Source organism: Phragmites australis, chromosome 2, assembly GCF_958298935.1.
Source record: "Phragmites australis chromosome 2, lpPhrAust1.1, whole genome shotgun sequence".
In the NCBI taxonomy this organism is placed as follows: domain Eukaryota; kingdom Viridiplantae; phylum Streptophyta; class Magnoliopsida; order Poales; family Poaceae; genus Phragmites; species Phragmites australis.
This window is the reverse complement of record NC_084922.1, coordinates 3776527-3911787: the sequence shown is the minus strand read 5'-3', so window position 1 is coordinate 3911787 and position 135261 is coordinate 3776527. Positions and strand designations below refer to the sequence as shown.

At 42.4% G+C, this 135261-nt stretch overlaps 8 protein-coding genes across 17 annotated transcripts; 4 read left to right on the top strand and 4 right to left on the bottom strand.

Moving 5' to 3' along the window:
* Positions 1-11795: 11795 nt before the first annotated feature.
* On the bottom strand, positions 11796-14527 carry LOC133895162 (uncharacterized). Its single transcript, XM_062335338.1, has 5 exons — positions 14284-14527; positions 14121-14171; positions 13972-14031; positions 12169-12240; positions 11796-12087 (listed from the first exon to the last, which is right to left on the bottom strand). Exons 1-5 carry the CDS (start codon positions 14438-14440, stop codon positions 12050-12052), a joined length of 378 nt encoding a protein of 125 aa, XP_062191322.1. The 5' UTR covers positions 14441-14527; the 3' UTR covers positions 11796-12049.
* A 2894-nt stretch (positions 14528-17421) lies between these two features.
* LOC133895128 (serine/threonine-protein kinase ATM) lies at positions 17422-87029 on the bottom strand. Of its 5 annotated transcripts, XM_062335317.1 has the most exons (79): positions 86822-87027; positions 86628-86736; positions 86413-86556; positions 85338-85499; positions 85063-85258; positions 84511-84667; positions 84275-84405; positions 84115-84202; positions 83857-83960; positions 82382-82480; positions 81601-81657; positions 81313-81388; positions 79885-79968; positions 78965-79006; positions 78767-78837; positions 77863-77911; positions 76744-76815; positions 76034-76171; positions 75844-75936; positions 74895-75082; positions 73248-73854; positions 73087-73155; positions 72807-72971; positions 72186-72311; positions 71903-72030; positions 70776-70932; positions 69976-70022; positions 69805-69868; positions 69560-69634; positions 66046-66168; positions 65611-65796; positions 64783-64907; positions 64616-64685; positions 53769-53896; positions 52152-52293; positions 51930-52070; positions 51712-51810; positions 51587-51633; positions 51240-51438; positions 50926-51144; positions 49641-49712; positions 49490-49559; positions 48645-48753; positions 48375-48498; positions 48111-48242; positions 47848-47913; positions 38691-38738; positions 38267-38371; positions 38075-38161; positions 37502-37804; positions 37300-37412; positions 35845-35911; positions 35682-35756; positions 35480-35602; positions 33337-33501; positions 33155-33256; positions 30119-30270; positions 29816-30017; positions 29688-29735; positions 29519-29602; positions 28663-28746; positions 28454-28534; positions 28275-28364; positions 28135-28197; positions 26541-26681; positions 26373-26429; positions 26230-26289; positions 25315-25409; positions 24017-24125; positions 23420-23509; positions 22011-22090; positions 21846-21924; positions 21701-21747; positions 21473-21572; positions 21240-21371; positions 20929-21063; positions 20780-20845; positions 17966-18106; positions 17422-17878 (listed from the first exon to the last, which is right to left on the bottom strand). In XM_062335317.1, exons 1-79 carry the CDS (start codon positions 86897-86899, stop codon positions 17801-17803), a joined length of 9030 nt encoding a protein of 3009 aa, XP_062191301.1. In that variant the 5' UTR covers positions 86900-87027; the 3' UTR covers positions 17422-17800. The 5 variants fall into 5 exon arrangements, with proteins under 5 accessions (XP_062191301.1, XP_062191308.1, XP_062191317.1 ...); XM_062335320.1 differs by lacking the exons at positions 17422-17878; positions 17966-18106 and adding an exon at positions 20364-20706 and having other exon boundaries at positions 86822-87028; XM_062335324.1 differs by lacking the exons at positions 33155-33256; positions 33337-33501.
* A 1056-nt stretch (positions 87030-88085) lies between these two features.
* On the bottom strand, positions 88086-91774 carry LOC133895096 (mediator of RNA polymerase II transcription subunit 17-like). 5 transcript variants are annotated; one of them, XM_062335301.1, is made up of 9 exons: positions 91650-91774; positions 91225-91408; positions 90925-91123; positions 90724-90837; positions 90433-90518; positions 89958-90351; positions 89336-89797; positions 88933-89253; positions 88086-88628 (listed from the first exon to the last, which is right to left on the bottom strand). In XM_062335301.1, exons 2-9 carry the CDS (start codon positions 91314-91316, stop codon positions 88311-88313), a joined length of 1986 nt encoding a protein of 661 aa, XP_062191285.1. In that variant the 5' UTR covers positions 91317-91408; positions 91650-91774; the 3' UTR covers positions 88086-88310. The 5 variants fall into 5 exon arrangements, with proteins under 5 accessions (XP_062191285.1, XP_062191280.1, XP_062191277.1 ...); XM_062335296.1 differs by having other exon boundaries at positions 91225-91479; positions 91568-91756; XM_062335293.1 differs by having other exon boundaries at positions 91568-91756.
* A 14386-nt stretch (positions 91775-106160) lies between these two features.
* On the bottom strand, positions 106161-109308 carry LOC133895087 (uncharacterized). Its single transcript, XM_062335288.1, has one exon. The coding sequence runs from the start codon at positions 109061-109063 to the stop codon at positions 106382-106384; it is 2682 nt and encodes an 893-aa protein (XP_062191272.1). The 5' UTR covers positions 109064-109308; the 3' UTR covers positions 106161-106381.
* Positions 109309-113511: 4203 nt separating this feature from the next.
* Positions 113512-114931, top strand: LOC133910305 (uncharacterized; the record flags this gene model as incomplete). Its single annotated transcript, XM_062352807.1, has 2 exons — positions 113512-113861; positions 114263-114931. Coding segments are annotated over 2 exons (837 nt in total), but the record flags the coding sequence as incomplete, so codon positions are not given.
* An 818-nt stretch (positions 114932-115749) lies between these two features.
* Positions 115750-116874, top strand: LOC133895078 (PWWP domain-containing protein 3-like). Its single transcript, XM_062335281.1, has one exon. The coding sequence runs from the start codon at positions 115812-115814 to the stop codon at positions 116655-116657; it is 846 nt and encodes a 281-aa protein (XP_062191265.1). The 5' UTR covers positions 115750-115811; the 3' UTR covers positions 116658-116874.
* Positions 116875-119245: 2371 nt separating this feature from the next.
* LOC133895066 (phenylcoumaran benzylic ether reductase POP1-like) lies at positions 119246-122050 on the top strand. Of its 2 annotated transcripts, none has more exons than XM_062335267.1 (5): positions 119246-120462; positions 120853-120987; positions 121062-121305; positions 121406-121609; positions 121753-122050. In XM_062335267.1, the coding sequence occupies exons 1-5, from the start codon at positions 120268-120270 to the stop codon at positions 121905-121907; spliced, it is 933 nt and encodes a 310-aa protein (XP_062191251.1). In that variant the 5' UTR covers positions 119246-120267; the 3' UTR covers positions 121908-122050. The 2 variants fall into 2 exon arrangements, with proteins under 2 accessions (XP_062191251.1, XP_062191258.1); XM_062335274.1 differs by having other exon boundaries at positions 119798-120462; positions 121756-122046.
* A 10702-nt stretch (positions 122051-132752) lies between these two features.
* Positions 132753-134311, top strand: LOC133895055 (isoflavone reductase homolog IRL-like). The gene is made up of 3 exons (XM_062335262.1): positions 132753-133227; positions 133326-133767; positions 133875-134311. Exons 1-3 carry the CDS (start codon positions 132907-132909, stop codon positions 134039-134041), a joined length of 930 nt encoding a protein of 309 aa, XP_062191246.1. The 5' UTR covers positions 132753-132906; the 3' UTR covers positions 134042-134311.
* The last annotated feature ends 950 nt before the right edge of the window (positions 134312-135261 follow it).

Genomic DNA, 135261 nt, shown 5'->3' with positions numbered 1-135261 from the left:
CCGGCGACAGCGAGGGACCCAAGTACGCCCATAGAAGGGGGGAAGAGGGGGGAGAAAGAGAGGAGAAGGGGGGGGGGGGGGGGCTCACCGGCGGTGGCGGTGCTCGGAGGGAGGCGGAGGTGCTCAGAGGGAGAGGATGGGGGAAGAATCCGCGCACTGTTCACCTTAAATAGGGCTGGCGACGGGCGGGCATGCGGGGTGAGGCGGCACGGGGCGTGAGGCGGTGGAAAGGGGCGTGAGGACCGCCTGCGATGCGCGACGATGGGACTGCGCGGCGCTGGCAGGGCACGGGGTCACGGGGAGGGGAAGGGAGAGAAGGAAGAGAGAGGAGAAGGAGAGAGAAAGAGAGAGGAGAAGGGGGAAAAATCAGGGATCTGACAAACCTACCCCACTTAGAAAAATCTCATCCTCGAGATATGAGGTTCTTCTTCGAAGAGGTAGGGGAACTCCTTCCTAAGATCATCCTCACGCTCCTAGGTAGCTTCAGCCTCAGTGTGGTTGCTCCACTCCACCTGACAGAATCTGACCACAGACCTTCTGGTTTGTCGCTCTATTGTATCTAATATTCTTATTGGCCACTCTTGGTACCGTAGGTCCGGTTGAAGGTCTATCGCTTCTAATGGTACTTGTTCTTCAGGAATCCTTAAGCACTTCTTCAACTGTGATACATGGAAGACATTGTGAATGTCCGCCATTTCCTCTGGAAGTGCGAGATGGTACGCCACGACGCCTATCCTGTTTAGTATCTTGTAAGGTCCAATGTACCGGGGTGCTAGTTTACCTCGAATATGAAATCTTCGTGTGCCTCTTATTGGTGATACCTTCAGATATACATGATCTCCCACCTCGAACTCAAGATTCCTCCTCCTAGTGTCGACATAACTCTTTTGTCTGCTTTGAGCTGCTCTCAAATTTTCTCTTGCTCTAGCTACATGCTCTTCAGCCTCCTTTATCAAGGCTGGCCCATAGAGACAGCATTCTCCGACCTCAGACCACATAAGAGGGGTTCTGCACTTTCTCCCGTATAACGTCTCTAAGGGTGACATCTTCAGACTCGTCTGATAGCTGTTGTTATAAGAGAACTCCGAATAAGATAAACTTTTCTCCCAATCTTTTACATACGTGAGCACACAAGCTCTTAGCATGTCTTCTAGGATTTGGTTCACTCTTTCTGTCTGCCCATCGGTCTACGGGTGATAGGTTGAGCTGTAATCCAGCTTGGTTCCTAGGGTGGCATGTAAGCTTTTCCAGAATCTTGCGGTGAATTGAGAACCGCGGTCTGATACAATTCTACTTGGGACACCATGAAGTTTGAGGATATTGTCAACATACAACTGTGCTAGCTTGTCTCCTCCATAAGTTATTCTTACTGGTATAAAATGAGCTACCTTGGCCAGACGGTCTACTATGACCCATATGGAATCATGTCCTTTCTGAGTACGGGGTAATCCCACAACAAAGTCCATCCCGATTTCATCCCACTTCCAAACTGGGATAGGGAGTGGTTGTAATAATCCCGTTGGTTTATGATGGTCTTCCTTAACCTCTGGCATATGTCACAGCATGCGACAAATTTAGCTATGTCCTTCTTCATTCTAGACCACTAGTATTTCTCATTTAAGTCTAGGAACATCTTTGTCTACCTGGGGTGGATCAAATAGGCAGAGTTATGGGCTTCGTCCTTAATGAGTTTCCTAAACTCTCCTTTCTTAGGAACACATATCCTATCCTTGTACCATAAAGTTCCTTGGTCATCTACTCAGAATTCAGGTGCCTTGCCTTCCTCAGTTTGGATCTTGATTTTATGTAGATCTTCATCTTTTTCTTGAGCTTTTCGGAGTTAGCCTTCTAAGGTAGGTTGGACCATCAAGATATTGACACAATCTTAATTAACTATTTGGAGGTTTAGCCATTGAATTTCCTCAAGTAGATTTGGCCTTCGTTTCTGAATTTTGAGGTTGTAACAATGAGCCTTCCTGCTAAGGGCATCTACTACGACATTGGCCTTGCCTGAATAATACTAGATATCTAGGTTATAGTCATTTATCAATTCCAACCATCTTATTTGTCTTAAATTTAAGTCTGATTGGGTGAAGATATACTTCAGACTCTTATGATCCATGAATATCTCACACTTATTTCCAATTAAATAGTGTCTCTAGAGCATAAGGGTATACACTACGGCTGCTAGTTCCAAATCATGGATCGGGTAGTTCTTCTCATGCTCTTTCAACTGTCTAGATGCATAGGCAACTACCTTATCGTCTTGCATCAGGGCACATCCTAATCCTTGCCTAGAGGCATCATAGAATACCGTGAAATCCTTGTGAATATCTGGCAAGGTTAGCAATGGGGTTGTGATTAGTCTATCCTTTAGCTCTTGAAAGCTCTTCTCACAAGCCTTTGTCCATTGAAAGGGTTTTTCCTTTTGGGTCAGCTCAGTCATAGGTTTTACTATTTTTGAGAATCCTTCTATGAACCTCCGGTAATATCCTGCCAATCCAAGGTAACTTCTAATTTGTGTTACGTTAGTCGGCGGTTTCCAATCCACGACTGCTTTAACTTTAGCAGGATCCACTACTACTTCTTCTTCTGTTATGACGTGTCCAAGGAAAGCAACTTTTTTTAGCCAAAATTCACACTTATTAAATTTGGCATAAAGCTCATGGGCTCTTAATCTTTACAAGACTATTCTTAGGTGTTGTTCGTGCTCTTCAGCACTCTGAGAGTAGATGAGTATGTCGTTAATGAAGACCATGACAAACTTATCTAACTCTTCCATAAATACCTTGTTCATCAAACTTATAAAGTAAGTAGGAGCATTGGTTAATCCAAAGGACATTACTGTGAACTCGTACTGTCCATACCGAGTTACAAATGCTGTTTTAGGTATGCCACTTTCTCAAATCTTCAACTGGTAATACCCTGATCTCAAGTCAATCTTAGAGAAGAATTTGTCTCCTTGCAGCTGATCGAAAAGGTCATCGATCCTGGACAGTGGGTATTTATTCTTTATTGTTACTTCATTTAGGGCTCGATAGTCTACACACATCCTAAGACCGCCATCTTTCTTTTTTACAATCAAGACAGGTGATCCCTATGGAGATGAGCTAGGTCTGATATACCCTTTCTCTTGTAACTCTCCTAATTGTTTCTTTAACTCTACTAGTTCATTTGTTGCCATACTGTAGGTCTCTTGGCAATTGGGGATGTTCCAGGGATAAGATCTATGATGAATTCTATTTTCTGGCCAGGTATGAAAGGACAATGATGTCGAGGAGGGGGGGGGGGGGTGAATATACGTTTTTACAAATTCGTCCCCTTTTACCGTTGATCTAAACTTGCAGTGGAATATAAATTAATAGATTTTTCTTAAGTGAAAAATCTAAATATGCTAGGCTCAACTAGTGCACAATCAACCCAAATAAGTGTGAAAATTACAATCCTAAGGTGCCAATAATTACTTAATTCTAGCAAAAAAATATGCAAGAAAACACTAATTGAAAAAAGGCTAAAAACACTATTCATGAGGCTGAAAACACTGCTCACCGGATACTCCGATTCAACCCAGAGTCTCCGAGTTGTATAGTTCCGGAACCTCCGGGTAAATCCGGATTCTCCGGGTTCTGTACAGAACTGAGCTCAAAATTGAATTTAAAGTACGCCTAAAGAGTTCTAGCTCAAACCAAGTGATGTCATGTGTTCCAAGTGATGATTACAAGTAGACCCACAAAGAACCTACAATAAAAAACACACAAACGAGTAGATCGAGCAATATGTACACATATTGAGCAAGAACTCAAAATTAAACAAACCGAAGTGGAGACACAAGGATTTGTTTTCCGAAGTTCGGATTCACCACAATGAATCCTACGTCTCGTTAAGGAAGCTCCAACGAGCCAGATCTCTTTCAACCACTTTCCTTGATCCACTAGCTTTATCTCTTTCCTTTCGGAGGTGAGATCGACCTTCACAAACTTTCCCACAGCTCACCACACGTATGGGAGCTCGTCGGGCAACACCTAACCGGCTAGGAGGCTTTACCTCCAAGAATAACAAATGCTACATGAACTTCTTGCCGATGAACTCAAGTGCTCAAGAATGGATTTAGCTCACTTGCACTCAATTTTCTAATCTCACAATCCAACTCACTTTTCTTCTCAAATCTCTCACTAAAATGGAGTGAGAGGGAGTTTTTTTTTTGTCTCTAGAGGATGTTTCTTTCGTGCCCTTGCAGCAGCCCCAAAGTATGGGGATGAGGGGGTATAAATAGCCCATCTCAAAAAACTAGTCGTTGCAGACTTTTCTGTACTGACTCGGAGTCTCCGGGTCAACCCGGAGTATCCGAGTAGGCTAAAGAAGGCAAAATCGAGCACCCAGACTCAGAACCTCACCCGGAGTCTCTGGAACCCAGAGTATCCAGGTTAACACGGAGTATCCATGTCAACTGAAAAGGCCCAAACCGAGACCTCTCCTCGGAACATCACTCGAAGACTCCAGACAACTCGAAGAATCCGAGTTAACCTGGAGTATCCGGATTCAGCAGAACTACCCATTGAAAAACAACGATAACTTTTGATCCCGGAATCCGATTTCGACGATTTTGGACTCTATGAGAAGCTTATTCAGAGGGCTACATGTCCCAACTAAATTCATGGCCTAAAATACATAGGATCAAATTAAGAACACTCTAAAACCCAATTCGGATACTTCCACACTTTCCACACTGGGATTTCTAAAAGGAACTCTCACTTGAGTTTGGTTAGAAACTCTTAAGCACTGAGATACAACAATTAGCTCACATTGCATCCCTCTTAATAGTGCAGCATACCTATATTCAAATTCAAAAGTAAAACTCGTTTAAACCGCTTTGAGCCTTTGAATAACTTTCAAGAACCGCTTCTTTTATTCAAACCTTGAGGTTTGCCAACTTTCATATATTCTTCACTCTATCTTTTCTTGATTGTTTATATGATTGACGCAAATCACTCATAGCTTCCCATGGCCTCACACGGTCCATTGGCGCAAAACCTTCGCTTCGCTCTTCACCGCCATCTTGGTCCTTCGGTGCCAAGCTATTTGCTTGCCCTTCACCACGGATGGTCTATCGCGGCCGAATCTTGCTTTCCCTTCACCGTCTTGTCATAGAAAACCACTTTGTATTCGGCATCTTCAAGGAATTTATTTTATCAGATATAGAGTCCACTCTTGTTCTTCACTCTTGGTATATATGATTTTAATTCGACTTATGTCTTCATATGTATCATAACCCTAACTCACTCTTAAGCACATAACACATGGGTTAGTCCATAAAACTCTATTGACAATATCATACCTTTAGTTACTTGATCTCCACAAGTTACTTTAGTCTTCAAGTTTATTGCCAATCTTTTTAAGCTTTTCTTTCTTCTTATCAGCATCAAAGAGCTCATTGACAAAGATGCATTTTTTTTGTTCTCATGGTATTTCTCAGTAAATCCATGATTCATTACTTATGTATCTCCTATGAAATAACCTAGAGCTCATTTATCTTGATGCATTTTCAATCTCCCTGTTCACTTATAGCTCATGCATATCTCTCAATGCATTTCCTATGGAACAACCTACTAACAAACTTAATACCATTGTTAGTCCACACATAAGGGCTAGATGCACTTTCAAGGTGGCATTCTAGGTAGTTCTTCTGGGAACACATCTGGGTACTCCTTTACTATAGGCACTTCATCTAGAGTTGTGACTTCCAGGTTGCACAACATGGGCTTGGATTTTGGTCCCTTAGGCTGGCATTCCACTTTAATGCCATGGCTATTAACTAGGGTGACCTTTCGTGTGCCACAAGCTATATTGTCATGACATTTGGCTAACCAATTCATCCCAAGGACGATATCTATTCCATCAGATTGGAGAACTACTAAGCTCGTTAGGAACTCTACCTCACTTATTATAATTTTAATCCGGGGACATCCTAATAGGCACTTGATTTCCTCTCCGGGAGAGCATAGCATAAGGGGTTTTTTTAGAAAACAGTGGGAATTCTATGCTTAGCAACAAACTTTGATGATATCAATGAATGCGAAGCTCCGGAATCAAATAGTATTGTTACTAGAGTTGAATTGACAATGAATTCACCGAATACGACGTCTGGTGCTTCCTGAGCATCACAAGCATCAATGTGGTTGACGCGGCCTCTCCCAAAGAATTGTGTTGTCTTCTTCTACTGTCCTGAGGCTTGCGGTCCACCACGTTCCACTCCCGATGCTGCGGTCCTAGCACTTGTTGCGGGGTTTGTTAGGGCTCGTGCTGCAGTGGGGTTCTTGTGTGGGCAGTTGGCTATCATATGCCCAGGCTCCCTACAGTTGTAGCAGACTTTGTCCTTATTCCTCTCAGTCACCTATGCAACAGTGCCATTACTGTTTTGCTGACTTGCTGAATTCTGGCTGCGGTAAGCTAAAGTTGCTGGCTGGTTGTATCCTTGAGACCGATACTACATAGTTGGTTGGTATTTTGGCTTTTGGTAGTGGTTAGGTCTGGGCCTTGTGAACCTTTGCTACTGCCTATGCTTTTGTGCCATGAACTTGCGCTTTTGGTCGTTGTTTCCTTCTGTTTTGGCTTCCTCTACAATGATGGCTCGATTCATCATCGTGTTGAAGTCTGGGTAAGTGCTGGTAGACAAGTGTGTCTTCAGAGTACTATGCAGTCCCCTTCTGAAGCGGTCCTGCTTCTTCTTGTTTGTATTCACATCTTTTGGGGCATAGCGAGAGAGCTTATTGAATTTACGGATGTATTGATTTACAGTCATGGATCCTTGCTTCAAGTCACGAAACTCTGCTGCCTTCATCTCTATGATCCTTTTTGGGATGTGATACCTCCTAAACTCCTCTTGGAATTCCTTCCATGTGATGGCATTGGCATCCTCTACTGCTTCTTAATAGTTTCCCACAATTCTAAGGCTGCTCCTGTCAATTGGTGTGATGCCAGAAGAATTTTTTCATAGTCACTGGGGTTTATGACATCCAGCTTCCTGTTGATGCCCCTTAGCCAATCATCTGCTGCTAGTGGGTCATCTTCTGTGTGGTCGAAGGTGGCTGGCCTGAGTCTCATGAACTTGGTCATCTTGGACTGTGGCCCTTGTCCATATCAACGGTTGCCTTGTATTCCTTGTGCTATGGCTTCTGTCAGACAATTAGTCATTAAAGCCACAAGTTCTTCAACAGATGGTGGGGGTGGCAGCTGTCCTCTTAACTGGTTATTCTGGCCATAACTTTCTTCCCTTGATTCACTTCATCGTCGTGGTCTTGCTCCTCCATGGTTGCTCTTTGGGCTTGGGAAAATAGGGGGGGTTTGCCCAACCAATCCACCTCGATTTTGGTGTTCACCTTTGGTTCACGGTATTCCTCTAGGTTGTCGTCCTACTTGAGCCTCACTGGCGGCCTCATAGCCTGATTGAGCTTGACGCCCTCGACGTGGTTGGATCCTGGTTGGCCTCCTAGGCGGCATTTCCTTTGAGGGTAGGGGAAAGAGTAAGACCCTAGAGGGGATAACTAAGCATTAGGTTACTTGGGTTCTTCTAAAAGCACTTAGGTTGATTATGGCACACAACATCAGCACGAACATCAATCACATAACATTACATCACACAAGATTTAATACATACATGAGCATTAGAGCTAAGGGCTCCAAGCAACACAGAATTGCTACAGACATGGATTATGCTACTATGACACGATACAAAATGTTACAACACCGGACACACTATTGGAACGACTAGCACACGGTTGACTGGCGATGCACTGGTCTTGACGGCGCTCCTGAGTTACGTCGTTACTGCTGATGGTGGAGAGACTGTCTATAGGGGTGGGCTGCACGCCACTCTGCGGCGAGGTCGATGTCGTCATGGTTGGCTAGTTTTAGGTCAAGCATATGATCAAAAGCCCTAGCCATGCTCTCCTCATCATCATCCAAGTCGATAATGTTTTCTCCAACAGACTCCTTACTGCCTTTCGAATCATCATCGTGAACAAACTCGCGCTCGACGGGGTCTTCTTCTTCTTGGAGCTATCTTCATACGTCTGGTCTTCCTGCTCTGCTCCGGGAGTTGGTGGAGGTGGCAGTGGCACTGTGACCGGTGCTAGTACAACTCTTTCAGATGCAATTGTGCTGGCTACTCCTGAGGGGAGGAGGGGAACTCCTGGTAACTCCAGACGTCGGATGTTGTCAATTGGAGGTAGGTGGAAGGTCCTCTTCCTTGCAGTGAGCTTGCGGTGGGGTCCTTCGTGAGTCCTGTGGCAAGTCAAATAGGCTTTGTTAAGCTCCTTGATGTAGTATTCTGAGGTCTCCATCAGTGTCTTGTGGTGTCTTCAGCACGCTTCTCTACAGCTGCGGCCTGCTCTCGAACCTGTTGCAGCTGCCTCCGCAGAGTTCTTTCTTGAGTCTCCGAATGTTCATCCCTCTAGTCACATGTTCTCTACTCGAAGTGATGACTCTCATATAGCTGGTCCAGAGTAAGTAGGTACTTCATTGTGACGACCAGGGTAGGGTCGTCCTCCCTTTGACCTAGACCTTCCAACCTCCTCATTCTGTTATGTCACATTGGGTGGGAGCGGTGACTAACTGGGAAAAACTTCACTGGGGTACGTCTGGTATCCTTCTCACGCCCTTGACAGAAGTAGAGCAGGGCTTTGCGGGCTGCAGCTTGATAGGTGTCGCCATACTCAGCTCCGTAGGCGACAATACTCCATGGCTGCCAGTCGGTATACTCAGGCGTCTCAAGCACTAGGATGTGGACTTCACATTTGTTGGTACCATGCTCTTGATACTCTCATCCACGGTACTCTGGACGCTGAGTATACCCAAACCTCATCAGTGTCTCCCAAAGGATGAGGGGAAAGTCTTGCACGTCCAAGCAGTAGGTGGTGGTCCATCCATCTCCTTCCATCTGCCAAAAGATTTGAAAAACAAAATTGAGTTTGGATCGACTAAAAACCTTTTATTAAAATGGAGCATCAATGTAGATAGGCAATAGGGATGAGAAAATTTTGCTAAAATAGTTTGTTATAAAATTATCACACCTTGGCCAATCCTAAGGTTTCGCTCTATAGTCAAGCATGGCTCTAATACCACTCTGTCGGATCCCTCCTTCGGGTCATCTTATGTAGCTCATATCAGTCCCTGGATCAGTAGCTGGTACGCACAATTTTCAATAGAAGTAGATATCATAGACATATATCAATTAAGTACGATAATTTGGTACAACATAGAGTTCATTACAATAAAAATTCGTAGGCATAAATTTAACAAACCCTCACAGCACAATGGAAACAACGCAAAAGTGACACATGCCCTATAGGCAGCTTGAGTGCAGACAAAACCAGCTTCTCTATTCTTCATCTTTCCTTTCAACGAAGTCGGCCTCTGGATCATCTGGGTCCACAATTAGCAAGTGTGAGTACATAAGGTACTCAGCAAGTCCTACCTCAAGGGGGGAATATTAGATGCATATGGGTAGATCAAGGGTAAAGCTGTAGAGTCTTTTAGGTTTTGCAGAAAGCTAGTTTTTTTTTATGCAAGGTTCATTTTGCAAGACTACCTTTAAAAAGCATTTCTGAAGAGAACACGTAAGTTGAGCTTATGGGGGGTTAATGGCTCTAGGGGAGATATTTTCATCCCGCCAGTTCCCACATGTCTTTTACCGACAGACACGTAGTCCAGGAGGCTTAGGGCACAATGCCAAAACCTTTCTTTTCGAAAACACGGGCACACTGCCCACTCACACACCAAGGAGGTACTCACGCCGAAAAGCTAATCATTGTGACCAAACCATAGCATGTTCTTGACCGAGGACACGGCTATCCGGATAGGTTTAATGCTCTGCAGATGTTGTACACTTTACCCACAAGATATGCACAGACTCCCACCTTAGCAACAGGTGGAGCTATCATAACGAGACGCAACGACCTCACAACATAGTCATAATATCCACCCATGGGGCACTAAGATACCAGGGGCCTTGGAAGATCCATAGGAAGGACCACTTAGCAATCCAATGCTTTGACATAGCTTTAATAATATCACCAGCCGGACCTTGGGCTACGTACCACCTAAGTCTTCTCCTGGTCCCCATTGCTACTACCAGCCTCTGGGTGGGTACCGAACTAAGTCGGAGGGGTTAGGTCAAGTCCTGTCCATTCAGATCATGTGGTTGTACGAGTGGATAGTAGGTAAGATGTCATGCGAACCGGTCCTTATACGACCGAGGCAAGAGTCTCCTAGCAAGAACGCCACAAAGGCGAATGTTGCCCCAAAGTAGTTCCAACCTTTGTGAGGTACCTTACTCACCCTCGTCAACACTACTCTAGAGTTTTCTCTAAGAACACAAGTTTTACACGCACACGCATCAAGCACACATCACTTCACATTTTTGAAAAGCGTGATTAACATATGTAAATAATCTAGTTCTTTCTTTTGAGTAAAGCAATCCTAAACATGCAAGTAAACAAGCATTCATCCAAACAATCATTATAGATGATGTTGGGACCTTCTAGGGTTTCAACGGAATAAAGATAACAACATCAAGGCATGGCATAAACAAGCTAGGTCATAAATATTCTGGCATTTCTGTAAAATCACAGCTATTAACTTAATCATTCATATTCCTATTACTTGATACAATGGCTCTACGGGTTATATTTGAAAACATATGATCAATATGATCAACGGTTGTAGGACTTGCCTTCGTTGAAGTCCTCGCCCGCTCCTTCTTCGAACTACGGATCCTCAAGGTCTTCCTCGAATGTTCCTTCCTCTAATAATCGCAACAACGACAAATGCACACACAATCAATCAAACGATTAAAACATTGACTAAACAATTTACAAAAATTAAGAAATTGACATAATTGGGTAGATCTCGAATTTAGATGAATGTCGGTGGAAGAATCGTTGAAAACGGAGTTAGAACGGATGAGAAATGGTTTTGTGGCGGTTCGGCTCGGTTTATGTCAGCTCGGCTTAGTTTTGTGGTGGTTTGGCTCGATCTCAGCGAGGCCCACCCTACAGTCGAGAGAGAGAGATTAAAAGGGAGGGAGGGGGGGGGGGTCAGCCGACCGACGACGGAGAGAGCAAGAGGGGTGAGAGTGGGAGGGGCTATGGCGCAACGGTGGCGTGCTGGCTGAGGGCCTCGCCGGCCGACAGACTGGAGCAGTGACGGCCGGACCTGGCCGGCGGGGAGGCAGGGGTTCTTCGCCCGGGGCGAAAGAGCAGCGAACGGCGATAGCGGAGGACCTAGGTACAACCATAGAAGGGACGAGGGGGGAGAAAGCGAGGAGAAGGGGGGAGGGCTCACCGACGGCGATGGTGCTCGGAGGGAGAGGTGGAGGGAATCCGCGCATTATTCACCTTAAATAGGGTTGGCAACGAACGGGCACGTGACACGAGGCGTGAGGACCGCTTGCGACGGGACTACATGGCACGGCGCTGGCAAGGTGGCGGGGTCACGAGAGGGGAAGAGAGAGAAGGAAGAGAGGAGAAGGAGAGAGAAAGAGGGTGGAAAAAGGGGGGAAATTAGGGATATGACAATTATGCTCCTGACGAACCTGTAATGATGGCCAACTGAATTTCAGGACTTGATACGCAACATTCAATAACCTATACGCTCCACTATTCCGCCAGAATCTGAAACCTTCCCTCGAACTGACATAAATTGTTCACTCGAAAGATATCCGACCAACTTCTTTTCAAGTCTAGCTCAAGGAGGACATGGATTAAAGGAAAATGTTAAAGCATAAAAAGAACCAGACCTTAGAAATGGTACCACAGCACAATTCAAGCTCATTTATGCAGATCCACAGGACATTGATACAAAGGACCAACTATAATATGATATCCTCTGTAAGAATCATCCAAATACAATCCCATGATGGAAGTACTACCCGAGATAGCTGGCTGATGATAGATGCAAGCATCAAAAGTAGCAAAAGATGGAGTTGTTTGGCAGACGAAGTCTTGGATTGAAGAAGTAGCCAGAAACTGGCTCCAACAGCACATGGGGGTGTCTAGTGGCCATATTTCTGAAACTCCCATTCGCTGTTATCTGTAAGATAGAAAGTCGTTGGTCAGTATGCCATGCAAAAAGAATGAACTACATGAAAAAATACACAAGAACTGAAGCCACCTAATGGGCACACTTGGCGAGTCTTAAGCCACCTGCTGATGCAGTGGAAGTGAAAAGCATGATTACAGACACCTGTAGTGTGTAAGAGCACAGCATGTTAGATCCAGCAAAGCTAAAGAATCAATTATTCAACTACGCCAAAAATTATATACTAGAAAAAAAAGAGTAACTTTATTCATGATTATGAATTGAAGGAAGCACTAGGTGGAACGTCTGATCCAAGATGATCCAATGTCTATTAATGTGTTATGTGTGTGCCTGAATAGCTGTCTCCTGGTGTTCTTCTATTGTCTCTTTTCCTTTTTTAAGGAAATGGAGTAGGAAGTGCCCAGAGAACCTAAGCTATGGTCTAGCAAACCATAAGGTTGACCAAATCGATAAGGAAGATAGAGGGGGTCTGTGCAACCTAGAGTCTCAAGTTGAGACCGTAGTGCAAGCTCATCAAAGAAGGAGGTGTGGCCCCTCGAATATGCTCGAAGATCTCGAAATGATCTTCCAGTTCCGGGGAGAATTCGCAAAACTCCGTTTCCATAAAGAATTTTATTATAGATAAACATAAAAAAGCTGACACAAGTGTTAAGGACCTTGATCCAGCAGCAATTATCACCATGTCCCACGGTAAATGGGTGAATTCATTATCTATTTTTAGCACTATAGTATGACACAAGATCCAGTGAAAGGAGAGGTCAGGCAGGTCATCCAAAGAACTTGGAAGTGGCATATATAACATAACTTGAGAGACATGGTTCCATCGTATTTGACAATCATGCAACAATTTTACAGGTGCATACCTCATACTGAAAGTTTACACAACAAACCTCAGGCACATGCGAGTTGTGGAAAATTAGACTATATCTATAATTTTATCCAATAAAATGGTTAAAATTTGTAACGTTACTTCTAACTGATTTTTCTTTGTATTACATACACAAATACTTAACCAGTATGTCCACCTTTCACCAATGTAAACTGCATCTATGATACCTGGTCTCATACATTTGCAGGGTCAGCAGAGTGAGCTACAAGGAAGAGATGATTGGGAATGTCGAACAGAACTAGTTGAGAAACATCACAAGTCCACCGTAGTCATATAAAAAAATTACCCCTTAGAGGTTTGCAATTTTAAGGTTAATAGAAGTACAAGAATTGCTTTAGGAACACTGGATAAAACTGATTCATTCATGCAATTCCATGGTGATCTGGTGGGCCAGAGGCTTGGAGCAAAGTATGCAACTTCACATGATAAGCTCATACGAAAAAAAAGGGAAACATCTGTAGTTTAAAAGAGCTGTGATCCTTCTGAAGCAATGGAAGGAGCTCTGCCTAATTCATCAGAGAAGATAGCAAAAGAAACAACAGTCAAGTGACAGTAGCCGAAAGCAATAACTTATAGAAGCCTCTGGGAACAAACAACAATCGAAAGGGGCACACAGTCAAAAAGAGCGCTCTAGGCATATATGAGAAACATCCTCAACTACCAGGAAAAGAGCTCTAATCTTGGTGTCTAATGGATTAGCAATTCACCAACTAGATTATATGAAAACAAAATTGCCACCATGAACTACCTCGTGTCCTCAACTACCAGGAAAAGAGCTCTAATCTTGGTGTCTAATGGCTTAGCAATTCGTCAACTAGATTATATGAAAACAAAATCACCGCCATCGTCTAGTGTAATTTATACTTCATAACGAATTCATCTACATTAAGAAACACACGTAATATTGAACGAGTTGCAACATAGAAGAACAATATAGATCAAAGGGGATTGATAAAACTTGAGAGGCGATTGAGTTCGTATCGTACCCCAAGCGACAGTGCATTCCTCGCTGGTGGCGCTGGCCTGGTTCGCCTGGCACTCGATGCCTGCACCAAACAACGAACGAACAAGCTCGAACCCTAACCGTAGATCCAAAACCCTAACGAGCACGGAACCGAAAGAAGGACGAACTTACATAGATCCATGATGTGGTTGCGGCAGATGGCGCAGTTGTCGACTACGATATCTGCACGGGAGGAAGCAGATATCAGATCAGATGGGATCCAATACAATTCCGATCTACAGGAAGGAAGGAATCCGAATCAAGGGTGGATTAACAGATGGGTGCGCGCACATACCCCATGCCCAGAGCGCGACGGCGTTCCACTTCTTGATCTCGAAGCGCTTGTTGGGCTTGCGGGAGGAGGAGGATGAGGACGGGCCGGCGGCAGAGGAGCCCTCGCCGGCGGGGGCGGGCGGCGGCGTCGCGTTGATGTCGGTCTCCATGGCGGACATCAGGATCCCTCGCTAGGTTTCGTGAGCGCTCGAGTGCCTCGGGTTTGAAGGACGGAAATGGATGGGATTGTAATCTCTCAGAGCCCAGGGGGTTTTATGGCAAAATTGAAGTGCGCTGCCCTCTCCACCTGTACGTGTACGTCGTCATCTCTTTTCTTTCTCTCTCTTTTTTTCCTCAATCGGGGAAGAGAGCACTCTCCGGAAATTTAATTGTATGTTTAAAAAATAATTAACATTTGATAATATATTCGAAGTTAATTATTTTAATCATATGTTTTACAAGAATTATTTTATAATAAAATTTATCTTTTACCTCTCTTATCCAATTCGATTTTTTTAATTACAAATTAGCACATATGTAACATATGATCAAAAGATGATGAACTTTACACAACTTATCAAAGGTTAGCCTGGAAGAAAATATCGCCTCTCTACTGTTCACCTGGACACTCGAGAAGGAACTTCTTTTTTGCTATAGGTAGAATTGAGTTCAGCTTCTTTTTCTTCTCTGCGAGTTACCTATGTCGTCAGCTCTCTGGTATGCGAATTGAGGCAGAACCTGCAGGGCAACAAAGGAGATAATGTACAGTGGAAACTCTAGCTTCGTGGAAGCCTGTAAACTGCTATCATGGACCAACGGATCGGAAACGTGTGGCGCGAGATGAAGACAAGGCCCCTTGGAAACGTGCGTGTTTGCACCCAACCCGTCAAGTTTACTCTAAGCATTAAAATAATCCCAGTTTCGGGTTTACTATGACTGTTGAGATATAGCAAAACCACGGGATGTGCATGCTGTGCACAGAGGCGAAGCTAGCGCCGAAGGTGGTTATCTAACAATATAATTTACCACGATGGAAATGAGCCAATTACTAACGATATATATATATTTTACCGTGGTGCATGCCCTAGAACACTATAGCGTCGCCCTGGCTGTGCACCTGTGCAAAGAAAACTAAGTCATCTTCACATCAGTTTTTTTTTTAAAGGAGAATCCGTGAGTTGTCCCTGCAGAAAGTTGAAATCAAGTGTTTGCCATTCCCATTGTCGTGGTGACAAGCGAAAACTGAGCTGAGGTGAGATACCGTGTAACAAGACCCTCCACTGCAATCCCCATTCAAATACCTTTTCTACATTCTAAATAGTTCTTGTGAGTTGTGATGGCCTTTAGTTTGGATAATTTGTGAAGTGGTTTTCGATGGTTTTCTGTTACTCAAGAGTTAAACCGAGTTTTCTAGTGCATCTTGCTCTGACGCTCATTTGTGTTGACGTGGACTTGTAAATTTCATCTCCGGTACGAAATCCCGAGATCTGTTGTTGCCTCGCTGTAGCCCATCTACTATTTGACAGCGCTGAAGGCTCTAAAGGCTGTTCTGAAGGACATTGATGACAAACACCGTCAGTTTCTGTGGGCCGGGTGTGAGCGGCTAACGGGTGGAAAATGCAAGGTAAACTGGACGAAAGTGTGTAGACCGTCCAATCTGGGCGATCTTGGAATTCTTCACTTGCAAAAGTTTGCAAGAGCTTTGCGCCTACGCTGACTATGGCAAGAGTGGACGGCTGACAACAAGCCATGGGTTGGGATGGAGATCCCATGCACCTCCATAGATAGACGTTTATTCACTGCTGCGACGGTGATTACCTTGGGAGATGGTCAAAAGGCTTCTTTTTGGCATTCAACATGGTTGCAAGGCCATATGCCGAAGGACATTGCCCCTCGTATCTTCCAGATTTCAAAACGTAAGAACAGATCGGTTAATCACGCGTTGGAGAATAACAATTGGATTAAAGACATAAATATTTTATCTATCACCACTCTAGGCCATCTCTCCGAATTTGTACACTTATGGGAGCGCATCCAGCACATATCACTTCAGCTAGGTGTTCATGTCCAAATTACATGGAAGATGGATACGCATGGGGAATATTCAGCGAAATCCACTTATCAGGCCCAATTTCTAGGCTCCATCCACACTGACCTGGACGCCATGATATGGAAGGCTTAGGCGCCTTAGAAATGTAAATTCTTCGCTTGACTCACAGTTCACAATCAGCTATGGACTGCTGACAACCTGCAGAGACGTGGATGGCCCGATCAGCGAGTTTGCCCTCTCTACCGTGCTGAGCCAGAGACGGCAACCCATCTCTTCGTCCATAGTCGGTACACTCGACGCATTTGGGAAAGTTTCAGAGGGAGGTTCACTACTCCTTTGCCTACACCGGCCATTTCGAGCGCATCAATGCTGATTTCGGAGTGGTGCGGGCAGCAACTTTGGCGAGGAACGTCCCTGTCAAAGCGTATGGCTCTAATCCTAGTCTTTTGAGAAATTTGAAAAGAGCACAATACAAGGGTTTTTCAACGACAAGAAAAGTCTGTCCCATCTTTGCTTGCCAAAATCACGGAGGAAGCTCGGGCTTGGTGCTAAATATTTAGATCAGTCTATGATTGTCTTAATCTTTGGTGTGTGCTTCTGGCCTGTGTGCAGGCGTGCAGCACCTGTGTCAACTGCCTGTGTGCAGCTCTGTTTCGCTTTGCCTGGGTGTGCAGAGCATGTATTTCTTGCCTGTGTGCAGCGCTTTTGTTTTAGCTTCCTGCTAGCTTCACCTGTCTGTTGCTAGCACCTCCCTTTTTTTTGTTTTCTAAACTTTTTTTTCCTTCTATATCTATATTTTTTGGCAGAGCTCCTGCCGGTCTTTAAAAAAAAAACTTTTTATATTTGGGAAAAAAAAAGAGCATTGCTTTGCTACTTCAATAATTATGCTGTAGCTCAGGAACCATTGTAGCAAGATGATGATGATTTTCTCAGTTTGATGAAGAAGGCGGGAGCTGCTATTGCAGCTCAAGGGAGGAAGACATACTCCTGGTCACATTTCAAATTTTTATGGACTACCTGTCCAAGGATGCAGATCATGGGTCATCTACATTAATCCATCGTAAGTTAGTCACAAGCTGTACATTACTACATATGGCCCTGACGTATCAATGATCAAAACGATCCCTTTATAGAACAGTTATAGACAATCTCAAGGCTTGCAGTCTCTCAGAGTAAACAAAACAGCAGCCAAACTCTCAAGCGAAGGCACAAGCTGTTCGGGGGAAAAGGTCGCTGCCTCTCAAGCGAAGGCGGCTTGTCAAACTGACCTAATGTTGGGCTAATGTGAGAGGCTGAGAGCTACTGCCACAACGATGAGCCAATAAGTGATACAAGCACCTGTTTGATGGTCACCCCTCTTTTGAATGACCACAAGCCTTGAAACAGCTATGGGTAGTGGAATAACTGTACAATCCATACACCTGCATCCCAATGGGTCATGCTTGTCGCTCTTGCCTATGTTCACAATTTACATACATTTCCATGGTGCTTACAGCCAAGGTCCCCACCCCGGAAACATTTGGCACAAGCGGTCAACATCTACAGCATCCTGTATGAGTTGTTGGACCTGAAAGGCAAACATAAAAATAAACATGATTTTGTATCGACAAAAGTATGAAGATCTTAACACTTAGGAATCACCCAAGATAGTTACCTGGCCCTGCACACTTCTCATCTCGCCATCTTCATATCCGTCCAACTTCTGTTTAACACGGAGTATAGCACGAGCTGCATCCTTGTTGCCCTCATAAGCTTCTTGGGAGTCATCCAAACATGAATCAGTATCATCTGTTTCCTGAAAAAAAAAACACTAATTTAATGGCTTGATGCAGGAGAATTCGGCATGTTTTGAAGGGAGAAATAAGATACTTGGGGCATATGTTCAAACATGGATAGGATATCTGGGTGTAGCTGATTGTTAAACAGCATGGTCAAAGAGCAACAAAATCGGTTGGCTGGTCGGCTACAGCATTTAGTCACCCCCAATCAGAGTGCTTTTATCAAGGGTCGGTTCATACAGGATAATTTCATGTTTGTGCAACAAACCGCAAGATTTTTGCATCAGCAAAAACAGCCCCGAATTCTTCTCAAATTGGATATCTCAAAGGCTTTTGATTCGGTTTCTTGGCCTTTTCTCATTGAGGTATTAAACAAATTGGGATTTGGACCAATTTGGTGTGATATGATTAGTGGACTGTTGGCTTCCTCCTCAACTCAGATTTTGTTGAATGGAATCCCCGGTGAGGTTATCATGCACCGGCGAGGTTTGCGGCAAGGCGATCCCTTGTCTCCTATGCTCTTTATTTTGGTTATGGATATTCTCAGTCACATGGTGTCTCGCGCTTCTGAAGAAGGTTTGCTGCAACCTTTATCCACTAGGACAATCAAACATCGGATCTCTATATGCGGATGATGTGGTCCTTTTCCTTCGGCCGATTCGTAATGATATTGAACTTATGCTTGACATCCTAAACCTGTTTGGAGAAGCCTCAGGACTGAAAACTAATGTACAGAAGAGCTGCGTTTTCCCTATTCAATGCACTGAGATGGATGTTGCAATAATTCAGGAACATCTACCGTGTGAGCTGCAACAATTCCCTTGCAGATACCTCGGGTTACCTCTCTCCTTGAGGAAATTGTCAAAAACTCAGTTGCAACCTTGTATTGACCGAATTGCTAATCAAGTGCCTGGGTGGAAGGCTGATCTTATGACCAGGGCTGGTCGGGTTATTCAGGTGCAGCATGTTCTAACAGCCATGCTTGTTTACCTAACCATGGCCATTGAGCTCCCAGTTTGGGCTATAAAAGCAATTGATAAGATTCGGCGGGGTTTTCTCTGGAAAGGAAGAAAAGATGTCAGAGGAGGTCACTGTCTCATTGCTTGGGACAAAGTGCAGCGGCCTCGTGAGCTTGGCGGTTTGGGTATTTCTAATCTCCAAAGGCTTGGTTGGGCCCTTAAGATGAGGTGGTTATGGCTGCAGAAAACAGAACCTGATAGGCCTTGGTCCTTTTTTCCGATCCAAGTGCATGAGTGTGTTCATGCTTTCTTTTCCATGGCGATCGAAACTGAGATCGGAGATGGGGCACAGACTTTGTTTTGGAGAGACAGGTGGTTGCTGGGACAACGAATTGCTGATCTCGCACCTCACTTATTTGCTCTAATTTCCAAAAGGAGAGCCAATAAACGCACAGTCCGTGAGGCTTTAACAAATAATTGTTGGATTCTTGATATCCAAGGTGCTATGACTGTGGGTGTGCTAGCCGAGTTTCTTGTTCTTTGGGATCGGCTGGCTGAGGTTATTTTGCAGCCAGGGGAACAAGACGTTCATCGCTGGCGGTTTTCTCCATCAGGACAGTTTTCGGTCAAATCGACTTATGCAAGTTTTTTCCAAGGTTCTATCCTTTTTCAGTCTTGGGAGTGCATTTGGAAATCTTGGGCTCCAGGCAAATGTCGTTTTTTCATTTGGTTAGTGATTCATAAAAGGTGTTGGACTGCGGACCGGCTTGCTCGACGAAATTTGCCTCACCCAGATCGTTGCCCTCTTTGTGACCAAGAGGCTGAAACAATTGATCACCTACTCACCACTTGTGTTTTTGCGAGGCAATTTTGGTTTAGTGTCCTGAGGAGATATGACCTTCATGCTCTGTCACCTTCACTTGATGATAAAACCTTTGAAGACTGGTGGTGCAAGGCTAGAGCTGCGGTTTTCGGGCAGGTGCAAAAGGGCTTTAATTCTCTGATCATTATGGGTGCCTGGACCATTTGGAAGCATCGGAATAGATGTGTTTTTGATGGAATTGCACCTAGCATGGCTGCAGCTCTGCAGCTAGCCGAGGAAGAGGCTAAGCTCTGGGAGACAGCTAGGGCTCGAGGGCTTTCCCTCCTTGGCTGCCTAGCCCCTAGCGATTAGGGAGTTATGTGGTCGTGTTATTGTGTTTCTCAGGCACGGCTGTAATTTAAGAGCCGTGGGTGTGAGTGTGTATGGGTTCTCTACCCTTTCTTCTTCTTTAATATAATGATACGCAATTCTCCTGCGTATTCGAGAAAAAAAAATAGTTACCTGTAGGGATGCAAGTGGATATCCAATGAGTAGTTTTGGGTTACCACTTAGTTCATTTTTCCTTAACTTAATTAGGTGGGGAGTGAATCTCTAGTACATTTTTGAGTTTTCGGTCGACCCAATGACCAAAAAAGCATAAAACTTGCATCCCTAGTTACCAGGTAACTATTTGTCTTCTTCTTTCCTTCTATTTCTTTGTTTCATCAGGTCTTTGCATTTTCTTATCATTCGGTGATTATATTTGATTAAATCAAATATACACATCATTCATACCGGCTGCTACTGATTGTACAGGCCACCTGCCCTAACTGGTAGACACTTCCAGTTGTATGACCTGCTGGATGACTGGAGTACCGTGGGAGCCAGTCTAACAACAACATTCTGCAAATTTATGTAAATTTAGTTACCTTTTGACGCTGTAAAGCTTTCAGTGGTGAGAGGGCCCATTTATATAGAGGATCATGGATGAAAACCTGACACATTAGATCCCGTCTCAGAAGAAATTAAAGTATTGAACTATCTAAAAAGTACAGAAAACCTTTGATTATACACATACCTCGATAATAGTGAGCAATGCTTCTTTATTTTCCCTCATAACAGAAAGAGTTTTCTCACAACATCTTCTAAACACCCCTTCAACGCCAGTAATACCCATGCCATCTATGATGTCCCTCGTCAGCCGAAATGGAACCTGCAAATAGAGGCACAAACTAAATTCATGCTGTTGAAAAAGAAAAGAAAAGGCAAAATAACCTGCATACAATGGAGTCTACCCACCAAACCCAAAGAAAAAAAAGTTTCACAAAGGAAGAACTAGCAATCATGACTCACAAAAGTTCAGGAAGAATATCATGCTCCATCACATACCCGTTCAGGTGTTTTAAGCATGAGACCCTGTTCAAATGCAACACCAAGATCAATGTGGACAACCTCGGCTGTGTCTTGGTCAATGAGAATATTCATGGAATGACGATCCCCAAGTCCCACGATATATCCTACCTGAGCCCACAAAAATAATAGCCAACATACAGCATGCTCAGTAGTCAGTATAGACCCAGACAAAGACTTCAGTTGCATTTCGACTAACTAAAAGTAATTACCATGGAGCTTGCCGCCACACTTCTTGTGTAAGCAAGTCTGCCTTGGAACCAATCTGAGGGCAACAAGAATCTCTCAAGAAAGAAGTGATGCATTACAGGCCTGGTTATTATATGACAAGGGGAAAAATAAGTGTAAGTGAAATGTACAAGATTTGCTTTCCATGTCTGCATTTTGCATCTATGTACATATCGGTACATTGTCAAATGAAATAGTGATAAAGAAAATACCTAAAGTTGTTACAGACTTTAAGAAATGCCCTCCTCTTGTCCTTTTCCTACAAAAAATATAATTATGCTAATGTGGCCATACATAATCATGGCCTATTAGCGAATATATATATATAAATGAAAGCTCCACAGCATATGGACATACACTCATCATGTACTCTCTGCACTGAAGAAAAGTCCAGTCCCCAGTTCCATATCGTCCATGTGCTCCGCCACTTCTAGTACTGTATGAACCAAAGAAAAGGGCAAATAAATACAAAGCATTCAGAATGCGATTTACATATATACCTGAAATCATGTACGCAGAGACCTCCCCAATAGATATTCACCGAGTGGAACAGTGCCATTTACCCATTCAACAACACCAGCACTTGGGGTGAAAGGAACAACCTAAGTTAGAGAAGCAAGTAGTTAGAAATTTGTTGCAAGTTGCAAAATGAGCATGGCTACATGGTTGGGTTGGGCATGATCCCTGAGGTTTTACAGAAATTACAAGTACCAGTACACAAAATGGTGCTATTATACATATTACTGTGAGACTATCCAGAACAGGCTACAGATTTGTAGCTGGAGACTGTCCAAAATAAAAGAAAGTTAGAATTTATGATTGCAGTAGAAGAAGAAAAGAAAACTCATACACCACCATAGAGTAGCAAAACAATAAAAACATTGTTATTGATGTTTGACAGTTTGAGGAGCAAACAAAACGCTCATACATCTGTCTCAAACTAAATCCTAGTAATATTAAGGATTATCCAGAAGTCTAAAGCTAGTACAGAGAAACAGGTATTCTGAAAAAGCGTTGACAAATTCAAACTATGCATATTTCACAGCAGAGAACAGCTAATAAACTTGCATCTATAGAATTCCAACGAGATTGCCACGTCAGAAAATCATATACTTACGACCATAGAATTCCAACGACATTGCATCTATAGTAGTGTAAAAATCAATTCATTATTGTTGAATGAAACACTTTAGATGTTTTGCTCCACATTGAAGCGGCATTTGTTGTATAAGATTTGTGCTTTATGTAGCATGGACAAATGTTAAAGTTTGCAATAATGAAGAGTACATTGTAATTGGCCTTGTTACATAGAGCATATGGCCAAATGTATTATAAAACCAAGGTAAGGATGTGCAAAGGATAAACTTGCTCAACATTGTACCTATCATTTAGAAAGGAATGATTTTACTGCTGCAATCTCATTTCACTCGAACACAAAACAGTTAGAAGCAAAAAGACATTATTTGTGTACCAAGCAGGAGTTCTACCTGCCATTTTGTATCTGACTCGGGTAAGAGATCTTTAGGATCCTAAACAATATCTTATTTGAGTCAGAGGTCTTTGGGATCCTACCGATCCTCTTGTATTATAACTTGTACATTAATCTTCTTGATATAATCAACTCAACAAGGCTCTCCCCTACTTTTTCCATAAAAAAAGAACAAGGCATGCACCACTGATGAGTTGTTCATAAGTGTGATCCTAGATTAAAGTTACGACAAACTTCATTTATCACAATTTTTAGAATGTGTATAAATAAAAAATAATAACGTGCTTATATGGGAAAGGTAACAATCATAGCATTGATAGAATAATGTACAACTTGAATCCAGACACTAAGCAATGATGAAATACAATGGACACAAAGATATTCAAGAACAGTAATAAAAAAGAGGGACAATCTTATTAAAATTTGTGCCATTCACCGCTACCTTATATGTACGGATTCTCAATCTTCTTTCAGAAGTATCTCTATGATTTTGCAAGAACGTATTTACCAAACTAAAAAATTGCTCCATCACCTGCAATTTCACACGAGAAGTTACTAATTCGTCCAATACTATGTTGGACAAATATATTCTCATCTGGCAAGTCAGTTGAGATTATCGCCTCCCAATTCAACTCAACTGACATTATCAGACAGAATTTTTTCAGAAGAACTTTATCAGTCATCATTATGTTACATCGCAGGGAAGGCTAAGTGTACGTGATGTGACAAAATCATCAATTTGGCTGATAGTCTAATAAAGTAACTCTTTTTTTAGTGGTTGATGCTAGCAATTGGGCATATACTAGTTGTTCCTATGCCAATGTATGCATCGGTCTTGCTATTGAAGACAATAAACCTCTTGTGATTAAAAGGTTTTGTGATTAAAAGGTTGAACAAGTAACTACATATTCAGTAATTAAGTAAAACATAAAGAGTGCAGCTAGAACATTCATTTTAGTTGGAAGCCCTAGCTGTGAAAAACTATATGCCAGATACATCTTGTAAAAATCTTGTTCATTAAAATGAAAGAAGAACATACAGCATCTTGTCGCAGGTCATCGTTTCCAGATTTCGCAAGTTGGCGGTATTTGTTACCATCAGAGCCAAAACATTCTATAACTTTGGGCGCATTAATTCCATTCATTATCCTGCCATAAGAATCCAAACAGTCAATAAATATCAGAAGGACGCTGCTAGCGCCCGGACGTCCGATGGAAGCGTTCCCATCGGACGTTCCGTTGCATCATGTGTGCAGATGTTGGATCCAATGTCTGCAACACGGTGGGATTACAGTCTCAGAGAAATGATAAAAAAGATCCATCCTTTACAAAATGTCAGTTCAAAACTGAAAGATCAAGTTCCACACGAGGGTGCAATTGAAAGATTGATCAAGGAAAATTTGTAATACAAACAGATCGCGTAAAATAGACATTACAACATCAACAGATAACCTCTGGAACAAAGAGTTTCAACTTCTGCAACAACGTCGGATTTATTTACAAGATGTGAAACAAAAATTCTGATCTCTTAACAAAGATAACTTAAATCTAGTTCACATAGAAAAGATTTACTTGAAAATTCTATCCAAGAACTGAAATCAAAACAGGTCTGAAATGTTGCAACATTTGGGAGCAATGCAACAAATAATTAGATCTGCTGCCACAAATGAAATAGCCAAATGCAACAAACTTCAGAAACATCTGTAACAAACAGACCATGGGCTGCAACAAGAAATAATGGGGCTGCAACAATCGGATGGAACCTCACCGGACTTGGAGAAGATGACACAATCAGCAAAGGAATTGCGAAAATAAGATGGGAATTTTGTATGGGGCGTGGAGAGAAGCATGTGGGTGCAAGGAATTGCAAAGATATTCACTGAGACAAGGAGATTGAACAGAAATTGAATTTGATAATTGTCCCAACGAGAGAGAGAGAGAGAGAGAGGAAACAAAACCGGTAGCCTCAATCCACCATTGCAAGCAAAGCGGTACAAGCAAAGCTCCAATCATGGCCTCCCAAGCTCTAATCGTGGCCTCCCAGACTCCAATCGCAAGCTCAAATCCACCCCTCGCAGCTCCAATTTTGGCCTCTCAGGGCAAGAGTGAGCACTCGAGCAACGCGAGATGCGAGCGAGCAAGAGGGTAGGCATGGGAGACAAAGCCGAGTGCAGCAGGAGAGAGTTCCGTTCTGAGAGGGAGTTGAGATGGGGGCGGTTGGAGTGTGCGTGGACAAGAGCGAGCCACGTGTCCGGAGCAAGCGATTCGCTCGGACATATGAATCCAAGCATTTCAATATTCACTAGTAAGTAATGTGTAAAATGTAAATCCAACTTACGTAATAGAGTCCACAAGCCCACTGAAATGTGGAAAGGAACCTTCTTCATACAAACAGCTAGGGTCAACTGGAACGGTAGCAGTCACAACGGGAACCTGACGAAGCCAAACAAAAAAAAAGAAGAAATGCAACATATAACTATTTCAAATGGATTACCAGGCCTACAAGTAAACAAAAGAATATAGAATAAAGGAAAGAAAGGAAACAAAGACCGTATGCTTGTAACTATTGTAAGTTACGTAAGTAATGCACCGAGTAGGTTTTTCGGGTAAAGAAAACTGTCTTCATCTCAAACGATTTTGGATAAACTTTTCTTTAATTGGTGGAAATATTTTACTACATTTAGTTAGAATAAAATAAGTGAACTTTGGACATATCCAACAAGGGCCTCAGTGGCACAAGTGTATAGAGGATTTCTAAGGTGTGTTGACAATAAAAGGAGTCAGGGTTGGCCAAAACTGACATGGGGGAACGCGGTAAAAAAGAGACTTGAAGGAATGAAACACATACGTAGAATTGTCTTTGGATATGAGCGTATGGAAATTAGTGATCCATGTTCCAGAACCATGATCTAGAATTGAGTTTCTTTTACTACTATAATTACTACTATTAATATATCGCTATTATCCATATTATTACTATCTTTTTGGTTTGTGTTGTTCTTGTTGGGTTTCACCTCTAGCCTGCCCCGACTTGCTAGGGACTAAGGCTTTGTTGTTGTTGTAAAGCAGTAAAAAATTATAAGTCAGTAAAACAAAGCAACTATGTTCTTCCGACAGAAGTTATTACTCAAGTTTAGATAGGCTCTAGTGCCCTACCAAGCACTGCCCCATAGCTAAAACCTGCTTTATTTCCCCAATGACTATCGATCTGAAATAAGTTCATAAAAGTAAATTTCATAAGATGCTCTCTTACAAGTTCAAGCTGACAAATGCTGCGGACCTCCCTGGGTAATGGAATTTTTTTGTTAGTGTCCTGACAATAAGTTGGATGAAAAGAACATTTTAACATGGATATGGATAAAAAGTTCCAAGTTGCTGCCTGAAAAGAGAACTGACCTCCTTCTTGGTCTCAAGTTCAGCTAACTTAATGTAGATCTCAACCATTTGTTTCATCTATAAGATGTACAATGAACATCATAAAAAATATCATCTAACAGCAAATGCACGTGACCGCCTTCAGGGATAAGAACATCTCAATAGGATAATCATTTGAAGAAGTGGAACCTGACAAATTAAAGCTCTATGACAGGAAGATAGCTCCTTTAACAGATTTTCAGCAGCAAGCTTCTTCTCCATATCTACAACAAAAGAACTTCTACTCCTTTGCTTGTCTTTGACACGATCACCATTTGATAAAGCCAAAAGCTGAAAACCAAATAATCACACAAGATAGGAACACAGCTAAAGCTAATTCTTAATTATACAAAATACGCTGAAAAATCTGATAACTGAGATTAACTAAGACGCATTGGAGTTGCTGGAGAAATCATGTTAGATATAAGTTGAGATGGGCACTCCGAATATTTCATTCCATCCTGGGCTTATGTATAACTATATCCTGTAGTCCTATCCCTAGTAAACATCTATGGATGTAATGCAACCAAGTCTGATGGATGGATTTCTCAGCAGCACTTGTTCCATGCAACAACCAGGCAAGCCATAGGCACACAGCTCAAATGAGCACTCTGCTGTATACAGCCTGACTAAGATTACACATCGAGTACAGACAGATGGATAGAAATGGTTTCCTTCCGTGTTCAAGTGTTCCTTCAGTTTTCTCCATCATCTGTTATAAGCAATGGTACACAAGTGATCCACAATATTTAAAGGCCCCATCTCAGTGCTCATGGTGCCTTCATGCTTAGCTTGACAAGTCTTGGTTGGAGCAACATCATGCCAATCAGGTATGCTAAGGTGCAAATGCTGCTAGGCCAATGGTCCCACAATACTTATCATTAACTTTTCTAGTAGAGGATTAGCTACTATGATAGTTTGACTGTAAAGTGCCAAAAATAACAAGAATAATGTGTGTTCATGTGTGCTCGATACCACAAATATAGGGCCTTTTTGTTTAGTATGATATCTCAGCTCATCAGTGCTGGTCTGCAGAGACAAGTCATTCCACACAGACCACCCGAGGATGAAGGATTTTGTTTGTAAATCGCTTATGTTACCTTGATACTCTGTCAACATGCCGTACCAGCATCTGGTACCCTGATACCTGGCACTTCTGACTCCTAAAGTCCTACGACAATATTCACTAATGCAAAGCCACGAATGTCATATTTGCATTGCATGGACCGAGTCCAAGTTACAATGTCTCATAGCTTTATATATTTCTTTTCTATTTCTACATGTACTAATAAATGTATATATTCCCACTATCAACATATACTTGTTTTTGATAAATTTCGTATCGGTGTGCTTGTATCACGTATCCATGTAACTTATTGCAATCACATCACATCTTATTTCACTTCTTGGTTATGGCTCCTTATATCCTAACATATACTCATGGTTCCAGGCAGCAGCAGGCTACAAAGCAAACGTTCTATCTTAAATCACCAGAGAAACATGATTTTTCTATTGAATGCATAATTTTGAGATACAGCACTGTTTGGTAAACTATATTTGCTCTTAGCACTAGTTGTTACACTACTGACAACGTTATAATATTGTTAAAGGCATTCTGATTACTAGTCATGGGTCTAAGATTTGAAAATAACATTAGTTCAACAGAACAATAACATGTAAAAACATGGAAGTAGAATTTAATTATAATTCTTTCCTAGACACGTAAGATATGCAACTATAATACCTGAAATACTGTATGATATGGATGATCAATAGCCATTTTCTTCAGAAGAGAAGCTAATGCAATCTGCTAAGGAAAACAAATATTGTTACTTGAGAGAGACTGTTAATCCACTGAAAACAAAATCAAAATGATACACGCACCTGGAAGTTTGTTGACCCCTGAGCATCTTTGGAGCTTCCAAGTCTAGAAGCAATTTGATAAACCAATGGTATGAACTTGTAGGTTTGGACCTATACAACAAAAATAATGTTTCTTTTCCATGAAAGATGGAACTGACAGAAGTACCAATGCAATTAAGAAATGAAACTCAAAATGCGACCTCTTTTGTTGTTTTAATCATTGCTTTCACGACTTGCTCCCTTGAGAAAAGACTAAACCACAGTGAGACCAACCGGAAAACCTGAACAGAAAATGTTCACATAATGCAAAGTTAAAATTAATTCCCAGAAAAATATAGTTGCATTGACAAAATGAACAAAAGCAATGGTTAGCAGGAGATATATGGATATCCAAATACAAGTAACATACCACTTGTAGGTCATATTTACCACCAACAACGAGAGAATGTTGGTACCCCTGAAGTGCTAGACTTAAGAAATTGTCCCGGTCATCCTAGAATTCGAGTTTAGCGAATGATGAAAACACAAATTGATTGAAAACAATAATGAGACAAGATTATTACTAATTGGGAGATGCTGCAGAGCACTTAAGAGGTGCAACTAAACAGTAAGGTCAAAATTATGTGGTCGGTTTCTTCTTCAATGCATAAATGTTCAAATTATTTGACATCGAGATACATAAATGAGTGAGAATTAGGTGCACGTATGGAAACTGCACGGCTGCACGCCCATTTATGAAAGCTGCATGATGTGTTTAAAATCCTGATAAATTTCCATGCATATGGTATAGGTAATGTTATGGAAACAAGAAAAGGTCTACTACTTCACCGTAGAGAACATGAAATATAATTTAATGTGGATGGTGCATTGTATTTTCTGGTACTTTATGGCACAGAGTAATCTTACTGTGAAATTGGCAGGTGCGTACAACATAACATGTAATATATCTAAGTTAAAAAAAAGAATAGAACAGTGAAATCATGAACTTCTTAAAAAAAAATCACAAATGCAAGTTCTGTTCCCAATTAGCAGAGCAAATGTTTTCAACATTTAATTGCTCAATGGGACTACTGAATAATACATGAAGCGTTGATGGTGCCTGAACATGTTACACTATAAATTGGGAATGAGGCCTTAAAGTTGGATGGCAACCAGGTAAACATAACGACAAAAATACAGGAGGTGGCATGATTATAGTTATTTAGAGGTCATGAAAGTGTAAAATTGACACACACATTGAAGCGTGGGTAAACCTATGTGCACACCTGAATCTTCTCAGCTTCTTCTCTGTCTAGTGCAAGTTGTTTCTGCAACTCTTGGATTTTTACTGAATAATCAGTCTTTATACCCTGAGCAATTGAAGATTAGCCTGTGAGTTACCAAGAACAGAAGGATTGGAATTTGAAGGACCTTGAAAGTTAGTCATCTACTTGCCTTAGATGAACTTTTCAGTCTTTTAATCAGTGTCTCCAACTCCCTAGTCTGCACTAAATAGAAATTGTATTAAGAGAAATACAGTTCGAAGTCCAATATCGATGAAATTGTCATACCCAATTGGTTACCTTGTATTTCCTTAGTCGCAGAGCTGCTTGCCACTCATTGGATGAAAGTCTTTCCTCATAACTTTTGAATAAACTATATGTATAATGTGCCAGATGGAAATGTGTTCGACACTGCCTGGTCATGTGCCTTTTGTCTGTGCTCTTCTGAACTTCAGTAAGATCTACAGAAGGTCTTAAGTAGTCCTCAATGATAGTTCTTGAGCTACACAGTAATTATCAGAATATTCACATTATCACATATGACAAAATATAAAACAGTTTGTCACACAAAGACCAAATGAGAGGCACAGAGTGAGTGGTTACTTGCTCGATCTTGTTTCAGCCAACCACTTGCCAACTAATCGATAGACATCTGATATCTCTTTCTTATCAGGATGCTTCTGTAGAATGTATTTCCCAAGACTAATAGCCATATCATGCTGCCCCTGAGCTCTCAGCAGTTTAGCCTCTTCAAGCTGGAGAGTTAACGAATGTAGGGTTCTCAGAATATGAACACCAATCGATCCACACACTACAAACACTCTCAAGAAGTAGGCAATGTATAAACACTAACATGTTGAAATATTAACATGACAAACGAGAGAAGATATCAAGTTCTTCCAACTAAGTTATTGCTTCAACATAGATCAAATGGTGAAAGACCGATTAGGAATGCAGAACTAATTCAGCAAAAGAAGCTGCAGACTTGGAATATTTTTTAAATCAACATGTTGCATCATTATTAGTACAAAAAATATTGTATTTCATTTAATATCACAAAAGTGCTGCTCAGCCATTCCGCAAAACGTTGTAATGATGGAAAAATTAAAGAAGGAAAATTCAAAGAAACTAGTTAAGAGCCATCCAATGCATGGATTGCAGTAGTATAGCAATACAATTTTATGAATAATCTGGAAGTACAGATCCATTTGGAAGGCGGGAACTGCACAAGACTTATATAGGAAATAGAGAGGTTTCACTAGAATGCCTATGAAAAGTCCTGTTCCATATGGGACCTTAGAATTAAAAAGCTATTTCACGGACAAAACCCAAGGACAACAAAGCCCAAATTGTCCCTGACATGATGTAGTCCCTCTTGTCCATTTTATAAGGCGTATTTTAACCATACTCTAAGGTTAAGGGAATTCAAATTTGATTAAACTATATGGTAAAATACCTTGACTAACGTGTACCTCTTTATATGTTCTTTGGAAAGATGAGAGATGACGGTATATGTTAGTGATCAAGAATAAATACTAAGGAGAAAGAATGAAATGGATGGGGACAAAATAGAGAAAATAGCATTATGCTACATGCATGCCTTATAAGTTTTTTGAGCGGAAAACAGCAGGGGAAGCCCCCACTGTGGTATTTTATATCATAAATAAAAAAGGTAAAAGCGAAAGAAATGTACAAAGAGGCATCGCCTAAGGGAAAAGCTAAACAAGCAGAGCAAGCCAAGAAGAAATCTATGCCCTTCGAGTTTCAGGGAACCGACTCAACTGTAAGGAAATTTCAGTAAAGAATCCTTTTTTCAGGTGGGGAAAGTCGGATTAATGCCTCTAAAAATAAAATCGTTTCTCTGCTTCCAGATACGCCAGGTGCCTATGATGAAGATGTCCATGAAGAAGGGTTGCTGAAAAACCAAGGCAACCTGCTGCATCATTGCGAAGAATTTAAGGTTATGATCCCAGTATATCTGAAAGAACTGCCAGCAGATGCCACCAAAATGGCAGGAGAAAAATAGGTGGTAGGCAGTTTCTTCAAAGTTGTTGGAGCATAGAACACAGTTGTAATTATTTCCCTAAATCTTCAATCTTTTCCTTTTAAGAATGTTCTTTGTGTTTAGTCTATCCATTAGAAGCAGCCACACAAAGACTATAAGTTTCCTGCTGCATTTGGAATTCCGGATCCATTGAAGGGGAGGAGGTTGAATATTTCTGAAAGGGAGGTTGTAAAACTTGTTCGCAGTGTAGATATTGGATCCCCAGATGCAAAGCCATTCATCAACCATATCAGTACAACTTTGAATTCCATTAAATTTTGCGTGTAACACAGTAAGCTCCTGATAAGCCAGTTCCGATAAAGGGATGTGAAAGTGATTTTAAATATTTGTATCTTGTCTGAAAGCGACCACTATTATATTTTCATTCGTAGCAAAAGAGAACAGCCTGGGTAGCATATCTTTAATCAGGGCACCGTCCCAAAGATCATTCCATAACAAGACGGTATCCCCCTTACCAATATGGCAATGAGCTATGCCACGGAAGTGATCCACAAATTTGAGGATGTCTCTCCACCAAAAAGACCCTTTGTTACTAGACACGTGGGGCACAAGTTGGTTTTCTCTGTAATATGAATTCCAAACCAGATGCACCCAGGGAAAGTCATGTTTGTTGTAGAATTTGTTAAGATTTTTCAACAACGAGGCTTCATTCTGAAGTTGGAGATTGATCACCCCCAAACCTCCATTCCTTTTTGGCCTACAAACTCTCTCCCACACCACCAGAGACTTTTTGGAGGCATTTATATCTGAACTGCGCCATAAGCATTGCCTTCTTGCTCAATCTATACTCTGAATGACCCCAGTGGGGAGCTTGAGAGAACACATTGTATAAGTGGGGAGCATTTCCAACCTTCTTGCCATTGTGAGAAAATTTGAGACCGCAAATAACCTTCTTTCCACGTTGTTCATAAGGAGTGTGTGATCCTCAATTTTAGGGCAAGTAGTGCCTAATGACAGGCCTAAGTAGGTGAAGCGAAACTTTCCAATGGAACAACCAAAGACTCCAGCAAGAAGAGAAGCCTTTTCTTTGTCCATGTTGATAGGGATCAAGCATGATTTGTCAAAATTCACTTTCAGACCAGTCGATGCAGAGAAGGTGTTGAGAATTGCCTTTAAAGCAAAAAAACTCTCTTTGAGAACCATTCATGAACAGTAGGGTGTCGTCCGCATACTGTATGATTGGGAAATCCTGATCATATGAGGTTTGAATTGGCATGGAGAAGATGCCATTTCTATGGGCTTTATTGAGCATGCCTTATATGTTGGTAAAAGATTGAAAAGCTAATATGCCATAAGAAAAGAACCAGAGGGTGTATATTTTTTAACATTGTACTTGGATGCATAGGACCTCAACATAGAAGACTGAATAGTAGCATTCACAAAAGCTCCGTTTACAACAAAATTTCTAACAATACTAGAGAAATGGAATTACTTTTACCAAAAATAAATAGATATACCAGCCTAGTTTCCTTTTCATGATGGAAAAAACAGAAAACTGCATCAGTATGGACCAAGGACAACTCTAGCAGTGACTCAGAAACAGCAGTTCGATAACTGAAAGGTAAAGTCTGTACCCTTGAAAGGAAATAAGTATATGACATAGTGCGCTCATCTCTGTGAAAACAAAGTTCTTTGAGTTCATATAAAGCAGCCGCAGCCAGAGAAAACCTTAATCCCTGAATCCAGACAAAAGAATCATAATGAACTAAGCAGTACAGAGTGAAACAATTGCCACAGTTAACAACAGTGAGACTACCTTCCGGAGCGCAGAAGCAGATTGAAATAAATGTTCTACAAGATGGTCTTCACAACCTAAAGTCTTAAGGAGGGCACGCCTAAGTGCTAGAAAAGGTTCAAAAAGATCAAGGTTATGTTCTGTTTGGAACACAATGAAGTTCCACTCTTTATCCAGCAATTCCAACTACAAAAAGAAAAAAGTTCAAGGAAATATTAGCCAACCAGGAAAATAAATTAGCGTTTGACTAGCCAATAAGATAACCAACCCAGCTGCATTGTATTAAGAATGGTATTAGAGTAAAGACACTATATTGATGCGCAGTTATACAGTTTCTTTGTTTGTACAAAGGAAAAGGGCTGAAGAGGCATTTGGCCAACAAACTGCATCTTGAAGGTATGAATTTGTTAGGAATATAGAGTCCTTATCCTTTATGCATAGGTTGTTCGAGTCCTTATCATGTACTCTCTCATGTAATCTATATATTGCTTTCAGGGGCTACTATTGAATATAAGTTACTATTCCTAACATGATATCATAGCTAGGTTTTCTTCTTTTTTTGGACGCCGCAACTTGTCCCGTTTAGATCTACTCCGCCAGCTCTCTCCCCGTCGGCTCTCTCTTTCTTTTGTTCCCCGTCCGTTCGGCTACTCCCGTTGCCGCGATGCCTATTCTTGGCTTGTGCGGCTACCTCGCTACGTGAAGCTTCTCCATCGTGTGCTGCACCTAGCCGAGCTCCCCCCGGTCAGATCCATGTGTCTCCTGGCCAAATCCGCCTCGATTTGGCCAAATCAAGTCGGTTGCACCCCGATTTGGCCGCGCTCGGCACTCGGCGCCCGCCTCACTTGACCGCCCCGTTTGAATCCGTCCGCCCTGTGCGACTGGCGACTGGGCAACGCACGTCTCCCAGGGGGAACGCGAGGGTCACCTCATTGGGCACTTCCACAACAAGGAGCGCACTGCGCTCGCCCGCGACCGTGTTGCTGTCTTCCTCGGCGTGCCGCTCACCCAAGACCGCGTCAACTTTCTGTAGTCGTTTAGCGCCATGGAGCTCCTCTTCCTGCGGTGGTGCTGCACGGAGGAGTTTGTGCTCGCTCCTCATGTGCTGCCTCGTGGCGCTTCTCACCGCCATTCTCCGCCACTGAGCTGCTGGTGCCCCGCCTCCTTTAGATCTAGTTGTACAGTCAGTATTAAAATCGCGTTATAAGAATAAGAATTCCGCGGTGAGAGTCTCTACTACTATTATCAGTGCTGGTATTTTAGTCGGTGGTGGTGGTTGTCATGGAGGCATTGTTTTGGTTTGACGGGTGGATGGATCTACAAGTCTGAGAGGATTATTGTGGGTTTCGTGTGAGGATTTTGAGTTTCATTTGCGTCTAGTTTTAGTCGTCTTTTTCAGCTGCGTCCACATCCAAGTCTAGTCTCTTTGAGTTCGTCTATGCCATGCGAGTCAACATATTCCTTCGCCAATTAGTTGATTCCTTTCCCATTGTTATTGATGATGCAACCATGCCATCTAGGTCTTTCTATAGCTTTGGTGGTGACTTCATTTGTCGTAAATTGCTACTTTTCATCTAAGACATTCTTTTGTCGTCTTGGTCCTTCCGTAGCTTTAGTGACAACTAACGTCTGTTGTCTTGCTACTCTTGTCGTCGCTTTGTTGCGCTTCTCGACCAAGGGCATTATTTTGTTGTCATAATCATGACTCTATTCCTGTGCTCCACTTAGCACTTCTTCGGCTTGATTTAACAGGATTACCAAGACTCCACTCTACGACGGCTTTGAAGAGAATTTTTTGATGTATTAGTCTAAGTTTATTACTTAATGTCACCTCTTTCAAATGCAACGATATTGCATACGTATAGGTTTTTAGAGTCCTTATCTTGTACTCCCTTATGACTATATATTGCCTCCAGGGGCTACTATTGAATACAAGTTGTTATTCCTAACAGAATTAAGCAACTAACGGGAAAAAAATCACCATAAGAATAGACAAGGAGTGCTAGCTGCTAGGTTCAGCTGAATCTATGTCCCATTTATACAATTTCTGACACATCAGCAATAGAAATGAATTCATGCTAATAGATAAACACAGTTCCTGAACTCATCATCTGAAATCTGAATATAAATTGAGAGAACTGGCCAAGAGAGGCGTGGGCAGAACCTGCAACCCTGTAGGTACAGTAGGTACGGGAGAAAATTCCTTGGTTCCAAGATAAGATTTTGACGTCTGATTGGGAAAAAAGTTCCAACGTAGGTCCCAAACCATAGTAACATGATCTAGCATCTGCAGATAACGAAGTAAGGGATAATGCACCTGATTTGATCCACCAACATGAAACTACCATAAGATAAGAAGCCATCACCTGTAATTTAAGGATGGTAGAATGTATGTATTTTGTGCTCTCCTTGCTAGCATTTGACAAAGTCAATACAAGATCCTAGAAGGGGATAAAGAAAATATTTCAAAGTTATATTCACCACAAGTCCAATTGGGGAAGTGACCACAAAATAAATTGTGAACAATACCATCTTGGTTTGACAAAGTTTCACATGGAATTCCTCAGAGTCACCATTCTGCAGAGCTCTTAAGCAACTGAAGCATGCAGAAATAAGCCAACAATATAAGAAGTTAGGAAAAAGGTTTCTAAAGGTAAGCAAAATGAAGAAATTTAACTGCATTTCGAAGACCCAGTCAGCTTCGATGCTCACAAAAGTAGATTGTAGAAACTAAACAAAATATAAAATAACTTTTCCTTGTAATCATGTTGGATAAGAGTTCGAGTGTGTGTGTGTGTGTTGTTTGTGTTTTCGTTTTTTTTGTTTTGTTTGTGATTTGTACTGGTTGGATTTCTTACTTCTCTTGACTGTGTGTTCGAAAAAAAAAACTTTTCTTTGTAACCCAGAAATGAAACTAATTGCATTTCTTTGTGCATACTATAAGAACACTTCCATACAGATACAACGAATGAGTTTTCAAATCGGCATGTGTATCTCTCTAGACAAAAGTAAGTGATGCCCATTTCCCTAAAAATAAGGAAATTATGCTCACAGCTAGCACACACTTTATGATATAGCTTTTGGAGCATATTGCCTAAGGATTTTTTATATCCAAAGAAGAAAACCCATGCCTTATATGACAAGAGTAGTGCAATTGTGTCATGTACAATAACAACAACATGCATCTACTAGTACAAATTACACCATAATTGCTGGAGTTTGTCCGGAATTCAGTTAACCATGCCACATAGGTCCTCAAAATTCAATTTTGTTATCGTAGTTATTCCCTAGGTGTGTGAGGCGACTCTGTTGGTGGACAAACACCGAAGGAAAGGCTTCCATTCTTTGGTCATACTTGTGGCGTGGTTAATATGGAAACACCGCAAAGTGTGTCTTTGATAATGTGAGCCCTAGCGTCTCCTCGCCTGTCCATAGGATTGTTGAGTCCTCCTCCTACTGGTGCTCGGCGGGAGCCGTGCTTAAGCCTACTCCTTGCACATGAGGCTGGAGAGGAAGGGTGATCTGGGTTGTGGACGATGTGTGTATGAGTTTGTGCGAGTGTGAGTTTGTACATATTAGTGTGTGTTTGTGTTTTGCTGAATTTACTCCGGTTGTTTTGTACTCCCTTTTTCCTTCTTAATATAATGACGGACAGCTCTTCTGCCGGTTCGAGAAAAAAAAAATATTCCCTATGTGCTAGGCAGGCGGCAGACAAGCACCTAGCACCTAGGCAGTCGATTAGGCAGAATTAGATAGCCTAAGCGGCTAGTTGTCGCCTAGCGCCTAGGCGGTCACTTTCGGCAACAATGATTCTAGAAGATCCTTGAACTTGCTCAATAATTATTTACCAAACAATTAATATACAACATTGAAAAGAGAGTAATTTCAGCTGATTCTAGAAGATCCTTGAACTTGCTGAAATTTAGTAATTTCAGCTGAAAATGTAAAGAATGTTGTAAATAAGAGTTAATGGAAATTATGAACCTGTGTAAATTTTCATTAAAAAGAGAGTAGCTTCGGGTGCGGGTTGAAGAACAAGAAGAATATGGAATGAAAAAGGAGAAATCCCAGTTTCCTGCCCTCCAAGCGGCTTCATACTGCAAGATAGGTGATAAAATATAGAACAAATTACTAAATTTTTAGCAATATATGTAATTGTATGTCGTATGAAAGATGCAATATTAACTTGTATATCAATAAACTCCGCATCTTGTTGAAGACATCCTTTTTGGTGAGTTAAGCCTTCACAGTAGACATCAAGCACATGACTACATCCAGTTTTCTGCAAAGATCTCATCAGACCTTTGTGCATTTTCCAGTTCAGCATCTTATCTTCTGCTTTAGAAGACACAACAGATGGTGCAGTCAAAACTGTCCCAGCTAAATTGCCAAGGTGCTCCTTTGGTGTTGACCTTACAAGTAAATCATAATATTCAAGAGCACTACTCCAATCACCTTCATGCTCATATCTGATGATTTGCGATGTTATCTGTTAAGAGAACAACAATAACAAGCAAGTCTCAGATACAAAGCTTTCAGATAGTCAAAACATATCTAAGGAAAATTTTCTAACTTTGCAAGTTGCAACTACCCAGGTTCTGTGGAGATAAATTAAAGATTATAACAAAAAAAAAGTGCCAGTGAGAAAAAAAAAAGGTTCATGACCATCTTAAACATGACTGGAGTTCATACAGAAAATATGACCTCACCTCCAAATTAATTGACAAAAAAAGAAGAAAATTAAAGGGTTGCAGATAACCTCATTGGCCAGTGTGATCCCATAAATGCTGTCTGGCTCATTTATGCGAGTAAAAGTAGCAACTAACAGACCAATATGTGGTGGCAACTGAAAACAGTAAGAAATATAAATTAACATTAGTGGCATAACAACAAAGCTAAATCACACAAATAAATCTAAAGAAAAAATTGGAGAAATGAAAAGAGGGCTGACCGACTCTTCATGTGAAAAATCTGGAGGTCCTAATGCCAGCCTATTGAATTGTTCCTCACACCAAAGTTCAACATACATTAGTGCAGCGAAGTCACATGAGCAACGCTGCAAAGATCCAGAAGCCACCATCAATACAAAGAATAAAGAGCAAAAAACAGGAACCCCTGGTAGCCAGAAGAAGGTCCCAAGACCCACACACACAAATAAATAAATAAAAAAATTGCAGGTTCCATTAACCCAGGCATGGTTGAAAACAGAATAAGAATAGAGCTTTGGGGGGCCTAGTTTAAAAAATAATTGTAAGATAAATAGATATCTGGTGAACTATAATCTATAGAGGGCAGGGCATATGACAAAGGAAATAACCAACACAATGAACAGGCAGGTAAAAAAATTTGACAATAGCAGAAAAGGACACACTTACAGTAGCAGCTCTGGCAGCAACAAGATAATCAACTGAAAGCCAGTATACCTAGAGAATAAACATGTTAGAAATGGACATTGGTTGCAGAAATATTCTCCACAAGTACAATCGATACATCAAAACTTCTAAGAGATAAAGACAAGTTCACATCTGCCAACTGACACAAAGGAATAGCAAATGCATGTACAAAAAAGGACCCCATTACAGGAAAAAGCAATATTCCTGTCAAACAAAATACAATCAAAGGCATATATAGAAAATAGCTACTCTTATGTTGTTGCACTCAGAAGTGGTTAGACATTGCTGTGATGCTAACGGTATAATATTTTTTTGAGGGGGAAATACAGTAGGGGAGGCCCCTACTGCGCATTTTATTTTTTTTAAAAAAAGGGGGGACGAACAAGGGAATTGTACAGAGAAAAGGTCGGGGAGAAGGCATGCAACATGCAGCCAAAATAAGAAAAGATACACAAAGAAACACAGGCTAGTTAATCATGCTAAGCCATAATGAAATTGGAGGCAGGGTTCAAAAAACCGACGGTAACTGAGCAAAAATCACGATAACCGGCCATCTCGGTCCGGCTCGGTTTCAGACACCGAACGGTAACCGAAGTTGAATTCAAAAAATTTGAAAAAATAAAAAATTCAAAAAAAACTTAAAAAAACTAGATACAATTCTAAGACCTTCTGTGAATTTTTTTTTCGAAAATAATGTTGTTTGCATCATATTCTATAGGGAGGAAGTTTGAAAAAAATTGAAACGTGCGGCTCAATTATTAACTCATGTTAAGGAAAAGTTTAACATGAAAACACTATTTTCTTGTGTAGAACGTACCTTAAGAGGATCTTTAAAATTTATTTCACTTTATTTAAAGTTTTATTAATTTCTCTAAGATTTTTACAAAGTTCACAAGCATAAAGTGAATATGTTAAGAAACAACACTTTAATTAACTTTTTCATGTCTACTATTATTTTTCCTACGTAAATCATAGTATAAATAAACTAATAAAAGTGGTTTCACTAATTTTTGAGGTGTGATGGGTCAGTTATGAATTAATCTAGTCGCAACACATTTACACAATCTTGCATGTTACAATAACTAATTCATGAGTTCAGGTATTTTTAAAAGACATAGGATCATATAAGAAGACTAACAAAATTAGTTTCATGATTTTTGGATTAGCAGAGTAAACTATGCATTTAACTTGGTTTAAAAAATACATTTTCTCATAGAAATTTTTGAACTTTTTATGAGTATAAATACTTTTATCATGTAGATTATGTTACAACGAAACCGACAAAATTTGTTTCACTTCATTTGAAGCTCAGATGAATTAGTTATTGATTTTACAAGATTGAGATAATTTTTGGGTTTTTTGTTGAACTTCATTGAAAATTGAGAAAACCGCTAGATAAATCGAGAAAACCGAGCGGTTACTGACAAAACCAAGTGGTTACCGACAATGCGAAAAATTAGAGAAAACCGCTTAATAAATCGCAAAAACCGCTCGGTAACCGGTCCAATTCGATCAGTTACCGACGGCTAAAATCGCGATTTTTTCCCCAAAATTTCCCAAATGAATTTTATCCGAATTTTTTTTGAAATTTCGACCGGTTACCGTGGTAACCGCGACTTTTCGATTACCGCCGGAGCTCAGTAACCAAGCTCCGGTCGGTAAGCTGATCCTTGATTGGAGATATGAGGTTGTGGTTGACCCTGTGTAGCTAAAGGTTAACTTCATCCACAAGCTTTTCTCCACTCTTGTAAAGTAGGCCTAATGTTCTGGAATAATAAGCCATTTCACTGTTTCCAGATGTACGAAGCTGCAATAGTGAAAACTACCATGAAGAAAGGCAATTGAAGGTCTGTTGTAGCATTTGTCATCATAGAGAAGAACTCCAATGAGTGATCCCAGGTGATACCCATCGAAGTCAGCCACCTGACACTGAAAGGACATCTAAAGAAAAGAAGAAAGGCAGTTTCTTCCTTATTGGAGTTGCATAGGACACAATTGTAGTGGTAACCATCTACTTTGTAGTTTTTCCTTCTAAGTAGATTTCTTGTATTGATCTGTCCATGAAAAGTAGCCAAGAGAAGACCTTTATTTTCTTACAGCATTTGGATTTCCATATCCAAGAGAAGCATGTTGGTGGAGTGATTGTACTAGAAGGGGTTGTATAAAATTTCTTGGAAGAATAATTTGGTGAACCCCAAATGCAATGTCATTTGTCTGTTTGAATCTCTGAGTTCTTAACTTGTTTCATCAATTCTTGTAGCGTTTGAAGTTCTTAGTAAGCTTGCTCGGTAAGGGGTATGTAAAAGTGCTTCTGTATTTCATTTTTGGCAAATGAAAACAATCTAGGCAGCTCTTCTTTGAGGTAATGACCATTTAGACATCATTCCATAGGAGAACAGTGGAGCCATCTCCAACATCACAAGAAGCAACCCCTCTAAAGTGGTGTTGAGTTTGTTAGTAAGTTGTTCCATAGGTAATACATGAAGATATATGCATCAAGATGAATGAACTCTTAGTGATGCTCGTAAGAAGAAAGAAAAACTCATATAAGATTGGCGATAAGCATGAATGCTAAGTTACTTGTATAGATCAAGTAACTAAAGGTATGTTATAGTCAATATGTTTTATAGACTAACCCGTGTGTTTTATGCTTAAAAGTGAGTTATAGTTAGAATACATAAGAAGGCATAAGTTAAATTGAAATCCAATATGCCAAGAGTGAGAACAAGATTGGACTCCATATATGATAAAGTGAAATCCTTAAAGATGTCAAATACAAAGTTGTTTTTCTATGAGAAGATAGGGAAGAGCAAGCAAGACTCAGCTGCAATGAACTATCCGTGGTGAAGAGCAAGCAAATAACTTGACGTCGAAGGACCAAGACGGTGGTGAAGAGCGAGTGAAGGCTTTGCATCTATATCGTGAGAGGTTATGTGAAGCTACCGTGATTCAAATCAATCACATAAAGAATCAAGAAGAGATGGAGTGATGACGATATAAAAGTTGGCAACCCTCTAAGTTTGAAGAAAAGAAGCGGTGCTTAAAAGTATTCAAAGACTCAATGTAATTCAAACGTGTTTTATTTTTGAAATTGAGTATAGGTATGCCGCATTATTAAGAGAGATGCAACATTGAGCTATTTATCGTGTCTCGGTGCTCAAGAGTTTCTAATCAACCCAAAGTGAGAGTTCGCTTTACCGGTGCGGAAAGTGTGGAAGTGTCCGAATTGAATTTCAGAGTGTTCCTAGTTTGATCAAATGTGTTTGGGATCATGATTTCAGTTTAGATGTGTAGCTCTGAATAAGCTTTCCATAGAGTCCAAAATCATCAAAATCGGACTTTCGGATCAAAAGGTATCGCCATTTTCAGATGGCCATGGCCAACTGTGTTGAACTCGGAGACTTCGGGCTGACTCGGATACTTTGGGATGGCCGGAGTCTCCGGGTTTAGCTCCGAGCCGAGTGGTCTGTTAGGGCCTAAATGTTTTATCCGGATGTTCCAGGTTGACCCAGATACTCCGGGTGGCCGAATCTCCAAACTTTGCTCCGAGTAGGAGTACTCGGTTAAGCTCTAAATGTTTTACCCGAAGTATCCGAGTTAGGCTAGAAAAGTATGTAACGGTTAGTTTTTAGGGAAAGGGTATAAATACCCGCTCAACTCCACCCTTGTTTGTTGCTGCTTGGACACGAAAGAAAAACCTTCTAGAGCCAAAAGAACTTCCTCCCACTCTAATCTAGTGTGATTTGAGAAGAAAAATGAGTTGGGTTGAAAAATTGCAAGTTTGAGTGCAGTGAGCGTATCTCCTATCTTGAGCACTTGAGTAAGTGAGCGTATCTCCTATCTTGAGAACTTGAGTTCATCGACAAGAAGTTCGCGAAGCATTTGTTACTCTTGGAGCGTGAAGCTCCTAGGCAGCTAGGCGTCGCCGACAAACACCCAAGGTTGTGGTGTGCTGCGGAAAGTTTGCGAATGTTTCGATTTCGCCTCCTGAAGGAAAGAAATCAGGAGTGAAAAGCAAAACTCAAGTGTGACCGAGCTTGGAGAGGAAAAGAGTTGAGAGAGATCCGACTCAAGTGTGATCAAACCCCTCAATGGAGATGTAGGAACCTCTAGAGGAGGTGTCCGAACTTCAGGAAATAAATTTTGTGTCTCATCTCTTGTATTCTTGTTCATGAGTTCTTACTTAACATTTATGCATATTACTAGATCTACTTGCTCGTGTAAAATTGATTGTAGGTTCTCCGTGGATCTACTTAGAATCATCATTTAAAATATACAACTGTATTCGGTTTGAGCTAGAACTCATTTATAGTATCATTGTATCATTGTCCTTTCATGCTGTCAGCCTTCTTTCTACTTGGTTCATCAGTGGTGAATAATCTTCAATGTCGGGCTTTGTTGTGCCAAGATGTAGGCCAAGGTATGTGAAAGGTAAAGAGCCTACTATGAATCCAAAAACTCCTGCAAGCTGTCGCATTTTCTCAGTTGAAACATTAATTGGGACTATGCATGGTTTTCCATAATTCACCTTCAGATCAGTGGATTGAGAGAAGGTTTCCAGAAGTCCTTTCAGACAAAAAAACTCTCTTTGGGATGCTTTCACTATTAAGATGGTATCATCGACGTACTGCACAACAGGGAAGTTAGGCTCGTTTGTGTTTTCAATAGGCAGACTGAGGAGATTTAAGTTGTGAGCTTTGTTTATAATGCATTGGAGGAGATCAGCAGCAAGGACCAAAAGCAGTGGTGAGAGAAGGTCTCCCTGTCTGACCCCTCTTCTGCAATGCATGGATTTACCTGGAACTCCATTAAGAAGAATGTATTTGGTTCCAGAGCTGAGGATAGATTGAACCCAGTTGAGCCATTTTCCATCAAAGCCTAGGTGTTTTAGCATCTGTAGGATGGTGCTATGCTCCACTGTGTCAAAGGTTCTCTCGAAGTCCAGCTTGAGAATGATGACCTCTTCCTTTTGTTGGTGACATTGGTGTAAATATTCATATGCCTAAGCCAAGCAATCTTGTATAGTTCTAGTTTAATGAAACCGTACTGGTTTTTGTGTATAAGGGGGATGATCTTGATCTGCAATTTGTCGCTAGAAGCTTGGTAAGAAGCTTGAGGACTGAATTGAGAAGGGAAATTGGCCTGTAGTCATTAACTCACATTGGATTGTTTACTTTGGGGATTAAGGTGATGAAATATCTATTGATTGATTGAAGATCAAGAGTTCCATTGTAAACGTCATTGCACAGCTCATAGAAGTCTTCTTTGATTATGTTCCAGCACTTCTTCATAAAAAAACCATTAAAAGCCATCAGGTCCTAGGGATTTATAAGTAGGCATTTTTTTTACTACCGCATCAATCTTTTCTTTAGTGAAAGGCTCACTTAGAATGTCAAGGTGTTCATGCATTTGAACTAGGTTAGAAAGGTCAAAGTGCATGATAGGATTTTCTGTGTGACCCATCCTTGTTTTGTATGTTTCTAGAAGGATGGCTGCCTTCTCATTGTGTTCGATTGCTATCCTTCCATCTTGAGCTTCTAGGTGGGTGATGTTGTTTCTTCTGTACCTTTCTGTTGCTGCTGCATGAAAAAACTTGGTGTCTTCGTCCCCAAATTTGACCCATGTTGCTGTGTAGCGTTTTCTCCAATAATCATTTTTGTACCTGAGAAGTTGCATAATGTGTCTTTTAAGAATGGTTCTGAAGTTTCTTTCTTGGGTGTAAGAGGTCTTTGCTCCTCTAGTTTGTCCAGCACAACTAAGATGTCATTACATTCCTTGATCAATCTATTTAGCTGAGAGATAGACTTGCTCCATCTTTTGAGTGCTCTTCTCAGGTTTTTTTTTAATTTTATAGTGATTTTTGCTGCACTATTTGTGGCCCTGACCTCTATCTTCCAAGTGTTTTCCACTACTTCAAAGAAACATTGGTGCTCTATCCAATAATTTTCAAACCTAAATATTTTTGCTTTTGGGATTTTGGTGCCAATCTGTACTATGCATGGAGTGTGATCTGAAGTTGGTTGAGCAAGGGGCTGAAGTAGAGTGTTAGGATAGTCTAGGGTCCAGTTTACTGATGTGAAGCACCAATCTAGCTGTTCGAGTAGAGGATCCTCTCACATGTTACTCCAAGTAAACTGCCTACCCTTCAAAGGGATTTCTAGCAGGCCATGATTGCCAATTACTTCATTGAAAATAGAAATGCCATTCATATTGCTTCCTGGCTTGTTCCTATCTGTTGTTGATCTATAAAAGTTAAAATCACCAATGATCATCCAATTGCCTTCATCTTTTATTGATAGGTTATTTAACCAGTTGATGAATTCATCTCTGTCTGGCCCTTGGCATGGTCCATAAACTACAGTGAGGAACCAGACTTCGGCATTGTGTGTGGAAGTGAATTGAACTGTTACCGCAAATTTCTGGTTATGGACCACCTGACCAGTGAAAATGTTGCCAACCCAGCCGAGAAGAATTCCTCGCGAGGCTCCCTCAGATGGAGCATATGCGAATTTATTGAAGCACTTAGGAGCTATCTTTTTCATCAGAGTGATCAACAACATTCATTTTGGTTTCTTGGAGGCAGAAGATGGAGCAAGAGCTTTCCTCTATTTTGGATCTAACTGCACGTTGTTTATCATCGGAGTTCAGAACTCTAATGTTCCAATTGAGAATGTTCCAGTTTCTATTGCAACTATCCATCAGTAATTTGATTTTCTTTGTTGGAAATGTTGTCTTCAATTACATTTTGGGCCTTCTCCCTTGTTGCCATCAGCATGTTCCTTGTTACCTCCACAGGAATTTCAGGGTAGGTGGTCATGCATTCATCAATATCTGAAAGGCTGGGAAATTTAACTGGACCAGGAAAATCCGAATTGCTTGAGTAAAAATCACTGCCAGCTTGGGAAATTAAGTGAGCTAGGCTTTACTTGGCACTGGCACTCCTAGTTTTTTCCTGGATGAAACTGTGAGTTGTTATGTTTTGTGTCCATCATTGGCTTTCATCAGTCTCAGGCTCCTCCTGAGTCCTCCATCAATAACGGGAGTGGTTGCCTTTCTAGTTGTCATTCTTCCTCTATGAGCTGGGGTTCATCTATCTTGTAGCATTAGAAAAATCGCGTTTCCTTCATTGATTTCTTTCTTTCTTCTGACATAAGTCTTTGTGATGACTCTATCCTGAGTAGCCTTTATGATTCTGTCCTGGACTGCCTTGTGATGGTTCAGTTTGTTCTTCTTTCTGCTGTAGGTATTTGTGATGATTATGTTGGTGACGCGGTCTATCAAATCGATAGCCCTTCTAGTGGACTGGTCCTCGAGAGGTTCTATTCTAAGTCCAGAGCCGCAAGCGAAAAGACCTATCATCTGCTGCCATTGATAGGTATCATCTTCGGGATCATTCTGACGTGCGGGCATCACAAATTGCAGCATTCTTCTGAGGTCTTCATGTATATGTGCCTGAAGCTGAAACTGTTCTTGATTCACCTGGTTCTGTATAGGAGCAAACCCAAGGATGGATCCCGAAGAAAGGACGGATGGAGGAACCTAAGCTTTCAATGACACTTCCATTGCAGTACCCTGTCTTTGCATGAGCATCTTGCCAACTGAGGAAGAAGAGGAGACCATTGCAACCGAGCTAGCATTTGACACTTCAGATTGCTGACCTTGTGCAGGAGCTTGTGGTGGTTGGGGGTTGGCACAAGGAATGTCCTTAGCTGATTCAATGGCCAGGTGGGCTGATTGATGCTTCTGCTGCCATCTAAACCGCTGGTGGGTTTTTCATTTAATGCAATCTTTTGCAATGTGTCCATAGTTGAAGCAGCTCTTGCATCTGAACTCGCCCATGCAGTCCCTGACAAGGTGTCCAAAGCTGAGACATTTGAAGCATTGCCGGGGAAAAGTGAGGTGAGCGTTAGAAGCGTTGGGCCCCTGCTTAACTGGATTCTGATAAGTATCCTTTGCCTGGATATTCAAACAATGGGTGTTGGCCTCTTTTTTATGAGCATTTGCTCTTCCTTCTGCCTGTCCAAGGGAGAAATCCTTTGTCGGGTTATCCACCCAATGGCTAACATCCTTTGCACAACCAGAAACAGAGGAGTTAATGTGTAGGGAGTGTTTGGGGTTGGCGAAAATTGTGCTTAAATTGATCAAAGTCTGGCCAGCTGAAGAACAGGAACTGAAAATATGGGCATTATCTCCAAGATGAACTGGGAAAAAGATGCTACCAATTTGAATGGCCATGGGATGAGGAGCAGGGGAAGCTTTCCTAATGGGAGAAGGTTGAGCAAGTCTTTTTGCAAAAGAAACTCTCTTAGCACGCTTAGGACTCGATTTCCTCATGTAAGAGACCAGTGTCCACTGCTTTTCTTCCTCTCAATCCCAAATATTCCTATCATGCTTCCAGTTTGCTCCTCCATCCCTCCGGAGATGAAAGTATACATCAAAATGCTTAGCAATCACTCTCCGTATGGAGTAGATCTAAAAACCAACTTCCTTGAAAGCAACAGCAAACCGAAAATGGCAATCGGATTCCAGACGAACATGGAAACCAGCAGGTGCACCTCCAAGAATTGAGTGCAGTGCAAGACTGACAGATTCTTCCATCAGACAAAAGGTGAACCTCCGGAACACAGCAAAAAGATAGAAGCAACCGTGGGTTGAGGAAGAAGGATGGTGAACCGATGAATTGAAACGCGAGAGCACTTCAGCTTGGAGCTGGAGCGGAATGGAAGGCGGCATCGAGGGAGCGGATGCCGTCGCCGGGGAGGTGGCCGGCGGCTCACAGCGTCATCGGCAGCTCATGTGTGTAGTCTGTTGCCCTTTAAAGCGGTCTATGCTAACGGTATAATAGTCAAGGGTATTGGTGTACTATCCTAGTCTATATATAGTGCCCAATGGGCCTCAACAAAATCATCCAATCCAGTCCCTATTATTCGTAACAAGAGACACAAGGAACAACACACAAAAGAAACAACACAACAGAATAATAGTATGTCTGCAAGCTTTCAACAGCCAAACAACATAAATTTTCCGCAAATATAATCTTGTATACCATGATTTTGAGGAACATACACAGAAGTTCCAAATAAATGTACCAAAAGTTACTCATTACTGGCAGAAAACGAAAAGGAGTAGAATAAGGTACCTTCTTCCAGAACGATGATGGAGTTGTTGTTGGTGATCGACTTTTTGATCTAACAGATCTACCATCCTGAGAAGATTAATAGGTACTTCAAAAGATGAAACAAATAGAAACAAGTATCCTGAGTGAAGAACATTACGATGAGGCAAAATGGTAATTAGGCACTTTGAATAAGGTAGTAACAACTGACAACACCATTAAGTATAGTATCTTGGTATCGGCTACATATCGTGTCACTTCATTAGAAATAAACAGTAACATCATACCTTGAGAGAATTAGGAGGACAAGTTCTGGCTTTTTCAGCAACATAAAAAGATCTGACAACATTCAGTGCATCCAAAAACAGATGAATTGACTTCATCAAATGATTGGAGTCGGAAAAAATTATTTTCTCGACCTACAACATATCGCATGTCATCAATTGATTGAGAATAACCCTAAATTGCAACTTTGAAGCATCAAATAACTTGGGAATCCAACAAACAAATTGCAACTTTGAAGCATCAAATAACTTGGGAATCCAACAAACCTTTGTTGAAATTAATCTGCAGATGGCAGCATTAGAATCAACATTACCAGCAATGTTCACAAGAGCACTTGCAAGTAAAAGCTCAGCAGCCTTAACTTTGAGAAAAACAAGACTCCTACAAAGTCTATGAAAAAAATATCAATGTCAAGCTGCCATAGATGTAACAATTGTACATCAATGTCAAGCTGCCATAGATGTAACAATTGTACTGAAGAGTATCATTTTAGAGCTTTGGTCAATGTTACAATGTTCTTCAGCTGAAAATGATACCTCAAGATGATGTCATCACAATGACAAATGAGTGAGCTCACTAGGGTGCACACCCATTGCTCATAAGTTCGACCATCAGTTTGCCACATATCTGAATCTTCAAGTGAAACTACAGAACGAAGATTCAACAAAAAGGGCAGCAATTTAAATTAAATTGCGACAAATGGCATGACAGCAAAAATTCCCTGCCCCCTAGCACAGCCCTATTTTGGAAAGGTACATGATGTACTTTTACAAAATTCTGAAACCATTAATAAATGTAGAAAATTTAAAGTTATACCGATACAAAGTGCCAATATGTAACTTTTGTAGATTGTAGCGAATCACAAATGACAAGCAGTGCAAGAGATACTGCTAGTTCTTTGGTACTCTACTGTACAGATAAATTACCCATGAAAAATTGCGTGTGTATCAATAGTCAAATCGAAAACACATCAATTATAAATATTCTATCATTTATGGAGATCAGCAGACTACAACAATGCAAGTTTTTCATAAGTATAAACTTCTCCTGCAACCTGCAAACAACTTTAGTCTCCACTATCCAGTAGGAAACTGAAGCATGTATTTTACACTGACTAAGTTAGTATTCTGTCAAAACTTTTCTTTACATGATGCTGATAATAAGATTTCAAATCCTCAATGTATGAATGAATATTTTCACATGTGCCACAGATCTTCAAAACATCCATTTAGGAGGATACTTTTTCATAGTGTAATGAAGCAAAGAAAGTAAACTTTTTGGTCACATGTATACAAATTTATTGTTCTAAAACTGGAAGGCACACAAGCAATAAGCAGAAATACAAATCACTCACATATCAAGATAAGAAGCTATCACTCACCACCAGAATACTTTTCCATTCCCAAAATTGTCTGTTCAACTACCTGAATGTTTATGCCTCTTGAGTGAACCTGCAGGTGAGCAGAGAACAGTGTAAAAAATGAATGCAGTTATCCGAACAAAACACATGAGACACAGCAATTCATACATACCATCAGTAAAGACCTATCAAGAGGATCAAGACACTGCAGAGCATTGAGCCCCCTTGATGTAGACAGGACTCCCTGTTCATGAATAAGGATATTAAAGGATTTGTACCATTATTACTACAGCTGATGCCTAAAATGAAGAAGAAAAAAGTGAAACACAGGAATAATTTGTGAAACATAAATTTTCTGCTCCATCTACAAGAAGTATAAGCAGATATACCGGATACCCTTTGTGTAAATTTTTCAAATGCGGGCACTCAAAACATTTCCTCTTCACAATTGACAAATGTCTGCAGTTCCTTTGCTAAAAACAAGAATTGAGGGTTGACGACTAGGATGATTAGTTAATGGGAGATGATTTCTTCACAGCTATTGGTTCATTTGATTTCTCTCTGTTGCGGCTCATAATGGAATCGGCATTACCAAAGGAGGAGAAACAGCAGGGAACTGCAGATCAACTTGCAGCAGGAGCAACAAGGCATGCACCATGTTGGCACTCAGAAGTTCAAGCTGAGCAACATGAGGAACAGGTTCTGGTATGGGAGAGATTCAACGCATAGTAAATTAGGAAAGAATTAGAGTACTAGAGTCCAAGTCAAGTTAGAAGTACTAGTCCTATGAGGCAAGTCAAGTCTATAGAAGTGTAGCCCTATGTACCATTTCGGTTCAAGCGAGAAAGAATAATATAATCTTATTATGCTATTAACAACCTTTCTAGTACTCTGTTATCTAAACCCTAGTTTCTTCTAGTCACCGACAATGGTGCCAGCACAACAGCCCAGGACTTGACCTGCAGCTAGTTACCCATACAACCTACGCAAGTGACCAAGGGCACACCATCTATTCTTTTCTTCAACTCTACCTGTGCGACCATGCATAGGATTACTCATGCAAGATCATATACCTAGAAAATCAGTAAATGAAACATGCATTACAGTCTACAAACACCGAATGAAGTAGTACCCAAGATTTCAATTTTGACATACATCAAATTGCCGAAAGTGTAGCTACAATATATCACATTCTAGGAAGCTAATTTTGGATATGACACTACTCAAAGTGGTTTTTGATGCACATAAAATCCACCATATTACAAAGATGATTAGATACTTTTTTGAGCAAACCAGAAAAAAAAGCTAGTGCCTAAAGATCTGTGATACAACGGCCAAAAAAGCTGCAGCAACGATGATGCCAAAGTAAAGAAGGACTAAAAATAGAACATGCTTTAATTAGTCCAATGAAAACTGTGCTCAACAATTAATAGTAAAAGCATGATTCAATAACTTACCTTCAATGTTTGTGAAGTAACATCTATTATTTCAACAGATTCATCAGATAAATAAGTCTTCAAGAGTTTTAGAAGCTCAACCAAGATATCATCAGAAATACCATAGTCTGAGCACAATTTATCCTCCTTGGAAGCAGATCCACTATGCAGTTGTAAGGGATGCTTTTGAGTAAGAGTTGGCAAATGGAATATTACTTGATGCGCATCAGATATGCCAGCCTGCATTATTGTTAAAGAAATCATATGATTAGAAGAGAGAAATGAGCATCAACAACACACTAAGGCATGACAAAGGATGAAGACTGAAAGAGCACCCTAGAGATAAAATCAGCAAGCACCGAAGAAGCTTCATTTGCTACAGATGATGAGCTACAAAGGTCAACAAGAGTCCATACAGCAGAAACGACATCTGGGTCGCTGCACCAGCAGCTAATTATATCTGCATCAGCCACAGATAAGTCGCTTCTACAGATGATTTCTCCCAATAATAACTTCTTTTTATACATACGAAGACTGAAAGTACAAGACCAAATTAAAGAGATGTTAGAACACTGGAAAACATCATTGTGGAATGAAAAACATAATACAATGACACTATGGTCTAAGCTAATAGAGAGGCCCATTTTAAAAAGCACTTGATGCAGAGACAAGGAAATATTACCTCAACAAAAATAGTTCCGGTGGCAAATAAGGAGCCCTACTAACAAACTACAGGAAGTCAAAAGTAATGAATCAGCTCATAATGAACATAACAAAATGTAAGAAAAGAATAACAAAAGGAGGAACCTTTAAAAACTGATCTCTTGAAGCATAGGATGCAGAAAGTGAAGCATGGAACTCCTGTATATCTTTCAAGCAATCAAGATCAGGAAGTGGTTCTAACTCCTGTAAGAGCAATGAGAACAAAATAAATCCATGGGGAAAATGATCATGCAATTAACACAAGAATAACACAGAGCTACCAGTAAGAATGCAATTAGATAGATAGAGGAGATGAAGCATACTCTTATGTAATCATAAAGCAGTGGATCAGCATCCACTGTCAATTGACGAAGCAAAGAAAGAACTCTTGATGAATCTGCATTACCACTTCTTTCTTCTTTCTCATTAATTAGGCAACAAGTGACCAATTTTGGAACTACAAGCTGTAACAGTTCAGTTGGAAGTGTAAGTAAACAGAAATTCAATAAATAAATTAATTTCAGAGAACTCTTTGTGAAATCCACCTGAAGCTGCCTGCCCAGCACTGTGACAGTGTCTGCAGAGGAGTTTCCATCGAAAGCAGCCAATAACTTGGACAAAATATTACAGCATTGGTCTTGCAATGGTTTCCGCTGGATATAGTTCCCCAGTATACAAATAATATAGCTGCAGTAGAAACAAGCCATCACTCCAATGTTAAATTAATACAACTCACAATTTTCTCTTAGACATGGTACAATTTAAATAAATAACATAAAACACAATTTTTTTCTCGAACAGTGCAGGAGAGCTGCATGTCATTATATTGAGAAGGAGTTGAAAGGAAAAGTATGTGCACACTAACACACACCAACACCCCACACGCAACACAAACAACAACTCCACACCAATGCACTAAAAGAAAAAGGCCATAAGACCACAGAAAAACTCATACGAGACAAATAAATATGACACAACCAACGACCCATTAAGCGCTCAGCTGTGCCATGAGCGCCTCCAAGCCTCTAGCGTCCACCATACGCCATAAGCTAGCCTCATCCATGATCGAATCAAACACTCTCTAAACATTAGGGGAAGCACTGTTAAAAACACAATCATTTCGATGCTTCCAAATCCACCAAGCTCCAAGGATCACAAGGGAATTGAATCTTTTTCTTTTCGCTTTGCCAACGCGTTGCGCTGCTCTCCTCCACCAGGAATTGAAGGTGTTGTCCTGCTGTCCAGGAGAGACATGTTGCAATCCAACCCTGCTGAACAACAAGAACCAAGCTTGGCGAGTAAACACACAGCTAGTCAAGAGATGGCTGATCATTTCTTCTTCTTGGTCACAAAACGGACAATGCTGAGGGTGCGGCAGTCCCCTCCGTGCTAACATATCAGCAGTCCAACATCGATTATGGACAGCAAGCCAAATAAAGAACTTGGCCTTTGGCGACCCCCATGACTTCCAAATCCGTTTCCAAGGTTCCAATTCAGTGCTGCCCAAAAAGAACATCATGTAGGCGGACTTAGAGGAGAAGATGCCCAACGGTTCAGCCAGCCATTTGTGCTCATCTGAGACTCCCGGCTGTAGGATCATTTCAGCAATCATATCCCAAAGCTGCAGAAACTGTTCATAATTGCAATGTAACAATTCACAATTGCACTTATGTTTCACATGAAGGCCTACTTACCTTTCATTATGATAATATAATTTTCACAAAGGGAACTGTGTTTACCCATGTTCCAGAAATGGACTGTAGATCATGAATCTTATATCCGTTTGGTATGTCATAAAAAACAAATCGATATTAATCAGTGATTAATCTAAAGTTCAGAGGGTGGCATTGATTCACTGGAACCAAAATTAAACTTAACATAGGAATTAAACACCTAAAAGTCCTCGGAAAAAACAGAACAATATATTTTCATTGGCTAAGAACATGTGCAAAGGTGGATCGTTGCAAAGTTTTACATTACTTTTTTTTGGGGTTGGGGAGGTGGGGGGGGGGGGTTCCAAGTATTTCTTAAAGATATTAGAAGCTCCTTAAATGCACGTGTGATTTGCCAGAGAGACACCGCACTTCAATTCTAAACCCACAGACATCAACAATCAAGTGGTGCACAAGCATTAGAACAGGAAACAGGAAAAAAACACTCACAAGCAAGTGCTCTCAAGAACCACTCTGTGTCCAAGTACATCTATCAGAACATCAATTGCACAAAGCCGATGACCCATGTGCCTAGGATGGCTAGCATCTTCAACTTGCTGATGTATTGCCAATAGGAACTGCAACAAATTAAGAGCATGCATGGGACTTAGTCACAACCACCAAACACACTACAAATGTTGCATACATTAGACCAAAGTCATGCTCATCCACTTTCGTACTACTCATGAGCACCAGTAGTCTATACACAAAAACATATTGCTTATTTTTATAAATGAAAACAATTCTCATGCTATTGAAACTTTATGTTAGTGAGAAAGGAAAAATAGGATAGAAAGGCAAACACCATATGCCCATTTCCAATAATCACTAAAAAATTCAAGCAAGAAACTTTCATTTTCTAGCAGAAAACAAAATATGTTTAGTATTCTAACAGCAATGTTGGCTAACCATAAATATAATGTATTTTAAGGGTACGGTTTCAATGTATCAGCTAAAAAAGTATCAAGACAAAATGAGCAATGATGAATATATCCAAGTAGCAATTATAAAATAATCCTACTGCACAAAGAAAATTCCAATTTTGGTGTTATATTTTCTTCATTTTCAAATGTTGATATCTGTGTTGTTTCTGCCCAAGTTGTTATATTTTCTTCATCTTCAAATGTTGATATCTCTGTTGTTTCTGCCCCAAGTTGTTATTAGTTAATCATAAAAGTATGATCCACCCCAGATGACAAATTCAATATTCCCTTTTTTAAGCCAGATAAAATTTAAAAACTAAATTTAAAGAACAGGCAGGACACTGCAAAAGAATCCGCTGTTCATCTAGGCAGGTATGTGGGAGCATGTACATACATCCATATACTTTAGAGATCTGGACAAGTTATTTCATAAGGGGTGCCACATAAGGTAACCGCTTAGCAAGCAGTTATACCAGTACCCTAGCATTACATCAACAGAGGATCCTAAACCTTGGACTGCAAATCTTGTCTTGTCACACACTCCTTACTAGAGGTTCCATTTTTTTCAGTTTTGGGATAAATCCTAGTACCCACTTGATTTGATAAGGGATGGTTTCCAGCAGACATTTGTAAGGCCTTTTTTTTCTTTTACTTTCTTTTTTTATCCATTATTGTCAACATAAGCTTGTGGTGGCTTACTTTCGCTTCCGCATACGTGTTTGACAGGGCAAGGGCGCCAAAATCGCAAGAACAAAGTGATGGAAGCTCAAAGGAGAGACGGCACAAAATTTTAAGGAAAGGGTTATTAATGAAGGCTCTTGGAAGGAAAGAGAGAATGCAAATGACATATGGATGAAGATGACAACTTGCATTAGGAAGGTGGCTTCAGAGGTGTTTGGGGTGACCAAAGGAAGCAGGTGCGAAGCTAAAGACACTTGGTGGTAGAATGAGGATGTTCAAAAGGCTATAAAGGAGAAGAAACAATGTTTCAAATGCTTACACCTTGACAGGAGTGCGGGCAACATACAGAAGTACAAAGCGGCAGGGAAGACCACAAAGCGAGCTTTCAGCGAAGCAAGAGGTTGGGCTTATGAGGACCTTTATCAACGGTTGGGCACAAAGGGAAGAGAAAAGGACATCTACAAGATGGTCAAGATCCGTGAAAGGAACACGAGGGATGTCAACCAAGTCAAATGCATCAAGGATGGGACTAGTCAACTTTTGGTGAGAACTTCTGGTGAGGGATGATAAGATCAAGACTAAATGGTGAGAGTACTTCAACAAATTGTTCAACGGGGGGAGTGAGAGCTTTACCATTGAGCTGGATGAATCTTTTGATGATACCAACTGATGGGGAGCACTGAACACTTCTGCACATTTGTTCTCAACCCCGAGGCCTCACCAAACACCTCCAGAATGCTCATCACGAGACCCAGCTCAGCCGCATTGGGGCGGAGAAATAGTGCCACGTCATCCGCATACATGGAAACCCGATGACTGAGAGGTCTAAATGCCAATGGCTGAAACAAACCCTCCTCACTGGCCTTAACTATCATGGCATTCAGAACATCCATCACTATGATAAAAACCATTGGAGATAGAGGATCCCCTTGACGGAGGCCTCGCCGATGATGAATGACCTCTCCGGGTTCGCCATTCAGAAGAACCCTAGTGCTAGAGGTAAAAAGAAGAGCACACAAAAGATTGCACCAATTTCGACCAAAGCCAAGATGAGTCAATACCTCAAGTAAGAAGGGCCATGATACGAAATCAAAGGCCTTGAAGATGTCCAATTCATCAATATCCTTGGCATTTTTTGACGATGTAAGAATTTTGCTGTTTGTTGAACTAGCAGAAAATTATCATGAATAGACCTCCCACGCACAAAAGCGCTTTGATTTGGCGACACAATTGTGCCCAGCTTTGGGGCAAGACGATTTGCCATAAGCTTTGCCACAAGCTTGGTAAAGCTATGGATAAGGCTTATAGGCCTATAGTCCTTCACATGAATCGCCTCCGCAAATTTGGGAATCAAAGTGATGAATGCTGAGTTCAAAAGGCCCAAATGCCGCCAATCACCTTGCCGTAGCGAGCGAAGAGCACATAGCAAATCAATCTTGATGATAGGCCAACAAACCCGAAAGAACCTGCAGGTATAACCATCTGGACCCGGCGCCTTATCCGGCGGGAGCTGCTGAATTGTGGACCACACTTCCTCCTCAGAAAACTGATCATTCAAAGATGAGAAAACAACAGCCGACTGGTAAAATTCAGCAAGATTAAGAGTGTGTGACCGAGGAGCAGCGGTGCCCAGCAAGCCACTATAAAAATCAAACACAGCCTGATGTTTTTCCTCTTGGGATGTAACTATACAGTCATCAACTTGAAGCCTGGCAATGAAGTTTTTCCGCTTGCGATATCATGCATGGAGATGAAAAAGAGCTGTGCTGGCATCACCCTCTTTTAGCCATCCGATGCGCGAGCGCAGACGAGCGATGGTGCGGTCAAGAGAAGCCAAACCCAAGCAATGCAACTTGAGCTTGTGTCGCAACCAGTCCTCAACAGCCGAGAGAGCACGGCCATCTTGAGCAATCTCAAGTCGATGAAGAACCTCCTTAGCATGCTGCAATTGAGTTTTGATGTGACCAACTTTTTTGGAACTCCAAGATTGCAGCGCCTTGGCAAGGCGTTTCAGCTTAACCGAAAATACTTCCAAAGGGCAAATAGTGTCAACCTGCTGTGCCCAAGATGCCTCCACCACATCCTGAAAACCCACCATTTTCGGCCAGAAACTCTCGAAATGGAAACGACGCTTTCCATGAACATTATCTTGGAGGCCAACTATTAAGGGACAGTGGTCCGACGCCGCCGAAGCAAGGCTGTAAAGCAAACTATCCGGAAACATGAGCTCCCAATCCACGGTGCAAAAGATGCGGTCGAGACGCACAAGAGTAGGCGACTCTCTCTCATTAGACCACGTATAACGCCACCCCAGCAGATTCAACTCCTTGAGCTCAACATCATTTAATAATCTTCAGAAACGACCCATCATAGCTCTATCCAGGTTGGAATTGTTCTTGTCCTCCAACTGGTAGATGAGATTAAAGTCCCCCGCCACTGCCCACGGACCAGGACAGCCAGCTCGCACATCCCTCAGTTCCTGCAAAAAGGTGGTCTTCTCATTGTCCCTTGAAGGCCCATACACTCCAGTTAGACACCAATCTTGGCTGTCATTCCCAGCGAACAACACCGAGGTAGAGAAAGAATCAACCCGAGTAGACAACGCCCTGCAGACTGCTCCCTTCCAAGCCAGTAAAATCCCTCTAGTGCCATCGGCCGAGCGAAACACAAACTGATTAAAATCCGAACCAAGCAAATTGGCAATGAGGAAAAGAGTAAAGGACGCCAATTTGGTCTCTTGAAGACAAACAATATCCGGTCTACTAGAATCCACCATATCCCTCACTGAGTCATGTCTTGCCTCCTTGTTGAGCCCTCTCACATTCCAAACAAAGATATTTGAGACTTCCATTGAAAAACCAGTATAAAGAAACGACCGCACAAAGGAAAGAACACACTAGCACACTGCCGAGATCAGCTCAACCGACGGAGCGCGATCATCCTCAGGCACTGACCAACCAAAAAGCGTTGCAAGAGCTTCCAGATGTGCCCGACTTAGCGGAAGCGAGAACAACTGAACGTACTTCTCCAGCACATCAAGATTGGGACGTTCGTGCTCCCCAAGCAAACCCAGGGAACACATAACTTGAGTAGCTACCAACTGGCTGGAAGAGGAAGAGGCAGGAAGACCCGCCAGCCTCCTACTGCGTCGAGGAGCATAATCCGGCGGGAGAGTTTTGTGCCTTCTTTTATTAATGACCAGGACCGGAGCAGCGAAGGATTAGGCCTGGTCAACCGGTTAGCGAAGGCTGGTGGGGTTGAAGGCTCTGGGCCCGTGACAAGAGACAGACCTTGGCCGGCAGGGAAGAACAAGGGGCCCTTTGACGAGCCCTTCTTGAGTAGCTGCGAGAGTAGTCTTTGACATTGCAGCGTTCCTAAAAAACCAGGGCCAAAGCGTCCCCCTGCCCTGCCCCCGGGTCAGCAACATGGACCTGAAGCGCCCCAGGGGGAAAAACGGGTGATCGCTGCAAACCGGAGGAGAAGGGAGAGTGACAGAACGAATCCAACTCGATCCCGCTCCCAACCGAGGGCCCAAGGTCCAAAGCAACATGCAGAGAGGAAGGCGGAGATGAGGGCCCATCAGACTCGCACCTCTCCCGAGCACCAGCATTAATTTGCATCTGCAACGGCCCAAGGCCAGCCAGGCGCGGGGGAGTTAAGGAGGCCCGACCGCCGTACACGCACGCACCATTATTGCACGGGGCCTTGGAAACACCCAGGCCTCCTGACAACCCGCCCGCATGCAAGGTGTCAAGATCCACGTGGTCAGATTCCAGAGAGGCGGGCCCACTTGCCCGCTGAGCTCCCGGAGGCGAGGAAGAAATGCCAGCACCGCCATTGGAGTCATCCGAGGTGCCGGCCGCAGAGTGTATCGACGGCGCACCATGAGTAACAGGCGATAGCCGCGATAGCATCCTGCATTGTCGATGGCCACCAACCACGTCCTCATCAGAATTTGAGTGCGGCGAATCCGACCGGCTGCGTCATGGATCACGTTAAAACTGATATCCACGGGGTACGCCAGCGCCAGCTTCGCCGGAATCGAATCACATGAAGCAAAACCTGTCGGCTCCATTATCAAAAGATCCTTGCTAGCAGGGATTCGCTCTGGGTGTGCCGACCAGGCAGTGAGCCGGAACACCGAGAGGTCTGAACGGCCGGCTGCGGTTGGATGAAGCTCTTTGATCCAGCAGCACGAACCCAACAGTTGCATAGCCGAGGCCATTTCCCATGCATGGGCCGGAATCCCTTTAAGAGAAATCTCAAGCTTGTAGGAGAGCGACCTGCCAACAGCATGTGCTTGCCTTGTCCATGCCTTAAGAAGAAGCATGAACCTTGGCGTGAGAACGGGCTGGCCATCCCTGAGAACCCAGGAGGCAGTCGACGCATCCGGAAATAGGAGAAGAAAGTCATTAGGCATGGTGCGATGTATGGAGAGCACACCGACGTCAAGCCCAAAATTGTCAGCAATGGCCGCCACCACCTCCTGTGGCGAGACCTCTGGCCTGGTGCCTCCGACGGTCACAAAGACCGCCCGGCGCAGCTCAAGCTCAGCCATAGCAAGAGAATCAGAACGCTCCATAATGCACAACTCCCGCGGAGGGAGGTCAGGGACGAAGCCCATGACCTCAACCGTCTGACGCAGGGGCGGCATTGGAGCTGAAGAACTCTGACCATTGCCCCCCGCCGAGCCATCATGGGGTGGAGCCGGCTGCGCCCGAGAAGATGATGAGGATCGACAACAACGACGTCGGCGGCGATGCGGATGACCCTCCTGGTCACCGTGGCAGTGAGGAGTAGGGCCGCCAACATCAGGCTCAATCGACAAAGCGAGAGCCGATGCGGCAGGTAGCGATGGCAGGGAAATGCGACGCCAGACTGAGAGCCTCCGCGCCGGAGGTTGGGGTGGCGCATTCAAGAAGGCAACGCGCAGCCGCACACTCACGGGAATGATGACCCGAACCCAGACAACGGAAGCACCTAGTACGGTGATGGCAAGAAGCCGCCAAGTGTCCCGGCGCTAGACAGTTAAAGCATTTGCCTCTGAGGTCTTCAGGGACGGGCTTGCTTGCCTGAAGAATGGAAAAGTATATTATGTACCAATCTTCAAGAACAAGGGAGAAATTCAAAGCGGTACTAATTACCATAGAATTAAGTTGATGAGACATACAATGAAGCTATAAGATAGAGTAATTAAGCATCACCTAAGAAGAATGACGGGCATTACCAAAAACCAATTTGGTTTCATGCCTAGAGGTCAACCATGGAACCAATTTTCTTAATAAGACAACTTATGGAGAGATATATGGAAAAAAAAAAAAGGACCTGCGCATAATATTCATTGGCTTGGAGAAGACTTATGACAAAATACCGAAAAATATCATGTGGTGGGCCTTGGAGAACATAAAGTCCCAACAAAGTACATTACCCTTATCAAGGATATGCACAATAACGTTGTGACAAGTGAAGGTGTCACCGATAACTTCCTGTTTAAAATATGACTACATCAAGGGTTAGCTTTAAGCCCTTATTTATTTGCTTTGGTGATGGATGAGGTCATAAGGGATATTAAGGAGATATACATTGGTGTATGTTCTTTGCTGATGATGTGGTACTAGTTGACGAGAGTAAGATAGGGGTTAATAGGAAATTAGAGTTATGGAGATATACTTTAGAATCGAAAGGTTTTAGACTTAGTGTGACCAAAACCAAGTATATGAAGTGCGATTTCAGTGATACTATGCATTAGAGCGAAGGTGTTAGCCTCGATGGAGAGGTGATTCCCAAGAAGGATACCTTTCGATATTTGGGATCAATGCTGCAGAGAGATGGTGATATCAATAAAGATGTTAGTTATAGAATCAAAACCGGATGGATAAAATGGTGCCAAGCTTCTGACATCCTCTGTGAGAAAAGAGTGCTACAAAAGCTGAACGGTAAGTTCTACAGGACGGCGATTCGACCTGTGATGTTGTATGACGCTAAAAGGCAACATGTCCAACAGTTAAATGTAGAAGAGATGTGTATGTTGCGATGGATTTGTGGCCATATAAGAAAGGAAAGGATCGGATCTGAAATGATGATATACGTGATAGGGTAGGGGTGGCGCTAATTAAAGAAAAGCTTGTCCAACATCGGTTGAAATGGTTTGTTACCTTAGACTAGAATTGTGAGACATCCCTCCAATAGATTTACGTCAATATATAGAGTCGGTCCTCATGGATCAATATGTGTCAAAATAATATGTTACCGTATATATATATATATACTTAACACCCCCTACTCAAACTCAATGTGGTATAGGAGGCTCAAAAACACTGAGTTTGAGTAGATGAAGCCGATGATACGCTTGAGTTTGTGCTTTGGTGAAGAAGTCTGCAACTTGCAACTCTGATGGCACATACTGAAGAGTAATAGTTTTCTGATGACAATGAGATCAAGTAAAAGAAGCATCAACACCAATATGCTTTGTGAGTTCATGCTTCGCAGGATCATTTGCAATTTTTATAGCACTAGTATTATCACATATAAGTGGTGTGGGTGCTTCACAAGAGACACCAAAATCAACCAACAACCAGCGAAGCCTACGATCTCTGAAGTGGTAGTGGCAAGAACTCGGAGTTCTACCTATATACTGGATCGTGATACAGCAGCCTGTTTCTTAGACTTACATGTAAGAGAAATATCAAGAAGAATACAATAACCAGTAACAGAACAATGATCCATCGGATCACTCGCCCAAGTGGATTCCGAGTAAAAATAAAGCTGAAGCGGACTAGAACGGGTATAGAATAAACACTATGATGATGTCCCCCTCAAGTAACATAACACCCAAAACAAATGATCAAAATGCACAGAAGTAGTACTCATAAACTGACTCAAAATATGAACTGCATAAGGTATATCATGTCTGGTGGCAGTGAGATAAACAAGACTGCCCACAATACGATGATATCGGGAGGGATCCTCAAAGGGTGTACCATCAATAGACGAAGTTGCATATGAAGCTCCATAGGTGTAGCAACTATCCGATTATTAGTAATGCCAGAGCTAGCCATAAGATCCTAAATGTATTTAGATCAAGAAAGACAGAAACCCTTTTCAGAAGTCATAACTTCAATCCACATAAGTGACCAAAACGAAGATGCTACTGGGCAAAAGATGAAGCAGATGACGATGTAACAGATGACACATGAGCGATGGAGCTAGTGGAATGATGAAGACGCAAAGTGTCCAGAATGTAGAGGCCAAGAGACCTGCTACGGCGATGGCCAGTCACAATCACTCTCCCGCTTCGAAGATCCTGAACAAAACAAGATGAGACGTCAAATCCAACAAAACAGTTTTTGTCAGTTACTTGACCTACGGATAGGAGATTCATGGATAACTGAGGTAAAAAAAAAACATCAGGTACAGAAAAACAAGAAGTGGAAAGTGCACCCTAATGAGTGATATAACAAGATGTACCATCAGTTGTCTGAATAGAACCTCCAGTAGTGATCGGCTTGCAAGCAACCAGCTCAGACTTGTCGGATGTGACATGGAAGGAAGCTCTTGAATCCAAAACCCAAGACTGAGAATTACTGTTATGAGCAGCAGGAACAGATACAAAACCTCGAGACGGAGCTATATTACAAGCTTGAGCAGCACGACGAGCACGGAACTCAACCAACTTCTCTAGATGATAACAGAAGCAATTCTCTAAACGATGACCAGTCTTCTTACAATGCTCGCAAAGAATACCCTTTGAGGAACTGCCTCTAGTTGTATATTGACACTGTAGCATATGTGAGCAATTGAAGACGAGTCTCTTCAACAATCAAAGCAGACAATACATCAACAATGGATGGAGTAGTGGGGTTGTTGAGCAGCTGCATACGAATAGACTCAAAATCTAATCGTAGTCCATGACATAACTGATACATAAGGAACTTGTCAATGAACTTGTTTTTCTTATCATAACAGCCTAAACACCCTCCAGTACACTGTGGAACCATGAAGAGCAATGGTCCCATCAAACGATCAAATGCAGTGTAGTACTCATCTATGGAGAGATCATTCTGCTGAAGACCGTTAAGTCCTGTCATCAGAGTATGCAAGAGAGCACCACTAGTTTGAACATATCAACGCTGCAAATAATCCCACATCTCCTTAGCTGTCTAATGATGTTCAAGACTCACGATCAAAGATTCCTTCATACTAGTGATTATAGCACTCATAACCCTTTCGTCATTATTCTGCCAATTCTTAACTTCAGTTGCACCAAAACCACCCTTGAACTTATCAATAGGTGGAACATCAGTCAAATGAGATACCAGAGCATAACCGCTCACCACAGTTTTCACAGAGAAAGCCCACTCTCGATAATTGTTACCATCAAGTTTGATAGGAATAGCAATTGGAATGGGTTGCGACATTGAAAACAACAGGGGCAGCAGATGAATAGTAGCAATACAGCAACAGAAAGAGCCCAGGCGGACACGAAGCTGTCGAAGAAACTCGACGCTCCTCAGGAGGATGGCAGTCGAGTCCACAGGTGGACGACGGCCAGCAGATGGCTCCACATGGCGCTCCATAGGCGATCGACGGCTGGCTTTGCAGAGGTGGACAGTGGGCAGCAATCAGGCCAGACCTTGACGTGTGGCAGCGAAAGGAGACCCCAACGGCGGTGGAAATCAAATCCGCGTCAGCACGACATAGGTCCACATGGCGGACACGATATGCCGCGACAACGACCACGGCTGGGACGAACGACGCGGCGACGGTTGCGATTGGGACAGGTGGGCACGACAGCAGCCACGATTGGGACAGGCGGGCGCGACGACAGCCGCGACTGGGACAACGCGACGACGGAGATGAGCACCGATGCGTCGGTGACAGAAGCGGACGACAGTAGCGACGAAGATGCACGACAACGATGGTAGTGACGGACGGCAGCGGTGAAAAAGAAAGACGAGATCGAGGTGGATTAGATTAGTCTAACCCTAACCCTAAACCATGGCTCTGATTCCATGTTACCTTAGACTGGAACTGTGAGAGAGAGACATATCCATCCAATAGGTTTGATGTCAATATATAGAGTCGGTCCTCATGGGCCAATATGGGCCAGAATAATATGTTACCATATATATACTTAACAGTTTGGACATATTCAACGAAGGCTTCCAAAGTCACATGTACATAACGGGATAATAAGGCGCGCTGATAATGTGAAGAGATGTATGGGTCGACCAAACCTAACATGGAAGAAATTTGTAAAGAGAGTCTTGAAAGAATTGAATATCTCCAAAGAACTATCCACGGATAGAAGCGCGTAGAAGTTAGTAATCCACGTACCAGAACTATAACTTATACTTCAGTCTAGTACCTTTAATATCATTATTACTTTTTCATCATCTTTTTAGTTGGACCTTGTGGGTTTCATCTCTAGCCTACCCCAACTTGCTTGAGACAAAGGCTTTATTGTTGTTGTTGTTGTTATTTTGTCAAATTTCGCCATTTCCTCAGTTCCATAACAGCATTGCTATCTGAATTCTCCTGTTACCAGCCGTAACCTGCCCATTTCAACCAGTTTTCGAACCCTGCCTCTTACTACCTCAGAGAACACAACAATTGCTAAGGGCTAGGAAGATGAATTATCCTTTGCAGATTTTAAGTTCAGAAACACGATAAGCATGCAACAAAACAGTATACCTTGAAAACTCTGTCAGCGCGGAATATATTTATTTTATCAATAACAACTGTGTCAGCCAAATCATCATCCCTGAAATGTGACAACTCATAGTGATGATATTACAACTACTATTGCATTAAACGAAAGCATTAGAAATGCATAGGATCAATGAAAGATGAGTGTATACATTGTGTCCACAAATCCATCAACAACCGTTTTGACTGAGAGAGCAACGACTTCCTTGCTAAAATATGGGATTTGTGGTCCACGAGCAGATGATGAAACTGAGAGCAAAAAGGCAACGATGGAAACCTACAAATAGAAGAATGAATACTAGAAGGAATCATAGGTTGCAACAGCTTTACATAACCATATATTATAAAATTAACAGCACCAGGCAGTTATGACAGTATATGCCAAATATCAGAATTAATAATGAAAATTAGAAATCAAGAAAATATCGCATTGGACTTTGTAGCAATGCAAAGATCATCTATTCAAGAAAGTTTTGTTTTAATTAGTACTTTTGGATGTTGATAGATGTCAACTGTCAGAATAATATTATCCTATTAGCTATGAAGATATCTCAAGCCCCCGGATTCGCAGGTCCGGAATGACCTCACCCAATCTAGAAAATTCTGTTTTACTTACTACCTTTGGATGCTGCCAGATGTCAACTGCTAGGATGAGAATATATCCTATTAGCTATGAAGATATGGCATGCCTAGATTCGGAGGTCAAGAATGACCTGGGCCGTACGCCGGCCAGGCCCAGGTGACACTCAGGTGCAATCCATTACTATCATATCCATGGCACAATACAACACCATACCTAAATAACGCCACTTCAGTGTTGTGTATATATGATGCATCATATATGTCCATATTTGGGTAATTTAAAAGGCTTACTGCTGAAGGTTACCGTATTAGATGATAAACACAAGATAAAATACAAAGACAAAGGGGCAGAATAAAGTGCATGCAGATTGAGAGAATGTGCCACTCGGGAAGCATACCATATGTCTTTTAATGAGATCATCACGCTCAAACTCAGAAATTTCACCAAGCTGCAAAAGTGATTCATACAGGACAGTTTCTGCTGAGTCCTTCTCTGGCCCTGTGCCACATCTGGTGGCAATGGACAATCCAAAGATTGGAACGAAGTACCTCTTGATAATGACAGACAAAGGTTGCGACAAAATCTGAGTAACAAATATATAAGAAAAACAAAGATTATAGCATGGAGAGAGCACCTTAAACACAAAAGTTGTAAAAGATATAATGAAACTATTCAGGAAAATATTATTTAAAAAACACTGTAGTTAGTATTTGATATTTTCTCTGGCGGGGAAGTTTTGATTTGTAACTGTAAGACTTTATATGTTTCAAACTTCTAATATGATGAGAGATCAGCACTAACTAATTTTCTTAGAAAAACAGTAAACACTCACCTTTGATGTCCAATTAAGGTCAGCTGCATCACCCCTGAGAATAAGGAAAGAGAGAAGCCATGAGCAGCAATGTTCAACAAAGTTCTTTGGCTCAGCTGACCTATAACCAAACATTTCTTGCATCTGTAAAAATTGCATCAGCAATATCTGTGCATTAGAAATTAAACACCAAAAGCCAAAAATAATAAGTGATTCGTAAACATGATAATAACTTGGTTCTCTCAATTTCAAAATTATTAGTTTTCATCATGGAAAGCAAAGCAGACAACCGCTATTGGACGGCGGACAGGCCGACGCGCCAGGGACTTCCTCACCCGCAACGATGCCCTCTTTGTGATCAAAACGATGGGACGATGGCTGACTTGTTGACAGGCTGCACCTTCTCACAGAAGGTTTGGTTTGAGATCCTGTTTGCCGCCGGTCTGCAGCATGTGACGACTCCCAGGTCATCCGAGATGTTCCAGTCTTGCTAGCGCGATGCAGCTTCTGCTGCTGGCCAAGAACGGAGCAGAGGTCTAAACTCAATCGTGATCCTATGAACATGGTGGATTTGGAAGCACCGAAATGAATGTGTCTTCAACAGGGCATCAACCAGCGTGCAGGTGGTCGTACGTGAGGTCAAAGAGGAGGCGCGGCTCTGGAGCCTAGTCGGCGCAAGAGGCATCAGCGTGCAGGTGGTTCTAATTATTTCAAATGGCGCGAATGTAATCCAAGCAGTGATAGGGTGTGTGGGTGTGTTGTAGCTGAAACGTTGTTTTGTAACCTCTAAATACACTGACACACAGTTCTCAGCGCACAGAAAAATGCAGCCAGGAAAAAGTGATTGAATCTTTTGTAAATCAGTACAATGATCTTGTGGACACTAAAAGTGATTTATGTTTTGCAAAAATATCACCCTCTAGTATGACAACATAAATCAAACTGCAGTCAGTACAGATAGTACCATTAGGAATCTAGCTTTTTTGTTTTACCCATATGGCATCTAGCTTGCTGCATGAAAGGTTACAGCAGTTATGATTGTTAGTATAGTACTTAGGGCCTGCTTGTTTGGGCTTCTAGCCTGCATCTAGCCTGCAGAAGCTGGAAGCCCAAACAAAGGGCCAGCTTCTGGACCTTGCTTCTCCAAAAGCCAACCCATCCAAAAGCCACCAATACGCATTGGCCTGAGAAGCACATTCTTACGAGCTTTTGGGCTTCGACGGGTTGGACTTGCAACATTGCCTACAGAGTTGGTAACAAATTACCCACCACTGCCATTATATAAATACTTGGCTCCCCCACAAAAAAAAAAAAAAAAAATCCTCTCCTCAGCCCAGTCGAGCGGCCGCCGCTCGGTTCATCCTCCTCTGGCTGCCAGCGCTATTCGTGTTTGACTGCGCCATCGAGGAGCCGTCGCTGCACCCGTCTGTGGTCGGTTGTCGCGCTCGTTTGTGGTCTCCAGCACCCACCGCCGAACCCCGCGTAGCCCAAGCCGTCGAGGTCTCCAATCCACTGACCTATGCACCCATGGCCAAACCTCCGAATCCGACGAGCAGAGGCAAGGTAAAAAAAAATTTGGCTGCCCTTTGTGTATTCCTTGTGTATTTGATGCAAACGATTGGGTACTGGAGTCACCAATTTGATGGTATTGCTTATAGATATGCAATATGATACTCCCTCCGTTTCGCAATGTTTGTCCATGACCTCGGGAGTATCTATCTCAAATTGTTTGTCCATTGCGGTAACCAATGATACTTTATGGTTCATTTTCCTGCTATACCCTTGAGTGCATGAATGCATTTACTCCAACGCTGGTGAGTTACTTGCTCTCATTCTTGTATTGATTAGGGGTAGCATAGTCATCTCTATGTATTTTTTCACTCGATTTCAGTATTTCTTGGTTTGTACGTAATGGTAGGCGTGGACAAACATTACGAAACAGAGGGAGTAGTGTGTTGGAATCCTTGTATTTATGGATGGATGTTGCTCCCTGTAGTGAGTTCGAGGAAGAACACATGATGCATATATTGTTTAAATCATCAGAACTAATACTTGCTGTGATTAGTTTATGTATGCCCTGTCATCTAATGCAGCATATAGTTCATTTTCTCTTGTACATGTATTGTAGTTTAAGTGTTCACTTGTTGGTTGTAATTCATTTATTTTTAGAAAAATTAGATGGCCAAGAAGGCTGGACCGAAAGCCGAATGGGATCCCAATGTTACCACAATTTTTTGCAAGATTGCTGTTGAGGAAATCAAGGCTGGTAATAGACCTCTTGGTGTTCTGAATGCAAGAGGCTATCAGAACTTTGGGGGAGAATTTTTCTATGTCCGATCTTGGTCTTCTCTGCTACTTTCTTGGGACTGAGATTTTTTCTACTTATGAGGGCTTCTTTCTGTCGCAAGAGAAGTATATTCACAATCTTTTTCATTGTGCTTCTCTCACTGATAAGCACACTGTTGAGACTCCCATGGAGCTTAACCTTCAGCTTTGGTCCGCTGATGGTAAGCCTCTTGTGGATCACGCTCGCTACTGTCATCTAATTGGGAGTCTTTTTTACCTTGGTGGCACTCGTCCTGATATTTCTCGTGCAATGCACATCCTCAGTCAATTCGTTTCTGCTCCCACTCAGCTCCACTATAGTCATCTCCTACATATATTGCGTTATCTTCGTGGGACTATCTTTCTCCGTCGCTTCTTTCCACGCTCCAGCTTTTTACAGCTTCGTGCTTATTCTGATATTACTTAGGCTAGTGATCTTTCTTATTGTTGGTCTATTTCTGTCTACTGTGTTCTCCTTGGTGGTTCTCTCATTGCTGGAAAGACTAAAAATCATACCGCAGTTTCTCGTTCTAGTGCAGAGGCTGAATTGCGGGCTATGGCGTTGTTGATAGCGGAGCTCAGTTGGTTACGGTGGTTACTTGAGGATTTTGGTGTTTCTTCTCCTGCATCTACTCCTCTTTACTCAGATAGTATAGGTGCTATCGATATTGCTCGGGATCCGGTGAAGCATGAGCTCACAAAGCGTAGTAGTGTTGATGTTTCTTACACACAAACACAAGTACAATATGAGGTGATTGCTCTTCAGCATTTCTTCACAAAGTCACAGAGTACAGTTCACCACAGGTTCTATCTTTCCAAACTCAGTGTGGTTGATCCCCCATGAATTTGAGGGGGGAGGGGATTAGACATATATATATTGCTCTGTGTAATATCCCCATAGTATAAGAGGTTCTTTGCATATTGTAACATGTATATATATTGGCACAGGGTCTTTAGGGAATACAAGTTGTTATTCCTAGGCCTTTGACTCTTTTCACTTACACTATACATGCACATATTCGGCGAAAATGGTCCATGGACAACAAACATTTTACCCTAACAACGATCACAAATTCGAAAGGATCACATGAGTTGAGTTTGCTTAATCTCAAGGAGGATCTTTTGTCGTACTCTATGGAGACCTCAAAATTATATTGAGAAGACATGATAACATTGGAAATATAGTCAGAAGCATTAGAATGAAGGTTACCTCAACAAGTGAAACTAGACTCATGTCACAAGCAACCCACCGAAAAAGAATTGGACCCATCAGTTGGTCCAGATACTGCATACCAGAGAGGAAATCAGAATATGTGAATAGAACTTTGTCAAAACAAGTCATTCTCTCTTACAATAAACTTATAAACAAATAATCTCATATTCAATAGACATATTCATCGTACTATGAGAAGCAACATAGAGAAAATGGTACACACAATAAGAATATCTAGTCACCTTGCTTCGTGAAGCATAACCGAGCCTCCTTGATATTGAGTCAAATAAAGCATAAGCTAATTCTCTGGGGGGGAAAAGTACCATAAATAAAACATCAAAGTAATTTCCATGTATAAAAAAAGGAACATTTCCATGCGCCAGCATAAATATAGCTTATAGGTTGTGAAATACCGCTGAGAAGGCTCTATAGCAGCAGCAGCAGAAATCATGAACACACACTGCAACAACAGAAGTCAAAGGCCATAACTGAATATAGCATATAATATACATCATAGATTGAACGGATACTTTTGAAACAACACAATCTCAGTAAAACATCAGTATTGTAAGCAAGTTGAGATGACTCGTGTTCTACCAGAAACACTTCAAATCGTCTCCAAAAAGAGGAAAGAAATACTTCAATCTTAACAATCCACAGGCAATATGTTGAACAAGTTAAAACTTAGAAGTGGTTGGTGCTAGCAATTATGCGTAGGGGGCAAGTGGAGAGTCAGCAACATGCTGTGTAGACCAGCTGAGGGAGCACCGAACAACAGAACAAAGAGAAAGAAAAAACAAATTCAAATGTTTGGCTACCACCTCTCTTACTTGCACCCAGCTGGGTCCTCACAGACCACAGCTAAATATCAATAAAATATGAATACTTATTCACATTTTTTGTCCAATTTTTCGTAGGGTTTATTTGGCAAGGTATACAGATATTAAACAAAATTTCTGTATGTATGATGCCTAGAATGTCACATAAAACTAGACAAAAAAGCCAAAAAGCCAACACAATCTATGTAGTGTATCTACTGCAATACAACATCATACATCAAAACAGGGATTATTGTTAAAGCTTTCTCACACTCTAAAAATCATTGGTGAAGGAAAGACTATTCTTATCCAGATCAATCTGTAACAATCAATTATACTAGACAGACAAGCATATAGTCTTATTGCACAAAATAAGTGTGATGATAAGAACATACCTCAACTTCAACATCCTCGCTATGCACAGCCAAATGAGCTAGTGTACTGAGGGCAGTTTCAATAACAGGAACAGATTGTGGACCAACAGCTAAGACTTCTCTAGCTTTAACTGGAGTGTTATTCAAGAACTGTACCATCTTGGCACCAATATTTGAGCTGATATTAACAGAACATTTGTAAGCCAACAATCACATTTATCAGTAATCAATCTAAATGCCAATTATGATTCATGTATATACTCACACTTGTCAGTAGTCAGTCTAAATACCAGTTATGATTCATGTATATTCACACTTGTCACCTTATTAGTAGTTGAACTAGATGCCAGGGAATGAAAATACAAGAAAATCAATCTGTGTAGGGAAGTAAGGGACAAACCACCTATAGATTTACCAAAAAAGTTTTATATAATATCTGAGGAAATATCCTGGATACAAGCTGGCACCTATTCCTGGCCAGATCATTCCAGGAAACCGAAACAAAGTAATCCATGCTCTATATGACAAATTGCAAAACCAAAGAAAACAGAATGCAGTCAAATACAAAATATATAGCATTAAGCATTATCTACATGGTAGTTTGCAGCGATTAGAACAGAAAAACAATGGTTCACTATAAAAATATTTGCCTAGTTGGCCCTGTTGAGATGTGGGGGACTGGGACAAAACTAAATTCCAGAAAATCCCCACATCCAACAGGCCCAATTTTTACCTTCTATGAACAAAAAAAAATCCCAACATTAAAATGTCAACTGAATGTCCACCTGGCCCCATTTCAAGGAGCAACCAGTTTTTAGCTCTCAAAAATTAGTGATTAGCTGCGCTATACTATCAGGACAAATAGGGAAAAACGCCTGTCATGCGCATAGCAGTCAGCTATTACAGCTATCTGCTATAGCATCGATAGCAGTCCGCATAGTGATCCTAACTGTACTACCACATTTTTTAGCTTCGTGCTGATTTCATGGTTTGGAAAGGCCATAGCTACTTTCAATAACAGTGGCTGCATGTATCAATAAATGTTCAAGATGATTCGTAATTAGCCAACATGAAGTGTGAGACAACATATTAACATTTAATTCCCTTCAGAACTCAAAACCATCTGATCATAGTCATCGAATACCTACCAAACATCATGAAACAATTCCTTATGCCCTTCCCATGTTTGGAATAATACAACAATTTCCCTAGCCAAATACAACCTGACACGATAATCAGTGTCATGCAGCATGTCAAGTAAACATCCGATCAAATCCTGCAATTATAACAATGGAGTCACATTACTTTTTTTTTTCTCGAACACACAGGAGAGATGTGTATAATTGCATTAAGATAGAAGTCACATTACTAATATATTGGCATACATTTCAAATGGTTGTTTTTTTATAACAGAAAGATGATATAAATCACCTGGGCAACATCGGGGAACAGGTAAATAAAGGAGCAGACACAATCAATCAGCTTGATGCGGCAACTCCAATCTGCGAAACTGATCTCAGTAGCCTTATTTACCAAGTCTAATAGGATATCCTGGTTCTGCAGACAGTGGGAACATATCTATCAGTTAACACCGGATTCAAAAAACAATTCGGAGATGGTGCCATATTACAGAAATACATCATGTAAAATTAAAATGCCTACCAAAATATTGATCAGATTCACAGATCATCAGAAAATTTAGAAGAAGAAAAAAAGAACTGCGTAAATTCTATCTCACACAATTGCTCTCCCCTTTATTAGCAAACATTTTATGAAAAAGGAAAGACAATCAATTTAATAGAATGATTAATTGTGATTAACAGGTTTCTAATAGCTTTGTCCGAGGGTTTTTTATTCAATAAGTCAAATTTTTCATCAAGACAAATTAAAAACTGCACCACACAAAACTGCCTTTACTCATAGAAATACTAAATATTAAAATTAGTATCACAGGAAAAAACTAGCAAACTAAGAGTGCCATCAGCCTAAAAAAAGACATTTGGAAGAAAGTTAACAAGACACTCTAAATTATATCACATGTTGAATACAAACCTCACTTAAAACCAATTTGCATCCTTGTGGCTTTCCATCAGTATCTTGTCCACCATTGCAGATAGCTATCAATGTTCTTAACAAAGCATGGACATGAGCTACGCATTCTGCAGAGCTAAGTAATGAACATGCACCTCTGTCCCTCATATCAATTAGCAGATGGACCTGCATGACCAAAGTCAAAAAGGTGAAAAACACATAAAGGCCCAGGTGGAATAAACTCACAAGGCTAGCACCACAGGTACAAATTTGAGCATAAAAAAAACATGTCAGACAGTACCACGGATGATACAGGTTTAGATGAAGCTGAAATATTTCTGCAAAGCTTAAGCAAGATGGCCTGACGAATCTGAAAAAGGAAACCAGATATTACAAGATAGCATTTAAGTAAAAAAACAATAATAAAAGTTATATTAAGCATATATTATTGTAATTTTCTACCTTTACATCACTTTCTTTCTCCACCAAGCTGTACAAGATTTCCCATGTACGAAGTGATGACACTGAGAAAAAAGTTGAAATAACGGAAACTAGTTCTAGCTTCCACTCCAAAGGTCGTAAGAAGCTACCCATACTTCCACTTGCATTAGCTGTGACAGAATCTACTTCACCAGAGTCCATCACATCAAGATCCATATCAGCAACACTACTTTTGGAGTCAACAATAGGATTTAGGTCCTCTGAGTTGACACAAGATATTGGCAACACTTTACCAGCATTCTCTACATCAAAATTGTTCATTAAAATAGAGAGCCGAGAAAACAGCTGAGAGATCGCCACCAGGAGTTCATCAAGTAAGTCAGTAATGCCTTTGATAAGCACACAACTAATTCTGTTATCAACTCTCAGCATATTAAATATTGGAGAAGACAAGAAGCTCTGGAATGAGGATAAAACGGAGCCCGTTGTATCAAATGCTGAACTTGAGTTAGTAAGACCATAAGAAAGTTCATCATGCTTCTTCATAACAACTGACACAATATACTTTAGAATATTGATGACGTAATCTAATACTTCATGTAGAAGTGAAGATTTTCCTTCTATGGCCCTGAAAAAATCTCACAGAACAACAAATCAATGTTCAGCATAGTGTTAGACAAAAAGTATAAGACTCATGGGTACTACATGATACTCGAGATATAAAACATGATGCGGGTTCCAATACTTTCAAGGATTTTAAAAATCATTTGCATTATGCTTTATTCAAAGCTGTAATAGATATTTTACAAAAGTTGGTACGCATTCTCTGTGAATAAATTGATTTGGAGGTACATTAATGCTAAACTGGTGCTAAACATAATCTGCATCCAGTTTTAAGAAAAGACAATCAAATCTGTAGCCTTTTAGCAGAGGTACTGGAAAATCATTGCAATATGGAACTGCCAATGAAAGGCAAAATTGCAGTATAAACCCCCAAAACTATTTTACTTTGTGCAAGCAAGCCCTCAAAGTCAAACTTTACCGATTTGAGCCCATCAACTATTCATTTTCTGCAATCAAGCCCTTTAATCATATAAGTAGAAAAATTATCTCTAAAACATGTTATAAAGTAGTAGCAATAGTTTATCATTACGTCTTATTTGAACTAACACTCAGATTTCTGCAAATGTATCATCACACACCAAATTGTTAGTCATATAAACAAAAGGACCCAATTAGATATAAACAAATAATACATGAGCTCAAAATTGAGCCTCAAGGACTTGATTGTGCATAGCTGAACAGTCAAAGGAGCTCAAATAAACAAATTTGAAGATTACGGGTTTGATTGCCCAAATTGACATTGTTTGAGGGATGCAATGCAATTTTGCCATTAAAATAAGGAACCTATGCTATATGGGATCAAAAGCCTATTGCATTGACAATCCTAATATCAACCAAAAATCACAAATCAAAGATTGATTAAAATACAGCAAGGTTTATGAATTCAAAGGCAGAGCTATATAGCTATCAACTCAAGACAAAACTAAATTAGCAAGACATGGAACTTAATCCCATTTAGTCTAAAATTCCCCATAGATGTAAGTGTTGACCACCAACTGATTAAAATATAACATAGATAAGGAGCAATGAAAATTAAACAAATACCTCGATAACAGTGCACAATGAATCAGATTGCAAAGAAGAGAGCAAAGATATACAAGATTAGATAAGTCCACTTTCTCGAATTGCTCATTTGAGGCCACAAATCCTTTAGTGAATTCCATGAGCTCGAGGAGCATTGGTTGCTGGATAGTCCCAGGGAGGTGTATGCGGTGGCATTTATCAGACATAACCTATTTACCAAATAAAGAAGCTTATAACTTTATCGATAGAAGCAGTGAAATAGAAATGGCAAGGAATTGTTAATCTCTCTACAACCTCCAAAGTCCAAAGTAGTAACTAGTAAGAGCACAAACCATGGGTTTACCCATCCCTAAACTTTATTGAACCACTCAACATACAAGCATTCCAGATGGAATGCACCAGTATGCTGGCGCTTGAGTCAATAAATGCCACCATTAGGCACACTGAATAGTTAAGTAGATTCTTTCAAGTAAAATTCTTCCATGCTAAATTGCACTAGGCGTAACTGGTGTCAAGGTGAGTTCCAGGTTTCAGTTGCTCTTGTGTGAAGGTGGTAGTGCGTAGGTGTACTATATAAAGCAAAAGAGCTGTTAACTGCATCTCCCACCATCTACAGCCAAAAAATAAACCACACACACGCGCGCCTTGTTTCTCATGAACATGTGGGAGGGATGCATATTCTTTCATTGAGAAATCCTAGTTGCAGTAGGGTCCTCCCTGGGACTATAGAGTTCTAGTTACAACATGAAAATCCTAGTTGTCGAAAAACACCCCAACCACAGGTTCAAACCAAACAAATGAGAAAAACAGAAAAGGTAAAAGACTACATTGCAGTAGGGTCCTCCCTTACTGTTTTCTGTTTTCCCCTCAAAAAAGACTACATCGCCAGGCAAAGTGTGTTCTAAGTTCACAACATTCAAATGAACAAGGAGAGAAACAGAGAAACAATAAAGGGCTAAGAGTAAAGCACCTTGGTAGCACTTTCAAGATTGATTTCTGATATAGCTTCCACAGAGTAGTGCAGTACGTCTTTGAGAACCCAGTTCTCGTCCTCAAGTGACATCTGAAACAAACCAAATCAGCACAACATCAACATAGAAAAGTTTAGAAATACTCAACTGCAACCTGTAAAACCTAATGAAAACAAACTAACAATATACCTTCGAAAAAAATTTATAATCACCAAATAGTTGTGATGTATCTGCTGAATTAATTGCTGATGACGAAAAACCAGCACACAGTGAAAAAATCGCTTCAGGAATGATAACAACATTTTGCTCATTCAAAAGAGTGAATTCCTGCCATAAAAAATAAACCAGTAATTGAGCTTGCAAATCTCAAGGAAGAAATAAAATGGATGACTCATTCCACATGAAGTTTACAGATTGGATATATTGGTGCAACATGCATTATGGAATGCTAAAAGTGAACTAAAGTCCATTAAGTTTCCTTACATGATTCAATTAGTAAAAGGTTAAGAGCCTTGTACCTTTCAATGCAGAAGCTAAGTTACAATGAATCACAAAATCCACCTCTGAGGAATATATCACGTATACATGTCGAAAAGTTGCTGATGCTTATATTTTTCATATCTCTTGCACAAATGTGTCACTGTAGCACAACGTTTATTTATCTATCACCATAGACAACCATGTACCCACATTCTAGAATATCAAAAAAAAAAAACTCGACCACGGGAAGAAGACATCCCCTGGCTTTGCCTTAAGAGAGGGGACTACCGAACATTCTAGAATATCTATGTGGCTAAACCAAGAATTCATCAATTCTCAAGGAGCATAGAAAGCTTGAACAAAAGTAAAAATACTGAAAACAAACAAAAGAAAGTTGCTACACAATATCGAATGGTCACCTTTGAATGAACTAACTCCAAAGTTGATCTTAACAGATTCTTCCGAACAAAGATAGAATTGGATAAATCACCCTGCATCACATGATATCAAATAATATAATCATTCTCTGTGCATATTTGAAATAAAAAGATAAGATAGCAACTACTTATCAAGCAATTGCAGTTGGGAGAGGGGAGAACGAGCTCGTAGCTCGGTGGTTGGGAGAGATGGTGCTCACTCCACCCACCCGGGTTCAATCCCTGGGATCAACCAGGGTGTCTCACCGGGGATTTATTCCCCAAAAATAAATATCTAGCCTCATACGCGTGGAGCCACAATGGGATTGCAATGTGCCCACCGCCTGCGAAGCCTATGTGACTTCGTTGACCTCCTTGTGGACATGTGGTGTGTGTGTAGGTTGTAGGTCTAGCGTGCATCTCAGGGTGTGTAGGTGTGCGTGTGTAGGGTGCGGTGTGTGTTTGGATGTGCTTTTAGATACTACAGCTTGTACTCCAGTGTTGAAGCTTCAAAAAAAGTTGGGAGGGTGATGTGATCATAGTATAACGAACCATTAAGCTGTTTTGGCTTCTTTTTTCAGATCGTTTTAGTCCTATTATGCAGTGATTTGCAATAATCATTTCAAGAGTTTAGTGTGGCAAGCATGGAAAGTGTACAAAACTCAAGAGTAGAAGTTTTGCTCTCTCTCTCTCTCTCTTTTCAAGTTTGATCATACACAATATTGTTAAATGATAACAATCTGGCCAGCTTACAAAAGTGAATTGTTTTGGAACTATTCACGTAACAAAGTTTACATTATAGTTTTCAGAATAACCAGCAATATACTATGTGTGATTTCCAAATCATACATAAACGAAAATATAAACGACCAAACTATCATTCGAGAATGGCAGATTCCACTAAGGAAACAAATCTATTAAAAACATTTCCGGAAAATGGTCTCAAAATGTTCTCTTTTCTGTCCAGTCCTGTTGGCTTTACCCTAATTATGGGAGTGGGATTTAGGAATCCTTATACTTTCAACTTTCAAACAAGAAAAAAGTTGCAACTACTAGCCTAATTTTTACCATCCCACCAGAGGCCCAAGGAGTAAAATATGTAATACGAGACAGCAAAAATACCTGAAATCCTATCCTTGAGAAGTAACAAGCAATGAAATATAAAGCAGACCTAAAGCAAAGGATAAGGATAAAAAAAGACTGTAAGTAAAACTTTGACAGTAACAAAAATGAAATATTAAGAACTTAACTCACAATTAGCAAGATAGCTACAAATGACTATAGGCTAAAACATCTACTCAAGTAAAGGATATTGAAGGAAAGACCAGGCAAAGACACCAAAAATATGACAGAGAAATTTAAAAGCAAAAAAGATATATCAAAAGAGCTACTATGCCACAATGAAGATGAGTTCAAGAAACAATTTCAAGGAATCAATGCTGCACGAGTTATTTCTTTCACGATTGCAGACACTGCATTTTATTCTTGGAGCAAGCAAACATTGATCACAAAAAGTTTGCAGTTTTAATGTAGGTTCAAAGCATTAACCTTCATTAGATCTGTAATTGCAATGAGATAAATTTCAACTTTCACTTTCAGGTGTATGAGATGAAAGTTCTTCTCAGATACCCACAGAATAAAATATGCTCCAATGCATCGAGGCGTCCTAAACAGCTGATATACTTGATACGTTTTTAGGAAAAAATCTAGTGGCAGCTGCATATACAACTTCTATTGTACTACTACATATGAACTTTTTTAACTATGGATAAATGTACAAATACAAGTGATCTTCCTACAAGTACGAAAATATATTTTTAGGTTGATTTCTCTAGCTCTGCTATTTATTTTTCATTTAATGGAAGTGATCTCCCTCCTAACGTTTTCATTAAAAAAATCAAATCCAATCAATGACAAGAGAAAAATGGAAGTATGAACTAAGAAAAGTAGTAGCTAAAATATTGTTAAAGCAGCAACAGAGGAAAGATTTAAATTAATCAATAATTACGAAAAAAAGAAGGCATACGGTGATGGCAATTGTTTAAATATCTGTAAGTTCCATGTATCTTCTGACAGAAATGATGTATGAACTTGGTCCTGGAAGAAGTAAAGCAAAAAAAAAGAACATAATATTAGAAACACCTAGTGCTGGCTAGAAGTTATTCACAGGATTCGTTAGAAGTTAGAACTTATGTTGAATGGTAATTGAGGATGAGAAGCTCACCCGAACGATCATTCCACCCAACAAACTCAAAGCTGAATCAGCCTACAAAAGTGTACAGTGCATACAGTAATGAGTTACAAATTATATTTGTTATATGGGAGAGAAATACCCCCCCCCCCCAGGGGAAAAAAAGAAAAAGACTGCTTTTGTACCAAAAAAAGAGTTCTGTATGCAGAGTTCTACTGCTATAAGCCTATAACTAATATAAACAGGCAAACAACAACTCCAAAACAATGCTGTGGGAGAGCCATTACGCACTCAAAATTATAGTCATCCAACTTTTCACAGCAAACGAGCTCATAAGAAAATATATTGACAATTACAAAAGCTACCGATTTCAATCCTGAAAGGCCTTCCTAATGTAATGTAATGGACCATGGGTATATCAGGTTCAGATCACAGCTCCAGATACAGCTTCAAGTAATATCATTGTTACCAAATTTTCACAGTAAGGTTCTGAATACCCTGATATTTATTCAACTGCGGTACCAGTGAAATTCGATTGCATTCTAGTAATTACGGTAAATTTCACTACGTTGGAGACGGTGTCAGCGTACATAACCCATCAAGTATGAAGACTGGCAAATACATTACTGCATTTGAAATGTTCAATTGTTCAAATCCTGAAAAATGGGGAAAAAAGGAAATGGGAAGATGGAGAAGAACACAATAACATCTGTTACAGGCACCCCTCGATCCAATCAACCCACCACATCAACATCAAAGTCTAAAGAGTTGGGTTACTCTATTCTTTAATTAATAAATCAATTTACCAATGCTAAATGTTTGTTCAAGAAACACCGCACAACCGATGGATAGTTGGAGACCCTTATGTCAGACTAGGTAATGTTACAAAGAATAGGAGAAGTAATACAATAATATAAGAAAACGGTCACATAGAGTAATTGACTGGTGCTCACAACTAAAGCAGTGGTGCTAAACAATGGAAGCGCATGAATAAGGGAATTCCATACATCTTGCCAACAACCTTCAACGACTGACATCTGCAAGTAAACAGGTAACTTATTGTGTCACATTTATAAGATAAAAAATCAACATTGTAAGTTCACTTTGTATTTTTTTAAAATGGCAAGACTTGGTAGGGAAAGGCCTTGAAACATCCCAAAAATAAAGCGATGCCATCGTTCGACAAGTTGATAACTATAAGCAAAAAATATATACAACAGTCAAAGAAGAATGAAAAAAATTGCTAGCTCTGAGGAGGTATGTCATTGGGTGTCCAAAAATTAAAATGAACCGGATGGAAAACAGTAGTATTTACGGCATCTTATATATACAATATAAACGGCTGTCCCCCCATTATAGTATCATGTATATGAAACGGCTGTCCCCCCATTACGGTATCATGTATATGCAAATTAAAGGGCTGCATGTTCACTGGAATTAGAACTCAAAATCATACAAGGAAAAAAATGTCATGCTCAACGTAGATATAGGACTGCAGTTAATTCACATGCTAGAGATAGATATCACCGCACATAACTATCATCGGTTTCTTGGACATCCAACATGAGAAATTTTGAATATGACAGATTTGCAGCAAGGTTGAGGCTCCATTTGGCCTTGCGGTGACTTTTTAAAGCACATAATTTTTTACTACTTTTGGCTATAACAATCAGTTTATAGTATTTTTTATGCCTTAACAACAAAATTATTTCTAGAATTATTTAAAAAAACATAATAACAAGATTCTGTAGTGCAGCACAGCACAGCACAGCACCCACAAAGTAACCCTGAGGATGATAGATTGCTGTCCTAAAAATCTCCATAATTAGATGGTGTGGTGGAAAGTAATCAAAAACCCTCTTTCAGCTAGACCTAAAATCAAAGTCAAGGGGATACAAAGATGGCTAGTAGTGTTGAAGTATAAGTGAATTGACCTCTTTTCCTCATCAGCTTAGGCTTTTCGTGAACTGGTTGGTGTGTGCGACTAAATATGGTATTGGCATCATACATATACTTCAACAAGTAGCACCTCTACTGTAGTTTGTGACCATTTATCCTTTCAAGGCAAATATTTAGACAAGTTTTTTTCATAAATCTAGAAAAAAAATTCCTAAGGGGCAAATTCCGCGCCCAGTCTCATATAGTTACATGCAGTCTTGTTGTCCCTCAACAAGTATTCCTCGACTATTCCACCTTTGTTTATGTTCTCAATTTTTTGGAAATTTACAAGATGGAAAATGAAGGGCGTGAGATAGATGTGGATCTTCTTTAGCGTCAAGCTAATTAGTTAACAGTTACTTCAGGGAAATAAAGTTAAGCACCAAGAATAACTGAGGTTCAAACAGCAATTGCAAGAGAAAAATTGGATTTGAAAAATTAACCTCGCCTTTTGTTAAACAAGATTGTGCTTCCTCCTTAGCATTCAACATGAGCACCGTGGAGAACTCCTTGAGTGCCCTGTTAAGATCAATGACAAGTTAGGAAGCTTCTATTAAGACGCAAAAGGAAGAAAAGATTGCGTTAGTGGCTGATGATTATCTACATGTCATTTTACTTTGTCCTTATTTAAATTCCAACTAAACAGTAATATACTATAATATTGTTCGTTGAACAACATACAGCAACTCCAGATGTTGTAAGCCATAAATATCAGTACAATCAAAACTAACCTGACAAGCCAAAGTAGTGAATCCTGAAACCGTATGGCATTGGCATTGCTCAAGACACTGTATGAACATAACAGCATTCAATGAATCATATATTGCAGCAACAGAACACTACAAACAAAATCACAGAAAACATTTCCCCATGAAGAAAGAGAACACAAACATTCTATCAAGAAATAAACTAGAGAACATGAGCAACTACTAGTGACCTAGTAATTACTAAAAAGCACATAAAAAATTGAATTATGAAGAAATCAACTATCATCTATGTTAAATTGTTGCTCAACTTCAAAATATGTTGGCCGTAGTTCAGCTGTGCATGTTTTATCTGTGTGTTGAGCAGGAGGAGAAACATTGCAGGCATAGGTTCTGTCTCCAGCTTTAATAGCAAAGAAAAATCATGCATATTGGAATTCATATAAAACTCTCTTGTGTGTTCACATAATTTTCCATATGACATTGTAATGCTGATATCAGCCGTGTGATATCCTTGGACATAAAGCCCCAGCCCACCTTGTTCACCCAGCATTTTAGACCAACAAGTAATTGTGTATCACAGAAGCTGAACTAGAACCATTTATTGCATGTACATAAGGGACAAACTCCAAATGCTATATGTCTTGCATATCTGCACTATGTCTGAAAACCTCAAAATCGTAACAGCAGAAGTACTTACTGACAAGCAGGCATACGAAAGCAAGAACTAAAGCAGAATCTGCTATTCTATTAAACTTAGCCGCTATGACAAATAAGTACATTAAATAAACGTTAACAGTACAATTACCTTCGCAAAGCTTTGCAACTTGCTTTAAACCAACTAATCAACAAAGATTTGTCCACTCGATATCCATACTTGTGAATCAGAAAACAAATAGAACCACTCCTGTGGAAATATATATACATAAGCTAATAACATTCCAACGTAGCAGCAAGGTTATCAATTGTAAGGGCCACACAAGCATAGTTATTAAGGTGATATATAGACTCGAGGAAGATCGAGCAACCCCATCCCTCCCTCCTGTTAAGGGTGTTGAGTCCTTATTCTATATATTGCCCCATGGGGCTATTATTCAATACATGCATTATCCATAGAATGGTATCAGAGCAACTGTGCTATCTAGGTCTTTCTTTTCCGTAGCTTTAGTGACAACTTCGTTTGTCATCTCTTGGTACTTGTCTTGATCTAAGGCTTTCTTTTGTCGTCTTGGTCTTTCCATAGCTTTAGTGGCGACTTCTTTGTCGTCTTGCTACTCTTTGTTGCTTCTGTTGCGATTTTTTAACCAAGGACATTCTTTTGTTGTCATCGCCACGACTCTACTTATGTGCTTCGTTTTGCACTTCTTCGACTTGATTTGACAGGTTACCAAGACTCCACTCTACGACGACTTTGAAGAGTAGGATTTTGGATGTATCAGGGCATGTTTGGATGTTGTTTCCAAAAACCTTAGTATCGAGAAACTACAGTCTTTTTTGTTAGAAACCAGAGCCACACAATACCTGTTTAGAAAAAAGAGGTCCTAGGTGGAGTTTCCAAAACTCCAAAAATACCACACTTTTGGCAATAATATGGTTTTCAAAACTCCACCTCTCCTTACGGCAAGAAACAGCAGCCCGCAAAGCTCCAGCAGCAGCCCCTGTCTCCACACTGCCACCCCCCTTCCTCCGCCACCCTCTCTGTCTAAGGCAAAGGGGATGCCTTGGTCTCTAGGGGCGCCTTGATGCTAGGATGAGAATCAAACAACAAAAGACACCGCAAAATACCAAACTTCTAACACATTAGAAATAACAGCGTCCAAGAATCAGGTTAGGGGAATTTTGGTGGTACACGTGAACATAGAGAGACTTTGCACAAGATGGAAAACTTTCTGTTCAGGTAAGGGAGACTGGCATGATATGTATGTGGTCACATCAAATGATGTTTTCTGATGGGAATAACAAATACTTTATGGTTTAACCCACAGATATATGTGAGAAAATTGTAGTTCTCCTTATCAGAAGAAGCTACAGTCACCACGCAAACCTCACTTAGTAGTTAGTTCAACAGAGATACTAATCCAACTATACCAGTAATAGTAATATGCATATCTCAGCCAGCCATAGATTCAGCTGAAACCAATTTGGTTGCTGATCCAGGCAGATCCGAGACTTTCTTCTTATTTCTTTTCCTCTGATACTTGATCCCAAACATTCTATCCATAACATAACCAGATGAACAATGCTTTTCATTTGAAGGATATAGATGATGCATAATTAACTTACCAAAACAGAGATCCTTTCAAAAGGCCATCCATGATGAGGTTTGTAATGTGCTCCGTCTTCAACCTTTTCTCCCTGTTTGGTGTCTTAGGTGTGCATTTGTAGGCCTAAATGTTTGTAACAGTGTCAGTTGAAACTGAGCAAAGACAAAATATTGTTTTAATAAAAGAACCGCATATGTAGTTTGTGAGCACTTGGGTGGTGGTGGTGGTAGGGCACGTCTGTGTATATGTGCAGGTGGGTGGGTGGCAGATCCAATACCAGATAGAAAACAGTAGCAGAAAGATCCATCCATTCCTCCTGGAAGCATCTCAAGGACCCGGCTTTCTCATCTCGAGGTGCCTCACACCTATATTTATTGAATTCAATCAATGAAGAACTCAAAATCATAAAACGCTATCAATAATAGAAGTTGCATTACCATAAAAAACCTGCTCCAGTGTTAACATTTTGGTCTAATTCCTTAATGATGATGTCAAGAAGTTTTTCCAAAACCTCTGGAATAGCCCTGGCAAGCTTCAGCTGAACTTTTGCATATGTGATAAACAAACTCTGGAAGCAGAAATGACTTCAAAATGAATGAAACAGAAAAGGTTGTAACAAAGTTTTTTGTCAAAAGTAGCAAAGCTGCAATAGTATAAGTCAGTTCACAAGAACCTTCAAGGCCTCATCATGAGTCGTCAGCCAAGAACGGAATATAAACTCTTGGACTGTGTTGTGGAGCTCCACAGATTTGTATCCCAGGTTTGGCCCATCCTTCAGTAAAAACGTGTTGATGCATTCCATAAGTTTGCGGGTCAGCTTTCCTTCCTCCCTGATTTCACAGGATAAATTTATTTACTACCTCCTGTCTAATTACTTGCAGTTTAGGACAAAAACACGGTCTCCAATGCACACCTTTGACCATTCATTTTTTCAAGATATATGTTAACAGAAACTGACAAATTATAGTCATAAATAAGTTTTTTTAATGATGGATCTGTTATCATTCTCATGTGACAAATCCAGATAATTTGATGTAGAATAGTGGACAATGTTTTAATATATGGATCGCATACATTCTAAGAAAACATCTACTTTGCACAAGAGGTGGTAAATCACAACAGAGAAAAGTAAGGAGACAATGCTACCGAACAACCATGCCATCTTCTTAGGATGTCAAGGGATTTAACAGAAGAGACAAAAGGAACTTGAGCACAGACTGCTTGCCTAATGCGTGAGAAGATTGCACTAAATCCATTAAGAATATCCTCCCTCATGATATCAGGGTAATCACCCGGTGGGTTTTCAAGTAGAATATGAAGTGTCGATGTACAGCGGAAGGATTCATCCTTGGAGCTCTCCTGATTGCTGAATTTTGCATCAAAGCCAAGTGCGACCTTCTTCATGTAGAGAACAACAAAACCTGAGGAGCATACGGAAAAAGAATGAAATAAATGGGTGTCATGATATGAGCATATAGCACCTTTGATAGTAAAACTCACTGCTATATGTCCGAGGTTTCATCTGATACCGGTACTCCTTAATGGTCAAAAGCTGCCTAAGAATTATGCCGTACTCTAACTGAAAGCTGGAGCCATCTTTTACAACCTCCCAGATATGACTAAAAAGTTGCCTAGCAACTGAGATCAACAGTAACGAATGCCCTGCAAAGACAGGTAACCTTTTGTAATGGTATGCAGCATATATTTCACTTCAAAGCAATTGAAAAATTGATTGTGTGCACATAAGGCATCTGGATAACCAAGAAAAATAATGCTAGCAAGTGAAAAAAACATATTACTAGAACAAGAATTTACCAGGATGCAGAAACCCACAAACCCAACATAAATGCATGAGCAATAACAAATGCCAAAGTTTATGAAAATTACCATCATTCTAAGACCAAGCTATGCACAAGCCACCTCCATTCAATACTATTCTAATTGGATACGGTCAAAATCACTTTCCATTTGCCTAAAAAGACAACTCTAGTGTTAGATGATAAAATAGTTTTTTTAAGTTACATGCTATTTGAATGCAGGGTGTTACGTTATAAGATACAATTGAGAATATGTTACGTTACATGCTATTACCAAAACTATCAGTAATAAGAACGCAAAATGAGTTATGTTACAACATACACTGAGCATACGACATAAGCAGGGAAATGCAGAGTGTTTAATGTCTAACTGCTGGTCCAAAGAATATTGCATGCTCTTTGTGAAAATTACAGGCAACATTTTCGGTTACCTGCCCAATTCTGATACATTTTCTGACCTAATTAATGCATGAAATGGACAGAACAAAAATCACACATGCGATTTTTGCTGTGTAAAACCATAGCATGATCAGGAAACATCTGACACACTCTAGCATGATCAAGAAATGGTTTTGATCTGAAGTGACAGTGGAGGGAGATAAAAATCACAAGCGAACACATATAACACCCTCACCTCATCTCTACTCAACGACATACAGCCATCTCAATTCTCATCGCAAGCTATGCTGTTGAAGTTCAGTTTATCCCAGCACAGTACAGCATTGGACAAGACTAGAAAACTTCAAATCGGAGCAAACCTGATAGCGTCGCATCCTCGGCGCAATGGAGAGCGACGCGCAGCATCCTGGCCGCGGCGCTCTTGGGGGCGCCACGCTTCTTACCCGAGATGTCCTCCTTGACGCAGTTGATGAGCGCCAGGATGAGAAGCGGCCACGTCGCCGCTGCAAACAAACAGTTCGTCAAAAACAAGCAATGATGCGAGAGAGCTAGTAAAGCGAAATGTGCGACTGACCGCCGGTGAGGTGACCGGACTTTAGCCGGACGGTGTTGCGGCCGAGAAGACGGCAGAAGGAGGCAGCGCGGCCACCCTGCAGCCATGTTCCGAGCAGCTTCACCCCTTCCTGTGGGAGACGAAGGAAGGGGTCGGCGGGAGGAAGGGAGGGAAGCAAGATGGAACACAATTTTTTTTCGAGGAGGGGTACTCACATCGCGGGTTCTGACCCGATCGGAGTGGAGCTTCTGGATGACCTCCTCCACGTCGCGCGAGGTCGCGGCCCCCGCCATCGACGAGGTGTTCAACGCTAGGGTTTGGGCGCGGAGGTGGAGGAGGAGGACATGGGGGAAGCGGCGCGGCGAGAGGAGATGGATGGAGACGGAGGGGGAGAGGGAGGAGGGGTTTCGCTTGGGTTTTGTGGGGGGAGGTGGGGAGAAACTGCTAAGAAAAGGGAAAGCGATGGACACGGAGGAGTGGGATGGGACGTGCGCGGTCGCTTTGTACGGGATTTTTTATAAAACAATATGGTAGGAAAAAGTTGCAATCTTTCACGTTCGTTATGTTGGGAAAATATTTGGTACAAATAATAAAATGGGTGTAACATGTAAATAATAAATATTATCGCTCTAATTACTATCTGAAAAAAATGGTTGATTCCACTATCCCAGTAATAAAGGGATTGATTTGTAAATAAACTATCATGCAGTCACAAAATAATCTCTCTACTGATAAAATGGTAAGATCAAACAAAACCTTTAAATGGAGATCAGATAGAAGACATTCACTGTTACACCTATTTGCTAGTTTACATTAAAAAAAAATCCCCTTTATGTAACATCCCTGCAATTTGACACATCTGTTATGTTTTTCTTAAAAAGTGGTCTCTGAGTTTTGTTCTACTTTTTATTTGATATTTTCTTAATTCTCTCAACCCCACTCGCAACGGGTCGGATTGAGGTCAGGTAGAGCGAGAACGCACCCAATCCAAAACCCAAGACCATAAACCCGATCCGACCTGAAATGCTTATCCGGTGCAAAATCATCCTCAGCCCAGTGCGAGGACCTAAGACCTAGCCGGGGACCCGAGACTCGATGGTGGCAACTGCATGCTACATGCAGTTAGGGCATGACGACATTTAGCAACCGAGGCGCAGCAACGGTGTGCAACCGAACGGCCCTATTTCAAATCCCGTGACACAGCCCCAGTCTCGAACCCGATTCGAGTCAATTGCCCAACCCGATGGCCCCGCAAAACCATTTTCCCACCCAAGCCCACCAAGTCTAAAAACCCATAGGACCCAACCCTACGGGATAAACTGCATACCCTAATTTCGTGAACTTCTCTTTTTTTCAAAGTTGAATTGTGTTGACCGTACAGCATTAGCCTAAGAAAGATGCAGCTCTAACTGAAGTATGGCTGAACAGAAGTATGTATTTGGAACATAGAATCATCATTTGTAGGAAAACAAGAAAAAACACATCGCCAACAGCTCCTTTCTTTCACCTATAATTTTCCAATTGACTGATAGCAAAAAGGGATAGCAGCACATTATCAGTCAACAAACGCCGCAGGTGGGCAAAATGCCTGGACATGCTCTCGGAGACAACACGAACACATAAATCCATCCACCCAAGGAGAACAGGGGGTGCAATCTGATCGCCCCAAGCAACAAGTTATATACTACAAGGACCTGGTGCAGTCTATTGGTGAACACCAGTGCTGCACATGTTTATCAGGTCCATCAGGGTAGAGTACAACACTTCCAAGGACAGGTACCCCAAAAACCTACGCTTCTCTAACTCTGGGTTATCTGCTGACATCTTCCCCTCCTCCATTGGGTGATCAACGGTTAGGTACCACAAAATAAGCCCATACGCGTCATTCGGGTCGACGTGTGCCACTAGGCCAAGGGTTTCACCTTGGTCGAGATCAAAGTAAAGGCACAGGAAATCTCTAGTCACATTCATCCCGAGAACCATCGCTTCTTCATGAAGCCAGTGGATGACTTGACTGGCAACCTGAGGATAGAAAAATGGGTCAAACTATTCTTGACAAAGAAAGTTTCAAAATAGGATTAAAAATAGTGGACTTTGGTTGCAACATGAATATATAAGCAAATGCTTGATCTCATGCACAAAATGAGTTACTCACTGTTGCCTCAATCTCCTCGATAGTAGATAATTTCAGTGGAACTAATATTATTTACAGAATAATTTCATCCTCGATAGTAGATAATTTCAGTGGAACTAATATTATTTACAGAATAATTTCAATCTACCGATAAAAAAAAGAATGACTCAAAAGGTTTCATCGCAAGTTTACCTGCTGCAGAAGCATCATTGGGAGGTCTTCCAAGTCGCAATTGTAACTATTTATCAAATCTCCGTTAGAGGGTTTCCCAGTCAATGATCCAGCAATGCTTGGAAAACCTTCACCCATCAAACTAATTTGGCCATCTTTCAGGATCACCTTTGTATTAAACTGCAACCTGGATCTGTATTTAGGCTCGTGATTGTCTGAAGGCTTCGTGACCCGACCAGCAGCCAGAATAGGCTGAGGAACTATCAAGCAGAGAGACCAGGAAGAAGTTCGAGAATGCCATGTAGGAAGAGAACGCAGATGGAGATAAGGAACCCTACTAACCTGCATTAGTGAAAGGAAGTTAGAATGCCAGTAGTACACTCAAATCATGTTGCATAAATTGTCTAGTATACAGTAGTCATACCACACTCTCCAGCTCCAAATGTACTTTATTAGAAAATATCCTATGAGCCACTGTCATGCAGAAATGACCTAGCAGGCCACAATTATCAGGTGCGGCCTGAGCAGGAATCTGGTATCGAACAACATTACGAGATTTCTCCCTGGTTTTCCTAAGAATGTTCTCATGGAACATATGTAGCAAGTAAATTTCCAAACTTTTGGGGTTAGGAAACCCCGACACATCTTTATTAATAGACTCATGCTTCCCATTGACAATGGCTACCACAAGGTTTCCAGCATTCTCTGAATCCATATATTCTTCCAGGCCTGCCGTTTCTGAGTCACTATTCTGTCCAGAGTGCACAAGCAAAAGACACAACGAACACTCATGGCCAATGGCTAATTGGAGAAAATCTTCGCACATTCCAGTAACATGGATGCCTTGCGATTGGATAAACGTCTCCTTGATCACCATATCAAATACCTACACGAGATATACACTGAATTAAGCGGGATGGTATAGATACAAAAATGAGAAACAGGGAGGGGAAGACAGTGCCTATTATTCGACAGTTCTTTTCTTTCCATGGTGCTCTAGTTAGTCAGAAGAGGACTTTGCAATAATTCATAAGCATTTAACCCACCTGCTCCTCAAATATTGATTTTTGGATGTTGCGGAGGATGGAATGTGCATGTTTGATAGACTTATTGACATCATCATTCTCCAGAGTATCCTTTTCCGCTTCAGAAGAAGTGCTGCTTAAAGTGCCTCCTTTCTTTCTGCTGGCATTACCTTCAGCATTATTGTCACTGCCTCCACGAAATTGAAGGCTCAAGGAACGGAAAGACTTTTGCTGAATTTGTACAGACAAAGTGCCTGAAGATTCTTGATCAATTGGAACTAAAGCCGATGGTGATAATCGAGGCACTGTTGTTGTGTCTAACTGAGAACAATCAGCCAGATCAAAAATGAAGCCCTCACTTCCTGGGCCACTCCCAACAACCCGTTGCCGCTTCACTTTCCAGTTCTGCTGCAATCTGCGGATCCACCAGCGCTTATGTCAAAAACTTTAATTTGTAATGGTATTCCGACTTCGCAATTTCCACAACATGATGTACCTGATTAATGAGCTGTAGAACCTAGTCTCCTTTTGAAACTGTTGCTCCATCGTCTTGGCGGATTGTTTGAAGTACCGTGACAAATGCTAAGAGATCCCAACAGACACCAATGAAGATTGCAGAGGTAAGCAAAATAATAAACGGCAGAGCTTCGACAATCAACTACTCTATTACAGTTCCAGTTAAATCCGGATTTGTTCTTTGGTGAAGTCCAAAGTGCTCCATGTCTTCATTCCATCAATTGAAATACTCTATCTTAAGCACATGGGCTAGAGACGGAACAAAGCGTACCCGAAGTCGCTGGAGTTTGGTTGCAGCGGAGACCGCCATGTCAACTAGTGTTTCGTTTGGCTGCGACTTGGGTTTCGTTGTCGAGGCGACCGCCACGGCGTCATTGGCCTCAACCTACAGCATAATTCCAGCATAGTTATAGACAGTTGGCTGCATCGCATTTACAGGAATTGAATTGAGCACGCATATGCATGTACCGACCGTGCCAATGAGATCGATGACGACAGTGAGCTCCTGCTGTGCCTGCTGCAGGCTCTCCATGAGGCCCTGCCACGGCCATGCCTGCTGGGTGGTGTCGGCCTCAGCCACATTCTTGGCCTTCTTGGCGTCCTTCTCGATGACCCAAGAGAAGTCGATACGGCGGATGGCCGTGAGACGCTGCTCCTCGCTGCTGGTGTCCCTGTAACAACCAATACCGCAACAACCACAAACCAATGGACAACCGAGTAAGCTCGTGGATGATTTGAGCGGAATCTCTAGGAGGTGGGCAGGACGGCTCACGGTGGGTAGTGCTCGTTGCCGGCCTCGTCGATGGCCTCGAGGCGCTTGATGGGGAGCTTGTCGAGGTCCACCCGCACGCCCCCTTCCTCCATGACGCCTCGTTCCTTCTTTTGATTCCTTGAGCTGACTTCAATTCAAAAAACAAAATTGGACCAATCGATCTCGCGCGATGAAGAGGACGAACCTATTCGAGATGTAGATTGATGGATTGGATCAGTAGGTTGGCACTACGCAGCGAAAAAAATCCACGGCTAACTGGACGGAGATAAAGAAAGGTTTGGATTTGATGCAACAAGACTCTTAGAACAAGGGGGTCCATCCAAGGAAAGCTAGGGTTGCTTACCAACGAACGAAGAATCAATCCACGTACGAACTGATCTCCACTCCACTGCTCTCTACAAGCTCAATAGAGAGGGGAGCAGTACCTCGGCGGCGGAAGTGGACTGAGGGCGGACGCGCCAGCGGTAGTCTGCGGCGGCGACGTTGCGTCTGGAGTAAGAGCCAGCCAGAAGCCGTGGGAAGCTGGTTTTTTTAATATTTTTAAAAATACATGTCCGTTTAACCAAAATAGTAGGTATAGTTAGGGTTAGAAACCAGTTAAATCATGAAAGCTCGTTAAAATATTGGCTCCGCTCGATTTGCAAACTAAGCTAAAATGCTAGCTAGGTTTGGCTCGTTTGGTGGCTCGAGCCAACTCGCGAGCGCTCACGAGCTTGTCAACACGGCTCAATCGCTCGGGTGACGGTGACCTGCATGGCACGGGCGACGACCTCCACAGCACGGGTGACGATGACCTCCACCGCACGAGTGAAGTGGCCTGCACGGTGCGGGCAGCGGCGACCTCATGGCGCGGGCAGATGGCCTCCACAGCATGGACGGCGGCCTCACGGCGTGAGCGGCGATAACCTAACAAAACTGAATCCAATACGGTAACCACCCAGACACACTCCACCGGCGACAACGACGACAAGATGGTGGATAAGGAAGAGAATTAGAAGAGAGATTGGACTCACCTTCATTGGTGACGTTGCCGGCGATGAGGGACTTGCAGATGGTGAGGACCTAGTGATCAGGCCCCTAGACCCCCTCGCGTGCGAGCTTGGACTCCTCCACCAAGGTGATGATGCTGGCCACAGGCTCACAACTATGCCGCCCCTACTCTTCCCCACCACGTCCTCAACCGGCTAGGGATGTCAATAGGGACCCGATCCCCGATTCCCCACAGTGATACCAATGTTAGAAATCATATCTACATCGAATCTAACGAGGACGGGTATGGGGAAGCATTCCTCGTCCCTATTTCCCCGCGATGACCCGTTTCGGCCCAACGGACAGTAACCTTCGCGGTCCAACGGGCAACATCACAGCTCGCACGGTGGTTGCCTAGACGTGCACGGTCGGCCTAGGCAAGAGCCAAGCATGGCTTGGTGCGGTGCGAGTTGGCCTAGTAGGCTGTCTTGGCCTAGGTGGGCATGCACAGGGGAGCCTGGTGGGGTGGTCTAGGCCGAGGCGCTGTGGCCCAGCAGTTAGGTGGGCTGGCAAGCGCGGGAGAGACCTAGGTGGGTGACTGACTCTTTAATTGTTAGCGAGGACAGGGACGAGAAATTTTCCTTCATTTGGAGGATAGGGATGGGGAACCATTCCCTGATGAGGAATTCCCTGTTGATATCCCTATCCGACGCCATCTCGGGAGTAGGGAGTGGGAACATGGGAGGGAGATTAGAGACGGACGGAGGAGGGAGATGAGAGACCAAGAGACTTAGAAGTTAGAAGATGTACATGCTCGTTTGCTCGTGAGCTAACTGGACTCGATTTAGTAACGAGCCAGCAAGGTGGCTCAGGCTCGGCTCGTTTGAGCAACGAGCCAAGTTGAGATGAGCGAATCCTCCATGAGTTCGAGCTAGCTCGTGAGCCTGAGCTTTTTGTCCAGCCCTAGGTATAGGCTATTGTCGCTCGTTCATCGGGCAAGAATAAGATCTCGCCTGTTGAACGGGCGAGACTTTATAGGCCCCGACGATTACTGCATTAAATAATCGAAGAAAGCAATGTCTCACTCGTTCACTTGGTGAGAACTTGATCTTGCTCGCTGAACGAGCAAGAACTTCATCTCACCCATGAGCGGGTGAGTTCTTTGTGGCTGCGACGATGGGCGAGCCCACTCAAAAGATCTCGCCCGTTTAGTGGGCGAGATCTTTTGGGTATATAATTCAACCGTGCCGGCTCTGACGGTGTTAGCCGGCCATTTGATTTTAGCTAAGATGATGAAATTACATCTAGACCCTCTAAGTGGGTTTTGAATAATTGATGATAAACGATTAAGGAACTAATAAGTTTAATGGGGTTATGAACAGACATTAATCTCATTGAAGATGTTAAAAGTCATTGGCACCCCTCAAAAAGAAAAGAGAAGCGGTATGTGGTTACTCATTAGATTTAAATTGATTTTATTTTTGAATTTGATTAAAGGTATGCCGTATTATCAAGAAGGATGCGTATAGATAGTCTTGGTGTCTCAGTGCTCAAAGTAATCTTTGTAACCTAAATATGAGAGACACAGATCACTCTACGAACACCAATTTTTCAAAGTTGCTTTATGTACCCAAAAGTTCCAAGTGCAACTCGGATGTTCCGGGTAGCCAGAACCTCCGAGTGGAGCTCCGGGCATGGGTGCTCGGTTTGGTGTTTTAAGCTAACCTAGAAGTTTCGGGTTGCCGGAACCTTCAATTTGGGTTCCGATCAGGGATCCTTGGGTTCTTTTCTTGTCTGGACTAGGAAGTTCCAGGTTGGTCAGAACTTCCAGATTCTGTGTTGTTTTCGGACCCTCCGAGCGGGGATCCTTTGGTGCTAAGTCTCATGCCAACCCAGATGTTTCAGGTTAAACCCAGAAGTTTTGGGTTAATAAAAAAACTGCATAACGACTAGTTTTGGGGGAAATGGTATACATACTCCTTCACCCCTTCCCTTTTTTCTGGTGAATAATCACGAGACAAAAGCTTTTAAAGTCATTCAATAGCTCTCCCCACTCTTTTAGGCGTCAATTCTTGCAAAGATTTGAGAGTTGGGTGTGAGAGCAAGAGATTGAGTGCTAGTGAGCCACATTCAAATCTTTGAGCAATTGAGTTCATCGTCAAGCTGATCGAGCCGCATTTGTTACTCTTGGAGCTTATTCTCCTAGATTGTTAGGCGTCGCCCAGTGAGCACCCAAGATTGTGGAGTGTCATGGGACATTTGTGAAGGTCATCATCTCCTCCATAAGGGAAGGGGACAATCGAGTAAGCCCAAGCTCGATTTTCGTGATTACTTGGTGAGGATAAGGGTTGAAAGAGATCTGACTCTTTGTGAGCACCTCAAAGGAGACATAGGATCTTTGGATCCGAACTTCGGGAAACAAATTCGTGTCTCCTTTGTATTCTTGTGTTCATTCTTGTTCTAGTTGACTTTTAGGTAGCTTGCCCGATCTACATGTTTGTGAGTTTGTGGTTGCAGGTGTTTCGTTAAAAAAACCTCTGCACATCCTTTGGAACCTGTGGCAACACTTAGGATCATCTAGACTTTCTTAGGTGTTTTTATTTTTCAATTTTGTGTTCCAGCCAGAATATCCAGGTTGAGTTCGGAACTTCTGAAACCCGAAAGTTTCGGATTGAACCCGGAATATCCAGATTCTGTTAATCCACTACGCAGTTTTTTATTTTTTTAGGAACACTTATTCACCCCTCTAGGCGATATCTCATATATTCAATTGGCATCAAAGCCTAATCTCCTACAAGACTTCACTGCTTGAAGAATTTGAAGATGTCGACATCTGGGGAGAAAAGTTTGAAGAGCCTAAAAAGCCCAAAGGATGATATATCAAGCGACGGTAAGGGCAACAGAGTTGCAATTGAGTTCAATTATGACAAGTTAAATGTATCTAATTCTTATATTTCTGTGTCACCAGGGTGTGCGTCATACTTTGATGGCACGCACTATGCCGCTTGGAGTCACAAAATTAAATTGCATTTAATCTCTCTTCATCTAAGTATTTAGAAGACTGTGTGTACATATTTTGAGCTACCGGATGAAGACAAAGAGTTCACTCCCGAACAAGAGCAAAACCTTCACCGCAATGCACAAGCCGCAAGTGTGTTGCTTGGTGCCTTGAGTCCCGAAGAGTTCAACAAGGTGGACAGGCTTGAGGAGGCCAAAGTGATATGGGACACACTCGAAGTCTCTCATGAAGGCACCACAAGTGTTAGAGAATCAAAGACAGAGTTGCTTGAAGGGAAATTAGGAAGATTTGTGATGGAGAACGATGAAACCCCTCAAGTAATGTATGATATGATGGTGCTAATGAACAAGATTGGAGGGCTTGAAAGTGAAGAGCCAGATGACCACAAGGTGGTGAGAAGATTGCTAAGAGCCTTTGCATTGAGGAATTCCACCTTGGTAACATTTATCCATGAGAGAAGAGATTACAAGAGACTCAGAATAAGTGATGTGTTTAGAAGAATTCTTGCTCATGAGTTTATGGAGGAGGAAGCCAATGAAGTCAAGAAACTTGTTAAGCAAAGCTCAACCTCCGAGAACAAAGAAGTAGCATTGAAAGCAAGTAAGAGCAAGCAAGATGAAGAATTGAGCTCAAGTGAAGAAGAGAGCTTCGATGATGAAAAAATGTCTTTCTTTGTAAGGAAGTTTAAAAAATTCATGAAGAAAGGCGGATATAGCAAGTACAAGAGAGACAAGTTCAAAAGAAGATCATCCAAGAGAGGTTGCTATGAGTATAGCGAAGTTGGTCATTTCATCGCCAAGTGTCCTAATAAGAAGAAGAACAAAGACAAGGAAGAAAAGAAGAATAAGCCTTACAAGAAAGATAAGTATAAGACCCACAAGAAAATCTATTCGGGTCAAACTCACATCGGCAAGGAGTAAGACTCCAACTCTGACTCCGATGATGAAGGAGTCGCCACTATCGCCATCCGCTCCTTTACATCGACAAAGTCACTCTTTAGTGACATTAGCGACGATGACGACACTCCTAAGTGTCTTGTGGCAAAAGGGCATAAGGTAAAAACACAACCTAAGCTCCTAGATAGCGATAGTGATAGTGATAGCGACAGTGGTAGTGAATCTTTTCTTAAAGGTCTAAGTAAAAATGGCATGTCTAAAATGAAAGAGCTAATCAAAATAATAAAGAGTCAAAAGTAGATTCTCGAGAAGCAAGAGGGCTTGCTCTCGGTGAATCAGGAACCAGGGGTCCCCGAATCCCGAGGGCAGGCCAGCAATCCGCCACGTGGCGCCCTCCCGCAGGGGTCATCTTCGCGAGGTAAAAAAGACTAAGTCCCGGGAGAGGACGCTCGGGGCCATAAGCAGTGGTCTCCGAGTACCCAGGTTCCCCGATGATCTGCGAAGACCAAGTAACCGGGAAGAGAGTACTCGGGGAAGTAAACAGTGGCCCCCGAGCACCCGAGTGCCCTAAGGACACAAGGATGGTAGTTCTGTGAGAGAGTGCTCAGGGCTGTGAACAGTGGTTTCCGAGCACTCGGTTCCCCGAGGACCCGAACAGTCAAATCCGAGAGAGAGTTCTCGGGGAGGTGAACAGTGACCCCCGAGCATTCAGTTCCCCGAGGATCAAGAGAGGGCGTTTTCAGGAGAGAGTGCCCGGGGAGGTGAACAGTGACCCCCGAGCACTCAGTTCCCCGACGGCCCAAGAAGCCTTCCGTCAGTGGCCCCCATAGGGGTCCAGTGATGAGGTGTCAGTCGGCGAAAGGCCCGATGCCATATTTAAGGGTGCGCGTGGCCTGTCACCTCCAACTGCTCTCGCCACGCTCGGTGTCAGTCCCTGCCATACTCTAGCAGAAGGGCGTGGGGACATTTAATGCACGGGTCCCATCCCGCACCATCCGACGCGCCTCGGGATAGCATCGCGAGGTCCGAGGTGTTCCGTCTGCCGCGCTGCTGTGGCAGGCGAACAAGACCGGGCGGGCACGCCGGGCCGCTCTGCGACTGCCCGGTGGGCCCTCTCCACGGCGCCCGTTGCCAGCGCTATCATGACGACTGAAGACCGGGCACAGGGCGCGTTTTCAACCCCCGTCAGTTCACGTAGAGGCCATGATAATTGCCTTTTCCATTTATGGTGCCTTGGAACTCGTGCCCTCCCATTCGGGGCACGCCACCGCCGGCGGGTATTTAAGGAGCCGGCGGGCGCGGACAGAAGAAGGCAGAAGCGGAGATCGAGACTGAGTCTGAGTTGGTACAGAGGAGCGCTCGAACTCTCTGGCGCTTGCTCAGAGATCGAAGAACACCTTCGTACAAGCATAGAAGCTGAGACCACCGAAGAACAAGGAGCCCGAGGCTCTAGGATAGACAAACATTCGTGTAAGCAGCACATTCCTGAGAGACATTCTCAGAGCATTATAGCATCTACACAGGAGTAGGGTGTTACGCGCAGTGTGGCCCGAACCTGTCTAAAAATCCATCCAGTGCATTTACTCTTTTCTGCATTAGATCATTCCATCTCACCTGCCATCGCATTTACATCCATTTATTTCTCCAGCAAACATATTCATAATCATCTCCCCGACCGAATCTCTAAAAAGGGGTCCCTCAGGATCTCTGCGACAGGAGTTAACCCTCCGACACTTGCTCATCCTTGAAAAGGAGTGAAACCTGAACTCGATAAGCTACTTGCTAAAGAGAAGGAGAAATTTGAGAAATTGATTAAAGATCTTGATTTAACCAATATCTCAATTGCTAGTCTAGATGGTAGCAATGCTATTGTCGAGGGTTAATCTCTAATAATGATTTTGAGGTGTATCGGTCGAAGGACGTGTGAACAATGATGAGGGTGTGTTCGTCGATTTGTGGGTGTATTGGACTCAAGAACACCAGGGTTATCCAGATTCAAGCCTCCCGAAGGATAACAACCCTATGTCATGTGTATTTTATTTTGAGTGCTTGTGAATCGTTTACCTATCCTCCTTTACAAACCGTGTCCTCCTCTCTTTATATACCAGAGAGAGGAAGAACTTATAAGTGGGTCCCGATTAGAAGACTCATGCCTAGCTAGAGAACCGGGTGACCCAACTTGCCCTGAGAGCTTTAAGTGCATGTCCCAACTCCACTCTTGCCTTTCCTGGCCGCCTAGCCCGTCCCATCACCGTGCGCCATAAGATCGTCTGCCAAGCCATCCTGTCCCTACGTCCTGCAAGTCTACCTGCAAAATCGTCCATTTGTCTGGTCGTTTTGCAGACCCTGTCTTGTCAACCATGCAGTGTTGCGCCAGCCCGCAAGGCCCCATCCGTAGCATTTAATGCTATAGGACGAGGCAATGTCCAACCGCGGTGAACATGACTTTGTTCACTAGATAGAGTGTCTGAGGAAAAAACACTTGAGTAGATAGCAATAAATGAGATTAGATGGATTAGGTAAGAACCGGCACCGCGACTAGCAAGGGTTGGTCGCATGATCTCATAATATTGCAAGGAGGCTGGTCGTACAAGCCTTGCACTGGTCGTGCGAGCTTGGACCTTGTCGCATGATGGGCCAAGGTTCAGGAAATATCCATCTTCGATCGTCATACCCCTCATAGGGACCGTTAGCTGGGACGCTCCTTTACTCAATACTCCAACAACTACACTTGAAGATAATTTTAATTATTTGGATTATACTCATAAAGCTCTTGAAGTACAATTTGATGCCCTTAGAAATAGCACATATTCCTCTAATGATGCAACATTGCTCTCTAATGCGTCCACTAGTCAAGGTTTCTCTCATTGTTACAATATTGATATAAATACTTATGTTACTAATGTTCAACCCTTGCAAGTATTACAAAAGGAAAATGAGAGGTTAAATATCTTGGGGATATTACTAATAAGGGTATGACCGTCTCTAGAAGGGAAGACACCTCAATAGCTTTTATTGGTCATTTGAAGGGTTTATCTTGTTGATTTTTCAACGGATGAAGTGAGGCATAAGACTTGTTTGATCGCTAAGGTTAGCATGGGTTGGCTATGGCACCGCCGACTAGACCATGCTGGTATGAGAAATTTGTGTAACTTCTAAATAGGGGAGTACATCCTAGGACTAACAAATATTTCTTTTGATAAATATAGAATTTGTAGTGCATTTCAAGTGGAAAAAAGTTGGAGCTCCTCACCCCGCCAAGAACATGACGACGACTACAAGGCTATTGGAGCTTCTTCACATGGATTTGTTTGGACCAATCGCATACATAAGCATTGGCTGTAATAAATATGGCTTAGTTATTGTCGGTGTATCAGGTACCGGGGGTCCCCGAATCTCGAGGCCATGCCAGCCATCCGCCACATGACGTCATCCCGCGGAGTCTATCAGATCAAGTCCCGGGAGAGGGCGCTCGAGGCCGCAGTCGGTGGCCCCCGAGTACCCCAGTTCCCCGATGATCCACATAATCTAAGTAACGGGAAGAAAGTGCTCGGGAAGGTGTACGGTGACCCCCCGAGCATCCTAGTCCCCCGACGACCAGGAGAGCTAAGCACTGGAAGAAGCGTGCCGGGGGCCGCCGGCGGTAGCCCCTGGGTACCCAAGTATCTCGGGGACCCACCGAAGGAAGTTCCGGGAGAGGGTGCTCGGGGCTGCGTGCAACAGCCCCCGAGAACTCGGATCCCCGAGGATCCGTACAAGTGTGCCCGGGAGAGAGTGTTCGGGGAGGTGAACAGTACCCCCGAGCACTCGGTTCCCCGAGGACAAGAAAGGGCATTCTCGGGAGAGGGTGCTCAGGGAGATGAACAGTACCCCGAGCTCTCGGTACCCCGACGACCCAGAAAGCCCCCTAGCAGAGGCCCCCGAGGGGCTCACCGATGAGGTGTCAGCCAGTCAAAGGCCTGAGGCTGCATTTAAAGAGCGTGCGTGGCCTGTCACCTCCAACTGCTCCCACCGCGCTCAGTGTCAGTTCTTGCCACGTTCTGGCAGAGAGGCGTGAAGTTATTAATTGCACGTGTCCCGTCCCGTGCCATCCGGCCCGTCTCAGGATAACATCGTGAGGGCCGAGGCGTTCCTTCTGCCGCGCTGCTGCTCTGCGGCTGCCCGGTGGGCCCTCTCCACGGCGCCCGTTGCCAGGCCATTTATGGTGATAGATGACCGGGCATGTGCCGCATTTTCCACCCCCGATCACTTCGCCCAGAGGAAATGATGACGCCCTTTCCATTTATGGTGTCTCGGAACTCGTGCCCCCTCCCTCCCGTTCGGGGCACGTTGCTGCCGGCGGGTATTTAAAGCAGTCGGCGGCACAGAAGGAAACGATCCGGAAAAGGTATGGAAAAAAGAGAGGACGCACAAGCATAGACAAGAATGCAGCACAAGAGAAACACGGCCGAGAAGTGAGCAGCCTAAGACAGGCCGAAGAACAAAGAGCCCCAGGCTCTAGGATAGACCAATATTCTTGTAACCAGCAACATCCTTGAGGGACTTCCTCAGGGCATTTATAGTATCCATACAGGAGTAGGGTGTTACGCCCCCGTGCGGCCCGAACCTGTCTAAATTCCGGTGCATTTACTTCTTTTCGCACTAGGTCATTCCACCACCATCGGCAGTTGCATTCACTCCTATTTATTTCTCTGACGAACATACTCAGGATCATCCCCCGGCCGAATCTCTAAAAAGGGGTCTCTCGGGATCCCTGCGACTGGAGTTAATCCTCCGACATTTATTATTGATGATTTTTCTCTTTTTACTTGGGTGTTCTTTTTGCATTATAAGAGTAAAAGACAAATCATATTTGAGAAATTTGTGAGAAGAGCCCAAAATAAATTTGATGTGAAGATCAAAAGGGTGAGAAACAATAAAGTGAATTGAAGAATATATAAGTTGAAGAGTTTCTTGATGAAGAAGGGATTAAGTATGAATTCTCGACACCCTACACCCCTCAACAAAATAGGTTATTAAGAGGAAGAATAGGACCCTTATAGAGTCGGTAAGAACCATGATTGCCTATGCTACTCACCATGATTTTCTAAATGGATGTAAAGGACGCTTTTTCTAAATAGGCCAATCTCAAAATTGGTGTATATAGAGCAACCACCCGGATTTGAAAATGCCAAGTTTCCTAACCATGTATACAAACTCGATATGATGCTCTATGGGCTTAAACAAGCACCTAAAGCATGATATGAATGCTTTAGGGACTTTCTTATCAAAAAGGGTATTGAAATAGGCAAAACCGACTCTACTCTGTTCACTTAAAATGTTGATACTAATTTATTTTTTTGCTAAATATATGTCAATGACATTATATTTGGTTCTACTAATAAAAGGTTTAGTGAAGAGTTTAGTAGGATTATGCCAAAGTGGTATGAGATGTTAACGATGGGTGAGTTGAATTCTTTCTAGGATTTCAAATCAAACAACTCGGGAAAGCAACATTTATATGTGAAACAAAGCACATCAAGGATATGCTCAAGAAATTTGATATGTAGAATGACAAACCAATTAAGACTCTTATGCAAGCAAATAGAATTCTCGATCCTAATGAAGAAGGCAATGTTGTGGATCAAAATGTATATCGCTCAATGATTGGATCTTTACTTTACCTTTGTGCATCTAGGCCTGATATAATGCTTAGTATGTGCATGTGTGCAAAATTTGAAGCTGCTCCAAAAGAGTGTCATTTAATGTCTGTTAAGATAATTCTTAGATATTTGGTTCATACCCCTTACTTTGGCTTATAGTATCCTAAAAGTTTAACATTTGACCTTATCGCCTATTCAGATTCTGATTATACCAGATGCAAGGTGGATAGCAAGAGTATCTCAGGGACTTGTCAATTCTTGGGTAGGTCCTTAATCTCTTGGTCCTCAAAGAAATAAAATTATGTAGCCCTATCCATCACCGAGACCGAGTATGTTGCACCGGGTGCTTGTTGTGCTAAACTAGTTTAGATAAGGCAAATCTTGAGAGACTATGGCTATAATATGATCAAAGTTTTACTTTTGTGTGACAATGAGAGTGCCATAAAAATAGCTAACAATCACGTGCAACACTCAAAAATTAAATATATAGACATCCGACACCATCTCTTAAGAGATCACTCAACCAAAGGGGATGTCAATATTCGCCATGTGAGAACCTAAAAACAAATAGCCGATATCCTCACTAAGCCACTACACGAGCAAATGTTTTGCGAGCTGAAAAGTGACCTAAATATTCTAGATTCTCGTAACGTGGTTTGATATGTTGCATACAATTGATTGTTCTAGTCTTATAGTTTTGATAGCTAGAAGTTTGCAAAAATCTCTTTTCAGTGATAGTTTCAAAAGATTTGATTCTTTAATCTTATGATCATATGTAGCTACTTGTGATCATTATTATTTATTGTTGTTTGTTGGCTAATCACAAGTGGTAAAATTTCTTATATGTCCAACTTTTCAATCTCTTAAGGATCCAAATCGAATCTCATCTTCATCTCAGTTATGTCATCCTCCAAGAACGCGAAAGTGGAAGTTTTGGATTCTGAAAGTCCTCAACCTTCTATTTTTCTCTATCGAGACGATAGAACCTGGAAGTTCCAGGTTCACTCAGAAGTTCTAGATTTTTTCATCTAACCCTGAGGTTCCGAGTTCCCCTCCAGGTGACCCTTCTCTGTCTCAAACTCCGTCTCAACCCGGAAGTTCTGGGTTCCACCTGAAAGTTCTGAGTTGAGCAGTCTTATACCGCTACTCGAGGAGTTACCCCTTCATTCTAATCTTTTCATCCTCTCTCATCCTCTCACATTGGAGAAGCCACGTCCGATGATTTCTATGTTACACCATCAAAATCTCAAGATCTTCGTCCGAGGTATCCCTCCATAGGTTGGATACTATGAGCAATCCTCCAAATTGACTTCGGGTTCATCGGTTGTTCCTGAAGGTATACCTAAAGCCTGATCTTCCCGATATCTTAATGCCATGCTCTAGAGTCAATTCCTTTGGTGAAAATGCTCCATATCTATCATAGAATCATATCTCATAAGGGTTTGCAAATGCATTGGATAAATCTTTCCCGAAATCAGCCAACCCGAAAGTTCCGGGTTGTCCTGCTCCAGTTCATCCAAATCCTGTTGTTCAATTCCAATTCATGTTCAATCTTTTCAATTTCTCAAGCATATCATCCATGTCTATCTCAGGGCAGTTCAAGATGATTCATGAGAAAGATTTTAGTTAAGCTCATCAAAGGAGGACAAAGGCTCATTTTGATCCTCAAGCACAAAGCAACGTATCATCGCAGCCACCTACTTTAGAGGGCAGTGGCAGTGGTGGTGACCATAGTCATATCCACAAGGTCGCTAGAAAGGTGTGGGCTTCACATTCAAGTAGCATCCACATTGATGAGATGGTTCAAACTGTCAATGTGCATCGTGGTGGTGCTTTGCCACCTAGAGGAGGAAGGGGAGCGACAGGGAGAGACAAAGAAAAGGTAGTTGCATCTAGCTTAAGGGCACAAGATGATGACATAGAAGAGGATGTGGAACAACAAGAAGAAAGGACTATTTTGCCAACATTGAAGCTTTACAGACCCTACTGTGCATCTGTGTATTTAAGTCAGTTGGGTAGAAAGGTGGTAGACTATATGAACAAGTCTAGCAAGTGTAAGAAGGAAAGATATAAAGATCCTTTTGAGTATGAGAATAATTTGGTGGATCATCGGTTTTAGAATGATTTTCAAGCCAATTTTTATGAAACCATGATCCTTAAGAAGAAGAAACCAGTCACTCCCATGCAATGGATTGTTTGTGACTATATGGATAAGAAAGATGATCCAATCTTCAATGAAGTTATGTCCGCTTATGAGCATCGAAGAGTGAAGAATATCATGGGTTTGAAATATGATTGGAATGATGAAGTGATAGCCCAATTCTATACCACATTCCACTATGATCATGAAAAGAACCAAACAATTTATTGGATGATTGAAGGAGAAAGGTACAAGATCAGGTACAATGATTTTGGTCGCTTGCTAGGATTCGGTGTTTGTGACACTAGCACGACTAAGATTCATGTGGAGCAACAATTTTCCACTGATGAAATAGAATTCATGTATGATGATCGTGGTGAAGTGACATATGGAACAACTAAGGGCATAAGACCATTTTACAAGTATCTCAATTTTTTGTTCCGCACCACTCTTGCTCTCAAAAGTGGTGATGCCACTAATTTTCAAGAAAACATAAGGAACTTGCTTGCTAGGATGTCTAATGAGGGTGGTCATTTTAGTGTGGTTGATTTCATTTGGTAAGAAATTCACACCACGCCTAAAGCAAAAGTTGTGTCTACGCTCCCTATATCATGTTTATAATTGAGAAAGTGGCCAAGAAAAAAATCTACAAAAAAGTAAAGCATTAGCCTTTGAGGATTAGGTTGGTGAGCTCCAAATCAATCCCATCTTTACCACCCACCTAGAGCGGCACCTAGAGCAGCGACAAGGCGTGGATCTTCCTCTCGTGATTTATCCTCCTTTATGAAGAATGTTCTCAAGACAATTTTCAATATGTGCAATCATAATGCCATGAAGATCAAATAGCACAAGAATAAGACAAATTTGAGGTTGAGGAAGCTTGAGGTAAGGCAAAAGAAGATTCATGCTCATTTGAAGATTGAGTCTCCTTGCTCTCATGTAGCTTCCGAGGAAGAAGTAAGTGAGCCTGAGGTTTTTGAGAACCTTTGGGCTTAGTATGATCAAGCTCAAGCCACCGCTGCCGGCACCAGAACATTTCATGCTCAAGTTCGTGATGATGAGGAAGAGACCGAAGAAGAAGAAGACTTGGGTGGTGCCGAGGAGAGCTCACATGATGATGATGATAGCAACAATGGAGATGGAGATGAGAACTATGAAGAGGACAGCGAGTGATTTCTCTGATTGTACCTTTCTCTTTCCTTTTTGGTAACTTGATGCTAAAAGGGGAGAGGGTGTGTCTTTTTTTGCTGTTGTATATTCTTCTGTCTAACCCGAAAGTTCCGGGTTAGTGCAGTCAAATCTCCTCTCCTTTATCAGTTCAAATCTTTATCGTTTCTGATGTTGGACATGTAAGGATATTTAATATAATTGTGTGATGAACTATATGGTGTGCTAGTTGTTGAAATTTAAATTTGTAAGAACTTATATATGTTAGTGTCATACTTAGATGATGTGAAGTATGTGATGTTTCCTCTACATAAGCACGATTAAAATCTGTTTTCTCGGATCCAGACTCATACAGTAATTTTGTATCCTATGAGTGAGGCTTCAAAAGTGGTACAGATAACCAAATACTGCATCCGTAAGTCTAGTTGGGGCATATGCACCTAAACCAAACAGGTCCTACGAGCCTATCATCCATCTTACAATCCTGTCTGACTATTAATGTCTGTAGCCAGGGCAAGGACAAGGACTGACGGGTTAACTTTCCGTTGATGAGCTGTTTGATGACTTTGGTCTTTTGAAAGTCTTTCTATAAAGATGCTGGAATTCCACGACTGGCTCACGTGGGCGTTAAAAACCTCCAGATAAACACACCGACTACTAAGCTTGCAATGCTGGGCCGGCAACAACCGCAGTAAAAAGAAGAAAAAAAAGAAATAACCGTAGCACTTTGTTTGAGTCGTCTCAAACCATTGGAGCACACCAAAGCCACCCCTGCAACTTGCATCAGGGGCAAAAGCAGCGGTGATGACAATGACAAGCGGCTATGCACCAGAATGACAACTTGCAACAGGGGTGAGACTGAAGCCAGCGCTATGCACAGGAATAAAACTTGTAAACTTTAGATCTGTCTACCATGGCACGGCGTAGCGAGCTTTAATACAGTACACCTTTGAAACTATACACTGGCACAACTGGCCCAGTTCTATTCAAGTGTAGCGTAGTAGACTCTACAATTGCGATGTCAACCCCAACAACTGATCAAATGGTATCCACATGACATACTATTAACACAACACAAGATCAAATGGTAGACGAGAGGCACCAAAAGAAACTGCGACCTTATTAGCATATAGTAATACACAAAACAGTGGCACGATAACGCCTTACCATTCACAGGTGTTCCAAACCGTAGCTGCTGAAATGGCCAAAAGATCCAGTTCATCATAACAACTAGAATGCAGCAGCTATAATTAACTAGACAGCAACCATAGACAATAAGTACACTAACTACCCAGAGGTTAGAACCATAATCCTTACAGCAGGGCTAAGGAGGAGTACTAGTAGAAGTCCCGCTAACCATCTTGTTAACTTTTGCCAAAAGGTCCTGCATCTCCCCCAGTAGTTTTTCTGTGACAGGCTCCAGTCCAGCCGATGATTTTGCCTTCTTCTGAGTCAGGAATGCAATCATTTTCTCCAAGTTTTTCCTAATATCCTCAGGATTTGAGGCAGGTGGAGGTGAAGGGCTGCTCAACTTGATCGGAGGAAGATAATCGAGCCTTAGAGTTTCTGCAAACGGAGGCCCAAATTGGCCAAGGGTTTCTGCGCTCTCATACGCCGCCTCAGCTTCAGTGCTTTTCGCAAACACAACACGAGCACTGCGAGTATCTTTCACAATCTCAGAATGAGACTCGATCAAGAAGCCAAATTTACCAAATGTGGAGAGTAGTTCCTCTTTGGAAGGGAGAATAACACCACCTCTGAAGTTCACAACAAGGGCTGCCGGATTCCCAAAGTGTTGTGCAGCTTTCTTCTTCTTTTTCTTATGGGTAGAATTAGCTGGATCAGGGCAAGTGCCATTTGCAGCTTCACCAGAGGAATGATTTGCCGCAGCTTCCGCAGTTAGCTTCACCTTCTGGTCAGGTTCTTCATCCATTTGACAGTCATATTTGAGTGCACAGTTCACAGCGGTTACATCTGTGCCATTAGTGCCCTCCACTTTCTGAAGCATTTCTGGCACCATGGCTTGCAGGGAAGCATAAGACTGCTGGACTGTACGCACTTCTACACTTGCATGCTCTTTATTTTCACCTATGGTCTGAGCTATGTCTCCATGCATAGGAGACGGTCCACTTCTGACAGGCACATCTGCAACAACACTTTGCACATTCTCATCTATGAGAATATCAGCTTCCAACCCTGTTGCTTCCTTCAAAACACTTCTGTCAGGCACAACGGCAACAGCACTTTGCATATTCTCATCTAAGCAAATATTAGCTTCCGATTTTGTTGCTTCCTTTGAAACACAACTGATAGGCACATCTGCAACAATGCTATGCATACTCTCATCTTTGCGAATACTAGATTCTGACTTCAATGCTTCCATTGGAACGCTTCTGACATGCACATCTATGATACCAGTTTGCACATTTGTTTCTGACTTTCTTGCTCCCACCTTAGCCTCATTATTCTCTTTAGCAGTTTGGTCAGACAAGGTACTGCCAGCAGTCACAGGTATCTTCACAACAGATCCAACATTTGCTTGGACCTGCTCCTGTCCTAGTTTTGTTGCCCCAGGAACTGCAGCTGAAACAGGACATTTGAACGCTAATGGTTTGGCTTTCTCATCCTGAATCCCAACTCCCATACCCCTTGCATCACTTCCTGCTTTCATCTGGCTTATTATATCTTCTGCTTTCACTTGCCTGATAGGAATAGCAGGGGTAATCAATATTCCCCGGCCAAGTGTAGCAGGAGGAGAGGTTTTATCCCTCTTCTTCCTCTTGATAGAAGAACTCCCACTCCCACTCCCATCTTTATCTTTTTTCCTGCTCCTCTTTGATACACACTTGCCTTGTTTCAGAACAGCATGTGAATCAGACACCATACCCGCAGCAATGTCTGCACCAACCTCTCCAAAGACATGCTCTGCTGGACATTCATCTACCTCGTAGGACTCAAAGTCAGCAACCCCCGTGAATGCTGAGCTTCTAAACAAACCGAGAAATTCCTCTGCAGCCTTTGGAAAACGGCTCTTATGATGGACGTCCTTCGCTAAGCCCTGGACCAACAACAAGACCTCTTCCACAACAATGCTGTCTGGCAACACCTTACTGTCATCTTCAGCAGCACTGGGCACCAATGTCTTTGGCAAATCAACCGCCTTGCGGGGAAGCACAATCACACCCAAGTTGGTGTACGGTGGTGATAGGTACTTACTCTTCTTACGCTCTCGCTTCCCGGACGTTCCTGGCCCAGTGGTGCTGTCATTCTTGTCCTCATCCTCCCTTGCACCCAACTTGTCCATGAGGGAGGCGGCGCTGCGCTTCTTCTGCATGGGTGTCTCTTGTGGCCTCTCCAATGCCGTGTGCTCGTCCTCGGCGAACCAATCATCAGCATCTCTGTCTTCGCCGGCGGGCACATCAAGATCGATCTTGTCCACGAGGTCCTCCAGCGGGCGCCGTGGGTAGTGCCCCGCCCCATCTGGACCCCAGCCCTCCCCGAACGCGCGCACCCAGCTCTTGAGCCTGGCACGGTCCACCAGGCCGACGGGGAGGACGCCCAGCGCGGCGTCACGGAGCGCCGCGAGGAACTCCTCGGACGGCAGGTTGGCGACCCCGACGGCACCGTCCGTCTCGGTCGACGGAGGTGGGACGCAGCCGCAGGTGAGTGCGGACCGCAGGATCGCGACAGCGTGCGCGTGGGCCTCATCAACGGCGACGAGGAAGGCGCGCGCGGTGCTGCCCCGGGCCATGCCGTCGGCGTCGGGGTGGGCGAAGCGCCGGACCTGCGCGGGCGCGCCACCGGTGGCGGCGGGCTCGCGGAAGTAGGAGACGCAGGCGTCCCGGGTGGTGGCGGGGCAGGCGGAGAGCAGGCGCGCGGGCCACCAGCAGTGGCGGCGGGACTTGGAGGGCTTGGCCCAGACGAGCTCCCCGGCGACTAGGGTTTCGGGTCCCGTGGCGTCCGCGTACGCACCCGCCACTTCAGGGGTTAGGGTTTTGGCATCCATTGGTGTGAGGCGAGGCGATGCGGCGTGAGTTGGGGGTTAGGGGAAAGGAAAGGAATGGGAGGGGCGAACCGGATTCGATTGGAAGTGGGAGGTGGGTTGAACCGAAGCCGAGCAGAGCCGAGCCGAGTCGATCCGAATGGAGAAGGGCAAAAGGGCAAGGGGAAAACCTCGCCGCCTCCGGCGGGGACTGCGGCGGTGTCAGTCAGTCACGGACCGACCCGCACTGGGGCCACTGAGAGTGGTGAGACGAGACAGACAGGAATGGATGTGCGGCCGAATTAGAGATGTAATAATGGGACCTGATTTCCGATTGGGAATTTTCCTATTAGAAAATGAGAATTCTTCTATTAGAAAATGAGAATTTATATAGGAATGGGAACGTTTACTGTTTCGTTTCTCATTATATTGTTGATATTATATATATTAATATATAAATATACGAACATTACATTATGTATAGTAAATAATAATTTATTTTTATTTTTTTAACCTACGATATTTAATTAATTTTATATTAATTATCCTGGTATGTATCAATAAATTACTTATTTATATTATATACATATTGTTAATATGTAGAAATAATCAAATTTAATTTAATTTTTACATCCCTATTGGAGACCCGATTCCCGCAAAATTACTTGCAAAGATGAAGATAAAAGAAATCTCCCCCCCCCCCCCGATAGCTAAATGGAGTTGGGGATGGAAAAATATTCCCCAACGGGGATTAGCCCCGTTACCATCCCTAGGTAGAATCGATTTAGGTCTTGTTCGGTTGGGTCGGGAATGACCGGGGTCGCGGTCCAATCAAGTTGAATCAACCTGGCGCGGAACTATTCCTGACCTAGCATTTTACACGTGTTCGTTTAAGCCCAGTGTCGAACCGTTCCCAGCCCATCCCATCGTTTCCTCCTCCCTTCGGCCCTAGAAAATTTCATCGTCTCTAGAGGCGAGGAAAAAATCCTCGACTCGACTGGCTGTTGCGGCGACACGGTGGCTGTTATGGCGACGGCGACGCAGTGACCTCCCCTCTGGTGTCCATCCCCTTCGGTGGCCACCTTCTCGTCGGTAATCGTGTCGCCCTCCTCTTCCTTCCCTTTTGTTCTCGCGTGTTAGGGTTCCTCGTGTCGGTTCTTGATTTACATCATTCTTGATTTCCTCCGGTCCCGTTCGTCGAAGCCGTCGTCGACGCGTCATGGCTCATGGGGAACTCCACTCCTGGCCTCATGGTAGTAGACTAAGCTAGTCGTAGTGGAGCTGGTCACTTTAAGTCTTGCACGAGCTAGCAGCTTATGTTTTCTTGCTGTTTATTGCGTGAGAGAGACTAGGGAGAGAGTGTTTGTTCTTGGAGGTGATGTGGAATAGTGAGAGGGGACAAGAGCTACTTACATAGGTTAGGTTGGAGAAGATGAAGGTGTTTATATAGGTGTGTGAACTCTGATGTGTGATGCAAAAGGAGGATAACTAAAAAAAGGCCAATGAGGAATGGGTTTTTTTTTCGCAACATGAGAGTTAGTTAATCAGCCAGTTGGGATATATAGAGTACTCAAAGCACCTTTGTCCCCTCATAATTAATCAGACGTTACGATCGCTACCTAGTTTTCTTCCTACCTCGGTCTTGCGTAGCGGCTCCCTGCTCCAACCGTCTTGCGTCGCCACAGGCTCACCCCAGCGTAAAGCCGTGAGAGGCTAACATGTATGAAAATGCAACTTTACATCCACTAGGGGATTCATGGGGAAAATAATCTTATAAGATATGATCTTATGTATTTAAAGATTGGATTCAATCTATGATGTGACATGTGATTTTTTTTATCGTTTTCCTGTCTATGATTTTCTCTAACTCATACATATATTTTATGATAACTTATAACATATCATATTATAAATTGGATCTAGCCATATTTGAAAGGATTATTTTCCGGCTCGTGTGAGGTCGGATGTACTGACCTTCTGGGTTAATGAAATCCTTCTCCTTTCGGAAAAAAAGAAAGAAATATGTGAGTTGGTTCGCGTGTTGCTAAGCTTGGCACTAGAGACTACTATTGCAACGGCTTCTGCTTTGTTGATGAACAAGGGAATGCGTGATAGGTTGATTGGTCATTCTCGGTGGAATGTCTAGGATCGAAGTACTCTCGATCAATTTGATGATCCATGTCTCTTTTCTTCTAGAACTTGATTTGCCTATTGGTTTTTTTCTTTTTTTCTGTAGCGATCGATCCAAACCGAGGGGTGCAGGGGCACTCCATGCGACAACCGGGGTGAAAAGAAAAGGTAAAAAAGAGAAAACATGAAGAATGTCACAGAAAGAAGAAATTCGTGGGGCAGGTGTTATATTCTGAAAGCAAGCGGATTGTGTGTCATTTGTTGTGAGGCATGTGGATTATGTGATATAAACTGAAAATTTCTATTGTCACGCAGTCATTGTCCGTGTGACTGCTACTCTTACTCTATCTGGTTGCAACCTCTTTTGTCTCCACACGGTCACGCACATCGCTGTCAATAGTGATGGATGCATATAAGAGTGAGACAGATTAGGTTAGGGTCCCACGAGTTTCAGGTCCGATAGAGAAGGATTCGGGTACAAAATTCGCCTCGTAGGGCTTCGACTCAATTCGGGCTCAAGACCAGGGCTGCATTTGTCCCCATAGGTGCCCTCGTGGGCCCTGAAACCAGCCAGCTAGGCCATGATCGGCCAACGATCCACATCCACATTCCATCTCAACATTAGGGTTCTTGTGTAGCCGAAAGCCGCAAAATTTAAATCGTACGCCCGTGCCTCTATTGTCTGCTCTGCCTCCTGAGCTCTCGGTCGTGCCTCCTCTGCTTCGCCTCCCGCGGTCTCGCCTCCATGGTGCCTAGCCGGATTCCATGCTTGTGCGACGCGGCGATGACGAAGGTTGCCAGATCCTGCCCCTGTGTGACGTGACGGTGGAGGAGGCTGCCAAATCCCGCGCTCGTTCGATGCGTCGGTGGAGGAAGCCACTGGATCCCATGCCCATGCAACAAACTGGCGGAGGAGACCGCGCCCGCTCACCGGTGGAGGAGGCCGCCGTCCGAGGCCATGCGACGTGGCGGAGGAGCCGAAGGACCTATGCGACACTATCGGGTCTTGGGTCCCCTACCAGGGCCGGAGCGAGGGGTGTTTTTGCACATGATATCAATATCGGGGTTGAGTCAGATTTAGTGTTTCGAGTCAAACACGTTCTCACTCTACCCAGTCGATCTCAATCCGTCCCGTTACCACCCTTAGATACAAACGAGCCAGTTAGACGGCTCTTCACCCTTCTCTCCCTCTTCTTCTTCCTCTTTTTTTTTTCTCTCTATTTTTTTCTTTCTCTTCCTTATCAATGACAAAAAAAAAAAATTATTGAGGAGCTCAGAGGGCTTTCATTGGCTGCAAAAGCAGTATTGGGGCTCCAGTCCCCTGGCCCCCCTCGGATCTGCCTCTCGGTGTCGGGCCTTTGTTGGGTTGGGTGCAAGGCGTGTGCCCTGCCCTGTGGCCGAACCAACAGTACAAAATCCACGCAAACTATTGTTTCATGTGTTTTCATTCTGAGATGAGAAAAGAAATTGTGCTTTCACAGCTACACAAGGATTCATGAAACATGAATCACCGGTCTGCGCTAAACCTGTTGCGCGTCATCACGGTCTAAGTGCTCCAGTAAACACCGACGGAGAACTTGTTTTTTTGGCCCTGGCAGTCCCAAGTACTCGATGTTTCTCCGAGCGAAACAAAAGAAATCATCCATGATCCGAACGACATTTCGGACCGAATCGATGATCAAAACAATACTCTCCTCTGATCAGAGTAAGGTGCGATGGCCGCTTTTGAAAGCGCACAACACCGCGTAGCATTTGCTGGAAAGAAGCCAACCAGTGTGTAAAAGCACCAAAGTCCGCCGCGAAAAAAAAAATGCTACAAAAGCACGAAATTCCATTCCTTTTATACGTGCCCTGTGACATGCCGATGAGAGATTCGAAGTGTCGGAACCAAGTAAACCCACGGCGCGCAGAGAGAAGACGTACGACAGCATCCTCAAGGAAGGAACAGCCAGAGCACACACGCACGTATCCTTATGGGAAATGATAATGAATTTTTTTTAATATTTTTTAATACGAATCTTAACGTAAATTAACGGTTCTAATAAACTATAGATTCACATACACTTATAGAAATTTCCTTCTATATCCCTCACTACTGCCATGATCGCGCTGCCGTGGAGAAGAGCAAACCCAATGGACACGCCGAGGTGCGGAGCCTAAAATTACAGAGTCAGTCTTCACATCACCTGCCGATTGCTTCTGACTTCTTACACTCCATTGAACCCCTTCTATGCAGAGCGAGCATGTCACGATTTGCAATGCCCCTATAAGGCTGTAACCAACCGGCAACAAAGATCATCCTGAACAAAAGTGATCTCTCATCTCCTGACCAAAGCCAATAATCCGTCGTCGGGGTCACAATAATTGCTGGCGACCAGCAGCCGCCGGTGCAGCGGTACTGGTTCCCGTACTGGACTAGCCCCCCGCAACCGCCGCATCCACCTGCTCATCGCCCGGCGCCTCGCTTGCAGCTATCGAGGCAGGACTCTCACCTTGCGTGGCCGCAGTCGCCGCAAGTAGTGTCTTCGCCCTCACGGCGGCCGCCTCAACCAACGTCAACGACGACGGTATCCAGCGGTGCTGGTGCTGCTTCTCCTCAGGCCCAGCCGCAGCCGACTCGGCTGTTCAGCAGGCCGTCCCCATCCCGCGCTCCGCCGCTCTCGTCCATCAGAGAGCCCAACGCTCCGCCGTAGCCGACTCGGCTGTCCAGCAGGCCGTCCCCGTCCTGCTCTCGTCCATCAGAGAGCCCAACGCTAGTGCAACACTGGCACCGATGCCAATTAACAAAGAGCCCAAGCCGCCGCTTAAATCAGTAGTCACTACTCCTATTGTGCATGAAGTTCCTAAGCAAAAAGACATCATCATCCCACATGAGAAAGCAATCCATAAACGAGCTGAAGATTCTAAGACACATAGCAAGGCCATAGAGAAAGAAAAGAAGGAGAGGGAGAAGAAAGAAAAGGATAAGGACAAGGAGAGAAGGGAAAGAAAAGGAGAAGGGAAAAGAGAAAGAGAAGGATCACAAGGAGAAGAAAAAAAAGGAGATCAAGAGCGAAGAGGTTGTAGTATCACGGCACGGCGAGGGTGACGAGTCCAAGCCCACGAAGGTCGTCAAGGAGTTGGCCAAGAAGAAGGTTTCGAGACACGACAGCAGCGAGCACGACTTCCAAGCTGCACAAGGAGCTCAAGGGCGGGCGTCGCCGACATGGTGCAAAAGATCAGCGCCACGACGCCGTCGTCCAGCGGCCACAAGCTCGCAGCCGTGGCTGCCGGGCCGACCGTCATCACGCTGACCGGCGAGAACAAGGGTGCGTCCATGAAGATAGACAGTGTCGCCAACGGTAAGAACGTGGCGGGCAAGGAGCGCCGCGGTCACAGGCTTGACGCCGCCGAGAGGGAGGAGGCGGCCGGGGCCAAGGGGCTGACGTCGTTCATCAACAGCAACGTGCAGGTGACCAACAACTCGCTTCTGCTGCAGAGCTCCTGCAGCGGCGGCAACCCGGGGGTGCACCTCAAGCTGACCACCAAGTCCAAGAAGAAGGATGCCGGGGGTGAACCCGGAGGCAAGGGTAAGAAATGAGGTCCATGGGCGACGGCGCTGTCCAATAACAATCAAATCAAGCAATCATCATCGGTGTGCATGATGTAAACATAGTGTTATAGGCTGATGAGCACCAGTGTGTTGCGTGTACAAATAGCACATGTATCCGACTTCGAAATAGTACATGATGAACGCTGGTGAACTAAACTTGTGATCATCGAGGGAACTTGGAGCCATGTGATTTGCCATTAGCAATCAATCACGATTCACAACCATATTAAAGTCTCGAAAATATGTATAGTGCACTTGCCCTGATTACAGACAGGGGGTGTTCCTTGCAAGGAACTTATTTTTATTTTTTAAATAAAAATTACAAATATACATGATCGTTTTGAAAATTGCAAATGGACTCCTATAGCATTGTGGAAGGGTGACAGCCAACAGGATCTGTCATCCTTTTAACATGCGACAAGTTTAAAAATAAAAAATATTATGTTTTAATACCCTTAAAATTCAAAACACTAGCGAAATAGCCAATAAAAATTATTAAAAAAAATCTTTAGGGTAGAGGATGCTATTATCTAGTTTAAAAAAATCAACTCAAACAACCTCAAATTTGTCTTTTTTTTCTCATTGTACAAATCATATTTTATTTGAAAGTTTTTGGAGCTAGATGATAGCATCATCTACACCACATAGTTGTTTTAGAATTTTTCATCACTATTTTGATAGTGTTTTGAATTTTGAAGCATTGAAACGTGATATTTTTTATTTTTAATCTTGCCACCCATTGGAAGTACGATATGCTACATATCACCTTTCCAACGGGCGAGTCTAGATGTTCAATTTTTGAAAATGGGTACAAATATTTGCATTTTTATTTAAAATATAATAATAAAAAATTTCTCAGTGAAGTGTTCAAATTGTGTGCTGCCATTGCTTTGTAATGGGCCGGACCAGCACGTCACATGCGGAGCACGAGACCTTCAGAGGAGAGGAGGCGGCCCGCACTTTCGTCTTCCCCCTCGTAAAACCCTAACCCCACTCCACCCCCGCAAACTCCCCCCCCCCCCTCTCTCTCTCTGGCCGGCGGTGGGGGCGATGAGGGCGATCACCGGCGCCGTGGCCTCCTCGAAGTCGTGCTCCCTGGCAAAGGCCGCCCGCGTCCTCGCCCTCTTCTCCGACTCTGACCTCCCCTCATCCGACGCCGGGACCTACCTCCGCGCCGCCGCCGCCGCCGCCACCCACCACCATCTCTTCCGCCGCGACCTGCGCGCCAATCACCAGCAGGGCACCGCCACCATCAACGCTTACGAGGGTCAGGAGGGCGAGAAGAAGCTCCAAGATGGGGAGGTGAATGGGGGCGTGGCGGATCTTGCTGGTGGCTCTCACGATTCCGCCGCGGAGGTAGCAGTTGACAACGGTGAGAAGAAGAGCAAGAAGAAGAAGAAAGAGGAGCGTCGGGAGGATGGGGCTGTTGCAGGCTTCGCCGCGCAGGGTCCCGTGTCACCGGAAATTGCCCGTGAGAAGAGGAAGAAAAAGAAGGAGAAGCATTCAAAGAAGGATCAGGAGTTGAGTGATGTGAAGCTGGAGGCTGGTTTCGTGGCAGAAGAATTGGGGAGCGAAAAGAAGGTTAGAAAGAAAAATGAGAAGGATCATGTAAAACTGGAAGAGGACTTGGGGCATGTGAAGGAGGAGAAGGGACAAATTACAAATGATGGTGTGTCGGAACAAGGAATCCCCAGTGGGGAAAAGAAAAGGAAGAAGAAAAGGCATACGGAAGAGGAAGGCAACTCGAGAGATGTGAATATGGAGGATAAAATGGTCACTGATGGTGATTTGGATAGTGTGAAGAAGAGGAAAAAGAAGAGGGGGAGAGGTGCCGATGATGATAATGTTCTAGAACAAGTAGAGCATACAAAGAAGAAGCAAAGGAAGCAATCCTGAGATTAGGTTTAGGAGAGATTGGAGATGGATGGGGTCCTTATGAAGATTGGTGTGGTGACTCGGTGAGGTTATTCGTGCTGTTGTATTTTAGGCTTCATGTGTTAGCGAAGTGGGGATCTTTTGGCCACTCTGAAAGATTCCAACAGTTTTGTTCTGTAACATCTTATTCATATGCCATGGCCGTGCTATTCTAGAAATGAAATTTGCATGTTTGCTATTCCTTGAAGTGCCCAAGTTTCACATTGCAATGGTATGGCTTGCTAACTTTATACGAATGCTATGAATTTGTGTAGATTGTATCTAAAAAGAAACAATTTACAAGAATTGCAGACTTAATTTAACATGCTTTATGATAATCTGCACACTGAAACAAGCCAGTGGCATGCTATATGTTTCCCTTAACTAATGATATCCAATGTTCATGTTCATATTTTTCTTACTTCTGTTGATTATTATTAGTTAGACTTTGTAATTTGAACGGAAAGGCTTATTGCTGGCATTAATGTCTTGTAGACTGTAGTTGCTACTTGCCTACAAACTTTCTCTCTGGTCAATTGGCGGCCATCTTGTGGTGTGAAATATAGTGTACTACGAGTGATAATAATATCTGGAAGTTCTAGTCAATACCTATATACTAACGCGCCAAGAATCAACGAATTCCCAAGGGCATTAATCACTGTAGCTACGGTAGCCAAGACACAGACAACCGGATCCCTCTATGTTTCGTCCGTTGGGTACGTCGAAGGGCAGGTAACAAAATCAATCGGACCGCTCTCAGCGCTCGGCGGTGAGCGCCCCTGCCTTCGGCCGCCTGCGCCTGCAACACGTGGTCACGTAGGTGCGCCCGCTCCCCTCACGAACGCACAGGCTGAGGGGGAAAAATGGTAGCCCAACAGGGCCTCTGCGCGAAGCGAGTGCGCTGACGCCTCACAGCACGGCGCATGGCGCACGTCGTCGGTGCCTCCCGCTAGCAACAGATATCGTTGAGTGTACGTGTGTGTTAGTACATTTTATTTAAATCTCGATTTTATTTAGAGTACAATAATGATCTAAAAATTCTAAATATTTTCATAAGCAGACTTAGATCTTACTAGCAACCCGTTTGAATTGATTTGATAAAAAAAAACATGAGCTAATATTTAATAATAATTCTCAAAGAAGCCTACTTTATAACTTCTAACTATTTTTAATACCTCAAATAAATTTAAAAAAAATAGAAAAATTCACAAATATTATTCACATGTGATGTACTAATTGTTAAAAATATTTTCAACCCTAGATTGTTTGATGAAAAAGTGAGTTCCTTTGTAATGCTCCATTTATATACATTTTTATCATTTCATGTGATATTCTCGGACATCAACACATTGTTATAGTAGCATCAATCAATTCAATTACATATTCTAACGGGCATAGGATCGACGGCCTCCCAAGAGTCCTTCCTCACTATAGCTAATCTACCTAACGTGTGGGCCACGTAGTTGTTCGCGATTCCTCCACATGCCTCCGCGACGCCTCCTCCCGATCCCTGTCTCCATCCGTACACCTTTCGGCGATACCTCCCGACCCCTCTCGCTCCAGATCCGATCCCCTTTTCCATCAACGTTGTTGCCTCCTTATCCTCCTCTCTGCAAGCTACGCGCTCGGCAACAACATATACAACGAAAAGATTAAATACACTCCATTTTATATGTATTTTTTATTATTTTATGTGATATTCTCGGACATCGACGCACTGTTATCGTACCATCAATCAATTACATATTCTAACGGGCCTGGGAACGGCGGCCTCCCAAGGGTCCTTCCTCACTGTAGCTAATGTACCTGACGTGTGGGCCACATCGTCGTTTGAGATTCCTCTGCATGCCTCCGTGACGCCTCTTCCCGATCCCTGCCTCCATCTGTACACCTTTCGGCGATACCTCTCGACCCCTCTCACTCCTGATTCGATCCCCTTTTACATCAATGCCGTTGCCTCCTCATCCTCCTCTCTACAAGCCGCTCGGCAACAACGTATACAACGAAAGGTTAAATACATTTTTTGATACTATTTTTTCCCTGATTTATATATCTTGCATTCATTTTTCTTGCCATGACTCGCTGTATTACTCTTTTGATTACTGGTGCCATAGTCAATTCATTAATTTCAAATAATATTACCTTATACTTATTGCGTAGACATTATCTTATTTGCTCCGATCAGACACTAAAATCCCATGGGCGCGCATAGGCGCGCCAATCAACCTAGTTAAAACTATAAGCCCACTCTGATCCATTGCTGTCTTGACCTACTGATGATTAGGGTTGCAGCTGATGTATACTTTCCCTCAGCGGTTGGCCGATCTATGTTCATTAGATGTTCATATACAACATACAGAACATGTGGCATCCTATTTTTTTTCTTTTTGCAGCAGTCTCATATGATATTATTTTAGTACGGGCAGCTGTTATTAGGCTGTAAACTAAAATAATTGCTCCTGTTGTATTCAATCTAGTCAATTTTAGTACTCCCTCCGTTCATAAATAGTAAGCATATTTCTTTTTGGAAAAGTCAAACTTTGTGTACTTTGACTAACATTTAATCAAATGATAAGAATGTCTAGTGTATAAATGATTTCAACTAGGTTTTGTACAATTAGGTTCACAATTCAAAATGATTTCACACTATATAGGTTTTGTAGCTATAAATGATATACTTTGTGAGAAAAACTTAGTCAAAATTCAACTTTGAAGACCGAGCTCAAAAGATATACGCCTACTATTTCTGAACGGATGTAGTATTTGCATATCTTGTAATGGCGCTTGTTTGTTCTATCTGAAAGTGTGCATCAAGGTTGTTGCTTACATTCTTAACCGAAGTAAATAGTGGACATCCTAGTCTTTACTTGAAATGTACTTTTGGCTTGCTGAAACCTGGGTCCATTAAAGATTGATAATTTGACCTATGCAATTCTGCTGGTTGATCTTATTTGTGCCAAAATGGAATGTCTGTGCAACCTCCTTGCCATTTGCCTCTTTAGTAGAGGCTAATGTGGCGGTATATGTATGGCTAGCTAGATCGAGCCAAATGTAGCTTCTGAAGCTTCCTTAATCATCATAGGCAATCTTGTATCACTGCTATTTCTTTAAGAGGAAACAACAGTGACAGAGTGTGATGGAACAGGCTCGTTGCAAAGATAGTTAAGAGTTCTCTATCATTGCGGAGTTTTCTTTTCACTTATGCTATGTTTACTATTGTTTTGAGATACTATAACCACAGAGGTTGCATAGAGTACAAAAGTAGCTTTGCAAATGAAAAACAGAGAAGAAGAAGAATCACTGACATGTCAATGAATTCCTTGTGTGTTAATGACTTCTAATTTTATTGTGATGTTGATGATCAGATTGATTAGGTAGGAAGATGGGAATAATTAAATGGAAGGTGGGGGTTGTTGAAACTTGTTAATCCTTTCTTTCGGAATGATTCTTTTGGAGTATGGTATGGAAATGGTTAGCTCATTGACCTGGCAACACAACTATATTTTCTCTCCTCACCTAAAACCACAACCAAGGAGACCCTGCACTGCAGCATACAGGGTGTGGTCAATCATTTGGTATCCAGAGGTGAAATATGGCGGCAGAGGATGAGATGAAGAGCAGAGTCCTTGTTATCGGTGGCACAGGCCATATCGGCAAGCATATTGTTGCTGCAAGTGTCCGCCTCGGCCACTCAACTGCTGTTCTCATCAGAGATTCCGCACTGGCTGACCCAGCTAAGGCGCAGCTCCTCAAGAAATTTGTCGATTCCGGTGCTGCTCTCCTTAAGGTACCAATAATAATAATCATACCCTATTGGCTAGCATTGCCTCCCCCCCGCCGCTGTTTGCTGAATAAGTGGTTTTGACTTCTATCGTTGAGAACTGAACTATTGATTCTCAGTGTTTTTTTTGTTTATCTTTTTCTAACTACTCTAAATGATCTAATGCTCTAATGTTGTGGCATGTCCCAATATGTCAGTCAGCTCATATACTGTCCAATTGCCAATTGAAAATAGAATGATAAGAACTCCTTTAATGGATTTTAATAAAGCAGATAAATCTCATACAACATTAAACTTATTAAGAGTTGCTCAAGTCACCATGCATTATGATGACATATTTTGGAATCCATGCTCACTTTGAGACTTTTTTTAACCTTTCTTGTATGTGTTTGCTAGGGAGATCTGTTTGATCACAAGAACCTGGTAAAGGCCATCAAGTGGGCAGACGTTGTCATCTCGGCAGTGGGGCCCCGTCAGATCACCGAGCAAACAAGGATCATTGCGGCAATGAAGGTGGCAGGCAATGTCAAGGTCAGATTTATGAATTTGGCTTTCATTTGGATAATTTATGATGGTTGTAATTCACTGGAGGGTTTGTTGTGCAGAGGTTTCTACCGTCTGAGTTCGGCTCCGATGTGGACCGGGTCCACACCGTGGATCCAATGGCGTCGCTGTACGCTGTGAAAGCCAACCTCCGGCGGCTGATCGAGGCAGAGGGGATACCTCACACCTATGTCTGCTGCAACGGCTTCGCGGAGACTTACCTTCCAAGCATTGGTGATGTCACGGCCATCGGCGCTGGCCCTCCAGAAAGCAAGATCACCGTCCTAGGCGATGGCAATGCCAAAGGTAACTAAGGACCACGGAGGCATGCATCCTATTTCATGATACAATTAAGTAGCTAGGTCCCTACTGCCTTAATTGTTGATGGACACAAATACCAATGCAGCGGTGTTCGTGGTGGAAGAGGATATTGCCGCCTACACGACGAGAGCAGTCGACGACGCGAGGACGCTGAACAAGATCCTGTACATGAGGCCGCCGGCGAACGTGGTGTCCCACAACGAGCTCATATCGATGTGGGAGAAGAAGGCGGGCAGGATCCTGCAGAGGGTGCACATCCCAGAGGAGGACGTCCTGAAGTGGATCAAAGGTACTACTACATTCGTGCACCTCATACATGCGTCTCATCTCATCTGTACAACTGCTGCCTGTCTCTCTCATCAGTCTTGAGCCTTGACATGGCTGTATGGCTGTATGTCTGTATGTCTGTATGTGCGGTGCATGTATTCCAAGCAGAGGCGGTGTTCCCTCTGGACATACTGCTGTCCATCGCGCTCTCCATCTTCGTCAGGGGTGACCAGACCAACTTCAACGTCGACCCGGATCAGATGCATGAAGCAAAAAATGGTCTCAGTACAGATGTACCTGGTTTGGTCACAAGTCCCTGATCGACAGAAACATGACGTATCAACCAACGGCTTTCTTCGCGTCTTCTTTCCATCTCACTTTTAAGAACTCAATCACAATCTAGAAAGGTCGTATGTCGGATCATTTTTATGTATTTATTTATTTTTGCCAATGATGGTATGCTGGATCATCGTGCCATCATTCTCATCACCTAGTTCAGACAACAAGGGGAGCAAGAACGAAACTAATTTGGGCATTTTTCACCCCTTAAAAGAAAATAAAAATTAACAACAATAATCATCGCCGCCGTCATCAGACATATGTCAGCTGAGGTGTAGTAGGAAATAATCATCCCTTAAAAGAAAAGAAAAATTAACAATAATAATCATCATCGTCGTCAGGCAGATGTCGGGTGAGGTGCAGTACTGCAGTAGGGAATAATCTAGCAGATGCTTGGAACGAAAGCTTACGTGATTAGTCCATTCCTAAGCCGAAAATGACCCACGAGCCGATCCCAAACCTGTAGTATTAGCCAAGCTACCTCACAATGTCCCGGCGTGAACATGTACATTAGGCTGATGATTGATTCACCTGGCCGGAAACAAGGGCAAGCTCATCGCGGACGGCCACCAGCCGCGTCCGGGTGCACTACAGAAGCAACCACTAGCACAGATCGTTAGGTGAGAACGTGAGGTTCGATTCTGACCGCCAAGCTCAGGCTGCCACCAACAAATTGAATTAACTAAAAATTCATCAGAATAGTGGTTGAACATATGGTTGGAGAGGACGTTGGGAGAAGAAGAAGAAGAAGAAGAAGAATTTCTCTAATAAGATCACTAATCTCTACATCAAGTCTAACTACAACATCAAGATCAAAAGAACCTACTACAAGCTTAAAAAGGACAATATCAAAGTGGTTGAACATATGGTTAGAAGAAAGGACTGGTGATGGAACTAACCTATTTAGATGTTCAAGAGAGTCATCACCAACATAAAAGAACTTCAATCGGTTTAAATTTCAAAGAAGACCAAAAAGTTCCAATATGGTTATAGAGATTTGGAGACTTGGCTCACAAGATGAAGAGAAGTTTCAAGCAAAGAAGTCAAGTGTACAAGATTGAGCGTATTGATGATGACCTTTATCATCATATACTCAAATTCCCATCCAAAAGTAAATGAGGTAATAGTACTAAATGCAAAAAAAATTCAATCGATGTATACCTTTGCCTTATCTAGGATGACATATGCTTATTTTAATTTATTACAATGGTTAGTGTAGGTTTATCATATGGTAGGTTGATTGTGCTTATTTCTAACCCATGAGCAACCTACATAGTTTATTAGTTGTAGGCTCTTCATATGACATATGTCTTCAATTGGTATCTTTTACACACCATGAGTCTAATCCATAGGATAAATCTCTATTATTATCGATGATAAGTGCATGTCTCTCATAAGTATTCAACATTTATATGCACATATTTAAGGGAAGTATACCCTATGAGGTTTGATTTTGAGACTAATATGTGTTTCAAGTATTATCTTATGTAGTCTCATGGAGAAATCTACAAGTCATCAGATGTATGTAATGCTTAAAGGCTTCAATTAGTATTATTGTTAATTCATTTGATCATTTAAACTACCTTCATGTATAATATGGCTTAAACTTCATATCTCTTTATATTGTCTAAGTTGTACATATGTTTTACTTTTATCATATGTATGTACACATATAGAGGGAGTTTAGACTATATTATGTGATTTTTATAAATTATGATCCATATATTTTAATTTCAATTGGTTTCCACATAACCATTTCAATTAAATTCCTAAAAAAGGTTCTTATTAGGTCATGATTCATAAAGGTTTCTCCCATGTGCTCTAACAATTTTCCTTGAGTTCAACATGTGTTTATAGCCTTTCGGGAATTATTGACAAAGGGGTATAATTTTGATGATCAAAGCAAGTGCAAGAAGCATGATAAGCAATATGGCATGTCTAGGGAAGAACAAGCAAGTAAGCAAGATGACTAGGTATACCAAAGTCAACAAAGGGAGAGAAAAAGAAGCTCTTTCATGGGTCCATTAAGGGAGACAGTGGTGATGGAGAAAGGGGGAGCCACGAGAAAATAGGGATAAAGTGTAGGTAAGAATAAGGACAAGTTTTCTCGCAATTAGTATCTCTAGTTGTTTTTACCATGCATCCAAGCAAAGTGGTAGGCTTTGTGTTTTTTTTTTCAAAATTGTTGCTATATTTGTGATATGTTGCTATATTTGTGACATTTACATTTAGTATCATTTATTTGCCATTTGCTTTAGTTGTGTTGTTATCAATCACCAAAAATAGAGATATTGTAACAAACATAGCCCTCTTAGGGCATGTATGTGATTGTGGTGATTAATGACAATATAGACAATGAAACTAATATATTTGTAAAGTATATGCCTAAGTAGGTCTCATGGATGCAATAAATAAGAAGTCACCAAAGCCGGGATAAAGATTGATTTAATTAGAGAAGTCCCAGAAAAATTGTACATGTTGGATGGTCCGATGCTCAAGAGTTTGTACACGCCAGAGCATTCCAGAGGACAAATTTGAACAAGCTACACGCCGAACGATCCGACACTCTGAAGTTCTACACGCTGGAGTATTTGTTGCAGAGAAGGTTGCATGTGTTAAAGAACGAAGATCAACACATCGGAAGGTTCAGCGCTCTGAAGATCAATACACCGGAGCATTCATTGTAGAGAAGGTTTCAGTGGCTCGGTCGGCTCAAGCGTACACGCTGGATGGTCTGGCAATAGAGTTGGTGAACACGTCGAAACATCCGGTGTTCATATTGAGTTTGAGTGGGGTTCCAATGGCTGGTTTGTGGATGACGTACAAGTCTTGATCTGGTGAGTATAATCTGTTTACACCTGATTATTCGACGTTTATAGAAAAATTGAGCCATTAGGGCAATGACTAGTCCATGGGGTTAAGGCTATAAATATTTCTCCACTCGGTCATTTAAAGGTGCTAGAATCCAGAGAAACTCATAGACACTTGAGAAGATATTCAACCCATCAAAGTGCTTAAAGTGATAATCTAAGTCAATTAGCACATAGATTAGGGAGTGATTAGTGCTATTAGGACTAGAGAAAAGTGTTGCTATGTGATTGATACTTAAAGAGTGGATTAAGGAGTAATCATACCTTGTACCAAGTGGTACATCGGCACCTTAAAGTCTTGGTGACTCGTCGATACCTTGAGCCAGAGTTGCTCAAGCTTATTGACCCTCTGAGTGGCGGGGGACACGGATACTCTTGCTTTAGTGGCTCAAGCTCCAAAGTGAAGACGACGACAAGTGATCAGAAGAGAGCCTAGTGGTGAGACCTCATCTTGGTGGCTCATCCGGCTTGATGCCTTGCTTTGGGAGGCTTGGTGGCTCAAGAGAACGGCTAGTATGCATTGATGTACACACTGGATGGTCCGGTGCTTATACTACCGTTGTCACCGGATCATCTGATGTTCACAATAAAGTTGAGCTATTGGAGCAACGGCTAGTCCACAAGTTTGAGACTATAAATACACCTCCACTCATTTATTTGAAGGTGTGGCATGCTGCTGGAGTCGAGAGAATCCCATATATACTTGAAAAGACATCCAAGCCACCAAAGTGCTTAAATTGTTCATCCAAGGTAATTTAGCACACCATCAGAGAGTGATTAATGCTATTAGGCCTAGAGAGAAGTGTTGCTAGGTGCTGCAACCTAGAGAGTGGATTAAGGAGTGATCTAACCGTGTACCAAGAGGTACACCGATGCCTTAGAGTCTTTGTGACTCGACAACAACTTGTTGACCATCCGACTTGGTGTGGAGCAATAGCAAGACATGTGAACAGGGATGCAGGGACCCTTACCTTTGTGGCTCAAGCTCCGAAGTGATCACGGTAGCAAGGGACCGAAAGAGAGGCTTTTGGTGAGGTCTTGTCTTGGTGGATTGGTGGCTCATCCGGGTTGGGTATTGTCTTTATGATTTTGTGGCTCAATAGCCGTGACTGGGTGCCGACTGGGAGCATATCCTTGGTGGAGCTCTAACGTGGACTAGGGGTGGCATTCATGCCATCGATATCATGGGAAAAATCCTTGTGCCGAGTTTGTTTAGGCAAACTCGGCACAAGGATTTGGAGGCATATCTCTTTTCAACAAACCCGTTTGGCTTTTGACACAAGCAGAAGCCAGAAACAACTTGAAACAAACAAGCCCTTAAAACCCGAAGTGGCCATAGGTATTTGGAGGCTTGGATTACAAAATAAAGTGAAGATTCAAGCAAAGAACCCAAGTATATAAGATGGGTGCATTGATGAAGATCATGATCATCACATACCCAAATCCCCATCCAAAGGTAAAAAAGATAAGTGTAGCTAGATTCTTGCTTATGCATTTTGTTTTGCTTCTAGCTCATTTGCCTTGTCTAGGATTGCATATACTTAGTTCAATTTATTGCAATGCCTAGTGTAGATTTTCATATGGTAGGTTGTTTGTGTTTATCTCTAGCTCATGAGCAGCCTACATGGTTTATTAGTTATAGGTCCTTTATATGGTACTAGTTTTACATTTGATATCTTTTATATGTCATGATCTAATCTATAGGATAAATTCCCATTGTTATCGATAACAAGTGAATATACCTCACAAGTATTCAATACTTGTATACACACATTTAGAGGGAGTATATCTTATAGGTTGTGATTTTAAGACTAATATGTGTTGCAAGTTATATCTTTTGTAGTCTTATGGAGCCATCTACAAGTCCCAGAGATATGCAATGCTTAAAAGCTTAAATTGGTATCATTGTTAAATCATTTTGCTTATTTAAGCTATCTCCATGCATAATATAGCTTAAACTTCTTATTTTGACATATTGTCCAATTGTGCATATTTTTCTTTCTTATCATGTGTATGAACACATATAAGGGGAGTTTAGATTATATTATGCGAGTTTCATGAATTGTAATCCATATTCTTTTCATTTTAATTGCTATCATTACAATTGATATTATTTTTATTGGATCATGATTTGTGAAGTTCTCTCTCATATGCTCTAACGTTTTTTCCTTAAGTTCAACATGTGCTTATAGCCTTAGATTTACAAAAGAGAAACTCTTGCATATTTTGATCAAGGGAGATAGTGGCATTGGAGAAAGTGAGAGTCACAACAAAGGGGGACTATATGGTAAGAACATGCATCTAAGTAATGTGGTAAGATTTTATGTTGTTTTATGATCTTATCAATTGTTATCATTTATCGTTTGCCACTTGTTTTGGTTGTGTTATCATCGATCACCAAAAAGGGGGGAGATTGTAGCGAAAATAGCCACATTACGCTATGATTGTGATTTTGGTGATTAATGATAACATAGTAAATATGACTAACATGTTTGTGAAGAATATATGTTAGTAGGTTTCATAAGTGCAATACATGAAGAAACCATCACAACCGAGACAAAGTTTAGTTGAATTGGAGAAGTTCTAAGAAATTTGTTCTCACTGGATGGTTCAATATACTGAAGGCTATAATCACTGGAGTATTCTCAGCAGAGGAGAAAGAAGACTTTGGATAGTCCGGTGCTAAGACCTATGTACTCACTGGAGTGTTTCTGCTCAGAAGACAAAATGGAACAACCCACCGGATGATCCGGTGATCAACGGAAGATATACATCGAAGCAATTCTTCCAGAGAGGGTTACAAGTGCTGAAGAGCGATGATTAGATGACCGGATGGTATGGTGTTTGGCTTGTGCACACCGGATGATCTCACCAGAGTATTCCTACCAGAGAGGATGCAGCTGTTGAAGAAGAAGGATGAAGTCACCGGATAGTTCGGTGATCACAGAGATAGTTGCACCGGAGTATTTATAGGGAAAAGAAGAGAATGTTTAACTCACCGGATTGTTCAGTGTGAATGGAATGAACACCAGATGAATGCACCAAAGCATTTTACTAGAGAGGCTACAAAGGCGCGGTTTGGCTCATGATAGCTCACTAGATAGTACGGTGATGAAGAGATGCACATCGGAGGTTTCACTGGAGCAATTTACAGAGTGAAGATGCAAAGGCTCGGATGGCTCAAGATAACTCACCGGAAGGTCTGGTGATGGATTTGAGTACACACCGGAGAATTCGTTGTTCAGAAGAAGTTTGAGTGGAGTTCCAACAGCTAGTATCCACTGATATACACACTGGATGGTCCGGTGCTTGTACTACTGTTATCACCGGATCATCCGATGTTCATAGTAAAGTTGAGCCGTTGGAGCAACGGCTAGTCCACGAGTTTGAGGCTATAAATACCTCTCCACTCAATCATTTGAAAGTGTGGCATGTTGCTGGAGTCCAGAGAAACCTATATACACTTGAGAAGACATCCAAGCCACAAAAGTGCTTAAAGTGTTCATCCAAGGTAATTTAACACACCATTAGAGAGTTATTAGTGCTATTAGGCCTAGAGAGAAGTGTTGATAGGTGCTTTAACCTAAAGAGTGGATCAAGGAGTGATCCAACCGTGTACCAAGAGGTACGCCGGTAACTTGGAGTCTTTGTGACTCGTCGGCAACTTGTTGACCCTCCAACTTGGTGTGGAGCGGTGGAAAGACACGTGTATGGGGACGCGGAGACCCTTACCTTTGTGGCTCGAGCTCTAAAGTGATCACGGGGACATGGGACCGGAATAGAGGCTTTTGGTGAGGCCTTGCCTTGGTGGCATGGCAGTTCATCCGGGTTGAGGCCTTGTCTGCGTGACTTGGTGACTCAATAGCCATGACCGAGTGCTATCTGGGAGCATATCCTTGGTAGATCTCCAACGTAAACTAAGGGTGGAATTCATGCCATCGATACCATAGGAAAAAGCTTTGTACCGAGTTTGCTCTCTCTATATTATTTATGTTTCCTCATTTACTTACTTGCAATTTACCTTCTTAGATAGGTTGCAAGTGTTTTGACCGGTATAGTAAACACACTAGATAAACCTAGAGCACTTTTAGATAGAAATTGAGATAGATTTATCTTGTAAAGTCTTTGGAGCTAAATAGTTTCTAAGTTTCCTAATTCACCTCCTATTAGGATGTCACCGATCCTCATAGTTGGAGCTCTAACATAGACTAGGGGTGTCATTCATACCATCGATACAACAGGATAAAAATATCTTGTATCGAGTTTGTTCTCTCTACCTTATTTGCATTTCCGCATTTATATACTTGCAATCACTACTCCAGAATTGGTCATCCGTACCGGGTCATCAGTGTCAATTGGATTAAAACCGGCACTGATGCGATTATCGCTGTCGGTTCGTAAGAAAACTAATATTAGTGTCGGTTTTTAAAAACAACTGGCACTAAAAAGTTATTATTAGTGTCGATTGGAATTAAAAACCGGCACTAATACTATCAGTACCGGTTTTTAATTCCAATCAGCACAGATAATGGGATCGGACCCAAAATTTTAATTGAATAGGCTTCTAGCTCAACTCGCATCTGTCATGGGCTCACAGCTCGACCTTATCTCTTCCCCGCACCATCGATCCCTTCTCTCCTCAAACCCTCATCGGAAACTCCTCACGACATTTCTTCCCCGCCTTGTCCTCCTCCTCTCTCTCTCTCTCTCGGTCTCCTGCCTCCACCGGCCTCTCTCTCTCTCTCTCTCTCTCTCTCTCTCTCTCTCTCTCTCTCTCTCTCTCTCTCTCTCTCTCGGTCTCTTGCCTCACCCGGCCTCTCTCCTCTCTCTTTCTCGATCTCCATCGGCGAGGAAGGCGACAACGAGCTCATGGCTGTAGGGAAAATGGCCCTATTAGGCCATGTTTGTGATTTTGATGATTAATGACAATATAGTCAATGTGATTAACATGTTTGTCAAGAATATATGTTAGTAGGTCTCATTAATGCAATACATGAAGATGCCACCGTAACTAGGACAAAGTTTGGTTGAATTGGAAAACTCCCAGAAGTTTTGTTCTCACCAGATGGTCCAGTGTTGAATGTGTTGCACACACCAGACAATGAACAGTGCATACAGATAGAGGTAATTTTGCCTCACTGGATGGTCCGGTGTCAAATGGGCAGTAGCATCGGAGCAATTTCAGCAGAGGCAGTTTAAGAGTTGAAGTTGAAGATCAATTGACCGGATGATCCGGTGTTCGATAAGCAATACACATTGGAGCATTTGGTTCTGGGTAGAAGATTTTGAAGGCACCAGATAGTCTGGTGATGAAGTAAGAGTACAACAGACAAATACACCAGATAATGAACATTACAAAGAGGCAGGCGAAGCTCAAGCCATCGGATGGTCCGATGATGAAGTCATATGTACACTGAAGCATATTTTCAGAGAGTGTTGCATTGGGTCATTTGGCCGAAGACAACCCACCGGATAGTCCGGTGATGAAGATGTGCACACCGGAGGCTTCACTAGAGCAATTTGTGCAGAGAAGATGCAGAGGCTCGGATGACTCAGATAACTTACCGAAAAGTCCGATGATGAAAGAGTCTACACCGAAGTATCCAGTGTTCACAGTGGATTGAGTGGGGTTCCAACAACTAGTTTGTGAGAGTGTACTCACCGGATTATCCAGTGTTAGTACTACTGTTCTCACCGGATCATTCGGTGTTAACAGCTTTTCAGAGTCGTTGTGTTAACGGCTAGTGCGCAGGTTTGAGGCTATAAATACCCCTCCACTCAGTGATTTGAAGGAGTGGCATGCAGCTGGAGTCTAGAGAAGTTTATATACACATCCAAGCCACCAAAATGCTTAAAGTGATCATCCAAGGCAATTAAGCACAAGATTAGAGAGTGATTAGTGCTTATAGGCCTAGAGAGTGTGTTGCTAGGTGATTACTGCCTAGAGAGTGATTTAAGGAGTGATTCAAGCTTGTACCTCTTGGTATGTCGGTGCCTTGAAGTCTTGATGACTCACCGACAACTTGAGCCGAACTTGCTCAAACTTGTTGACCCTCCGATTTGGTGTGGAGCTACGATGAAAAGTGTGTACGGGGACGCGAAGACCCTTGCCTTGGTGGCTCAAGCTCTGAAGTGATCACGACGGCGAGGAACCGGAAGAGACGCTAGTGGTGAGACCTTACCTTAGTGGTTTGGTGTCTCATCCAGGTGGAGGCCTTGTCTTTGTGACTTGGTGGCTCAAGAGTCGTAGGCTCCACGCAAGCATGGTTGTGACACGACGGTCCTACAGTTATGGCTGGCAGGGAGTGCCAAAGGGGAGTGCCAGACGGAGCTAAAGCGCATCGGAGGGTGGCTGCGAGGAGTTGCGTCGTGACGCCGTGCACGGGCCGAAGGGCTTTTGAGCCGCGCATGTGTTGTGTTGTGGCGGCGGCCTTCGAGCCACCACGTTTATGCTGTGTCGTGGCGGCGGCCTTCGAGCCACCGCGTTTGCAGGTGTGCCTGACAGTGCCGAGCTGGCTCGGATGCCGCTCTCACCGCCGCTAATTTTCCTTTTTTTATTCTCTATAAATAACAATTGTGTTGGGTGCACAACTGGCACTGATACTTGAGTATCAGTGCCGAGTAAAGAGTGCCGGTTGAAAAACCGGCAGTCAAGTCGTTTTTCAACTGGCACTGATGTGCCCTTTTGCAGTAATAAATTTACCTTCCTAAAGTAGGTTGCAAACTTTTTAAACAATAGAGTAGACACATTAAATACACTAGAACATATTTAGATATAAATTAATATAAATTTATTTTGTAAAATTTTTAGAATCGAATAGTTTTAAGTGTTCTAATTTAACCCTTTTTAAAACGCCATCTATCCTTACTGGTGGCTTTTGGGAAGCCAACAATATGGCTTGTCGAGATCTTCCTAGTAGCAGATACCTGGCTATTTGGATTCGTACATTTTCACCACTATATGCACCTGCTCCCTCTGTTTTCAAATATAAGTCTATTACGATATTAATATATTCTCTAATATGACATTTTAGCTATCAATATTTATAAAAATATATTATATTAAATAGAAAGACTTATAGTGGCATCAATCTTATATTATCAATCTATATGTTTTTTAAAATTGATAGTCAAAGATAAAAATGTTTGACTTAGGATAATTCTAAAAGAATATATCAGAGGTAGTACTTGGATTAGTACATTTTTTGTATTTCAAATAATTAAAAAAACTCGCATGCACAAAACACGTGTACTTGCCAAAAAAAAAGCATAAATGCGACCATTCGTGGGCTGTGAAAAAAAATAAGAAACAAACTTAAATTGTGAAAGATGTGTGCAAACTGTCTCTCTCTACAATGCATATATATATGATCATATTTTTTGCATACTCCCTCCGGTTAAAAGAATACTTTATGTCTTGAACATGTCATGGTCTGTGATGTGTACATTTAACTATTTTGTATTAAAATATATTTATAAAATCTAATAAATTTATGAGATTGTAAAAGTATACCTAAAGACAAATCTGCAGATACAAGTTTCATGTTTCCAAACTAAGCATTTGTGACTGAAGAGAGTAACTTTTTCGTGTTATATTTTTCAACATGTTCGACATCGACAATTTTCATGAAATGTACAAATATACAAACCCACATACAAGTGCATGCATGGATGTTAATTGCTGGAAATCGTACAGCACATACTAGACATGGCTCAGCCCTGCCCATACTCGCAAAGGGTAGTAACATATTCCATAATTTTCTCGGTTTCAGTTCATAGCTAAGCAGAAAAGAGGTATAGATATACATATGTAAAAATTGACCAAAAGCGTGCAATTAAAGGAAAATTGGCCTGAGAGCTGACGTGGAGTGTGACTTACGTAACCAGAGAAGAATCTGTTGTTCAACCACCACAATAACTAGTCATCCTAAGATCGATGGAATCAGTTGCCACTCCATTATATATAGGCGGCATGTAATGGCGATCCAAGGGCAGACGATTGGATCTCCACTACACACTGAGCAAGCAAATCGGCACTGCCACACTGCCACGTCGATCCGCCAGCTGAGCAAGCTCAATCTTGTCAATAACTAACGATCGGCCAGGATCGATGGCGTCGGAGAAGAGCAAGATCCTGGTGGTCGGCGGCACGGGGTACTTGGGCAGGCACGTCGTGGCGGCGAGCGCGCGGCTGGGCCACCCCACCTTCGCGCTCGTCAGGGACACGGCGCCGTCTGACCCAGCCAAGGCGCAGCTGCTCAAGAGCTTCCAGGACGCCGGCGTCACGCTCGTCAAGGGTGACCTGTACGACCACGGCAGCCTGGTGAGCGCCGTCAAGGCCGCGGACGTGGTCATCTCCACGCTCGGGGCGCTGCAGATCGCCGACCAGACCAGGCTCATCGCCGCTATCAAGGAGGCCGGCAACGTCAAGGTTGTCGATCGCCGTTGTCAATGCCTTGTTCCTGCATGCGTGTCAACTAGTAGCTAGCTAGATACTTCGAGATTGACGATGACTGGCTTGTTCTGCAGAGGTTCTTCCCATCGGAGTTCGGTCTGGACGTGGACCGCACGGGCGCCGTGGAGCCGGCCAAGTCCATCTTCGCCGGCAAGGCGGCCGTCCGCCGCGCCGTGGAGGTCGCGGGCGTCCCGTACACCTACGTGGTGACCGGTTACTTCGCCGGCTACGGGCTGCCCACCATCGGGCAGGTCCTGTCCCCCGCGCCCCCCGCCGACAAGGCCATCATCCTCGCCGACGGCAACGCCAAGGTCGCGTTCGTGGAGGAGGGTGACATCGGCACCTACATGGTCCTGGCCGCCGACGACCCCCGGACCGCGAACAAGGTTCTGCACATCAAGCCGCCGGCCAACACGCTGTCGCACAACGAGCTCCTCTCGCTGTGGGAGAAGAAGACCGGCAAGACGTTCGAGAGGGTCTACGTCCCCGAGGACGCCGTCCTCAAGCAGATCCAAGGTCAGTACGCCCATGGCGCCATCGATCTAGCGCCCAGCCCATTCCAAAACATTGCATCCAGCAATGAAATATGAACTGATACATTTCTTTTCGCCTCGTGAACAAAGAGTCCCCGATTCCGCTGAACATCATCTTGGCGATCGGGCACGCAGCGTACGTCAGGGGGGAGATGGGCAACTCCGAGATCGACCCGGCGTCGGAGGTGGACGCCGGCGAGCTGTACCCGGACGTCCAGTACACCACCGTCGACGACTACCTCAATAGGTTCCTCTGAATGCGATCTGCAGGGGCGCGAGCGGATGCTGATGTTACCGGTGATGTTGTTGCTACCGACATGTGTCTTTGATCGATCAAGATGATGGCGCCTGCTTGTACTGGCAGAGTGGCCAGAGCTATCATATCCATTCCTAATACCAATAATGTCGAACCCCCTCATGCTTTGGTTTGTTGGTTTATAACGGATGCTCGCGGTCCATATTTGATGAAACTGTTTTTCAATTCCTGATGCCTGCAGATTTACAAAATGTTTCGTCTTTTTGGTCAATCTGGTGGTCACGGATTTTGCTCTGAGATCTGTGTTTTAGTGCCTGCCACGGACACACATATCAGTTTGCCTGGCCGTAATATGTTGCTGTGTGCTAAAGAAGGCCCGCAAGGACCTGATTCTATGGGTATACATCACAAGCGGTGGCATCTAAGGCATGTTTAGTTCAGCTTCTAAGGATTTTTGCTACTTAGAAATCAGAAACCGAATAAAACAACTTAGTTGTTGAGATAGTTTTTGGAAAAAAGTAAAAAAATAATTGATTTCTAAAAAAATAAACTAAACGCTGAGAAGCTAGTTAAGATAATTTTTATTTTTAATGTCCTAAAAAGCTAAAAAAATATTGTAAAAATCAATAAAAAAACTAACATGCAGAAAAAAAAACTTTTTAACAAAAATCTCAACCTAACCAAACACATAATAAGGCCAAAACTTAGTTTGCAGGTGATATGAAAAGTCATCCAACATTTTAGTCAAAATCGATTTCTTTTAGTTCAGCTTCGGATTCTGGCTTTCAGCTTTTATAATCCGAAGCTGAAATAAACAGGTAATTTTTAGTTATAGCTTTTTAAAATCTGCTGGTTGAATTATGAGAATCTAATAAGCTGGTTTTCCTCAGCTTTTGATAGACTGTGAAAGTCCATTTTACTAAACTGTCTATTAAATTTTTTTAGAATCTACAGTCCAAAAACTTTTTATAATTCAGCTTTTCACAATCCAACTTTTATAAACTACTTTTCAAAATCTCTAGCTGAAACAAACTAACCCTTAGTTGAAGTATAAAAAGGCCAGTGTCAGCTAACAGAGAAAAGTAGTCAGATGACACGTCAAACCGTACGCTTTCACAAGGTGCAGATATTTGGAGTTGAAAAGTTGGGTCTCCCGCTCCGGTTTGACGCAAAACAACCCCCTGGTGCTCCCAAAGTCCCAACAAAACAAGTCGAGTGCTT

What these genes read in the sequence shown, in the direction of transcription:
- LOC133895162 (XM_062335338.1), bottom strand. Translation starts at nt 14,440, where the DNA reads ATGTCCGCCATGGAGACCGACATCAACGCGACGCCGCCGCCCGCCCCC. An exon ending in CGTCGCGCTCTGGGCATGGG is followed by an intron (nt 14,172 to 14,283) that starts GTATGTGCGCGC and finishes CCTCCCGTGCAG; the next exon opens with ATATCGTAGTCGACAACTGC. An exon ending in GGAATGCACTGTCGCTTGGG is followed by an intron (nt 12,241 to 13,971) that starts GTACGATACGAA and finishes TACACACTACAG; the next exon opens with GTGTCTGTAATCATGCTTTT.
- LOC133895128 (XM_062335317.1), bottom strand. Translation starts at nt 86,899, where the DNA reads ATGGCGGGGGCCGCGACCTCGCGCGACGTGGAGGAGGTCATCCAGAAG. An exon ending in TGTTCCCCGATGTTGCCCAG is followed by an intron (nt 72,031 to 72,185) that starts GTGATTTATATC and finishes TTATAATTGCAG; the next exon opens with GATTTGATCGGATGTTTACT. An exon ending in TGATTAAAACAACAAAAGAG is followed by an intron (nt 28,365 to 28,453) that starts GTCGCATTTTGA and finishes TTTGTTGTATAG; the next exon opens with GTCCAAACCTACAAGTTCAT.
- LOC133895096 (XM_062335301.1), bottom strand. Translation starts at nt 91,316, where the DNA reads ATGGAGGAAGGGGGCGTGCGGGTGGACCTCGACAAGCTCCCCATCAAG. An exon ending in ATTTGGAGCTGGAGAGTGTG is followed by an intron (nt 89,254 to 89,335) that starts GTATGACTACTG and finishes TCACTAATGCAG; the next exon opens with GTTAGTAGGGTTCCTTATCT. An exon ending in CAATGATGCTTCTGCAGCAG is followed by an intron (nt 88,629 to 88,932) that starts GTAAACTTGCGA and finishes TTCTATCCTCAG; the next exon opens with GTTGCCAGTCAAGTCATCCA.
- LOC133895087 (XM_062335288.1), bottom strand. Translation starts at nt 109,063, where the DNA reads ATGGATGCCAAAACCCTAACCCCTGAAGTGGCGGGTGCGTACGCGGAC.
- LOC133895078 (XM_062335281.1), top strand. Translation starts at nt 115,812, where the DNA reads ATGAGGGCGATCACCGGCGCCGTGGCCTCCTCGAAGTCGTGCTCCCTG.
- LOC133895066 (XM_062335267.1), top strand. Translation starts at nt 120,268, where the DNA reads ATGGCGGCAGAGGATGAGATGAAGAGCAGAGTCCTTGTTATCGGTGGC. An exon ending in CCGGTGCTGCTCTCCTTAAG is followed by an intron (nt 120,463 to 120,852) that starts GTACCAATAATA and finishes TGTGTTTGCTAG; the next exon opens with GGAGATCTGTTTGATCACAA. An exon ending in AGGCGATGGCAATGCCAAAG is followed by an intron (nt 121,306 to 121,405) that starts GTAACTAAGGAC and finishes ATACCAATGCAG; the next exon opens with CGGTGTTCGTGGTGGAAGAG.
- LOC133895055 (XM_062335262.1), top strand. Translation starts at nt 132,907, where the DNA reads ATGGCGTCGGAGAAGAGCAAGATCCTGGTGGTCGGCGGCACGGGGTAC. An exon ending in AGGAGGCCGGCAACGTCAAG is followed by an intron (nt 133,228 to 133,325) that starts GTTGTCGATCGC and finishes CTTGTTCTGCAG; the next exon opens with AGGTTCTTCCCATCGGAGTT. An exon ending in CGTCCTCAAGCAGATCCAAG is followed by an intron (nt 133,768 to 133,874) that starts GTCAGTACGCCC and finishes TCGTGAACAAAG; the next exon opens with AGTCCCCGATTCCGCTGAAC.